The sequence below is a fragment of the Osmerus mordax genome, chromosome 11, assembly GCF_038355195.1.
Source record: "Osmerus mordax isolate fOsmMor3 chromosome 11, fOsmMor3.pri, whole genome shotgun sequence".
Taxonomy (NCBI): Eukaryota; Metazoa; Chordata; class Actinopteri; order Osmeriformes; family Osmeridae; genus Osmerus; species Osmerus mordax.
Window position 1 is genome coordinate 13,719,622 of NC_090060.1, and position 140,216 is coordinate 13,859,837.

A 140,216-nucleotide genomic window follows, 5' to 3' on the forward strand; every position below is an offset into this window, starting at 1 on the left:
GCAGGCAGGTATTATAAAGTAGAGGAACAGCCTTTTAAAGTGAGTTCATAGAGTTTTCAAGCATAAAAAAATGTATCGCCAGTGGAGTGACAAGCAATTAATATCAATTACAGCTGATCTGTGTGTGAATGTGACTTCACCACTGGGGTGACTACACTGTCCCATTTGACTGTGTGCAGCCCTGAACGCCACACGGCCAACCAGCAAATGGAATCCATATATAATCAAGTGTGGGGCTGTGTATTTCACACTCCACTAAAGGTGCTTAACAGCAGGATTTAGAGTCCTATAGCCAAGGGTCCCATGCAGCACACAAAGCCATCACATAGTACTCGTGGCCTGGGCTCCAATCATAATTGCGGTGGTGGACTCTCCTTCTCCAAGGCCATGGTGAATGGTGAACCCATTGGCTGTGTGCTCACAATCTGATGAAGGCAACAAAGAGGTGCACTGGAGTGAGCAGGGCAGCGTTGTGTAATCAATATGTCCACTCTCTCAGAACAGAAAGGCGTGCCAAGCTGTTGACGGAAGAATTGTTTACATAGACCTTTTTTCTCTTTTCTTTCTCTGTTTCGAAGAAATAGAGGGGTCATAAAGTAAAACGAAGAAAAGCACTTCTTCCCCATATCTGAGTGGGAAGTATAAGCTATAGAAAGCCCAAGCTGATTGAAGGCATCTTAGACAGTGGTAAGGGCAGTGACCCTCGTCCCAACTGAACAAGGTCAACGCAAAGTTGCTTATCTCTGTAAATTAAACCTGTCGGACCGAACAATGGATGGATGGTTTCAATTAAACTGTGTTGTGTTTGTACAACGTTTCTAGAACATAGATAACTGCTTCGTTGCTTCAAAATAATTCCACAGAGTGACTAAAAAGCCTTGTCGTGGTCGAGGGGTGGCCTGATGTCTTCTGGGTAAAAACAAAAGCTGAGTCATTGGGGTTGTCCCTCTTTGATCATCTTTCTAATTAATTTTAATCAAAACAGGTTCTGCATATGAATATGTATCCAGAAGCAATTGTTTTTTTGTATAGAAGAGGGAATGACACTGATAAAAACCAACCCAGGCCAGTAAACAATAAGATCTTTGTTGTATAACAGTTATAACAGCTAGTGATTTCACTTGCAGAACAGAAGTGAAAACTTCTGCTGTAATAGAGCTGGTGGAGGGCTTGTCTTTGTCTTCAGCAGTGAAAGCATGACAAGGCAACACGTGGCTGGAAGCACTTACACTCGTTACATTCCAGTGAATGGGAGAGGGAAGAAAGCATGTTTAACAGGTGTGTAGAATAGAAATAGGAAGTATGGTTGTTCTTTGAGACTCTTTCCTATGTCTCATAGATACTTTGAAATGTACCATGCAGGCCAGGTAACCCTGTGTAGGTAAAGGCTTGGATTATTGCTGCTGATTTAACTTTGCTGAGATCTAATGCTATGGTCTGATTGATTGACCTTTCTTCAGAAAGCAGCAGCTGTCATTCTGTCCATCCGTCACCAACGCTGTGACCTTCAAAACCAGCCTTTACTCTTTTAACATGACCTCTCCTTAGTATTCTACCGCCCTGTGAAATCAATGTTGCAAATGCATGACATGTATATATAAGTTATTCACTTCCTCAAAAAATTCCCCCATCGTTGGGTTTCAGAATCCTGAAGAAAGAACCTGCATACACGCACACGACCGTGTCAAGGTTTTTGTCATCGCCATAAGGGTCCAGTGTATTGGGAGACCCCGGTGGATTGTCAGCTAGTCTAATTAAAGTGATTTCATGGCTGCCGCACATTTCAGGATTTTAATCTGAAATGCACCACTGTGTTTATGCAAAAGCTCAAAATTAAAAGCATATCCCTTAAAATTAGCTTCATTTGATTTTCCCTCCAAAGTTTGAAAGCCTTGCCTTAGGTAAACCGATGTGTCACCCTCTAGTGAAGCCGAACTTCAGCATTTATTCTTCATAATCACGTTTGAGTAAAACCTAATTGGCAGAAAGACAAGGAGGAATAAATTGAGAGGTTAGCCTACATACTGAATAGGAAACAGCAAACATAAACAAGCAGAGCACATATGGAATAGTAATCCTTATGTCGCTGTAAAACATAGCTACTACTGATGAGCAGAACGTGGGAGAGCGACAAAAACCCAGAGCATCAGTCTGAGGATGGAGATGGAGAAGGTCCAGGGGGAGGAGGAGCAGCCGGAGCTTCTCTTGTTATGAGGGCCCAAAGTAATTAAAGAAGAGAACTCACTGTGGGAACAAATGCAATGTTCTGTCAAGACACAATTCCTGTGAGCCACTGTGCCCGAGCCCCTGTCTCCCTCATCGTAATTAGAGAGCAGTGCATCAGTTAACCTCCATGCATATTCATGCAGCGTCATGTGGCACATCCTTGTCTTGCTGCCGCACTCTGCAGTCCTGGTGCATCATGGGTAATGGGAGGATGAGTGGTAGAGTAACAGAGGGAGGAGAGAGGAAATCGGACATAGCACCCCATAGCCCTGCTCTCAAAGGCCTCATACTATGGGGGGGGGGGGGGGGGGGGGGGGGGGGGAGGGGTGGTTGGGTTAGTGCAGGCCAAGTCCATTAGAGATGGCACAGCCCTCTGATGAATGTCATCCTCCTCTACCTCCAACACAGCCACAACCCATGCTAATGAAACAGGACCAGCTACTCTGCTCAGCAAGGCCTTTGATATGATCCAGAGAATGGCTTGATGGTAATAGTGCCTAACAAATCCACCTGGTTCCCCCCTCCCTCCTCCCCTCTCTTTCGCAGAGGGCTGATCAGTGCCTCAAACCTCTTGGACGATAGCCAGCGAGGTGGAATGCAGCATAATGAAAAGGCAGTGTGGAGGGCAGACACACACACACTCACTTTAATTATTTGCTTTATAAATATGCAATAACTTCACTTCCTGGAGCAAATACAGATCCGTCTTACTGCAAGCTTTCATGGTAACTTCTTTTACACTGTGTCTTTTTAGAAACCTCTAATTCTAATTCTTCTGGGGTGGATTTCTATCCAGAAGGCTAGACGATCAGTTGGAACAATCCTTGAGTTTGTCTGAGGGTGTGTGTAATCCAGATCATCCATGTCTAAGCTGTGGGGAAAAGGGAGACAAGTCACGAGCCCTCTCTCCCCCAATCTGTCTGATCCATAAATAACTCAGGGGCCTTTGTGTCTTCAACTTTCTCCTCCCTGTCTAATCACCCGGCGAGAGTCTACGCTGCATGATCCTTCTACATGGGAGATTAAGACAACCAGAGAGCAAATGAGCACAGAAGATGACAAGGACTCGCAGCGATTAGGAAACATTGTCCTTCCTTTATGTGACTGAGAATCGGGCAACTAAAGAGATGACACAGTCTTCTGTGTGGTTAAGTCAGTGGGAGTGGGAGTCAGGTGGCTGAGCGGTGAGGGGATCGGGCTAGTAATCCGAAGGTTGCCAGTTCGATTCCCGGTCATGCCAACTGATGTTGTGTCCTTGGGCAAGGCACTTCACCCTACTTGCCTCGGGGGAATGTCCCTGTACTTACTGTAAGTCGCTCTGGATAAGAGCGTCTGCTAAATGACTAAATGTAAATGTAAATGTAAGTCATTCACTCTCACTCTGTCTTCATTTAGTAAAGCAACCATCTTTTTGTTAGTTAATAGCTTCTTCCTTGTTAGTTTTTACTTTGCTGTGTGAACTTTATAATGTATATTCAGCTGAGAGGCTGAATATACTTTAGGCTAGCTGTCACACATTAGGCTAGAGGCTAGCTGTCCCTTGAGCAAATACAGCACAATATACGTGTGAGACAGATGGCCACACTATAGATCACGGTTTTACAGTTGCTATATTAAACTGTGTAACCATCAATAAATTAGTGTTCAACCCATTTTACAAAGCAGTAGTAGGAAAAAGTCCTCTCAGGTTGTTATGAATAAACCTTCCTCATTCCTGAAAACTACTGTATATGCACAGGTTCTTCAAGGCAAACAGACAGAAGAGATAGAAGATGGAACATCTAGATGGAACATCAATGTGTTCTCACCATTTTGTTCAACACATTGTAGAAATTAATAATATTAGGGGATCAATAATCTGGGAGAGTAAAATATTCTCAGATGGAATTTTTATTTTCACATCATAGCATTGTCTGCCTCTCTATCCTCTCTCCAGTACGAATCCCTGAGTGAGTCGTAAAGTGTGATGTCAGGTCCTGACTCATGAAGACAAGAGGGAAGGGAAACAGAGGTATAAAAAAATAAAAGATCCTCCCAACCAACAAAAACACTCTCTCTGCCTCCCTCTCCCTCCCTCTCTCTCCCTCCCTTCTTCTCCCTCCCTCTCTCCCCCTCTCTCCCTCCAGCCTGGCACCAGATGAGCCAGCAAACGCCTCAGGCAACCTGTCTTTGTTGTTGTGTCTGATAGAGAGAAGAGGGCAGACGGAGAGAAAGAGATATGGGGTCAGGGTGAGTGGGAGAGATCCTAATATATAAATATTTTTTTTACATTTTAGTCATTTTAGCAGACGCTCTTATCCAGAGCGACTTACAGTAAGTACAGGGACATTCCCCCGAGGCAAGTAGGGTGAAGTGCCTTGCCCAAGGACATAACGTCAGTTGGCATGACCGGAAATCGAACTGGCAACCTTCGGATTACTAGTCCGATTCCCTCACCGCTCAGCCAACAGACTCCCTATCCTTTCACATCACGCTGTGACACAAAACTTGCCTCAAAACCCCATGGAGGTTTTGAGGCAGAGGGCAAACATCTACTCAGAGTCTCCTCAGGCAGTGCCTGGTCCCTGAGTCAGAGAGACTACAAAACCACAGGGTGGGCCTCTGGGCCCGGTGAGCATGAGCTTGAATACATTGAAAGTGTTGCAGATAGGTGGTGTGACGCGGTTTGTATTGGTTACCTTGACAAACACTCACCATGAGAAGGAGATTGGAAGAGGCGTTTGATTTGCCTTGAATTGAAAGTCATCTTAAGTTAGCCATAGGACAAATGATTGGCATAGGTTGGGTGTCCTCCTCCTGGACTCTCCTCTGGGTTTGTGAAGGATGCAGTGATGTATGGAGAGACTTTGTTTCCCAATCGACTGCTATTGAAACTCAACAGGACACTGTGGTGTTTATGAGCTGGTGTATTTGCTGAGGCAGTGGGTGTTTATCAGCATCTCTCTCCATCTCTTTCCATCTCTGTCAATGATTCTCAGTTGCTGGCAACTTGAAAATGTCATTAACTGTACAACATCCTGAGATACATCTCTTTCCGACTTTGAAACTGATTAAATTGAAGTACATTGAGATATGCATCTCCGTCGTAATAGTGGAGCTGTACATTCTAATAATTGTGCCGTACAAGAGCAGCTGCATCATTTGGATCACCATCCTTCATCTAATTTACTCTCTATTTTCCTTCTCCTGACAGTCATGCACCCAATAGATACCGGCGGAGATGGTCCAACCCACAGAGCAAAAGTCCTTAATATCCTGCTGATTCTATCAATTCACTGTCTGACTGGAAAATGAAGTTTCTTGGGAAAAGGGCATGCACAGCTACCAACAGTTACTAGGATGGGCGAAGAAAAGATGAGAATTGATGGCTGTGACATTATGTACAATAGTTTGCATTTTGTAGAGTTAAATAATAACCAAGTGGTTTCAAATGGAGAAACAGTATTTTGTACTCCCATGTCATGAACCAATGTACAGTGTTAACGTTTTGAAGTCAACCCTTTCAGTTTGCAGTGCTGTCAGGACTCCCACAGGACGCTATGCATTCATTAGGGGTTTAATCAGTGGCTTGTATTTCATACAAATGTCATGGGATGAGGGCAAAGTAACATACTGTGCACAAAACTAGCAGTGCATCATTGTAATTAAGCCAGAGCAATTATTTCATTAATTTGATTGGCAACCGCTCATTAAAGCCCATTTAAAACTATCCATTTCATTTGTATCAGAAGGAGCTTCCTGCTCACCACAGCTCTTTCTTATTCCAGTAAGTGATCACGGCGTGCAGTCATTCACTGACACCAGCCACATAGATGCTATCACAGAGAGCTGCTTTCTCATGAACTACTACACCACATTATAACTCGACAGCGTAGTTATGGCTCTAGGCACATGCAGCATGGTCACTTCAGGTGGTTGACGTCAGAGACCAGAGTTGATGTTAGGGACTGTCAAAGGTATTCAAATAGGATAATCAACTGTGTTAATACCGATACAAAGAGAAAAAGGAAAATGTTAATGTACTTACAATGTTGATCTGCACGTCTTTCATTCTGCTAGCAGTTCCACCACCCAGACACAGGGGGCAGCCTGATAATCAAAGGAACGTTATAGTCATCTCCAAAGGCTGTGGATTACAGCAAGAAGAAGATTACACTGAGCAAACAAACAAAACTGACAAAGCCTCTCAATGTGTGGCGATGATGATAATGTCCCCTGGCTATTACTCTCATAAGTCAAATGAGACATAACACCCTTCTGTTTACAGCCTAAAGTAACAACATGGCCATATTGAGCTGACAAAGGCCCAGCTCAGAGCTGCATGTTCATTCCGAATTTAGAAAAGAGTTAATCATTCGTTTTGTTTTTATCTCATCTGTCTGTTTGGGATATTGACAGCTTACGAAAGCAAATGTGCCTTTGACATACACTACCGTTTAAAAGTTTGGGGTCACTTAGAAATGTCCTTATTTTTCCAAGAAAAGCACTTTTTTCAATGAAGATAACAGATAATCAGAAACACTATACATTGTTAATGTGGTAAATGACTATTCTAGGTGGAAACGTCTGTTTTTTTATGAAAGATCTACATAGGTGTATAGAGGCCCATTTCAAGCAACTGTCACTACAGTGTTCAAATGGTAAATTGTGTTTACTAATTACCTTAGAAGACGAATGGATGATTAGAAGAATTAAAATTACAATGCCAAAGGTCTCCAATGCTGTAATTGCTGCAAATGGAGCATTCTTTGACGAAAGCAAAGTTTGAAGAACAAAATTAATATTTCAAATAGAAATAATTATTTCTAACCTTGTAAATGTCTTGACTATATTTTCTATTCATTTTGCAACTTATTTGATAAATAAAAGTGTGAGTTTTCATGGAAAACTGTCTGAATTGTCTGGGTGACCCCAAACTTTTGAACGCTAGTGTATATGTGGTGCCAGTGTTTCTAGAGGGTTGGGCTGGGGGTTGAGAGCACTAGAAGGAGCCTGCATCTGTCCAACAAAGCCCTCGGAGGTAAAGAGAATGATAGACTGCATTCCTCCTCTAGCCATTCATAAATCAAATCATTACTGTGGGCTCTTCAGGGGGAGAGGAAACTTTTTCCATTAACCAGGATTCATTAACCTACTTCCGAAAATGTGCAAATGACTAACTTCAGGGGGCTTGGGCTATTTCCATATCCACGCTGCCATATCAAGCGAGTGCATATTTACCAGGGCCGCAGTTGACATGCTGCTCACGGAGGTGCTGCTCACTGTGTCACAGTGGCTGTAAGTGATCATTTTGGTGTCAATATTTTATGATGTACATCAATTAACCTTGAACTGTCTGGGAGTTGCAGACAAACGTTCCCCAGTGAGGCTGCTGGGGGATCTCTGCCAAGTCCAGTGTACCCAGCAGTAGTGACTGACAGCTCTTTAAAACAGGCTTTTTTTTGACAGATGCCGTCTCATTCTCTCTCTGGAGGGAAGCCAAACTAAACCCTACTCACGCCAAAGTTGATGGATATCATCTGTGATCAAATTTACACTCTGAAGTGGAGAAGGCAGATATATAACCGACAGATCCAGTCACTGCTTACTTCACCCACCGGTCAATCCAGTTTAAATCTCCCACAAGCAGCAGAAAGTTACTTAGTGGTAACTTTCCCTTTCAAAAAGAATCAGACGATTTTTTGTTTGCTTTGAACATATCCTACGTGATTGGCATGACATTTTCAGATCAAGTTGGACTATCCTTGCCGAAATAAAAGGACAGCTCATCCATCTTTTTTCACATTAAGAAGATAATAAATATTTCAACCTCTACACTTGACAGAGGGTTGTAAGAGCACCAGCGGGTATGTGACACATGTAGGTCTAGCTCTGTGCCAACATTTCAAAGAGGACGATCAAGTAAGGATAACAGCCCCTCACTCTGCTCTGCCGATGCTGTCAGAAACAGACTGAGGGAATATTTAAGTCCAGCATGATGTTCGGGTGGGAGGGTTGGAAGGGCACCTCTGATCAACCCTACCGCCTGATTGGTTAGGGAGCTCACAAATCAACCAGATGCATTATGGTCTGGTTCAGTGAGTAGGTAGCGCAAACTGGCCTCATCCATCTTTAAAAAGCAGCAATGGCTCGTTTTCAAAATTGTAACATAATTGCCTTTTTAACACTTTTCTGCAACACCCATAAACCAAACACAAACACAAGGTTTATGTTCTGATTGGGAATCCTTCTCTGCTCATCTCCAATTCGACTGGCAGGTTCAATCACATTGTTTGGCTAGACCTTCATAATTTCCCAAAGACCATGGCTCTATCACAGGTCAATGAGCCCAGGACGGAGGAATATAATACTTCTGTCCTATAGAAATAAACAGGGAAGAAGTGTAAATGAGTGAAGTGATATTTCTTAAGGCTTTGAACCCCTTTCCAATAACATTGGATTGAGGTGACCTTTCCTAGCTGGGGAACCGCTCACTGAAGCTCTCCTGGATTAAGCTCTCCATCATTAAGAATGACCCTGCTGGCCGATAGACTGTGGCTGGCCACATCAAAATGAGATCCAAATGTTAAAGCACCTTATGGAGTGTGAAAGGTTAACCTTGTCAGAGTGAAAAGAGAACTACTGGGAAGGAAATAGGATGCATTGAGCTAATACAAGACTTTAATACAGAATACTTCACAGACATTGCAGCCATTACTTTTAGTAAGAATTTTTTTTTTTCTCTCCTTGATGACTGGTTCAAATCTAAAACTCGCAGGGTTCTTATTTCCTTCCGTCTCCACCTGTCTGGCTCGGAGTGTGGATTTCCGGATGCCAGTGGGTCTGAAGGCCTGTTTCTCTTGCTGGGAGCTGAGGGACCAGCTCCAGATGGTTGCAGCATTAGTCAGAGCACTGGAGCCACTCTGAAAATGTAAATAGCCATGTCACAGGCCCAATAATTGATATGGATGATTACAGGCCTCTTGCCGGCTCCAAGGAATAAGGACCCAGGAATATCCCGCTAATTGTCAGTGAAGGATTCAAACTGGCGGTAGGTCATCATTTTTCCACAAGCAGTGCTCAGTATTCCCAGTAGCCTCTTGCATTTCAAATCACACTCCTTAGACCTGGAACCAGAGGTTAATATCACCTCAATGCCACCAACCTTATTTCAGACGCTGAAAAGACAGGGGAGGTCAGTGTTTTTTGCAAGGTTTTTGAAAGGAGACATGTCATAATGGACTGACTAAGCTGTTTTTTATAAAGTCAGGTCAGGCCAGCTTTATTCTTAAGAATAACCCTAGTCAAGAACAGAGCTTCTGACACACCAAGTCTGAAGGAGCTGCTAAGCAATACAACGCTTCAAGCATCAGCTTCTGTCCTTACTGCTTCTTTACAGTTTCAACTCTCCCTGTATAGATGTGGTCTGGCAGACTACATGGGCAACAACAGCATCATAAAACAGAGGATAACGAGCAGAGCCTCTTGTTTCTGCTGTTAGCTATCGATCAGGAACTTCTCCCAAAATAAATGAAATTCTCCAGTAGTATATTACTGTAATTGTGGCAGTGAACAATCATGTACAAAAGTTTCAATAAATCCTGCAGAACCAAATTAATGGTTTTAGATGATGATATTATTTGTCAGCCCACTGTTTGGTTAAAAATCATTTAACCAAACATTCCTGCACCGCACTTGAACTCTGGCAACATGGGACTACTGCAGCTACTGTAGGAGTGGCCAATCAAGACACAGTAAACTACCGCACTTCCTTGTCTGTACAATTCTGCCATATTAGGACACCTCTGGATTGGCTGTACATATTGCAATAGGATAGTTTAAAATGCACTAGTGAATGTTTGCTCACTGACTACCACCTACAAGATCCACTACAACTGCCTCCTACTCTTACGGCAATCAATGAAAGATTCCCTTCTTTCCCTCAAAGTCCATAAACAAATATTTGATGTCAAGACCATGCATCTTTTAAAGGTCAGACCAGCACTGAGAGACTGCAGAAGAGAGACGGGAGAGAGAAGGCCTCTGCTGAAGACAGTGTAGCGGCCTGACTTTGTCTGACATGCCCTTTTCAGGGATCTGTGTGGCTATCCCTCTCCATGACCCTGCGCTGGGGGCCGTCCACTCAGGGATCTGTTACCGTGGATACATGGGCCTCAGATTGGATTCCATAGTTCATTTAGTCTCCTGCTGTATCTGTATGTATCAGTACATGTTGGAGCACTACTAGTCCTCCTAATACTTTTCCATCAATATTTCAGTAGAATGCAGATAATAAAAAAAGCTATATAGAAGGTCAGCAGTATAAATAAGTCTTGCCATGCCAACTCAGGGACTTCAGTTAAACCGTACTGAACAATGCATAATGGATGGTTCTCAGTTAACAGGCAGCCTTTAGTCAAGGCCCTGACTGATGTAAAACAAAATGGTCTGTTAAACATTCAACAAACGGGCTATCATAACATAATGGCTGCTGCTCCTGTAGTAAGAGCTGTCATCTAAATACTGACGCTGCTTCTCCCATTTCTCCCTCACAGTCGATGACTCCATCTGAAGCTGACAGGGACAAAGTGCAAGGGTGTCTCACTCCATCACTCCCTGTGACTGAATGAACTCTAGCAGAGGTCTCATAGGCTGGTTTGGAGGGGCCTGGCCAGGGGTTGGAGTCTACAGAGTCTCTAAAGCTGAACCTGTCTGCTGAAACGAATGACTGTCACCTCGTCTCTGAGTTTTTTCTAGTTTGATGTCTCACGGGTATAAATCATTCTGACAATAGCCAAACTTGTTGTAAAGTATCTAGACCTACAGTATAATGATTAAAATCGTTGTTTTATCAGATTCTTTCACCTTAATTACATTATCACATTAATAATGGACTGTACCACACATTATTTATTACAGACCCTGCACATGTAGTTGGCAAACAGAAAGTGAACACTATGATAATTCATAAACCATCCCTTAAATGAAACCATATCTCACCTTAACAACCAGAAGCGAATAGAATTACTTTAGTACTGAAGCTGCAGATGCCTCCTTCATTGTGACTGGTGTCCAGCAGTCCTATTGGATGATCACAATACAAACTCTGTAAACATGAAACATAATCTATGGGTCAATGCTCTAAATTGCTGCACAAAAAACATAGATCAAACTTTCACTATATCAATGGTTTGCCATGGCAGACATAAGTTGTTGACAACCTTCAAAGTATCACCAAGGAGAGTCACTTGAATTCTAAATGCAAGTGGTAATTGCCTCCTGTTTCTAAGTTTTGACTATCTGGACTGATTGTTATTCTCTTCTGACACTTTGAAGGAGAAGCGGGCTTAGGTGATTCAAGGACAGAGAGGACACAGTTAGCTTCCTGATCAATATGCCGGGAAGAGGAGCAAAAAACATTAATGGTCTGATTACGCATGAGAATGTCATCTGCATACAATGAGATCAAACCCTCTGTGAGCACAGTCTAGGCATGAATGGGGGATCCACGCAGCTTGTGTGGGACGAAGGAGAGGAGGGCCAGGCAGACACATGTACAGACCAGTAACAGGAAGCAGTGAATGGAGATTCATTCATCTTTACCCAAGAGTCCATGAAATCATGTTGCTTTTTATCATCCCATTTGAAATCAATAACGTTGAAATTCTCAGTGTAAGCACATAGTGCTACTTCTAGGGGATTTTGTGTTTACATTTACATTTAGTCATTTAGCAGAAGCTTTTATCCAGAGCGACTTACAGTAAGTACAGGGACATTCCCCCGAGGCAAGTAGGGTGAAGTGCCTTGCCCAAGGACACAACTTCATTTTGCGCAGCCGGAATTGAACCAGCAACTTTCTGATTACTAGCCTGATTCCCTAACCACTCAGCCACCTGACTCTCTGTTTAAATACCAAATGACGAGTGACAGGTTGAGTTAATTCTTGCAACTTCAGAAATCCAATTAAATCATAAATCATAAGGCTACCGCCATTCTTGTCTGATATTGGATATGATGCTAGTCTCCTCACCATATTACATCACAAAGCTTAGCACACCAGCATCCTCCCAAGCCAGACAGGTATTTCCACTTGGATGTTGACTGAAGAGCTCACAATCACAGACAAGGAAACAGATATTCATGAGGTACCAGTAGCTGTGTTCTTTCTTCGTATCTCCACGTAGGCCAGAGGCTTAAGCCAAATCCTTTTCACACAGACTTATTATTTTATAATGTTGTTCTCCTAGAAAAGGGCATAAATAAGGGCTTATAAGACTAATCATGGCATTTTGGGGGGTCCGTTACTGTTTGTACATAACATCCCCACATCTGATCAGCACAAGGTCCAGAGATATGTTTGAATAAAAGATGAACTAGGATTGAGAAGGCGGCATTGTCTTTCCTAAGAGTGGAGAGCTCCAGTGGAGAGACTGGGCCAGATTCTTCAGTGAGATGAAAGAGCAGTGCACCTGGTGGACTGGTGCTCCGCAACATGTTTGATCCACTGTGGCAGACATCAAAGACTCTGTTGGGGGCTTTGTGTGGAAACCAGCCTGTGAAACACTCCAGCACCAAGTGCCAATCTACTGTATAAAGAGTCCCTCTCAGCAGAGGATAAAGCAAAGCTTGGCCAGAGTCCAGGGACTGAAATTATAGCAATTCCACCATATCTAAAGGCAATATAACGCCGTCAATAATGATAGCAGGAAAACTCACTGCAATTACCAAGATTGAAATGATGCTGTGTCTATGGCAGGCTGGAACCAGACAACTAAAGAACTCTTATACTGAGGTCATTACTGCACATAAACATCCATATATACTTCACATAGTATTCTATATGTCCATATGTATTGTATGTATTGTTAACACCCAACTATACACACAGAGCGTTATTGTGCATTTGTATGCTGCTCTGTACATACTCCACTTGAAAAGGACACCACACACACACACAATACCATTTTTGTTAAAAGAGTTGTGTATTTTAATTCCAGAGATGATGTACCATATACATTGTATGTCACTCTCCTCTCATTGTGTGTCCTGTAGTGATTCCTTAGACGTCACCCTGAACTCAACTGCGTCTATTTTATACTAAAGGTGACAGTCTGCAGAACAGATTTATATTTCATTTATATCTTCGTTCACCACTTTGACACCTGTACTTTATAACTAATGTTTCAGTTTCCTCCATTTCAACGCTCCAGCTTAAGCAGAAGAATCACATCAATGAGAGACAAGTCTGGAATTGACATTGTTATTCCTGAGTCCTAGCATGCGATCCATGGCCACTGAACTGTAAAATAAAACTACTGACGACCGACTCAAGTATAATTGGCCCCTGACAATTTAATCAATTGCATCAATAGCAAATTACAACATTCATAATTGATCTCTGGATGGGTGTAGTATAGATCATTCCAGTCGTCATTCCAGGTTTACAGATATTCATGTTGTTCTGAGGACATTCAGAAACTAATTAAATCTCCAAGGAGTGGATCAATGTTTAAGTAGCATGAGAGCATTATTGATTGGGCATATAATGTATATGCCGTACCAGGGATACAATCAGGCAGACATGAGGATACCAACATCTCATTTAATGAATTATTTATAAACTGTACAAAAACCGAGCGTGCTTGTACATTTGAGAGTCGAGGGTCTAAACGAGGCAAGCAGCAGAGGCCACCATCTCTACTTCAGCACCATGGACGGATCCCACGCAGTCTATGCTGACCAGAAAGAAGTCAATTCTATTGAATTTGCTCACAGCCGTAAAGTGAATTGCTTATAGCTGGCTATCTTGAAATTGAGTGATAATCTTCCCTTCCTGTTTTTGGCAATCATTGTGTGGTGAAATGTTTTCGTTTTTTCTGCGTAAGTAATCACAAGCACAGAAATAGTGTGATGGTGATCCAAATGTGTTTTTCTAATATTACATTTACATTTACATTTAGTCATTTAGCAGACGCTCTTATCCAGAGCGACTTACAGTAAGTACAGGGACATTCCCCCGAGGCAAGTAGGGTGAAGTGCCTTGCCCAAGGACACAACGTCAGTTGGCATGACCGGGAATCGAACTGGCAACCTTCGGATTACTAGCCCGACTCCCTAACCGCTCAGCCACCTGACTCCTAATATAATGCCAGAGCCTCTTATACAGTGTGCCACATGCAGTGATGTCATTTCCGAGTGGCAAACAAACCAGTGCTCCTCTGCAGAAAATTGCTGTTGCTATCTGGAAGCTCCAACGTTCAATCATCATCTAAATTCAAAGCATAAGACGGAGGAGGGATTCAGAAAGACAGGTTTGAAAACTAGAGGCAAACCTTCTGCTGTTTCAAACAGAAGTGTTGATTTATTTCTGATCTTTCACAACCCACGGTTACTGCTGTGTCTTCTTCACATGCACTTCTCCCCCCTCGACCAGTCCCCCAGTCAGGAACCCCCTCCCCTACTGCTGTTTATCCATCATCCTTTGGCCTCTGAGAGTCAGGGAGCTGTGAGATGAGAATCAGACACACACATGCAAACAGGGAGATGAGCTGGGTGGGGCTGAGCAGGGCTCAGGGAGGTTTGTTAACCAAACAAGCAAGGTGCGAGGCGCTGAAATCTCTCTGTCAGTCAAACTAATTTATGCATGTAACCAAAACGACTTTAATTGTTTTAATTATGGACAGGGAGACCGTAGAAGTGTGTGTGTGTGTGTGTGTGTGTGTGTGTGTGTGTGCATGTGTGTGCCAAGAACACATCCATGTTCAAGAGAACCCCCATTCATGACCTTCAATTGTAAACAAAGAATATTAAACACACCGTATAACTCAGAGAAACAAAGACCTCTCCCCCACTGTCATCAAATATGTTTCGAGGATTACAATGAAGCATACATCATATTATAACCGTGACTGAGTCTAACTGCAATACACTGTGTTGGTATAATACATTCAAGTCGCACAATATTTGAGTAGAGGCCTTCATCCATCATAACATTATGTACATCTTGATGCATCACTACTTGCCAAATTGAAATCACCTATCTTTACATAAAGTTAGTCTTATTTAGGTAAACAACTTCAATGTCAACATCTCCAAGCCATCCGTCAAGATGAACTTGGGAGCTCATTAATCGTCAGGCGGTGGCGTGTAGTGAGCAGGACTGGAGCTTTATGCAGGAGTTCCACATGATGATGCACGGCTTAATGCAGCCAAGGACACCAGCGTGGCGTGACGGTATTGTGAGGTAACTAACGCTGAGACGCTTATGAGCACCGCAGTCATGGAAACGCTCTGGGACCCCCTGAGACTTCCCCTTCTGGGGGCCTCTATTACCCAAGGCCCATTCAAACAGCTGACAGCCCCCCCGCCCCCAACCAAACACACACACCACCCCTGGCTATGCAAGCACGCTGTCTGGGAGAAGCTGCCTAAAAAGTCCTTGAAGCGGACGGGTGATGAGGTACCACAGCAGCCCATGTGCCAAGCCAGACCCTTCCCCTGCTCCCCTCCCTTCCTCCTGTCTCACTGGGCATCTGCTGAGACAGCTGTCCACATCAGAACCCCCGTGTTCTCCTCGGCAGTCTCCTTACTTCGCGAATACCCAACTACAAGCCCCTTACACACAATCTATGAAACAAATAGCCGAGCTTCTAACACACACAGCATGAAACACTCAGAAGTCTAGATCGGTTTAGGTCCTGTGTTGCTTCCCTTTAGGCAGCTACTCTAATGGGAGCAGACCGTCAGAAAAAAATTAAAAACCGACATGACTCTAGCTCTGGAAGATGATGCCTGTGTTGATAAGCTCTGTGTTGTATGTCCATTGAGCTGTTGTGCATGATGAGTGGGTCCTGCCCTTGGCCTTAGTCAGAGAGGGATGAGCCATCTGTGGAGAGATGGCTGTTGGGCTCCCTCTATTGGTTCACCTCCATCTGTTTCTCAGGAGCCTGGCAGGGACAGGCTGAGGGTCAAAGGTAAGTGACTGGGCTTGTAGATCTGTTACGCTTTCCATAACTGATTGATTCTAAGAGATAACATTTATTAGAAGTTAAATGCAACACCTGGTGACAGAAACTAGTGGCTATAAAAGTGTAATGTTGCCGGTTATTAGGAAAATAATTGTTTGTGTTTGAAATGCTTTCAGACGCTACAAAGACTTTATTGTGTTGGCTCACACAAATAATTCTAGTAGCCTGGTTTGATTGGATATGACTAATTCTAACAATTTCCTAATCATGTTGCCAGTCAAGAAGCCTACTTCCCAAACACAATTCACGGTGATGAATTATGGATGAACCAAAGTGGCAAAACCCCAACTCATCCATCAGTTTCAGAAATAAACAGAAATGGAATGCATTGAATTCCAGTTCAATCATTGACTGTGCATAAGTGATTCACAGTGCCATTCGGTTTGTATCGAAATGTGGTTTGATTCAATTTTTCTCATCAAATGGAAATGTTTATCTGCCTAGTTGGATTTGATCCAATATTGGCTATGAAACTCTAGAAAAACAAAAGCAATATCCACAGTGATTACAATTGTGGTAAATAACCTTTATGTTCAAACAAACAATGTGTTCCATGAATGGTGTTTTTTACTGAAACGTAATGGTTGATCCAATCTTTATTTCAAAAAGAAGACAAGCCCGTCCCAACGGAAGACTTGCGGTATTTTTGCTTAAGCTCAAATCTCAACTACATATTGCTGCAATGACTCTGCCAAAAACAGTACTCAAGAGATATGGATAAAATATTTCCCACCTTAATGTTGATTTCTTTCTCTGATCACAACTACACAAGCTGTGTATGGCTGTCAATTTACTGAACATATTATGTCAGTATTATGAATATGTTGTTTACAATGGTCCATAACTGTAGGATTGCCTATATACCCTCAGGACCAAAGTCATTTCAAATGATTCCTTTGAGTTGACACATAATCTATAGCTACCACTACCAGTTAGTAAGTGGATGGGCTAGTTCTTCATTTGATGTCTGGTGTGCCATGTATTGCAATGAAGCTGCAACTCCCAGCCTACACAACCGGCATTATTTCACGTAACATTTTTTCCTATGAACGTCAAAGTCAGACAGACACCAGGCCGAGCAGGTTGCTCCTGGGTGAGTACATACCCAGAGCAGCCCTGCTCCTGGGTGAGTACATACCCAGAGCAGCCCTGCTCCTGGGTGAGTACATACCCAGAGCAGCCCTGCTCCTGAGTGACTACATACCCAGAGCAGCCCTGCTCCTGAGTGAGTACATACCCAGAGCACCCCTGCTCCTGAGTGAGTACATACCCAGAGCAGCCCTGCTCCTGAGTGAGTACATACCCAGAGCAGCCCTGCTCCTGGGTGAGTACATACCCAGAGCAGCCCTGCTCCTGGGTGAGTACATACCCAGAGCAGCCCTGCTCCTGAGTGAGTACATACCCAGAGCAGCCCTGCTCCTGGGTGAGTACATACCCAGAGCAGCCCTGCTCCTGGGTGAGTACATACCCAGAGCAGCCCTGCTCCTGAGTGAGTACATACCCAGAGCAGCCCTGCTCCTGGGTGAGTACATACCCAGAGCAGCCCTGCTCCTGGGTGAGTACATACCCAGAGCAGCCCTGCTCCTGAGTGAGTACATACCCAGAGCAGCCCTGCTCCTGAGTGAGTACATACCCAGAGCAGCCCTGCTCCTGAGTGAGTACATACCCAGAGCAGCCCTGCTCCTGGGTGAGTACATACCCAGAGCAGCCCTGCTCCTGAGTGACTACATACCCAGAGCAGCCCTGCTCCTGAGTGAGTACATACCCAGAGCAGCCCTGCTCCTGGGTGAGTACATAGCTAGCAGATTAAGTTACAGAATGTAATGTCTCACATAACAAACAGAGCAGTTTTGGATTCTGTCAGCATGTTGGACACGGGCCTGACATTTCAGAAGGGACTCATGTTAACCCCTTGTCTTTGACAGAAAGCCAGCCATCTGCTGAAATATGTACGTGGCTGTGTGGGTGTGGGAGCATGTTTATCTCAAAGGTATGAGGTGGTGAGGAGATGTGTTTCTGTTCCCAATAAATAACTCAACTTTGAAAGGTCAAGCAGAATACATCAGTCTGACAGATGAGAGTAACACATAACGGGGGTGGGGGGTTGGGGGGGGGGGGGGGGGGGGGGGGTTGGACGTTGTCAGGCTGGGTAAAGTCCAGCATTGCTACCAAGAACTCCACACAAACTCTTTCAGGCACAGTAGATGAGCAAGCCTGGAAATATAGCCCCAAAGATTCAGAAATCTATAGCAGTCCTACCTCCTACTGTATTAAAGCATAGGATAGCTACGCTTGAAGAGAAATGAGGGGAACAGCAGCGTCTCCCAGAAGCCCCCAGTCTCAGTGTGACCTTTCCTGCCAGGATGGGGGGGGGGTGGAGGGGGTTAGAGGAACTGGTGGGGAAGGATCTGATGGAGCGATGTCTGTAATGAGCTACGCCAGGGCCATTGTCTCTCCATTTAATTAGCCAATTATGCACACTCCTGTGGGAGAGGGAGCATCTGGGGTCAGGGGGGGGGGGGGGGGGCGGGGGGCTGCCACCATGCCATCCTGTCACACATGGAAGTGGGGGGGAGGTAAATCACAGGTGAGTTCCTCTGGGGGTGAAGGGGAGGGGGCCAGAGCAGACACTGTCCTATTGGGACCCATTACGGGTCAAACCTATTTCAAATATATTCAAAAATCTCTTTGTCCGTCTGTAAATTGTATACATCAAATCAGGGAAGGGAAAGCTGGTCCAATTTGCTGCTGGGAGTAATAATTTAGACGCAACATACTGTAGCACCGGTCTACATGGGGGTCCTGACTAAGAAACCGCAATGTCCCCATAGAAACAGGACAATAGCTCAACCTTTTTGCCAAAACCAAAAATAAAAAAAGAATGTTGAAAAGACGCCATTTGAATCTGAGACCAGTCCACATTCCACTAGTCCTCCATTTTTCACCAGTGACTTCTGATTACAGATTCACTGCCATCTGGTGTGTTTGCTTGTCTCTGCCCATTTCTCACAGGTGCCAGAGCATGGTCCAGTCACCACCACATTGCTGCAACCCCCAAGGATCTGTAGCTACATCTCGGTACATGCTCACAGAAGCTAACCCATGAGAACAGGGCAGTCTATGAGGTGTATATTCAAGCTGTTTTTCTTGTATGAGGACCAGAGAATCTTGGGGGATACATTTTATACTCTCCACACAAAGCTCTCGAGAAAGACTCCCCCCTCCAGTTGACCATAAATCACGATGCCATTTGACCATCCCTATCCACATACTCATATGCATTCTGGAACAGACTTAGTCCCAGGCAAGGAGTGTGCCAGCACACAGCTCTGCTGAAGCTTATTCTTCACTGCTGCCTGTGGGTTCAGGGAGAGGGAGGTCCCCACAGCCAGCATAACTCTCATGCTTTATCTCTCAAAGTGGAAACACAGTCAGACTGCACTGAGTGAGGGACACGTCAAGTACAGCGCCCCGAATAATCCATCATTACTTCTTGTTCACTAGCAAGACTGGCACCAGGGTAGAATCCAGACACGTCCTCTTCCAGGAGTGTGCACACACACGCTTCTGCAGAAACAGAACTGGGTTCTCGGGGGAACAGTAGAGCTCTTCCTGGGGTGCTCAAGGACAGCTGCAAGGAACGATACACAGTTACATTGACACTGTAGTGGTGTCACTCAGGTAGGAACGTGGTGGCTGAGGGGGATCGACTCAGACTCTTAGAGCACTACAGAGGTCTGGCAACCACATGCCTCCTCCAGCTCCACCACAGATGCATCAAGGCTCCACCAAAGCCCTTAGTCTACATACTGTAACTTGCAGTCTGCTCGGACAAGAAGGCATGCTGAACTAAAAATGCAGAGGGACCATTGAATTAAACATGAGTAGCCTCTGTTATAATATGCTAAACACACATGAATGTGGTGTTGGTTGTGAGCTGTTTTGTTGTAATGTTATAATGCAATTTGAGCTGTGATATTGTTTGAATAATACAGTTTTATTGTAGTAACTAAAAATGTGTTCATAGTGAACCTGTCTAGGAAAATGACCCTCAACACAAATCTTCACTGCATAGTCTAAGAGCAGCCTGTTGGACACAGCATTCTGTCTGCGTAAATGAAGGCAAAGGGTTCTTTTGTGTACAGATGGTTGAAATAAATAAAAAAACACACAACAGGGGCAGCGCCTCGCCCTGCGTGCCTCCAGACAGGCTCTTTAATCTGAGACAGGGAGCATTGCCTCATTATTTGGTTTACCATAGCCTCCATGGCTTCCATTTTCCAAGAGCCCCACAGACACCCTCCAGTGCACAGATAGCACTGGCTGCAGGGGAAAAACTATCGTTAGAAAAATCAAACGTAGTCAAATCGAGATATCCCATTAGTCCAAACCATAATCGCTTTAAACTTAAACAAATTAAATTTGCAATGTTACCAAACCTTTTGTGGCATATCAAGTCCTGCATTCATAAATATACATTTTCACTTTAAATTTTGCATTTTACCAAACCTTTTGTGCCATATCAATTCCTGTATTCATGAATATCAATCTGTAAAGGATAAAATGAAAAAACCTCTTGTTTATTTAACGCTTCTCTCGGTGCTGCAGTCGTCTGTCTTGGGCATTCATAATGATTCATAATAATTCATGAGGGGCTGGATTTAATCCAGTTCAAGAAAACAACATATGCCAATCAGCACACAGTCAGAACCAAAGTGCCCCGGACAGAGGAGCTTGAGAACCCAGCTCAATGGTGGAGAGATCAGCCTGTACTTTCCTGCTCACGCCTCAAGGTCAGTCTTCTCTCTGGCTCTACCCTGGACTGGGTATTCACACTGTGCTCCCAGACACAGTGTGCTTGCTGTCTCAGCAGTCTGTCCCCGCCTCCCTCCCCCTTGGTCTGCAAATGCCGCCCTCGCCCTCCTGACCTCCCGAAACTCAGCCTGTCAACCACAACACCCCCAAGCCCTGTAGCAAGGCCCCAGGGAAGCATGAATGGAGAGAAACTGAAGATAGAAAGATGAGAAAAACAGGGGACACTGAGGAAGTACTTGCAAGAAAACAAGAGCAAAAACAAATGGAGGAGTATGAGGTGGTGGAAAGGTGAAGAGAGAGATTGAAAGGCCTGCTCTCCCCATTCTCAGCGTATACGTACATCACCTCACAGGGCAGACGGCCTTACATCCCTTTCCATTCACTTCTACACCCGTGGCTACGAGGGAAAGGGAAAGGCAATTTCCCTGTAGCCCCCAAACACGCCGTTCCCATTCCCAATTGATAAACCGTACTTTTAAAAGGTGTGGAAGTGAGGGCATTTATCACCAAGGACCAGCACTCGTCTACATCCTCCCCCCCCTCCCCCCCTGTGGAACAGTAAAAGCCAGGAGATGCAAGCACCTCTGATTAATGGGTTTCTCCTTGTGCAGTTAAAGACCAAGCGGTGAGGCTACTGTCTGTCAGAGGGGGGCAGCGATGGGCATCTTGCCCACCTAATTCGCTTACTGAGCACTAGGCAGCTTGCCCACCCATTGAAGACACAGAGCAGACTGTCTCAAGCTGTCCGACTTTTATCTGTGAGATCCACCATGACGGGCATGCCAATGAAGACACTGGGTTTCAGTTCCAGCCCACTAGCCAGAACTCTCCCTGAGTAGTTAGGTTACAGACCAATGGGGGGACTGAAAGTCATGGAGACTGGCCATCCAGAACTTTGCTCACATAAAATACGCATGCTCTAGCTCTAGTTCTCTCACACACACACACACTTTATCTTTCTCATTGTTGCCCTCTTATGTCCTCTCTCTTTTCTCCCCTCTGTCTCTCTCTCTCTCTCTCTCTCTCTCTCGCAGAATTCCATTCTCAAACACTCCTACTCTACTTCAAAAGGAGATGGAGAGAAAAGGGAGCACATATATTAGGACTATTCACACTCTCTCTCTTCTCTCCATTGATCCCATCCCATTAGAGCTGCTATAAATATTAATAGGGGGCTTTGTTTTAGGAACCTGTGTGAAGATCAGAGAGCAAAACTACAGAAGTATCTGGACATTTATTTTTTGTAGACAACCTGCAGCATATTCCTGGGGGAGGGGAGAAGGGGGGGCAGAGAGGAAAAAGGGGAGGAGAGGAGCAGGGGTGGGGGGTAGAGCGGGAGCCTCAACCAGCATCGGCCCTGCATATAGGCTCCATGTGCTCACAGTGAAGGACACCTCAAGGGGAGCAGCTTATGCGAGAGGCCCTCACAGTCAGACAGACGTGATAGCACCACCATCACGAGCAAATCGACTCACTGTACACATCCGGGCTCCAGTTCAAACACATGAGAACCAAAATACATGCACACCACACAAGACAGATGTTTTCTATCTGGTGACAAACACTTAAATCAATTTGAAATTGCCACTCCAGTTCTCAAATAACAATGAGCCTCCATGCACTTATCGGGCGGACTCTGGGAGAAACGAAGCCTCCAGAGGAGACAGGGGTCTGAGGTGAGTCCCCGTGGACGTGACCCCCTCGTTCATCCTGGTGGCGTTTAGTCTGCTGGAGTAATGCGAGTATGGCCTCTATTTTCTTCCTGTGACCTACCTGGTAATACCAGCCTAGACGAAGAGGGGGGGTGAAAGCTCCTAAGGCTTTAATGTAGCATCTGAGACTGCGTTAACACACCAACCATCTAGCCTAATGTGGAGAGTGCTGTGTGGGACATTCACTCAGATCGTCCGGCTCTGACGAGTCAGTCCCCAGTCTGGTTCTGAGGTCTAAAGACTGGGAGGGTTTCTGTTGTTGATGGGGGAACTGGCGAGAGGGGGGGGGGGGGGGAGGGGGGGGGGGGCAGGTGATTTATTGCTTGCGTGTCCCCAATCCCTTTTCCGACCCAGAAGCAATGTGTATGACATGGGAGACATCTCCAGACTTGGGCGGATCAATTCTGCAGGTTGTGTTTTTATGGGAAGTGATGCTTGGCCTGTTGCAGAGACTTCCTGGTCCCTGCCAGGTACTGTCACAGCAGCGGGTGATTTCTAAGCTAAATCTCTTGCCAGGCACGTGTTGCATGTAGAGACGTCTACTTTGCCCTCTTTTGTATGCGCTACATCTCCAGGCCAAGTGCTTGCATGTACACACAGCCTTGTCTTCAAGGATCAGACCCAACGAGAGAGCCAGTGCAGTGTGTGCTCTTGCATTTCCATTCTCCGCGTGATTGTGTGTGTGATTGCATGTGTGACAGTGACCCAGTTGAGAACCCTTCCAGAAGGACCTGTAAACAAGTTTCCCAGCAGCCACCAGCCCGGGGGCGTACCTCTGCTGCCCGCCACAGCGCCGAGCCCAGCGCCACCCGTGTCACGCTCCGATAGCTCAATTTAAATGGAAATTGGATGAACTGCTTGGAAGTGATCCAGCCATCCAGAACAATTAACCCAAATTACAAGCAGGGCCTTGAAGGTGTCATTTTACTTTGAATAAGCACAGAGGAAAAGATAGTGGTATTAAATACTAGTGGAAACAACAGCCTGCAGAATGGAGACGATCCTGTTTTATGATGGTGATTTTTGACATATCCTTTCTACATATCCTAAACCTAACTAACACATAGACAAGTCCATTGTCAAACAGAGTTCATTAAGAAAACTGATAGGTGTGTTCTACTGTATATGATTACCCACATCAAACACAGAATAGGCTGTGTGGATTTCCTCTATTATTAAATAGTTGCGTGGATAGATAGTGACAGGGAGGCTCCTAGGCTGACTATCTCATGCATGCTCATTGTACAGTGATGCTCCACAGACACTAGCTCAGGATGGATAACCAGAGCAGAGGGGAGGTGGGGACTGCAGCAATGCACAGAGGGAGACAGCTAGTGCATAATGCACCTGTCTCAGGGAAGCTTCTCTCAGCTCTGATTTATAAAAAGCACAGCAGGGTATGTCAAGAGAAGTCACCAGTGAACCATCAAGCTCCATCTTGGTTTCAGAATCGATACACATGGCAAAGAACTCTCGACAGGCCCCAATTCAGGGAGAAGTGTCATGTCAAAGAGGGTGCAGCCAGGGGCATCTAGTGAGACTGCTGTAATATCTTAGATGGGTAAAACGAGACATGACTGGACTTTCATATCCACTCTCTCAATCCAAACTAAATAACAGACAGAGGTTGTATGGAGTGGAACAGGCTCACTTCTCTCTCCTTCTTTACACAGGCAAGTTGCTCAAAAAATACATAAAATACAAAAAAATGGAATCTTTAGGAACCTGTGAATGTTGTTCTATTAATTATGAGAAACACTCTCCATCCTCCTTTCTCTGTCACTCACGATTATTATACACACAAATATTCACCTAACATTCTCTCCATCACATCCAAAATACATCATGCACTGTGCTCACACACACACAGGTATTTGAGCATAAAATGAGAGCAGGACTGAACTCGTCGGGTGGCTGGAGATGTGTGGTGGACAATGAACATGGAGGAGAGGGAGGGGAAGGGGCACTCTGAAAGCAGCAGTCTGAATACAAGGGACAGACCTCTCTGGCTCTTGAGTCAGTCAGGTAATGGGTGAAATTGTGTCTGCTGCAGAGCTTACAAATGGCAGTGCTGGCTGTATTTATCTTTGTCTCAGACTATCCCACTGGGAGATGGGAATGGCAAAATGAGAATCAACAGCTCCCCAGCCCACGTCTCCTCATCTCCCCTCCCCCTGTGCACCCTCATCTCACCTCCAGTCTGGTCATTTCATCTCCTTCCTCTCCACAGCAACATGTGAGAGAAACTGATGAATATAGAGTGAGGTGCGCAGGCAGGCTCTGCCCTTGTATGTCAGACACTCCTATGGTCATTTCAAAAGGGCTTGTGCAAACCCAAACAAACCTTTAAAAAACATTTCTCCAGTTTTATTTACATACTAAGATATGATACTCCAGGAACGTAGTGTGAGTTTTGAGAACGATTATCTTTAATCTTTAAGAACTGCACACTTCACTTTAGATACTGACTATTCCACGTCCACCAAAACTGGGGATTTTCCACTCAGCCAATGGCAGGGTTTCTTTTTAAGTACTGCTGTTATTTTTAACAGTCAGACCCTACCATGGTTCTACACCTCAGACAATAGAATCTCTGGTGTGTTGAAACTGTGATGGGGAATACATATGGAGGAGAGGGACAATAATACAAGTATTTCAAGCTTTATTGTAATTCATCTCTTATCCCTGTCCCCCATGAGCCAACCAGGATTGCAATCATGGCTGTACCCCATGTGAGATGGAGTTGATTGCTTGGACAAATTTGCTAAGTGACAAGGCAATTTACTTCTGTGTGCCACAAGCGGACTGGGTTGAGTTAGGTTGAGGTTTGTGTGAGGTTGGAAGGCTCTTCACAGTTACTCTCCAGTGACAAGGACAGCAATGCCAGTGGCTTGCCAGACGGTCTGGTCTACAACTGAAGTAATCTCTCTGTTAGCAATTACACCTGTAAACCAATCAGCAGGTTCATCAAGGCGTAGATTTAGCACTTTCCTAATGCAACAAACATCTGCAATGAATCATGGTTTAGATTAAATGTATGATTGATTTCCAATCTTTTAGCACCAAACAACAAAGATGTTTTGCTATTTGCTTAAGGATTGTTCAAAACCAGAGTCTCTCGTCTCATTAGTTAATGAGAAATGTCATTACCATATACTATAATCACAGACCATAACAGACTGGCAGTGACCTATGAACTGGTGAGGCATGAAAATAAAAATGTGTTACCATCTTTCATTTTAAACTTAATGATCAAAGAGTATTGTGACAATGCTGAACACCAGAGAAATGGCCACTCAGTTCCTATTCACTGCATTTTGTTCATAATGTGCTTTGATCTGTCTTAATACAAAAGCAGGGAAAGAAAATTGGGGAGGGTCAGGGTACAGAAGAGGAATTTGTCTAGGAACAAAAGGACATTCTAAAGTGACAAGTCAATGACTCTTATGAAAGACTAGTGACAGGTTCAGCGAGGGGGCTGCGTCTATCTTGGCAGCGGAAGGAATTGCATTCTATAGCCATGACGGTTCACAAACCCGAGGTGCAGACATTACGTCTGAGCCAATATAGACTGAGATCTAAGGTAAGTGGCAGTCAAATAAAAACTCAAAAGGGTGCATGAGTGTCAATTTGGGCTGTGCTTTTAAAAACACACCCTGATTTTCTAGCTTGTCTTCCATTGCCGCTTGGACGAGCACTCCATGGTTGATTAAATACGATATATTGCCAACCATGCTGTTCAAAAGGGCTTTTGTAGCGATGTGGCGTTGTACATACCTTTCTAATTTACCTGTGGCCCAGTTCGATGAAAACATTCAACATCCCAACTAGTGACACCTTATTCCGAAAACAAACGGAATATTGCTTCTGTCAGAGCACAAGGAAGCAGCGGGTACCATAGTCAACGAACAGAGGAATCGCTGCTTTCTTAATACGTTTACTTAATGATAGATCACGCCCACTAAAGCGAGAGCGGGGAGAGAGGGTTGTTGAAGAGGCCTTTGAACCTTCCTAAAAGCACATGGGGCAAGCAACAAAAGACCGAATCCACAGGAAGAAGCTGCAACTAATAGGAGCAGACACTTTTATTTGCATACGTATTCCCCATGAACATCACTAAAATCAAATTGAATCAATCAGCCATTTTAATCACAACTGCATGTTATGTGCAGCACATGCTTGAACCAAAAAACGAATTGTCACCCAGAACCACTCTTTATATATGGACCCTCTGGATGGATGTCTCTTTAAGGCTGAGGATGAATTACAATTTGGAATGTAAAGGCTTTTGCTTTGATGCAAGTTATCTAAAAACCAAGATGGCATTCTCATTTTGCCACGGTGAGCAAGAGATGTAACCCAAACAACTGAAAACAAAGATGAAGAAAACACCCACATGGATTCCTGCCTGATGCACATCACCTGCCCGTCCTCCCACTCTGCATATCTCTCCAGTGCATCCCAGATGTGTGAACACAGCAGGATGCCTGGCGTGGTCCATCCTTTGTTTCTCTCTCTCTTTCTCTCTCTCTCTCGCTCCCTATCTCTCTCTCCGTCTCTCTCTTTCTCTGTATCTCTCTCTGTCTCTCTCTCTGTATCTCTCTCTCCGTCTCTCTCTTTCTCTGTATCTCTCTCTGTCTCTCTCTGTATCTCTCTCTTTCTGTCTGTCTCTCTGTCTCTCTCTTTATCTCTATCTCTGTCACTCCTCCACCCTCTGATTTTTCTGAAGTGAATCCTCTCTGAGTCTACCTTTATCTCCTGTGGCTGTTTTAGATTTGCTGTGACTTGACAACCTCTTACAGCTCAGTACTGTCATGTCTACCTGATGACAACACCTGAAGTGAGCATTTTGATTATGTACACTGTATTGAAACAGAGGTTTTGAGGGATGTGTATCAGAAGTATTCTCTGCTGTATATTCCAGCCGCGTGAAGCCGATAGAGAAGGCGATGTCTTTAAAGGGATTTCTATCATCTCTCCCAGACCTTGATACCAGCTTTAAAATGAAGCCTGTTCGTTTTCTTTATCCAGCCTGCTATACTGGGGACGGGTGATTAGATTGAAGGGCCCAGCACAGGGGATATGGGCCCACTCCACGGCTCTGAGACGAAAAGCAATGTTCCACAAGACTACACATTCATTACTCAAAATAAATCTCCATTACACAAATGCTGCATGCATAATTATAGGCATAATTATAATTGTGATTATTTTCTCCTCCAGCCAAACTACCCAAAGTGTGATTGACACCAAGAAACTGTGGAAGACTACCACAGACACGTTAAAATGAATAAAAAATCACATGCACTCACACACTGGAAATCCTTTACATGTGTGTCTCAAACAAGCATTGTAACAGAGGAAGAAAACTATTAGATTTGGGGCACAGATGGCTACTAACCAGATGCCCGACAGGACTAAGCGAATCCAAAACCATGTCTTGTTGACTGTAATCTACAAAAAACATCCTAATGTTTCAGAGAACTCTAAAGATACAGACTCCAGCACCTGTGAATTCCGAGTGGATGATGGCTTGGGAAGGAGATGGAAGGGGAGGCTTTGATATGGGTCAGCTGCTTCCAGGAGACTGAACTCAGACTGTCACCCGCAGGGAGCCAACAGGGTTCAAATTAACAAGACTGAATTGTAAAAATGAGGGATAGAACAGCAGCTATAAACCATCACAAACACACACACACAGTTGCTGAGTGAGTAAGGGTCTTGGCCTATCCCTTCAAAAGGACCCGATTATCGCCAAACCCTTGATGTGTCCAACAGCGGGCCATCCTGCTGGCAGGGCAGAATGTCTGTTGAGATGGAGAGAGAATTATTACCAGGCTGGCTCTGGGTCTGGACACCACTTGATGTGTACCTTTCATCTCCAAAGCCATCTCCCAGGGAAACAATAACCATCCTCTCTCTTTTGAACACTCCAGGTGGGGCAGTAGAGCTGATATGAATTGAGCAGGTGACACATGGTCTTACACATTTTATTCATGTACCAGTCTTTGCTCAATATGTGTGGCAAAACCAATGTCAGCAGATTTGATACATATGCTAACAACCAGTTTGCATGGCTTCTTTTACATTTTAATGGGATTGCTGAGAATGATAGATAAGACCATAGACAGGCAGTAGAGGATTTCTATAGTTGTGTCTTGGGTTACCAATGGCAACATTTCCAGGCTGATGTAATCTAGAACTGCCCTTTGGGATCCAATCTATCAGATCCACATGGCTTCACTCACAGAAAGTTCTGTCACATGACCAATGAAGACAAGACCAAGAATCTAGATATGTTTACATTTATTGTGCAGTGACTTTTATATACATATACATTTTATACACACCTAATTTACATTTAAACTGAAATAAATTAATCTGCTAAGGTTCAAATATTCATCTTTCATGTCAACTTTAGTGCTAATATGTGAGTAGAGTGAGAAAAGGAGCACAATGAATAGTGATCAGGAGATAAATACAGCATGTACGACACAGTTAAAGCCATAATCCACCGTTAGTAAATCAGTGCCACGCAGCTCTAGCTTGCAAGCTAGCTCCAATTTATCTGATTGATGTTCAACCTAACACAGCTAGCTCTGAGTTCTTTGAGCGATCGTCTTACTAACACAGCTAGCTAGCTCTGAGTTCTTTGAGCGATCGTCTTACTAACACAGCTAGCTTTGTCGAGGAGGAGCACTGTCTATCTTGTTGTACTACCACAGTCGAATGGCCAGTTTGGCTAACAGTGGATGTTTAAATTTAAATGTAAAACTACAAAGTGTTTCAATATTTCACGCAGTATTTCATTTGTTAAAAGGTCAAACAACTATTGCACTAAATACTTCTGACAAATTGACACAATTTTAAACAAAAAATATAACAGAAAACACCAAATCTCTATTAAAAAATTACTTTTATAATGAGCAAAGGTGCAATTCATCAGTAGCGTACATTTTGTGTTTGCAAACAATATAAAGAATACAAAATACATTACTATAGGGTCTGTGGCCCTGACAGAGCAGTAAACCACTGGAGATATGCTCTCTCAGGGCCCCTCCCATCCAAGGGCTAGCACACACACTGATCGGCCTGATGCCAGCTACTCAGTGGACTGTAACTGACAGTAAAAACTAATCTACCGCTAGGCTAGCTTATAATAGATACACACCAATACAGACTAGTGTGACATGCCTTACAAACACGTAACAACAAGTAGAGATTTTAGCCTTCCTCACACCATACAGCATAAGCACGTATCTACTATGAGACGATAATAGAGTTCAGTACTAACCACTGGAGGCAGTAATGACTCTACGCTATTAAAGCATGCAGCGTGTTTGAGGATCTACAGTACTCGTCAGTGGTGGTCACTGTGGAGGTAACCGTGGTAACGGTGGATTCCATCTGGACTGTGGCTAGACTGTCTGAGATGGTAAAATCCAGGGCTAAGATTCTTTAGGTCACAATCTCCATGACCAGAGGTCTATTTTCTCCAGGGCTCTTTTCATACATTTTTTTTTGTTTGTTCAGGAGTTGCTGGACCGTATTTAGCCAACCTCCTACATTCAGAGAAACCACCCTGCCCTGAGCCTATGGGCGCTGCACAGCCATCATGCCACCAGCACAAACAGGAGAGTCTGATTATTGCACACAAGCTCTGAACTTGCAGTTGTTCATGCAGATGTATGAGAAATAGCACTACACTCCAGGACCTGTGGTCACTCACTATGTGACATGAATCAGACGCTTCTTTGGAAGACTGTCTACAATACGTTGTTCAGTGGTTGGGAACACACAACTATGTGACACACTCCTTAGGCTCCTACATGGTTAGTATTACACACAGGCTGAGGTTTAGTCTATGGTACTGACAGTTTAGAAAAACCACATGGGAGACTTGACACTAAACTATTGACAGTGATTACATTGCTTTGTTGTGACATCAGTAGAAAAAGAGGTGTGGTCTAGTCTCTAACAGGAAGTGATTATGGCACCGTTGATTTAACCATAATTGCACTGAGGATGAAATAAGACGTGATTCTGTGGGAATCTTGACTACCGCTCTCTTCCTAACGCTTTTAAGACCAAACATCTGGTTACATCCAATCCGTATCCAACATTCCAGACATGGTTTCTGTTAAAACACAAAAACGACACGCACAAATAAAATCCCTGCGCCAACGTAAAGAAGGGGCCCTGGATCTCCAGCGTTCTGCTGGGGGAGCAGAGGAGAACCGTGAAGGGAAACTAGCAACACGTTAAAACTACTCTGCACTCCGCAGTGAGCACAGCAAGCATTTTCCTCAGTAAGTTCATGCACAAATGAACAGGTGAGTGGATAGTAAGGCCCGAAAAACAGTGGATGGGAGGGGTGGGGGGGGGGTTAGATGTCTGACAGGGTGCGGATCCTGGTCCCTCTCCCTGCTCAGGGGGACTGGGATCCAGACCTGTAGCTCTTGAAGCTGCCCAGCAGACTCTGGACCCCCTTCCTGACCCGGCGGGCCACCGAGTCAGTGGGGGGTGTGGGCAGGCAGGAGCCCAGGCTGGGGGGCCGTGCATCCAGACACTTCTGGTAGCGCAGCTGTGGAACACAGGATCAGTGTCTTAACACATGCAGCTCATATAAAGAACATGGTGGTCAGAACCAGTTAACCACCTTCGTCATTGTAACCACAATACTTCATACCAATTAGCTGTTCCACTGATTCATTAAGCTACCTCCTGTGAAACTGCTCAAGTCTAGACAAGTGTGTGTGTGTGTGTGTGTGTGTGAGTGCTCACCATGCAGGCTGCCTGGACGGCCTCACTCAGACTGGCAGCGTTGGGCTCGCACCAGAACATGTGACAGATGAAGTCCCCTGGGCCCTCGGCCATGATGAAGGCGAAGGTGTGGACGTCCTTCCCCACGCCCATGAAGGACAGGAAACGAACCCTGCACTCCGACAGCACTTCCTGCGTCTGGGGAACACACGGGACAGACACGGCCATGAGGGAAACACGCATGCTCCACTGGCCCTTTGATGAATGACAAAGCTTGGCTGTATTTCCTGAGGTCATCCCTCCGCGGTTCATTCGAGAGTGGTGTACCTCTCTGGTGAGTATGGTGAGAGTGGCAGGAGCCACGTTGACAGACACGGGGGTCCAGTCCTGCTTCCCATTGCCGTTCATTGCAACCGCCAAAGCCTCGTTGACTGTGTCCATGCCTGAAACCACAGACCAGAGCAGAAAACATGACTGCCTAGCCTCCAGACACAGATAAATGGCATAGGAACACACACAGCAAAGCAAAGCCACACACTATCACATATACAAAGAGCCTGCCAACTTGTTGGACTGGAGCCCCAGTCAAAGCCACATAGCTCACCAAACTGATATGTGAAGAAGAGCTTTCCTTACCCATGCTTCCCTTACCTACTGGCTTTGCCACAGGTACGTTACCAAGGTAATAGACCAGGAAGCGCTGGAAAAGCTCATTCTTGGGAACAGGGAACTCTGTTGAGAAGGAAAAAAAAAGGATGAACACGACTTTGTGATTGAGGAAAGAGTCATTTGGAGCAGTGCTGCAGTATGAGCAAAACGTGAGCGAGAAGCAGTATTGTACCTTGAACAGGGATGTCCATGGGTTTGCATGGGTCAGAGTTCAGTCTGCTCAGCCCAGGCTTGGTTGATTTCCTCTCTGTCATTATCTAAGGACACAAGGCCAGAGACAGGAGTCAAAGCTCTGTATGGAGAGGTTTAAAGGGACAGGTCAGATGAGAATGTGATTGGGGGGAAACTCACCTTGGAGCACATCTCATGAAGGCTCGTAGCGATGTTCTTGGCCGGGGAGTCACAGCGGAAGACGTGACACTTCAGGACTTGGGTTAGGTTGTCTCTTGCCACATAAGCAAAATCTCTGTACATACAAAAATACATAGTTCATATACAGATGTATGAATGCACATATCACATTATGAAACACATAAGAAGGATGGTACAATACTGCACAGTGCTACTAAAAGAAGCCAAAAATTACTGTACTATACCTTTCCCTGCACACGGCATCAAAATGCAGCAAGAAAGAAAATATAGGTATGTTAAAACAGAGTACGTTCACTATTGCCTGGGCAGAGAACGTCCACAAGGGATTTCCAAAGACCCATAACGGCTGTACCACACACAGACCACCAGGGGGCAGTGGTGAATCACAGCTTTTTTTTATTACCGAATGCAAGAGTTTCTGTGGGATGCAGTGCCTCTCTGCCATGACTCATGACCCAACCAGCTGGATGTGTATTACTTTTAATGGCCCAATTACTACAGTGCAAATACCACCACATACAGCAGTCTAAGATGAGGAAACTCCACTGCATTGCTAATTGGGAAAAGTAAAAACTACCAGCATAATAACAGACTAATCATATGTAATATTTCTAAAGTAGGTGTAAATGTAAGATGAAGTAACTGTTGCATTACTGTTAATACTATAATGCCATATAATATGGCTGTGTAGTCCATAACGGGCTGAGACTGAAACAGGGAATGAACACTGATCTGGTGCAGTGCTGGTAGCGTGACAGGGGAGGTGGCACACTGACCTGCCATTGTCTCTGCCGACGCCCCACACACGGATGCTGTGGATGGGCTGGGAGTGCAGCAGGGTCTGGCCCAGGGGGTCGATCAGGTTCATGGTGTCATTCTCCAGGACCATCAGCATGTCCTTACCCTGGGAAAACAAACAAACAAACACTCCTCATAACACCATCCTCCTGATCCACAAGCCTGTCTGTATCTCACAAGTAAACGTGTGATCGTGATACAGGCCTAGCACTCGATAATATTGGTCAAACTCCCAAGTCTCAAGACAGGCTGGGAGAGCTATTAAAGCTTCAGAGCCTCAGACAGGAAGTCTGCAGTCCCGCCTCTTCCTGTGTGCTCCTCCTCACCTCCCCCCAGATGCCTGCTGTGTCGTGGAGATTGTGTTTGTGGTAAGACAGCTGTCTGATGCAGTTGTTCACGGCAACGCTGCTCTTTCCTGGCGCCATATCCTCTTCGGACATCTCCACCCAGCCCAGGGAGCGCACAGCGAAACACTGGCACGATGCACACACACACACACACAAAGGCAAGCATAGACAGCAGGTGCAGGAGAGAGGACAGAAAGAGGGGAGGGAAACAGTCCAGTTAGGAAAGGGAGGAGTTGTGTTGACATCCATGATCAGACTGAAGACCCTTCCTTCTGGATTAGTGTAGTGACAGATGTGTTTCTGAGAGAGGAAGTCCATGTACTTTAGCCTCCAGATCAGTGCAGAGAGGACCAAGCTTCTCCTCCTCCTCGGAGTGGGAACAGTTATAGCTACACAGAAAAATACAGAGGTAACAGTAAGATTTACAATTGTCGAATGTTACAGCCGACACGATCACTGGTTTGATCTGTTGTCAATTTACTTGAGGTTGATGGAGGCATAGCGCAGAGTTGCTCCCTCAAACTCCTTCAGGCTCTGGTCAGACGCCACCTCTCCCTCCTCCTAAGGAAAACAACAACACTAAGGTTAGATGTGTAAACAACTCTTTCTCCGGGCTCACACATCAACAACTGCTGCCCAAGTTTGGCTAAATCCTAGATGCATCCAAATGGTACGTGTGACCTGATGAAGTACCAATATTGGAAACATTGTCCACGTTGAGTTACCTTCCACGGTTCTTCCTCTACAGCTCCTTCATCCGGGTTAGACATATCCCCCCATGTCTCCTAAGGAGAAGCAAGAATGGTTTCAAATATACATAACAGCAAAGCACAACATGCTAAAGGACAAGCTCACAACCCATGTCCGTGTAGTGCTTTACAGCCTCGGTACGTGTAGAACCTCACCTCTGGTTCGGTCTCCAGGGACATGCTGGAGGACATGATGGAGTCCCCCCCTGGCTTATCCAGGGGGGATGGAGGATCCCACTGGGTGGTTCCTGTGGGGATGTGCCAGTAATACGTGCCTGAGGTGTCTCGGACACGCATCCAGCCTGATGGCAGGTCTGTGTCCGTCTCAAACGCATTGGAATCCCAGAAGGACTCTGGGGAAAGAGGAGAGGAAAAAGGGGTTATAGAGAAGATATAAAGATAAGTGACAAATCATTTAAATAATTCAAACGATCCCTGGATCCTCACTGACCTCTGTTTCCATTGGGCGAGCCTTCAGCAGGGCCATCCTGAGACAGTGCAGTCCAGTTGGATTCCTCATCACTCGACGGGCCGTTCTCATTGGAGAACAGCAGACAAGCACTTCTACCCGTCACGCATCCCTCTTTATCCAACTCCACGTGGCTCTGCTCGGACTCTTTCTTTCCGCTGGTACGAGTCAAGCTCTCTTCGTCTCCTTCAGACTTCTCCTTTTCTTTGTCGTCCTCACCCCCCTCCTTATCCTCGGAGGATTCCAGAGAGTCGATGAGTATTGGATCGTTGAGGAGGGTCTTGGACTCCTCTTCGGTCAGGCCCAGGGCATGGATGGTCTTGGGGGACACGGTGTGTTCCTCGTTCCCCTGTTGCTCTTCCTGAGTGGTGTTCTGCGGTGGGTGATCGTCCTCGTTTCCATTGAGGTTGATGTTGCAGTTGTGGTCCTGGTCCTGGTGCTTCTCTGCTACCTTGCGCAGCTGGTTCTGGCCATCTTTGACCCACTTGGCATTGCTACCAGTTGACTCCTGGTCACCCCAATTGCTGCTGTCATTCAGCTTGTTCTTCAACTCTTCATCCTGTCGCTGGTTGTTGACTACGTATGACACCTCATCATCATGACCACCCATGGTACCATGCAGCAGCCTGGAGAACATGGTGAAAATAGCTTACTGATAACGAAGTAAATAACCTACCTTTTATACTATTCAACGGCACCGCTTTATCTGTTTCAGTGTCGAGCGCTCAACGTTGTGCGAGGTGTAACATATCTTGTCCATTCAATAACTTTGACATTGACACGTATAGAAAGCTACACTGTATGTGACCCAAAGACAGTTAGCAACCATTAGCTCGCTAGCGCATTTTGGCCTTGCCTAGACCCTAACGTATTTGCAATGGAACATCATGTAAGCCATGGAGGGAAGTACAAAAATGTGCAAGCTTTCTACCATTCGAAGGAAACAATGTGTTTTGTGTCCGGTTTTCTTTAGCTTGCATCTGATCAGTCATGGCCCTTGATAGCCATTACCAGCTTGAATTAGCTACTCGTAGCGCACCATCCGCCATCATCAGCAGCACTGCAGCACCCTTGGCACTGGCTAGCATGGCTGAGCTAACGGGCTAGATAGCAAGCAAGCTAGCTACAGTAACGTTAGATCGGAGACAAAAATACTATCACAAAGCGAGATATCTTAAATCTCACCATTGATAATACATTTCACTTACTTGCGATGTTTGTGTCCTTTTTCCAATATATTATCGTTATGGTTACATATTTCCACAAATTGCGGGCATTTTCTGTGATGGCTTGTCTGTGTTGTGGAGTCAAGTGATGGAGATGGAGGCTGGGTCCTGCGTCACTGACTTGTCACGCAGTTGCCACAGTAAGAAAAAAAGAAAAAAACTTATTTGTAACTGCGTTTAGATTTTACATTGCATAGCCGTGCGTGTGAAAATCCACCTACACATATAACAAATAATCGGACATTATATTAATATTCATAAATCACATCAACTTTTTTCCTCACTGCCCAAGTACCGAAGTGCAAAATGAATCGTCCCAAACTGAACTTGACTTGTCCAAAATGTAAATCCTTGTGTTTTTGCATTTTAACATTCTGACATTGGTCTCTACGTTATTTGCAACATTAAGTAATCCATACAGTCGTGGGGCTCAAATCAATATCTGCATTTCAATGTGAATACACAATAGAGCACACCATTTTTATTGTGGGGCTGTAGTAAAAGTTTCTAAAGGTTTGAAAAAAGTTTCTAAAAGGTCTAAATATTTTCTACAAAAAGTTATTAAAGTTTGAAAACATATTTGCATCATTGATGAGTACTCAATGAGGACTTTACTAAAATCTGCTCTGCTTTAGGCTTCTCTGTTCTCTCATCTCCTTTCACTGTGTGTTTCGAAAAAACTTTTGAAAGGTTGAAAAAATATTTTCGGAAAGGTTGAAAGTTTTCGAAATTTACTTTGTAAAAACTTAAATAATCGTTGTCACCATTGAACAGTTATGAAAACTACAAGCCCCTTTGTGTACAGGGATAAACAAGAAGCAAAATATTTTTAGACAAGATGCAGATTTCTCTTTTTAATATACTTTTATATAAATTACATACATTTGTATGGTATAAGACATGCTTGTTTTTGGCTTTTACCCCTGTGATTCAGCACAAACAAGCAAGCTAGTGGAGGTACAGAAAGAATGCATGTTATGAAATAAAAAACAAAGCAGTTTAACTTGATGAGCCAAAGATGGAAATAACCCAGGGGGGGTTGCAACAATGTATTAAAGTAAAAAAAGCAAGCAGAAACAAAGTGACAGATGGCCAAATGTAAATGTTATCTCCTTATTGTCCGTTGCATCTTCATCCTTCTGTGAAATGCTGGAAGTTGCCTGAGGCATAAACACAATGGTGGAACACAAGCAAGCTGGTAAAAGAACAACACAAAGAAGAAGACATGAACACAATGGATTATTCCTTTATGAAATACAAGTGCAACAGCAACCACCAAAGTGAGAATTTCTGATGCAGCAAATAAAGTCACATTTGGCCGGACTTACAGTTCAGCTCAAGGTGATTGCAGAGACAAGTCTAGACAAGGCTGTGGTTTAGGAGGACAACCTCCTAGATTACACATCCCTACAACTCCATGAATGGAGTAACACTGTCAAAGTACACATGTAGACAAATGAATTCCTTTCTTCATCCTAACTCCCTGGAGAACACTGTTGAAACATTTGGTCTGACACAGGCTTACAGCAGAGGCAGTAGTCATACAACCCAATTGCATACATATAACTTGCCCTTAATACGACAAACAAGAAACAAAACAACCAGTTTTTTGTTTTTTTTTACAAGACGAGATTCAGGATCATATAACATGTAATGTTTTCATAAGAGCTTCCATTATCAGATATAGGTATGAGGGCGCAGGCCGCGTTACAGTGTCTGACCTTAGATAGTGAGCCCCCTCCAGAGGTAAAGAAAGGTTCAACATTAAAGGAAGCAGTGGAACACTGACCTCCACAGGTTAAACAGTCACACTGAGACAGACAGAGGCTGCTATTTAGTCCACATGATTGAGAAACGAACAGTCTGGACAGTCAATTCATGATTCCTGCAAGGATGTGATGATGCAACGTAATTCCTGCAAGGACGTGACGATGCAACAATGTCATAGATTTTGAGAATACGAATAAAAATAAGTCTTGGTAAGTCGAGAGGGGGGAGGGAGAGAAATAAAGCTAAATTAAAATAAAACCCAAGAATAAAATAAGTGACTGTTGCGGTTTTCATTTCAGAGAAGTGACAGTGGCGTCGAGAGCAGCAGTAAGTAGTGACAGTAGGAGTTTAAGGCAATACTGGTAAGCACCACATCTCTGGGTGATATTCCCGAGGATATCTGGGGCTTCGTGGTCGGGGTGGTGGTGGTGGGGCATTCAAGGTGAAAAGGCTGTTTCACTTGTCCTGCATCTTTTCTAGGATGGGCACGATCATGTCAAACTTAGGTCTTTTGGCCGGATCTTCATTCATGCAGATCTTCATGAGCTTGCAGATGTGGGGCGAGATGCCAGGCGGGATGGTGGGCCTGAGGCCTTCCAGGGCCACCTTAGGGCAGAAGACCAGACGAGAACATCAGAAGAACTCAGAGAGCAACAAGAACTAACACCAACCCGACCGGTGCCCTCACCTTCATGCCGATTTCCATGTTGGAGAGGTCAGCAAAGGGCACTTCTCTGGTGACCAGCTCCCAAAGCAACACGGCAAAGCTCCACATGTCAGATGACCTTCTGTTGATCTCCTCAGGCTTCTTCTGCAGGGCTGAACATGACGGGGACAGGCGAAAGGATCATTCAAAAGCAACAACCTTTCACAAAGAAATACAAAAATCAGTCCATCTAAACGGAGACCCCCCCCCCCCCCCCCCCCAGCTACGACATGGTGGGAGGCGTACCTTCAGGAGCAACCCAGGCTGGAGAGTACATCCTACCAGGACACTGGAAGGAGAACTTAACATCTGACATGCTAATTCTGGCTGTCATGTCTTCGTCAATCTGTCAACATATTTCAGGGACACAAAGAATTGGTGTGTTACTCACAGAACGCTCTCTGAAACACAATACAATAGGCCACCGACGAACAGATTTGACAAGCCACTGACAGATAACAAAGGCAGAAACAAAGCATTCTGTCATTGGTGGTGAGCTGTTCCAACAATCGCCCTTAGTGAAGCTTCAGGAAGTGTGCGAGCATTTCTCACCATGACACTCTTGCTGTTAAGATAGTGGCGAGGGATCATTGGCTCCAGGGTGTGCAGGAAGGCCATCCCACAGGCGATGTCCAGAGCAAACTTCACCGCTTGTGTCTGGTCAACAACAAAGTCTGGCAGGAGGAGGAGGAGGACACAAACATGTCATCTCGGTCATGCTGGACAGCGTGACCAGGCCAGACCTCTAGAGTGCTGCGCTCTACAGAGCTGTGCGAGGGGGCTGGTACTCACTGGTGCCCTCGTGCAGCACGTTGTAGAGGGAGCCATAGGGCATCCAGTGTGTGATGATGATGGGGTGGGGGGCGGGAGGAGCCTGACAACCCCCCAACATGGGCAGCACGTTTGGATGGGAGAATATCCTGGGATGAGCCCAAGGAGGACAGACAAACACAGTGGGAAGGAGGCAGACAGGAACAGGATCGGGACATGAATAGGATTGCATGGGGGACAATCCAAAATTAAACCAATAGACGTACATACGCGTAAGATTAAATCAATGAAAAGGAAAACATAACGAAAGGATGGCAGACATTTTACTTGGAACATCACATGACAAACATCTTGTCACACAACAATGTCAAAACACTGACTACCTGAGTTTGGGGTACTCTTCGTTGAAGTCTCTGCTCTTCCTGGTGGTCCAGTCTCGAACCTTCAACACTTTCACTACTACCTCGTTTCCCTGCCAACGGCCTTGCCACAACTAAGGAACAATAAGACTGCCTCAGCTCCCAAGGGAACACTCCACATAATGACAAAAGGGCCTTGTACATTTGAGATATTTAATACAAAAGATGTTTACCTCTCCAGACTGGTTCTCATTGATTTTCGCCAGGAGGGAGAGCTGTTTGAAGTCAATGCCAGCATGTTTGTTCAGAGTGCCATTACCTGCATGCCCACAAACACAAGACATGAGTAAGGAGACAAGCTCGAAAGAACTGCTTTTGAAACGTAGAAAACTGGCGTGGGAAAGTTTGCTGCCACATAGTCGAGTGCAAGCGAGGCCGACATGGAAAATGTCCTTGTTCATCCATTCTTTCACACAGAGCTTTATATTTCAACCAGTCCTGCTATGGATCCATTGTGACTCACGTGGTCGAGTCCTGGTGGTGCCTTTCCAGAAGGAGTCCTTGAAGGGAACCTTGCTCAGGCTCTGCCCCATCTTCTCTGCCTTCTCTGAGAGAACCAGACACACCGCACAGTGAACACCACCAAACGACACGGCGGATGGATAAGAAATGAGAAACCAAGGATCTGTTTCTATGAGCTGAAGGTGTGTGGTGATGTGCAGTATGTGTCTAGGAAACGCCACCTTTGAGAAGCTCACGCAGGTGCGGTTTTGCTTTGTCCAGAGGAGTTTCTCCATACTTGTTACAGATGCTAACCTGGGCCCCGTTAGTCACCAGGTCCTGAGGCACACAGAGATCTCGGTTAGGACAGCAAAGTCACGGAAACCCAGACTCCGCAATGGCCACCAGGGGGCGCTACTGACCTCAGCCACCAGGTCCTGTCCCCAGAAGCAGGCGTAATGCAGAGGCGTGTTGCCATGCTCGTTTGCAGTGTTGGTGTCTGCTTTGCACTGGATCAACTGAGGGGAGACAGAAAACAGGAAGAAATCACTCGATTACATCCCAAACAAGGTAGTCCTGTTTGGGTTATACACAGAGGTGTTAAGCCATGTACGACTGGCCTGGTGAGCACCCCTGTCTGCTGACACATACCAAAGGTATTGTAGCATGTCTAATATTAAACCTCATCACAGCTGTGGCCTGCAGCTCTGAAACAGACAACCTGCTGTAGTAGCCGCAAGAGTATAGGGATACCAGTTCTGAAGAGGCTCACACCATGAACCAGGGCTTTACCCTGTATGGATAAGGTATACCTATGTAAACACTAGTGTGGAGCTGATATAAAAGAGGTCAAATTCAAGACTTCTAGTTCATACTTTGAGTGTAACTGTTGATAGGGTGCTAGTATGGGCATGCATTGAGAGGCACTGGTCGCAACTAGTGGAGGTTTTAAAGCCAAGATTACATAGCACATTACCAAACAGCATACACCCATCATTATAAAAAATAAATAAAATAAAGGCTCCCAGTGTTTGCCTCCTTATTGACATGATGGACCTTAGCAGCTCTGATTGCCGTTCAGCCAATTCAGGTTCCTGGGTTTCCCCAGTGAAACACACACATTCTTTATTTGATACCGACGGAGCTAAGAATACCAGGGACAGAGCAGAGACGGATCAGAGAGCACACATCCCCCTGGTGTCGGCCTTCACACTGAGCCCCCACCTTCCCCACGATGTCCCTGTGTCCGTGGCTGGCGGCCAGGTGCAGGGGCGTGTCGTCTCCGCGGTTCATGACGTTGATGCGAGCCCCTCTCATGATGAGCATGTCCACCACGCTGGAGCGCCCCTCCCGGCACGCCCAGTGCAGGGGGCTGAAGCCATGGTCGTCCCTGCGGAAAGAGCAGCACAACTTAGATAACAGCATCCCCCGCCCCCCCCCTTCACGTGCGGTTAGCCTTATCTGCGCACAAGGAGGAAATCGAAACGTGAACTTCTCTCTCTTTGTAGGACAAGAAGCTACACAGAAGCCCATGGACTCACTAAGGCTGTTCTATGTGAAGAGCATTGGAGATTGAATACTGTTGTATTTCTAACAGTCTAATAAAACCTATTTATGCAACGGTCTACGGCCATCTAACCATCTGGAGCCTCAGTTATAAATTATGAGAAATTGCCCCCTACAGCATATCCATAAATGCACGATAAGCAAGTACTTCCTGAGCCTGCTAATGGCTCTGTGCCGGTGTCCAGGCCTGCTGGAATAGTTACAGCCATTGAGTGCCTAAAACGATCAAAAAGCCGATGAGAAAAAGAACAGAGCAGTAAAGGCAGCAGTGAGGGGATTTGGGTACTGTGCTGTACTTCTGCCCAGCCGCAAAAGCAAAATGAAGAAGTGGAAGCAACTGACCCACTAGAATTCTGCTCGTCAATGTCTGCAAGCCTGAAAACTGGTGGAGGGCCAGACCAGCCAGTACTGTGTGTGTGCGTGAGAGAGAGAGCGAGAGAGATCCCAGACTCTCCAGCTCAGATGCAGTGACAGGGACATGTCTCAGACAGGAACCTCGGTGACAGGAAAGTGACTGGCACCTTAATACAGCGTCTCAGACATCGCCCTGAATGACAACCATGGCAATGACTACTACTACAACTCGTAGCAAGACAGATAGGCCAGAGGACAAGGTCAAAATGTGTGTGAAAACAGAGCTATGCTGTAGTAGAAAGGCAGTCAGGAAGGGGAGGGATGCAATTGTGCAATTCACAGCTGTCCTTATAAGGATTTGGAAGACTTCCTTCACCACTTTGCACAGTCAAATCTGCACAACACACACACACACACACACACACACACAACTACACTTGGAGCATGACTACAGCTGCTGTGTGTCATTATTTCATCATGCATTTGTCTGGGTCCCTCCCCCCTCCGTCTTCTGTTTCTTCTCACTGGCCTTCGTCACCTCTTCCTTCTCCAGAGGCTCTCTGATCAGAAGCCTTCCAGCTGCCCCTCCAGCTCTCTCTGTCTGTGGACGGCTGGGGAGGAAAAACAGAGACTCTTCTCTGTTTCCTTAACTCATTTCAATATAACTCGGATGTCGGGCTAAAAGTTACATGCGCCAACCAAGTGATCCTCAGAAATAAAAGTCCTGCACTTGTTCTGCAGTTGAGGGAGGGAAACAATGTTTGGAGCACTGAGGGAGTATTGTGATGGAAGCACCCACACACACAGGCGGACTGTGTTGAAGAAAACCCAGCATCAATGAGGCCCTCAGAGACCCTCCATGAGGGCTTATGGGAGACCTGCTGTAGCTAGCCTGGATCTCATCAGAGCACAACAGGCCCCTCCAGATATCAGGGAGCTCCCAGCAGAAACCAGCGGTTCCGGAAGAGCCCCTCCAGCGCTAGACGATGAGTCCAGGCGTAGAGGCACACCGCACCCCCCCGTGATGGGTCAGGATGCCTAGCTCTGCCCGGGGAGCCGGTGGAGACGGAAGGTTGGGGGGGGGAAGGGGGTCTCGTCATACTGTTGAGGTGCATAGGGGACTCTCCAGCCCTGCCCCCCCCCCTTCCTCTCTCTCTGAGTGGGGTTATTTCAGGCAGATCCACCTGCCAACAGGGCTCAGACAGTCTGACGGTGGACACCAGGGATGAGTCTCCTGTACTGTATATCTCAGCACTGACATCACCGTGAACTCAAAAGACGGCCACAAATTTCGACAGATACAAATTCGCTTCATGTAGCCTAAACACCCACCCACACAAGCCATACACACATCTAGCCTATTAAATGAGGAATCAAGTCACCACTTAAGACAGGCATTCACATCAGGTGACTTACTACAGAGAGATCATGCAGTAGAACTGGACTTCAACGTGACCTGCAGCTGGCTACAGTGGACTCCAGCTGTCTTCACACCCCAGTCCAAACCAGTTCCTCTCATATAGACCAACATGGTGACCCGCCGTCCCAGATCGAGGGGGCTGTCTGTTTGTCTGCTCCCTGCCAAATAGTCAGTGCCGGGGGGGGTAAATATAAAGCAGCTTTCTTCCTGTATACAATTCCAATGGTCCTAACCCAACAAGGAGCCTCAAAGCAAACAAAATGGCAAACAGAACAGATTTTTATGTCTACAGATTATCTTGTGGGTTTACTTATACTATAAATAGGCTACTGCTACCATGGTCTTTCACGCCACTCTGGTATACGACACACAGTAAAACTGTCCACGGCAGAACACACACACACACAGAATACAAACAGGGTATTATATGGAGGGGGTTGGGCAGGCGGACTAATGGTTTGCCATTTTCACAGCAATTCACCCAAAGAGACAAAGGAAACATTTTGATCAAACTCCACCTTTAAAGGAAAAGAGGCAACAAGAAAATAAACTAGTACAAGTCATTTGTGGACCAACCAAGCGACCAACCAGCAGCTGAAAAGAAAAGTAATCAAGTGTACATGTTTCTTTTTACTGCACCCTCATTGGGCTATTTTCACTATAATTGACCTTTCCATCTAGGAGGAAACATATAGGAGACATTAGCGACACTATCTAATACCACAGGGAGAGCAGCACAGGAAACAGAAGAATGTAGAAGAGGAAGGTGATATTCTCTGCTACTGCCGCAGAGCATTCCTCGGTGGAAAGCTCCGACACACATACCAGCCCTCGCTCTCACCCACACAGGAGAACTCTCCCTCCTCCTCACACTGGGTCTTGCCCACAACAATACTCCTCCCCTTCTTCCCTGCTCATTTTGGGTGGGTTGTAGACGGTTCCCTGGAGGCTTGCGTGTTATTCCTTGTAAGGAGATTCAGCATACCACTACTACGCTCTGCACAGCATGCACGTGAGCACAGTGAGGCTACCATTAGCGAGCACACAAAGGCCCATACTTCTACCAACACAGCTACTGCCGTGACTTGGGAAGAGATGAGGGAGACATGTGTTCAGTGCAACTGGTTGTGACCATTTGAATTGTGGGCTTTAAAATCCATGCAATCTCAGTTAATGCAGGGCCTGAACCCCCCAGTGTAGTGTCTCCTACTAGGATGACATATATCAGCCAGTCAGGAAGGCCTCACTCACACACAATCAACTAATGGAGATGTTTGGCAGATGTAAGGGCGGATACTGTATTGCTGTGGTCATTCTCATTCACACAGCCTATCTCTTATACATGGTCAAACAGCAGCATACGGGCTACATGAAAGTGACATGTGCAATGCTTTAAAAAAAATACAGATTTATTACATGGATGAGCGTGAAAGAGTTTGGCCACAGTACTGAAATCTCCAACTGTGTGCAGTAGTAAACAAACTAAGTCTAGGCCTACATATTAACACCTGACACAACTGCCTCAGAGATAATGCCTTTAAGGTTAGTTATTACGGGCCTCTGCGAATTTTCCAATGCTGAGACACATCTGAACCAAAGACCAAAAAAGCAACATCCTCTTCTAAGGTCAGTCTGGGAGACCCATCAGGTCTGTTGTGCTTCCCCTACATCACCTGAGGATCCAGAAGAGGATGTCCTCTCATACTGATGAGCCTATAGGCCTATAGGTCTGGAGGCTTGACACACAGTCACACAGGCCTGCCAGATGTCTCTGTCAAGAGGCAATTAAGAAAGACCGAAAGCACAAGACCCCCTTCTCATCCCTGCCAACCTCCAATACCCTGATCACACATACAAGTCAACGAACTAAGAAACTAAAGAAAGTGTTCACGAGAAAAACAAGCAAACAGCAGGCATTCCATTTGAAGATGTTTGCCAGATTATTATTTTTTTTGCTTTATTTTAAGATCACATTCCAGGCCAAGTCATGTGTCCGGAAGGAAGTGGGTTCAAATCGCAGGTCATGACCACACAGATGTGGACAGACAAGCTGAGAGCCCAGCCCCAGTGTGGGGTGGTGCCCTTAGCGTCAAAGAGATAACGACAGAGTAATTAGCCTTTGATATTACTTATCTGTTCTCTGTAATGTGAGTGTAAATCAAAAAGACCTTTCCAGGTTGTTGTGCATAGATGAACCGTGTGTGGGTCCCTCTGGGATGTTTTCCCATTCCATCAGTGTGGAACTAATTATGTGCTGATAACTCAAGGCACTAACAGAACTGGATCAGGGGGTAACAGATAGAAATAACCTTCCCTAGAGTTGCTCAAATGGTTTATGGGATGAGTAGCGTGTCATGACCCAGAGAAATGAGTGATCAGGAAGGGTGCGATCCCTACTGTTAGGCGTGTCCATGTGATGGTAACATGTGATTTATTTTTTGTGATACAACACCCATAGTGTGTATTACACAGTGTATATTACACATACGGATATGCATTTCACAACCTCTACCAGTGCTGCTGTGCTTTCTTGTTAAGATGACTGATGACTTGGACTCACCCTTGGTTGAGGTCGTTCTCTGTGTTGTCTAACCATAGACGAACCGCCACTGCATTGCCTTCCCGGCACTGGGTGAAGATATCATCCATGTTTCACTCTTCTGCTAGCTCACACTCACAGGGGCAGCTATAGGACTGAGGAGGACCGGGACCAACTAGAGAGGCTACCAGAAGAATTCAGGGCTAGCCTGGAGAGCATTCGTCCCTCTGCAGACAGAAAACAGCTACAGTCACTGATACTGACCGAGTGGCTCAGCTACACTTTGAAGATCCTAGAAAACAAACGGGAGCATAGATAAATATTATTACATTGTGAAAACCGGCCATGTACACTCTTGTGACTCAGTCCTAGATTTGCAACATTAATGTGAAACAAAAAGTGTCCTGCGACACACGGGGAGAAAACACTGCAGTCCAGATGCAGAGAAAATGCTGGGCCTGAAGCTGTCACCTGTTGGGTGGGTGTGAAACGCAGCCAACCTTGATTAATCGACACGAACTTCGAACTTCTTATGACTCACATCACTTCTTCTAAAACAGGCAGATGACTAATTGCTTAGCTGGAATTTTAACTTAACATTACAAATAACATAATTAACTAACGTCAAAGATTTGTTGAGCAAATACAGAATAACACTACTGTGCTCTATAACCGTTAACTATCCTAACATAACGTATTGAGCCATTCATTGTAGCTAGCTGCAGCAACGCTCCTTAGCTTGCAAGCTAGCTGGCCTCTGCTTCTATAGGACTGCCCGAAGCAAAGTTTTGAATCACTGTACTGGGTTAGCTAGTTCGGATAACAAACAGGTTCTCTTTTAGCAACATATAACTTTTTTTTTACTGAATAAGTCTCTTTCTACGACAGCTAACGTTAAAGGCTGTCTAACTTTAGGTCTGATCGATAGCTACGTTAGCTCGCTTGACGCTAGAGACCATGGTTAATTTTTTCTGCCTCCAGGCTACAGTCCAGACTGTCTTTGACGAAACCGGACGCAAGAAGCACTTCTTTGCCTGACTAGCCAACATCAACCGGGAAATATAAAGACATTTGATAGCCTACGGCAACATAACTTACCCAATAAGTTCTGACAGACAGTGTAACTTATAATGTAAGTATAATGTTGAACAGAAGTGAGGAATCACGCAAATCTCCAAGATTGAAGCATAGAATGTCTTGCTACGTCCCCAGTGTCCACACCCTCGCTCGTCATGAGAAAATAGTGCCTGGTCCACAAATCCTAGCGATGTAGCACCCTCTATCGGATAACATTGCCTCAAAAATAATGTTACCGGGCTGTCCAGAGGTGGACCCCCTACTGGTTTGTTAGTCTCCAAGCGGGCGTTGACGAAGAGAAGGTCCCCGTCCGTATGGCTTGACTTAGCCACGTGACACAACAGCTCTATATTTCATACAAATCAATACACCTTACCTTGCCCAACGCTCATTCCTTCGGGGCATGTTTTTATAAACGCAGACCAAATTGATGCATTTAGGCAAGAGCGTATCTCTATAAAGACACTATATCCTGTGATGTGTTTGAATTTTTTTGAATTTTTGTGATTTGGGCAAAAAAGTTAATTAATCCAACTATGTGTTTGATAATAAAATGTATTCGATATAAATGTGAAAGTTTGTCATTAACTGTTTTGTAGTTGTGGACTTGTGGTCAAAACGGATCTATTTAGCATAATGAAGTTTGGACTGGTAACGAGGAATTGTAGTTGAAGTATTGGGAAACTCATATCCCATTGTCTTTGCGGTGGAGGCAGCGTCATTTTCCTGCGCCAAGTTTAGCTCCTGCTCACATGCGCTGTTTGTGAGGGTAATCAAACGTGGTTTTATCAAACATATATAGATTTTTTTACCGCTTTTATCCGGTAGATACACGTTGTATTGCGTTGCCATTTGACAGGTAAGTCATTTTACAACTTAGTATTTGAGATCCATCGCAAAACATTGAAAGCTAAACATCTTAATTTCAAAACTGATAAAAAATTTACTCGAAGCTATGTCAATTTCATATTTCTTCTACTACCACTTAATTTTAACTTGTGTATGGCTCACAGCAGCGGATTTCTGATTTATTCCCCCGTCACGGCTTAAATTTCGATTCAAGCATGTTCGCTGAGGAAGACGAGTGGAACGATGAGCCCGAAGCCAAAAATCTAACCACAACACTCTTCAGCAATCCCAAAACCGATAGCGCCAATGCAAAGGTCAGTTTATACCTGAATTCAGGATAATTCACCTCAACTAGGTAAACATCTCACCTAAACTAGGACAAGTTGGTAGTTGATACTGACTCTGCTCATCCCACACTGAAGTTACAGAGCGTGGGAAAGAAGAGTCTGTTACGAACTCTCCAGAAGCTTGGATCTGTACCGGACTGGACCAAGACAGGGGTCACGAGGGAGGGCAGTGACAGCGAACCAGAAGCTGTCCCTTCACAACCCAAAAGGAAGAAACGAATTAAAAGACGCAAGAGAGGAGCAGCCAAAAGAGAAGAAGCTGAGAAGGACAGTGGAGAGACCAGTGTCAAAGAGGAATCAGTTGTGATAGCAGCTAAGAAACCAAAAATATCAGGTCAGTTAAGAAAAATATATTTTTATAGAGTTTAAGTTCCTCTGAACTGCTGGATTCATGATTGGATTAATGATTCATGATGTGTTGTTGCTATTACGGTGCTATGTTCTGTCTGCCTTCAGGACCCACAGAGGTAAAGAGTTCAGGGGACGAGGTCAAAAAAACTGAATTAAATACAGGCACACTAACCCGAAAGCAATGGAGAAACAAAATGAAGAACCAGAAGAAAAAAATAGGTAAAAATAAATACCTTCCAAATGGACAACGTAAGCAGGAAGCTGTCAAACCAGCCAACCAGAACCCCAAGGTAGGACAAGAAGTGAACTCTGATGTTAAAGATGAAAAACCTCCAACACAAAAACCCAACCAACAGACAGTGGGCAGCAGGGAAACATCAAAAAGGAAAAAAGTCCAAGAAGGTAATAAGATCACTCCCATAGTAGACAAAGAAACACTCACATATTGTAAAAATGACAATAACCTTAAAAAGGCAGCAAAAAAGACTAAAGGAGGAGGCCACGTTAGTGGCGTTGCACTAGAACGCTCAGACCAACTGAAACAGGAAGTGGGAACAGTTCCCTATGGGAACAGGGTGGAAGAGCAACCAGGACCCAGTAAGAGGAGGAGCCAGATAGAAATCAGAGCGCATGGGCGCAAGGTGGAGAAGCTAAGGAGACTTCTGCAGGTCCAGGGTTCAGACCGCAAGGACGAGCCCACGGAAAAGGAACAGGAAGAGGTGATGGCGCCGCAGGTTCCTGCTGATCGCTCGTCTATTCTGAGGTCCCGTATGCAGCAGCGCCTGGAGGCTGCTCAGTTCCGCTATATCAACGAGGTGCTGTACACCACGTCCAGCGGCGAGGCCAAGCGCATGTTCAGACAGGATCCCGAGGCCTTTGGGATCTACCACAAGGGGTTCACTGCACAGGTCAAGAGATGGCCTGCTAACCCCGTGGACAGCATCATCTCATCCATACGGCACAAGTTAGTCACCATGGCAAAATACTTGACTCATGTATTTTCAGCACATCGTTTAGTTTGTATTCAAATTTGGTACCTTTGATCTATATTGGTTATCTCATTCTTTGTTTTGTAGTCATGTATTTCCTTGGTTCCAGACCTTCGTCTCTGGTAGTCGCCGACTTTGGGTGTGGGGACTGCAAGATCGCCAGCAGTGTGAAGAACAAAGTACACAGCTTTGACTTGGCACCCGTCTGTGACCAAGTTACAGTCTGTGACATGGCCAATGTGAGTTTGACCTCAGAATGCAGTAATGGCAAAGTCGATATACAGTTCTGTTTACAATTTATGTTTCAGGTACTGTTCACATTTTCAACTTAGTGATTATATTTAATGTTCTATGCTATCCGTTGTTCACCTGTCAACAGGTACCTCTTGACGATGCTACTGTAGATATAGCTGTGTTCTGTCTGTCCCTGATGGGGACCAACCTGGGAGACTTCCTTGTTGAAGCTAACCGTGTGCTGGTGATGGGGTAAGGGGTAATGCTTTGCAAGAAAAGTTATGCGCAGATGTGTAATTTTCACATTTCATTGCAATCCAGCCGCCATTAAAGAAAGTTTCTACGTCCTTTTCCAGGGGAATGCTTCAAATTGCTGAAGTGGCGAGCAGATTTGAAAATGTGCGAAGCTTTATGAGTGCAATGGCCAGTTTAGGATTCAAGTTGGTTTCCAAGGTACTTATTATCTTTCATATACCTGTGTAAGTGTATGGTATGTTCTGGAAGAAAAATACATCACCGTTATAACTTTGTATTCTGCTTTCATCTTCCTCAGGACACAGAGAACAGTCACTTCTACTTGTTTGAGTTTGTGAAGACAGCAGAAGCACCAGAGAATGTCAAGGCAGGATTAGAGCTGAGGCCCTGTCTGTACAAGAAACGATGAGAGCAGTGGGAAAAGGCACCAGCTGGTGAATAAGCAAATGGTCATTTGGTTTTTCCATGATTGTATAGATTGTTCTGAGGTTTTGACCACCAGAAAATGTTATAACATGATTCCTTTCTTACATTTTAGAGTTTTGCATTGTATTCTTCAAAGAAATGTTGACTGGAAACATTGTTTATTATAGAAAATGTATTTTGTTGTCATACATTTGTAAAGGGTAATGTCTGATTGTTTAACTTATAAGAATTAAAACCCAGGACAAAGCATTCTTATAAGAGTTTCCTCGATAAAGTCTTCTGAAACCTCGAGTCTTTCTTTAATGTCTATAATCTAGAAAGAAGTGCTATGAGTCTTGGATCAGATCTCAGAGTGTACTGACTAGCCTGACTCTTCTTAGAGAGCATAGCACTGGGTCTAGCTTGGCCACAAGGGGTACATGAGTAATGATGTTGTTCTCAGTCAGACCCCAGTCTTCATTATGTAGCGCTCCATCCAGATATAGAGGACAGTGGTACAGGGGCAGGGAGGAGGTGTCGCAGGGGGGGCTATCTGGTGCCCTGACGTCCGTATTCCTCGCCCTTGCCCTGACCCAAAGGAGTGGGAGGAGACAGGGTTTTGGCGAGAGCGTGTCCTGCAGGGCTCCCAGGCGTGTATCCCAAAGTGCCCCTCTCAACTCCAGCCCACACAAATACACCCCACTTAGAGGTGGAGCTGATGGGCAGCTTGCAGCACTCAGCACCTACACACAGAAAAGACATGGATTGTCTGTAACACCGTACGTAAATGTCCCTGGTGGCACGGCGAGAGTGATCTTACCTGGAAATGCAGGGAGAAGTTAATGATTTCCCTCTGTTTAGCCTTAGCTGCCTCCCTTATTAATGCAGCCAGGAAGCCTCTAGCGTTGCTGAAGGCAGACAGACAGTAGGCACTGTTTGGAGCGCTGGTGGTATCGTTCCACAGGTAGGTACTGAGCAGCTCGGCCCTCTTCTCCAGGTGGGACAGGGTTGTAAGGGTGGGGAAGGAGGAGGGAGTCCATCTGCTACTGAGGTGCTGGCTGAGCTCTGACAGGAGCGAGGACACCAGGTCCCCCAGATCATCCCACTCTGCCTGGAGGAAGCTGTGCAGAGGGCCCGGGGACACGCCCACAACCCAGCTCTCCTCTTTATGCCCCAGACTATCCTTCAGGGCCTGCAGTCTGTCCCGGGCCTGACTGAGGTCTGGGAGCGGGGCAGGGTGAGGAGAGTCTCTGGTGATGCTCCTCATCCTGCCAGTGGGCCTCTGGGAGTCTGACAGCAGCAGGTTTAGGGTGCGGCTGTGAAGCTTGACCAGCTCCACAGAGAGACCCGTGCTGAAGCCCAGCACCATAGGGTCGCTGGTGTTTGCCAGGGCTCGGACACGGTGCTCCAGTCCCCTCAGGAGGCCTGCAACATCTGTGGTCACGGTAGGAAACAAGTCACGGAAATGACTCATGAGACATCCAACACATACTGTATACAGCAACCTGCAAATAAAATACATTTCTACAATGCTCAGGGAACATTTCACAGTACCAAAGCGTCCATGAATGTGGATGATATCAGACAGTGTGTGTGGGCCACAGCCCCAGAGAGGAGATGCTGGCTGGAAACAGGCTCTGGCTATACTCTCCACTGCCTCCAAGTCTGTTGAGTCTGCCACATGGCCACCATAGACCAGTTGGGCTGTCAACACAACAGGACACAAAGGTGAGGTCAAGACAGGGCTGTGGAGTAAGAGTGTATTACAAGCACTTGTTTAGAGACAGTATGATATATTGTATTCTATACACCCCTACCTGCTATGTATTCTAATGCCTCGGCCTTGTCATCACAGTGTTTGGCAATCCGAGCATAGGCATCCACCAGTGCCTGCAGGTCATCCTGAGTCCTGGAACAGAAATACATCTGATCCAGCCATGCTACAGAGGGATAGTCACAGTAGTGGTGAAGGTCAGCTTAATGTGCTTGTCATCCCAGGCATGTGCTAGCTGCAGGTTCTCACCAGTGGTAGACGTATCCCTGGCCCAGGTGTCTGTAGGCCTGTCTCTGCAGTAGGACTGAGTGCAGGATGGCACAGCGCAGCAGGGGCTCCAGGCTGGAGGCTGAGATACCAGAAGCCGAGACAGGCAGAGCAGGAGATACCACCTGGTGCAGGGAAGAGCACAGCTCCTCCTTTACGTCACATGGAGAGTCACAGACCAGGCGAAGAGCACACACGCGGACTGCAGCTACAGGACACGGAGGACAACATTTCACATGATTACATGAGTTACATGAATTTTACATCCAACTTGAAACTTAAAATGGACTGTACATGAGTCAGTAAATGATCTCACTGTGCCACTATAGTGAACATACATGGGATGGAGAGTGGTCTGTATCCTCGTGTGATGAACCACAGTCTGAAGCGAGGGTGCACCTGAGAGGCGGGACTGGGCCCTGCGGGTAGGGGGCCCTCCCCAGGCTCCACGTCTGTCTGGTGCACTGAGGGATACAGGAGAGAGAGCCTGTCAATGCCTGCATCACTACTTCTCTAGCTTACATAAGGAAAGCCAGGTATAGGTATGTGAAGATGGTTAATACAGCCATAGCAGATCTTTCTAACCCACCACAGGCTACTCACTTTTGGCTGCAACAGATATCAGCTGATTGAAGTGAGTCACTACTTCAGCATCCCATTGCTCTAGGAGATGACAGTTGTTGAAGACCAACCAATGGCCATCGCGAACAGCCAAAGCAAGAGATGAGAGGATGGTCTCTTTTTGACATATAGCTCCAACTGAAATTATTTTCACTTTCACCTGACAAACAAAAAAAAATGTTCATTGCATATATCAGGTTGATTAAGTTAACAACGGCAATGAGGCTGGTCATATGAATACACATTACCCCTTTCCTGTCTGTTTGGTACTGGGCCACTTGTTTGAGCCAGTGGAGCGGCTGGATGCTCGCCGGTCCCTCTCTGTCCGGACTGGGGAGGGTGACGATCACAGGCCCTTCGTGTCTGGACAGGAAGCGTGAGAGGGCCTCTGGGGAGCCGGTGTGGGGGGCGTCGGGCACCGCTGAGCGGACGGGCTGGCCCAGGTGGCAGGCAGCCAGGTCCTCCGCCACGGCCGCCAGCCAATGGGGGAGCAGGGTCTTCCAGAGCAGAGCCCGCTGCAGGGTGGACAGGTGGGAGTGAGAGCGGCAGGGCACGGGCCCCACAAGGGTGGAGGATGGGAATCGAAGGTACTCTTTCCACTGCTTGGGGGAGGCGGCCAATGAGGCGATCAAGCCTCTGAAGGGTGGGATGTTCTCCAGCCGTAGAACCCCTGTGTGCGTGTGAGAGGGGAGCCAGCAGGGGAGCTCAGGCTGGGGCGTGGATGGAGATGAGCGGGAGGCTGGAGCTGTGGTTTGAGTGGACGAATCGACAGGGAGGTCCATGTCTCCCAGGCCCTTGAGGAAGGCTACCCTCTCGACCTCAGAGCAGGGCTCACTGTGGAGGAAGAGGGCCAGAGATACCAGCAGTCTGAGCAGGGAGGCATGGCTCTGGAACAGACAGGGCCGGTACTGGGCCAGGAAGTGAGAGACCATCCTGTAGGTGATCTCTGCCATGACTGCTCCAGCCAGCACCTCCCCGGCGAAGACCACATCAGGTCTTCCTTTCAGCGCTAGAGCCCCCCTCACATTCAACAGGAAGGTTTTCAGGGGGAAGTAGTAGGTAGGGGAGAGACAGGCAACCTCCTGCAGGGCCTGGTAGAGGCCGGTGGCCAGCGCTGCCACCCTTTGGAAGTCTGCCAGGAGAGGCTTGTGGCGCACCAGCTCCTGGCTCAGATCCGCTAGCTCAGCCTGGAGCCTGTGCGAGGCCAGCTGACAGGCCGACACGCGAGGCAGGAACTGGGGGTCCTGCAGCAGAGGGGTGAACGACTGAAGGATGTACTCGATCAGAGAAACCTGAGAACACAGACCAGGGATGGGAAGCATTCAAGATAGCACTCGACTGCTCGTAAAATGAACATCGCACGATACATCTGAAGGAGATTTCTGTCCGGTCACCTCCTCCTGGCTGAGTTTGTCGTGCAGGGTCTGTCTGTCTTGTATGAGCACACAGTGTTGAACCCCCAACTCTGGACACTCCAGCTGCACCAGCTCAGTCAACAGGAGTTCCTGGACCTCCGTGGTGCTCAGAGAGAGGTCGATGACCCGCACCTCCGACAGGACGGACGGGTGTATCTCTAAAGAGGGCGGAGAACAGAGGAGAACTGATATTTAATTTTTTTTACATTTAGTCATTTAGCAGACGCTCTTATCCAGAGCGAATGACAGCAAGTACAGGGACATTCCCCCCGAGGCAAGTAGGGTGAAGTGCCTTGCCCAAGGACACAATATCATTTTGCACGAGGACCGGCAGCCTCCTGATTAATAGCCCGATTCCCTAACCGCTCAGCTATCTGACCCACTGAAACGCTACGTTCACACTTAGGACTGACAAAGTTCATCTGTCAAGCGCACAGCTCTTCACCGTTGAGCAGCAGTCGGACTGGCAGACAGGTGCTGAGGAAGAGACAGTACTCTGGGTGGGCCGGTTGGACGGGGCGCCTCAGACCAGGGGCGCAGTTGCCAGCCGGCCTCACCAACATCTCCAGGAAGTCTGGAGTGTGAGCTGCTCGCTCGATGTGTGTCACCAACACTCTCAGACCTAGTGAACGGGACAAAGCTGCTCGTCATCTACAACCATTCATCAAGCTGATACACGTTATCATGTCCTCTTTGTTCTCCAGCTGACCTTTCTCTGCCCCCTGGCGGACCTTATCCAGCAGGTGTGGGTCATCAGCGCTCACCACCAGCCCGTACTCCCTCTCCTCCTGAGCTGTGCTGTCCTCCACTGGCAGATGGCCTGACAGACAGGGGAAAACTAGAGTTACATTTGAACCATGATATGGTTAAAGGGTTTTTGATGGATATTATTCCTCACCAGTGAACAGCATAGTCTGAGAGCTGATCTCCTCGCGCTGCGATGCGTCAGCCAGCAGGGGCCAGCGTTGAGCCCAGGGGCCTCTGTTGCCCCACGTCAGCAGTTTGAGCAACAGCCCGGGAGGCACCCCCTGTACCACGTAGCGGTCAACCCCCAAAGCCCGCACCAGGGCCATCTGCAGCTCTGCAGCCATGGGGAGGGGCACATGATCCAGGGGCGGAGGAGGGGCCTCTGGGCTGGACTGGGGAAGCAGAGAGGTCCTGGGGTCATCGGGGGTACTGCTGATGTTCCCAGTCAGACTCAGCTCCCTCCACTTCCTCAGCAGCTCCATACGGGTGTCTGGTCTGAAGGGACCCAGGTAGGTGATGGCAGCAGCCAGCAGCAGAGCATCACCTGATATGGTCTGGTTATTCATCTCTGTCTCCTGGGAGAGGAACACCAAATGAACAAAATCTAGGAAATAATGTATGTGTGCAAATCGAACAAGTCAGTAATGTAAATGGCGGCTGAAGAGAGAGGGATGGAAGGATGAAGAAAAGAGAGGGATAGAAGGGTAGAGAGATGAGAAGAGAGAGGGATAAATGGATGGAGAGAGGATTACCTCAGCAGCAGCCTTCCAGTCGGTGATGTGGCACACCACCTGCTGGACAGCACTGGAAGCTTCCCTCTCCAGGGCCTCGGCCTTACGAAGCAGGCCAGCCAGCTCCTCCTGCTCACCTCTGAGGACCAGCAGCTCCTTTTCTATGTCGTCGATGTGCTCCCGGGTCTCCTCCTCTTGCAGCCTGGCCACGCTCAGCCGAGAGCGGCTCTCCGCGATACGAAGGTCCAGCTGGATCTTCTTGACCTCCTGGGGGGCCATGTGGCGCTGGACGCAGGCGTATTGGTAGACAGCCCGGACCCAGCGGCACAGGGACTCACAGGCCCGGCTCACGCTTTTCACCGCCTGAGGAGAAAACTCCTTCCTCTGTATGATGTGACTGAGCTGCTCAAACATCTCGCCATTCAACCTGGAGCGGTCGTAGAACTCCAACTCCTGAAGAGAAGACAGGAGGGTCAGTATGAGGTAACTAACAGAAATAGGTTCCGGTTTTCTGTTGGATATACTCACTGACCTGGCAGAAGTTGGACTGCCCTAGCAAATGCTTGGAGCTATCCCAGGTACATGGATAGTTGAACAGCATGCAGATGGCGTCCATGACGATCACCACACCTGCAGGAGGAACTCTGTAGTGGCGCACCTCGTCCAGGTCATTCTGGCTCAGAGACTTGAGAGCGACCAGGGCAGTCTGGTACAAGGGACTCACCTGGGGACAAGAGTTGAATCATACTGGTGAACAGGACTATGTTCCATACAGGCAGGTTAAGTCCTAGTTATATCCATGGATCTGGAGGTGAGGTGGACCTCCTTGAAGGCGTCGTCTGCCTGCTGCTGGGCCTGCTGAAACTGCTCCTCCAGGTGGGACAGTCTGTTCTCCTCCAGGAGGCAGTTCTGCCGGCTACGGTCACACAGAACCTGCTCCATTTTAATCTTGTGCTGCAACTGGTATTGACACTGACACGCAGACAGGTGGGTGGTCACAGACGGGCAAACATACAGACCAGACGTCATGTTAGACAAGCACTCCTCGCACCGACATTTACACAATTCTAATCATACATGGATGCATTTTCACTAAATGGTGCTCTTCTACAAGCTAGTAACATTACCTGTTGTGTTTCTGCCACTTTGTTCTTGAGTTTAATAACTTCCTGTCTGTACTCCTCAGCCGTGTCTGTCATGTCTCTTACCCTGGCCAGGACTGTTGCCACTCTAATGAAAACAAAAGCTTCATTGTACCGTAGCTCACAGTCGCAGCAGCGTGTGGACATGAACACATGGACCGTGATGCTCACCTGTTGGCCTGACCAAGGCCCTGCTCATACAGGTGGCTGCAGAGGTGGAAGAAGTGGGCAATGAGCTCCACGTAGGTCTGGGGGCTGAACGGCTGAAGGTTTGGTAGCAGGACGGATGCATATTTCCATGCTGACTGATGTATTTCTGCCATGACTTTGGAGATACTGGCCACCAGGCTGTCCCTGTCTACTACACAGCCAAAGAAACATGTCAACATTTTTAATCCATTCAAATTGTAGGTACTTCATAGGTACTACACCAAAGATCTTTACTTGCTGGGTCGGGGATCTGCAGGTTCTCTTTAAGGTGCCGTGAGGCTGCCTCGACCAGGGTCTGGCTGGACCAGGGCTGGTACACCTCCACACAGCAGCACAGGCACACAGCCTGGGTCACCGAGGCAGTGTCAGCCTCCATTTTACTGATGTCTAGCGAGAGAGGCAGCAGCAGGAACACATGCATGTTCTTCTGGACCTGTTTGAAGTACCTATAGATGAGAACACCACATTGAAATAGATCATTAGCTACTTCTACTGCAGTAAACACTGGCCATAGCTTGTCAACAGTAATAATCAAGTCTAGTCTGATTAGTGTTTCCTACTTGTCCAGGGCCTGGTCGTCCCTGAGGCGGCTGCGGGAGTTTTTGACGAGAGCGTTGACCTTCAGCACCAGATTCTTCAGCTCCTCATCAGAGTAGAGACCAGGGAAGGTCCCACTGGCCATGACCTCCAGCAACTCCTCTCTGTGCTCCAGGCTGGTCTCCTCGTGAACCAGTATCATCACATGATTTCCCTGCACCCCCGCCTGACTGCCGGCCTCCTTCAGCATGTCCCGTAACGTCCTCTCATTCCCTGGATGGACCTCCATCAGCTGGTAGCCAGTGAGATAGGCAGCCAGACGCACTGTGGTCCTTCGCCCTGTGCCTTTCACCACGCTGAAGAGCACTCCGTGTCCACCGGGGAGGAACAAAGCCCTGAGGGTGTGCAGCAGCTGCCGGAGCCTCTGTCTGTGCACCACGTAGCTGGACGTGCAGCTGTATTTATCCTCCAAATCCCCATCTTCCCCTTCCTCTTTGCTCTTGACTGTGAGGGCCAGCTGTTGGAGGAGCAGGCCCGGGTCTCTCTCCTGATAGGACACGTTGCGTTTGAAGTTGTGCTGCTGAGCCATGGAGGCGAGAGGCTCAAACAGCTCGGGACCGTAGACCAGGTTACACATCGAGGCCTTTAAGTCCTGCAGAAGCTGCAATGGAACGAGCCTGGCTGAACCTGGCCCGGGCCAATGGATGCTGTCATCCTGTGAGGATGGTTCAGACAGCCTAAGGCTCCTCTTCCAGTCCGACTGACATACCGGTTTAGGACCTTTTGGTGGCGAGGGAGACAGACATTGTAGAGAGCTTGAAGCTGGGTCTGGCAACGGTAGACTGGGATGCTTATCTTTCTTGGAAATCTCTTGATTTTTGTTTTTATCAAACAGATCTTCTTTCCCATTGGCTGATAAACTAAAACCAGAGTAGCTCAGCCTGAGCTGCTGGATCTCCTCCTCCTCCTGTTCATCTGCTGCCCCAGGCAGGGGAGACTTTGTAGGCTGCGTGAAGGCCAAGGCCTCAGTATCCCTCTCCGTCTGACTGGGTGAGGCTGGGAGCTGATGGGGGGACGTAGGTGGGTCTTCTATTATAGAAGAGGATGTGAACGTGGGGGGAGTTGTAGAGGACATGGTTTCTTCTCCTCCGACAGCTTGGGCCTGGACTGTCATCCAGCCACTGTAACTGTTGTCTGACACCTGGGCTATGAGTGACACCAGGGTTTTGCTCTCGTCTTCTGAGCACAGCCGGTCTCCAAAGGTACGCAGACACTCGTGCATCCAGAGGCGAACTATGTTGAGCACGTTGGCCGCTGGGCCGAGCGTGGTGGGAGAAAAGCAGGGGAGGGCGGAGGAAGAGAGCACGGCCCTGAGGCTGACCTTCTTCTGGGGTGGATGTCTGCCGGAGGCGCGCGGTGCCCACAAGCACATCCCCTGAAACACCTTCTGCAGGTCATGCTGGGAGAACAGGAAGTGAGGCCTCAGTGGAGTCGGCAGGAAGTGCTCGCACACAGACTGGTACAGGTCTAGAGTAGCGGCGATGATACAGCGGGTCATGTCTGCGTACCTCGGCATGCCCTTGAACTCTTTCAGCCAGGTCTGAATCAGTGGGGAGTGGATGGAGAATAGAACATCTACAGATATACTGGGCAGCACTAAGACGGAGAAGAGACGCAAGAGGCGGGAAGAGATGCTGTTGCAGCTTGGTTTTGTCACTGCGGACGTGCTGCAGGTACCCAGGTAGCGGATAGCTCCAGATCCGAACAGCTTGAAGTGGTAACCATCAGACGTCAAAACGCCTCCCCTCGATATGCACTGTCGCAGAGTCTCCAGAGCCATGGATGTCTTTCCAAATACATCTACAAGCATATGATAGTTATTAACAAATGAATGGAAGAATTTCCGCAAATAAACAATACGCTAGATACCTTAGTTAACTCATAGTTTGTGTAACTGTAACTTTATAATAATGACAGGTTTTCTATTCACCACAGGCGGCCTTGTGTAAATCATCCACAAACAGCAGGTGTCTGGCCTGTTTGTTTTGGCTGCCCATGATACCCATCGGTGTCTTCTGTTTGCCCATGCTCTCCAGGACACCACGCAGGTCAGAGGCGCGCAGGCGTGGGCCGGCAATGAGACGGATGTGAGGCCTGTCCTCGTTCATCAGGGACTGACACAGCATGGTCTTCCCTGAGCCAACCTCTCCCACCAACAACACTGGCTGGTGAGCCTCCAGCATGAGGTCCAGTAGACACGCATATTTTTGATACTGTGTCAGTGGACAAAGAACACTAACATTACTGTTATTTTATAAGAACAATGAAACCAAAATACAGTTGATACTGTAGTATACTGTTGATGTGGGACAGTTATTGATTGAGGGGGCGTACCTGTGGGATAGTGATGTAGGCCATCAGTGGACTCTTGTTTCTGGAGCAGCTGATTGGGGTACTCATGTCTCCCATTGTGCCCTCGGTTATATTAAAGAAGTACTCGAATACTGTTCCCTCAGCAGGAACCTCCACTCTATACCGGCTCTCAAACAGAGCTTCCCGCACCAGCACATCAAACTGAGGCCAGTGTCTGCAGGAAGAGAAAAACATTATCAATGAATGCACCTCTATGTGAGAACTGACTTCCAGGGGTACCGGTCTCGACCTGGGGTGGAGGTGACCACCGAATCCCCAGATGTAGGCCACCAGGAAGATGTTCCTGGCCTGCAGCTCCGGCTGAGTGGAAGGGGTCGAGATATTGACAGACGAAGGTTGGGTTACCACTGGAGCCATATCTGGAAGAGGACACAAATAATTCAAGGGCATTTGTTGAGTAAATACGTTTTTCATCATTCCTACTACAGTCTTTTTTTGTTGTTAAGTTCTTACCTCTTTTATCTGTCTGCCTTGATGCTTTTAGTCCACGTCCCTTCCCACATTGCTCCAGAAGGGCATGTAGAATCCTAATGAATGACATCACTTCCTGTAGACCATAGGCGATGCCTTTACTGACATTATTGTCATTGTCTGCCTCACTGTGCATCACGGGTGTCAAGGCCTTGTGCCTCAGGAAAGTGAGCGTACAAGAAAACAGATCTTCGGCTAAACGGACCCACATGTTGATGGTCCCCTGATCCAGAGTGTGGTCTCTGGAGAGAGCGTCCACCTCCACCTTCCACACCGATTTCCACAGATCCTTCCCACCAAGATGGACCAGAGTGCAGCGGGTGACTGTGGAAGGGGCAGCATCTGACAGGTCTGTGACCTCAGCCAGCAGCTTGAGCTCCTCAAGGGACGGCCGGACCTTCTCTGCCGATGGCAGGCACAGGAAGGGGTCGTCGGGGTCACAGAGGGTGCTTAGGTGATCCAACCAGCCAGGCTGACCCAGAGGCTCCCCGTCCATCACGAGCCACTTCACCTTGCGAGTCTGACTCTTCCTCTTCTTCCTCTTGGAGGGGGTGCTGTCTAAGAGGTCATGTCTCTCGGAGTCCTTCAGCACTTTGGTGAATACCCCGTCTGACCAGTAACCCTCCTGTTGCTGGAAGCAGCCTCCAAACAGCTCCTCATTGGACAGGGCATTGGGGAATATCACCACAGTGTCAACAGAGGACCAGTTTGAGGTAGTCGGGGAATAATCTATATCTGAGCACCTTCCTTCAGGGCTGACATCATCATCCAAATCCACCTCCTCAGCCCTGGCGGCCAGCTTCCGTAGCGCCCCCGCTAGTGCATGGTAGCATGTGGTCTTCCCACTCCCAGGGGGCCCCACCATGAGCACCGCCCTGGACAGTTTTATAGCCTGGTAGAGGCTGAGAACCTCCTTCAGCACTCTAGGGTCAGCATGGAGGCCAGCCTGCTGTAGTTCCTCCATAACTGCAGCCTGCAGGAGGTTCCGATCGCCCTCCTCAATGTCCAACTCGAGAACCGGGTAAGAACGTAACGTGGGGAAGATTTCTTCAAAAATGGCACGGAACTGTGAGGCTTTCTTTTGCTCGTGAATGGCTGACACCAGGACAGATGAAACTCCTTTGACTATGGCCTGTTCCTCCACCACACCTTGTATAAGGGCTGATGACTGATTAGTCCGCTTGAATTTAAAGCTGTCTCCTTCCCTGGCTCTTTCCTCTGTCTCGGTTATCTTAGGAACCACATCCAGTGAATGTCTCTGAACATCCGCCTCATCTTCTAACTCCTTTTCTTTGAGCAGCACCTCTTGTCGTCTGGTGTTTTGGAAGTGTGTCCCAGCAACTGTGATGACGTTCATGAGGAGAACTAGCCAGCAGGTCTGCTTCCCACTGATGGAGTCAGGCAGACAGAGAGAGTTGCCGGCCAGGGTAAACAGTGAGAGAAGACATCGGCTGAGTGTCACTGCCTCTGAGAAACCGAGGGAGGTTAGCATCACCTCAGCAATGACTCGGTAATCTGGTTGGGCCAATGCTACAGGTCGGGTTGCAGCACGCAGGTTTTCTGGGACATCGGTACTGTACCCCCTGGATGAGATGATCACACAGCCGTAACTCGGTTTGACAAAAATGTTCTTCCCTGCAAAACACATCTCAAGTTCATCCAATGTTTCACAGCCTCTCCCCAGGTCTCCACTCTCCTGTGGTGAAGATGTCTGCTCTCTGGTTGGGACAGAAGATGGGAATGAAGGCTCCGAGCAGGATTCAAACCCCTTTGGCTGGGTGTTCCTCTGTAGACAAGAGAGAGATTGGTGGATGTCTGATAAATGCTGCCCCAGAAGAGACAGTGCCCCCTGGGTCATTAAGTCCATAGAGTCCAACACCAGCCAGGCCCCGGTCTGGAGGGCACCAAACAGCAACTGCTGGATAATAGAAAGTCTGGTGTTTACACAGCAGTGGAAGGAGATGACCTGCCTTCCCAAGGCTTTCCCCAACTGAACCACAGTCTTCTTCTTGCCTGACATCTGTGGTCCGCTCACAAAGCCACACCTGTAGCTGGTGAGAGCCAGGAGAATACCCAGGATGGCTTTGTCTGTGGAGGGGCTGTTCACCGTCATCCAGTGGTCTGGACCCAGGTACTCATATCCGTAGGGCAGCTGAACTCCCAGTACTTCAACATAGCACCAGCAGTCCTTGGTCTCTTGGCTCTGTTGTGTTGTCTCATCCCCACAGTCTAAAACAACATGGTATTTCATCAAACTCTGCCATTCAAAAGATGACTCGAGATCACCCTTCACCTCCATGAGTTTGGAGATGTTCTGGGCGTGGTTCATTGTCAGCAGCACCAGAGAACGCAACACTGTCGTTGCACGCTGAGAGGTCAGTGATCTGTCAGAGGCACCTGACAAACCGTCCCTTACAGTTTGGCACAAGCTGTGAAGTTTGGAGGTGTTTCTTGCTTTTAGGCAATTCCATTTGACCGGGGCTGCAGCCTGGCCGGCCTTTCTGACCTCACTGCACCAGAGGGCTTCCTCAACCACCAACAGACACTGCAGGGGGTAGTCTGGCAGGATGCTCAACTGAGATGGCAGGTCATTCTCTCTCACTTTGGCTTCCATCTCCTCCTTCTTTCTAAGGAAGTCTGATTGTCTGGAGAAGTGTGAGGTGTCCCCAATCTTCCTGTCTGTCTCTAGGTCCTTGTCTGAAGGCTCCACCTGTTGACGTGCCACAGCACACTGCTTGACCAGCTCCCTCGTGGCTTGGTACAGCTGCTGTTCCAGCAGGCCCAGCCAAGCCAGGGAGTTGAGGTTTGGCTCCAAGGGGCACAGGAAGGACACGTGCTCTCTGAGGCTCCCATACACTCCCTGCACCAACATCTGGCTGCCAGAAAGATCCAGCCCCCTGCTCAGTTCTGTCACATCCCGAGACGAGTCACTGTTGCTGACAACCTCCAGCCAGCGCACACCTCTGAAGCACTTACGCACCAAGGGGAGTAGGGTGGAGGGGGTAGGGTGCAGGGAGAGCAGTCGGATTACCTCCCCATCGCTGAGGAAGCACAGCCTGGGGAACTGGCCCCTGGGAGAGTCTAGAAGGTAGAGCAGCTGGTTGGAGATGCCCTCCATGGTGCTCAGACCTGCCATGAGAAGACGGCGGAGACTGTCACCGTGGAAAAGAACGTTTGACTCAGTCACTTTCTTCAGACGGACTATGTTCAGCACATGGGGGTCACCAGAGGTGGTTTGAATCAACTCTCTGAATGTCTTATCTACTGGTTGGAACGTTTCAAACTATATGGAAGAAAGAAACAAAGAGAGGGAAGAACACAAGTTCAGTATCCTGTATTTAAGCTATGTGGTCAATAAATGCATTTATTATCTGATTAAAGTTCTGATGAAATATACCAGCTCTGCCTTCTGTACACAAACAGTGGTCTCGTAGAACATTTTGCTTAGGAAGACCCACTTCTGCTGGTACCTTTCACAAAAGTCCAGGAGTTCCTCTACAATGTATTTAAAACAATTCATTAAAAAAACAGATGTGTGTATGTGTATAGACACATACACACACATGCACACGCGCACACATTCGCCAACACACACTCGCAGACCGGGTAAACACATGCTTATGTAGGCACTCGGACCAAAACAACAACAGAAACCCTACATTATTTGTTGATAAAGTTCCATGATAAAATTGAGTGCTGAAATGGATCAGTGAAGAACAAGGTACAAAATAATGTGTACTTTTCAACATGGAATCTCACAGAATCAACACATTTTCTTTTGACATGAAGCAGCTGGGCATTACCAAGCTCCTGAAGCATCTGCACCCAGTGTTCCACCTCCTGTCTGAACTCAGCAACATGCGGAGACAGCAGCATGTTGGACAGAGTCATCACACTGTCTTCAGTCTGGGCTAGGAGTGTCTCCAGACCTGAGGAGACAACCACAGCTTCTCACAACCTCTGTCACAATCATAACTTGACACATTGATAAATATCATTTTTCGTTTTCCTTTGACACACACTCCGTTTTTTCTCCTTTCTCCAGTCTCACCGATAATGGTGAATGTGCCACAGTCTTTGGAGAGCTGTTGAGGTGACGCGTGGTTAGACTCCAGGTCAGTTGAAGGCTTCTTTCTGCGTGTTGCTCCATCCTGAGGCTTGTCCTCCTGCCACACAGTTACTATGAACTTTGCCAGTCTGAACTGAGCCCCCTCCCAGCTGCGTTGAAGCTTCCGGAAGGCTTGCTCCATGTCAGCCTCCGCCTTGGCCTCCCGGCAGATCTGTGGAGGATGGAGATGTGTTTGAGTACATTTTGTAAAATGTAGGATGGGAGAAGATAGGAATGTGTGCTTCAGTTCCTCTGTCTAAAATAGCAGTCCTTACCTTGCTGATTTTATTTTGATGCTCTACCAGCATTTTGGACATCAGGTCTGCTACAGTCAGGCTCCATTGTGGAGAGTACAGCTGGCCCATGCCTGCAGGAAGAGAAAGCACAATTACAGACACTGTAGATTTGAAGAAAAAAAACTATCAAACTGTCTCACATACACACACACACGCAGTGCTCCACACTTTGATGTGACCTTTAAAGATGTTCCTCCAGTGTTTGTGCTTGAGTGTAGGGCTGCTGAGTTGAGCCAGCACTGGGAGCTGCAGGTGGAAATGTTCCAAGGTCTGCAGGATCTTCTGCAGCACGGCATCCTGGGATGGGATCAACCTGGCCAGGGACATCGCCTGCTGCAGCCACTCATCTACCTTCCCCTGCGCCCGCGACACCAAAAACTAGCACAGAAAAACACACTTTCCAGTCAGCTGTTCCAAACCTTAAATACTTAAATAATTCCTTCTGATGATTGAAGGCTCTCTCAGGTCCATGTGGAAAACGGCTGTTCAGTTTCTCACCTTGCTGAAGGGCAGCAGCTTCCACTCCCGGATCTGAGCCGTGGAGAAGCTCAGCAGCTCCCAAAGCCCTTTACGGGTCTGAATCTTCTGCTGGCCTGTCGTCACAAACGTCAGATCCAGAGGATGTCCTATGGAGACGAAACGCAGTTAGCACAAAGGTCGAGAAACACATACCACACACACCCCCTCTGCAGAAACCTCTCTCCCTCTCCCACCTCGGAGACTTCTACTGGTCCTGCTGAGTTCTTGGAGGCGTGCCGAGACAGCGTACACGTGTCTGCTCACTGTCTTCAGCTGGGTCAACATCTGACCAGCATTCTGGGTAGGGTCCAGGAAAGGGCCGGAGGTGGTTTTGGAGATAGTGTCCTCCAGGTCTTGGGCCAGAGAGGTGAAGGTGCTATCCAGGGTGTCGGCCATGGAGGGGAGGCGCTGACGCACAGTCTCAGCTGCACGCTTCAGTAGAGGTACGAAGCAGTCCCACAGGTCCAACATCTAGACGCACACACACACAAACACACATATACTAGGATCACTGCTACAAGCTTTAGTTCTCCCCGTGTCTGAGGACACCTGTTTGGAGCAGGATGAATGCATGGATGACACCTGTTTGGAGCAGGATGAATGCATGGATGACACCTGTTTGGAGCAGGATGAATGCATGGATGATGTGTCTGCTGACCTGTTCTTCCAATGCCACCAATGCCTCCAATGCCACCTCCTGTCTGTAGATCATACGGATGGTCTCCTGGAGGGAGTGCATGTACTCCAGCTGCTGCTGCATGTCATTGGACATTTTCTCACAGCGTGTGACCTGCCGTGAAGGAATCCCATGAAAGTCAATGGACTCATTTGATTTCAAATCAGACGACACGAATCGAATGTGCAGCGTTCTGCAATCCACCCCTTTCAGTGACAGAACCGTGGCTACAGAGCGTGGTTACGATACTCACCATGCTGGCGTACTGTGTGAAGTCGTTGAAGTCGGTGGGCTCTACCCTGAGGCCGTCCACAGTCTTCTTTAGTTCCTGTATCAGGTTCTGTGAGCGGAGCTTCAACTCCCCCACCAGGAAAGTCAGAACGTCCTCCTCTATGGAGGTCAACAGAGGCCCTGAAAAAAAAAGAACACACACACACATCCCAGGAACAATACTATTGAGACAGCAGTACACCTGGTAGACGCACACAAACGTACGCACGCACACACACACACCTAGCTTCTCCTGGATGTGTGCGCAGTGGACGATAAGCAGCTTGTTGGAGGTGGTGAAGGAGCGGGGCACGGTGCTGACCCTGTCCGTCCAGAAGCGCACCTTCTGGATGTGCTCCTCGTAGAGCAGGGCTGGCAGGCCCCTCATGGCCTCCAGGGAGGCAGGGCTCCACTGGCTGGTGAACAGATGGATGTCCGCCAACCAGGCATGTTCATCACACAGCCTCTGGAGCTCCCGCTGGGCCTCCTGTGCAGGAGGGAAACACAACAACGACACAATCAGGAAACAGGAAAGGAAGAGAAATGTGTTGACAAAGAGGGGGAAATCACATTTACATTTATTCATTTAGCAGACGCTTTTATCCAAAGCGAAATCACAGCTATATAGTTATATAGAATAGTAAAGGTTTTGTGTGAGAAAGAAAGGATGACCTGTGTGATCCTGTCTTGCTCTTCCTGCACTTCTGTGGCTCCAGAATGCAGCTTGAGCTGCCACTCCAGGTGCCTCTTACAGAGGGGGTAGTACTGCCCTCGCAGCCTTTTGCCCTGCACCCTCAGGGGGTTCAGCCTGGGCAGCACCAGCCTGGGGGCTAACTCTACAGGAGGCTCCCATCTAGTTGACAAACTGCTGATCTCAGTCTTCTCTCTGTCCTTTGGCCCTGACACAGTTTTAAAAACACGTAAATATGCTGAATCAGAGACAACAGAAACAGGTCAGAGCTGGATTGTGATACACTGTGCAGAAAAGCCCTGTAACAGAACCAACTTTCAGGTACCTGTCTGACCAGGTTTGCCAAAGGAGCAGGGCAGGCTGAGGTCAGGGCTCAGCTCAGGAGAAGCCCTGACTGGGGAGTTGCATGCAGGCACACAGTCCTTGGACTCCGAAGAGTAACTGCATGCGTCAAATACCTGACACGGAGTACAACCAGATAGTCCAGTCATTTTAAGCCAAAATGGGGGTCAACCTAGGACAAATTGCAACAGAAGCAATATTCTCTCTAATAGAAGGCTATATTTTGGTATTTTTCTAAACTTACCCCTGATGGGATTCTTTGGGGCTTTTTTTTCCTTACTCAGTACATATTGAGGATACAAAATGAGTTGAGTTTGCTTCTGTTGCAATTTGTCCTACCTTTTTTCATAAAATGACTGGACTAAGAGCGATATTCATACTGAAACTAGGTTTTATAGAATTTAACAGTACATACAAAATGGTACAAGATACAAAATTATAATACAAACATCACAACAACAAATACCACCACAACAAATGCATGTGTTTAAAATGTCCATCTAAAGTTCAAAACAGAACTGGAAAGTGTGATACATGGTAAACAGTACATAGTCTAAAGTGCATATCACTTTAAGGACTCAACTCTAGACTCCTGTTTACAGTTGTTTTTTGTTATATGAAACTTCATGCCAAGTTTTTTCCAGTGTGGCAATCTTCCCCTCACCTGGAGGGCAGAGTCTGCCACAGACAGCAGGGCTCCACACACAACCTCCCGGAACAAGTGCATAGGGGGGAATAGGGTCAGTTGTCCATCTGCTCCAAATATCAACTCTGCCTCAAAAAGACATCCCTGCTGAGGCTGCACAGGGTCACAGAGACACAAGACAACATCAACATATCTTACAACATTCAACCTCACACCAAAATCACCCATAAACATTCAACCTTAAACCATAGTGCTCGCTGCTCTCTCTCTACCTTCAAGACGTTGTTCAGAAAAGACAGGACCTCACGTTGAGTGATAGTGACCAGACTCTGGACTATCATCTGGTCCACCAGGGCGGCCATGTTGCCCAGCTGCTGCAGGACGTCCTCAGCCCGGCGCAGCTTCTTCTTCAGGTCCCGCACGTGAGCCAGCTGCAGGTGCAAGGGCTGAGAGTGCTGGTTCACCTGGGCAAGCTCAACACGCAGCTGCAGCTCCTGCTGGCCTTTGTAGCTGTCCTCCTGAACCTGGGAAGAGACGGAGAGAGAGGACGTGCTTACAGTAATGCTACCATATCAGTACAAAGTTACATCATTCATTCACTCATTGGTTCATCATTTGAATGTTTGTTAAAATGTGTTTGGAGGTGAAGTAGTCTGAGATACCGTATTCAGGATGAGAGCTCGATACTGTAAGAACTTCTCCAGCAAAACCCGACACTCCTGGTTCTTCTTCAGAAGTGTATTTTGGAAGTCCAGAAGGGTGTAGGTTTTAGAATCATCCTGAGGCAGCCAGTGAACCCCTTTCAATTCCTCAATTAGTCTGACAATGACAAACAAGGTGTACAGTCAAATCCATCAATAATGGATGTTTGGGTTATAATACTGAAATGGTGATTGTGACCTCGTTAAGCATTCTCCTCCCCACCTGCAGAAATGAAACAGAGCTTCTCTGAACTGTGGCACGGTCGTCAGCAGCTGGCCCTGCAGTACCTCACACCTGCGCTGGAGGGCGATCTTCCTCACGTTTCTCTGCCACCTGGACAGAGACATAGGAGGAGACATGCAGAAACCATCCAAGTCCCAAGCTAAAAGTCAATACCAACATCTCTGAAAGGAGGGACGGCTTCTACCTAGTGAAAGCTTTTTTCAGTAGATAGTCTCTGAAGAGGGGTATGTCTTGCAGGGCGTTCCAGAGCACGGCCTCGTGGATCCACTCGGCTAGAGAGAGCAGCCCTGCGCTGCAGCCGTCCCTCACGTGTAGGACGGAGGTCGGGGAGAAGACGTAGTACTCTATGCCCGCCTTACTCTGGGGGACCACACGAAGGTCGTATGGCCTACAGGAGATGGAAATATTCAGATATGTATGTAGATTTAACATGATCTCAAAATCCTTAAGAGTGGGACTAAGGTATTTACTACCTGTAACGGCCACTGTCCACAGGCTGCAAATGAAAAAACTGAAGTTTTCCCAGGTGTTTTTGCTTCGCAAAGATCTCCACTACATCTGTGCCTGTCAGAGGCTCCTTGTGCTTGGAAATCGTCTTAGCTCTTCTTTTTTGCTCCTTGTCTTGTCTATCAGCGGTCTTTTTCACGGACACAACATTGTCTTTGGCACTAAGGAGGGACAAGAATATCATGTTGAGGGGGAATGTAAGAATAACATGTTCAGTACTGTGATAAAATTGTACACTCAATCTGCTCAGCTACTCACGTGTCCACAGTTAGTTCCTCAACATCTACCTCAGCCAGGCTGACAGGGATATTAGTAGCCAACACTGAGGCCATCAGACCAGGTCCGTCCATCCATAATGAGTCCTCCATGGCTGTCTCATGACCCACCTCTGCCACTAAACGGGGAAGCTCCACCCCAGTTAGAGGTCTTGGCATGGGGCTGAGGTTCTCCGTGCTGAGGGCACGTCCAGTTGGGGGGTCCTTCATGAAGGCTAGTCTTGAGGAGATACCTTCCTGGGACTCCAGTGGTGGTAGTGAGGGTGCAGAAGCACCACGTCCCTGGTGGCCGAGGGAGCCATTCCTGCTAGCGCTTTTTGCATGGGCCCTAGTTTGTTGACTGTCTCTTTTTGGAGCTGGCATGTTGCAGGACGTTTCTAATCAATATTAATTAATTTTGTCGAATATTAACATATTTTGTCGAAACAGGTGTTCAGCCCATCTCTGACAAACTCCCAGTAATTCCGTAGTCAAAACCCCAAAGCTTTTACTTAGCTACAGCTGGTAGAATACTTGACAGGTTCACAAAGTTCAGCAACCTTAGACTAACGTTAGTTAGCTCGACTTAGACGAATTACTGGGGCCCATAACCTAGCTCTACAGTAGCGTGTTTAGGTACACCTATAACGTTAGTACGTTCAGTTTGAATAGTGCCAATTACTGTACTAGTTAGTAGTTTACATTCTCTACACTACAAAATCAAATCAATAGTTTTTACTTTAGTTAGCACGCTAGCTACCTGTATATTTTCATATAGGCAATTTGGGAATAAAACACCAAATCGTAAACACATTTTAAATAGCTGTAGTTGGTAAAAAAAATAAAAGAAAGAAAAGTTTTTAGAGCTTGTCTACCTGTGTTCTGACGTTTGTACACAGCAGTCATTGTCTAGTTCCCATAGTTACATGGGGACGCTACGCTCGTACAATCCACAAGGGTGCGCATGCACACAATATTAAAGCTCACAACCAAATAAATGTTCAAACTAGAGTTTTCCATAACATCTAAGATAGAAACTTTGCAGATAAAAAAAATCATATAAATACCATATATTTCAGGACATCTGTGTGCATAGTTTTTATTTTATGTTGTTCATCCAACAAACAAAACAATTGTGAAGTAAATCAAGATTGCCATTTTACACAACAAGACATTTTAATGCAAGTTAATTAACCAAAAATATTGCTTGGTATATAATTGTGGTACACAACTTTATGTACTGTGCATATTGCAACTCTGAAGAAAAAGCAAGCAAGGTACTAATACTACAACACAGCCAGGCCAGCTTAAAGGTCTTTGAGCAAGGCAGTTTTCTTAGACAGTGGACTTAACATCAAGGATGATATTATAGCTCAAAAAGTGGACATATTGCTGGCCTTCCTCTGAGCCCACGGCAGGCTTCCTCAGGTCAGGAGAGCAGGGACCCTGCATCAGGCTGGTCAGGGCGGCCAGAGACTCACGCTTCTACAGAAGGGCCACCAGATTCAGAGAGAAGTTTTTACTCGCGATGTTTTTTGGCTATCTTGTTGTTATGATCAGTGACCTATGCACTTTGTAAAGCTCTCTCTTGGAAGTCGTTTTGGATAAAAGCGTCTGCTAAATGAATAAATGTAAATGTAAGACCGAAGGAGAGAGGTTGAGCTTTGTTTAATAGATTGAAGTTATCAATTGATGAACAAGGGTATGTAAAGTTACAATTCTAAGATGTGACAATGAGCATATTAAAATCCAGGTAATTCTGTCGACATGAGGAAATGACACATACCTTTGGTGATGGCTGGTGTGCTTCACTGCTTTTGCTGCAACACAAAATAAGTTATCAGACAGTGAAATATAACAAACAGGGTGCTGAAGATTAGAGTCATCACACTCAAGTACATTTAGAGCCTAAATCCACCTGATGGGGGCAGTGTTGTATGACTAAATCTCTATTCTGAGACAAATGCATATTGCGAGGGGAATATCAATAGAGAGCTGTGCTGACCCCAAACATCATCATTGATCTCTCTCATGTCAGAAACAAAGCCTCACCCCATTCATCATGACCCCCCCCCATGACACCTACCACACCAGTGAAGACCTGTCAAAAAGTGTTCCTAGTGCTGCCCTGGTGACACACTCCCCAAAATAGATATCCTCTCGGGGAGTCCTGTTTTCTCTGTGTATGCTGTCTGAATGACCTTCCCAAATTAACCTGACAGGACCCTCCCACAGGATCAAGCGATAATGGGACAGAAGGACTCACTGGACCAATGGCACCTTGACCAAGTGTGCTGCACTGACCAGAGAGACAGGCCTCCTATGTAAACAGCCTCTGCACCTATACTGAAGTACACCGAGTCTGTGTAGATACCATTCCCCCACACAAGAGAGCAGACATACGTGGTGGAGGTTATGGGTATTATGGGATGTTTGCAGAAATGTGGAAAAACTTTGGGATACCACTGAGGAGCAGTCTGGGATGACAGCAGTCATGAAAAAATGGTTGTTATGAGACACTTGGCTCTACATTCACTTCCAATCACAACAAGACAAATTTGCAGTGTCTGCATTTTGTCATTTGAATATGTTAGCCTACATTTGATGAGTATATCACTGCACCAGATGTGAACTTTCTTGAAAGGTTTATTTCACAGTGTGCTTCTTACAAAGCATAATTGCACAGTAGTGTCGGTGATGGCAGTTTTACTTTGTTTAACTCTCATGGTTTTACTCTCCAAACTTTTACCATTTATGGATGGAAAATAAATCAATTGCCGACACCACAGTCAACAAAACCGTTGGTCTCTTGCCAGCAGAGCTGTGGTGGCAGAGACACCTGTCTGTTCTTGCCACACTTCCTGTTTGTGAATAGTAGAGAGCTACTTTGGTCATGAAGGTAAGAGAAAAGAGTCCTTTCACGTCCTGGTTCTGCGGCAGAAGAACCGTCAGACTGAACCACCATACTTCCTGTTTGTCTCACTCCTCTGTTGGCAGGCAGTCTGCATCTTGCTGTCATGTTACCAGTCAGCAAGTCACAATCCTAGCTACTACCTGTCTCCTGCAGAGATTTCAGACTCACCAGAACACACAGAGAGTGACGATGACGAGGAGTGTGACCGCCATGGCCGTAGAGAAGCAAACAATGACAAGGTACACTGCAACAAGAGACAAAGTCAACAGATTTGATAAAGCACAGCAATTAGAAAAAAGGCACAACAATACTTTGGTTGTCTATCTTCATACAGGAGATCTACCGTTGAATAAAAACACTCACTAAGCTCTTGGTCTTCACTGTTGATCTCCAGCTGAATAAGTGTCGTGGCCTTGTGGTGGTAGAAGGACGCCTGGCAGGTGTACAGGCCTGTTTCTCTCTCTGTCACCGCAGAAGGAAACACCAAGGCTGAACCCTCCACCAGGGCCACTGAGCCATCACTCCTGCCAAACACGGGACACATCACACAAGTTAGTTTGGCTTGTTTGCCCATTGAGTGAGCTGGAGGCAATTCCCATCAGTCTGTCATTTCAAGAGAATAATACATAACGTGTAGCAGCAATCATCATTTCACAGGATAACTAAATCTGTCTATGAATGAGGAGAATGTGTTTCATAACCAGTGTTGCAGATGATTTATGAGAGGCTGTGGGGAGGATGTGAGAGTGTCAGGACCTCTCAAGATCTAGCGCTTTATGAGTCACTCAGTCTCTCTGAGGAAAGGCTACTTTAGTGCCACCTCGTTCCTGCCAGTCAGAAACCCTCGCCCCCCAGCAGCAACACCAGGCCTGATGATATCCTAATTATGCATAAAGACAGCTTTATGGTCACACGCTTATTTCATTATCTTGCTAAAAGCTCTCATAAAGCAATAAAAAGAGAAAGCTTCAGTCTGGTCCAGAACAATGTTCTCATAATAATTACCACAGTAATTACCACAGTGTTAATAATATTAGCAAATGTGTCTCTGCCTTGTGCTTTATTCAAAGTTACAGCACACCTACACACTCTTCAGGGATCAAAGAGGCCCAAAGCACTTCAGTGTTGAACAGCCCTCTGTGTCATGTTTGCAAGGGTAATCTCAGAGCGTAGAGAGTGGATTACCTATGACAGGTGAGGTTGTAGGTGGGCACACTGCCAATGACTCTGAACAGGACTCTCTGGCCGTGGACGTTCTCCTGCAAAGCTAGTCTGTGTATGATGAAATCCCTTCCGTGAGGTCTGTTAAGTGGAGTGGTCTGATTCAGTACTCTGATAAATGAGATGTCTGTATGAAGAAAAAAGACATCAACAAAAAATATCAACAAAAAAAATCTTTAGACAGAGAACAAAGTAAATGGGCATTTTTGAATGTCTTATAAGTGCCTCCATGGCAAAATGTATGAATAGTCCAGCTCTGAGACCAACCCACTGAATTTACCATATATGGGAACATGTGCTGTCCTTCTCGCTTTCAGCCCATGTTCATTTTGAATGAGACAGGTTAGGTCCTGTCCCTCATACAGAGCCAACGGGAACTCATAGGTCAGTCTTGTGTGCAGTTGTAGGCCCTCGTAGTACGAGTGGAGGGAGGATGAGGTTTGGCATGTGGTGTTCTTTGCTAGGACCCAGGAGAGGTGTACCCCAACACCCTCCCCCCTGTACTCACATTCTGCTAGCCAGAGAGAGGAGTGTGTCTGCTTCCTCACAGACACACTCATCACTGGGCCTTCTGGGGGGAGAGAGAGAGAGAGAGATACAGAGCAAGAGAGACAGAAAGAGACAGAGAGAATTAAGCATGTCATTTTGGAGACAGAGAGCATACTGAAACACAGAGAGACCTGACAGACCAGTCGCATGGATTAGCCCTCCTTACCCAGCTCCGGCACCAGTATGTGTCTCCTCTCAGTTCTCTCCAGACTAGCATGCTCCACCGCACAAGTTACATTCTGACCAGAGAACATGGCGGTAGGGAATCTCACCCTACTCTGGACAGACACACGACCACTCGCATGCACCTCAGGCAGGATCTGGACCCCATGCAGGGCCCTGGTCTCACGGCTCCCGACACTCCAAGACACTGTGGCCAAAGGGTGAGGACTGTCCACACTGCACTGCACTTGTGTATATGCTGTGCTGTCCTCCCATTCTGAACTGGAATCTATGGTGATGTTAGCAGGGGCTGTATGGAAGCAGATCAGAGGGTAGCCAGTGGAATGAATAATACAATATTTATAGGACCATTACTCAGACAGGATTGTCTTTGTGTTGGGTTTGTTGAACGTACCACACACAGGGAGTGTTATGCGTCTGCTTTTTGGCTTCTCGAAGGCTGGATGATCTATCATGCACTTCACACTGAGCTCCTGTTGTAGGCAGACAGGCAAGACTAACACAGCCCTGACTGAGTGTGTTCCATTATGGGACGTGAAATTGGACCAGTGGAGCCCGGACACACCCTCAGGAAGTAGCCAGGACAGGTTGGCGGCAGGGACGGCCTCGGCAGCCAGACACTCAATGAGTCTGTCTTCAAGTCTTTCCTGTGTATCAATCCTTATTCTGGGAGTAACAAGCACTGAGACAGAGAGAACACCAACATCAATATTCCATCTACTCACAGTTTCCATAGTTGTGGGGCTCAAATCAATGTCTGTATTGTGAGAGAATGTCTGAGAAAAATACATATCACTGTTGGATTTTAAGGCCGGAATGTTTTAATATAGGTGTGTATCTCAGACATCCCAACCTGCAGAGACTCATTTCATCCCCCCCCCCCCCCCCCCGAGACGCATTCAAAACGCGCGATTTGCTCTTGTCTCTACCAGAAATGACCATTGGACAGTCTCTCGCTCGCTATAAATACAAAATCGCCGATTTCCGGGAGATTGTATAGCATTTGCGGGCGTCAGGGAGCTGCTATTGAAAGGCGGGAGACTCCCGGAACTTCCGGGAGACTTGGGATGTCTGGTATGCATTTTATATTCGTCCCGCAGTCGTCCCTAACTGTCCCTAACAACTTTTTCATCGTCCCCGGGACGCCGTTAATTTTTGGCCGTGCTATAAGGTGAACAATGCATGCATGCTGAAAAGAACCATGCAGTGTTATGGATATGTTTAAACCGTCTGTGCTAGAACTCAGAACTTCCTACCAGGTTGCTTTTCATGTGCGCTGACAGTGACGTTCAGTTTGACAGAGGCCTTTAGGTGTTGGTAGGAGGCCTCACACTCGTACAGGCCTGCATGGGTCAGCTCTACTGGGCCCTGAACCCCGAGGACACTGCCAGTTACCTCCATACCCTCTGGTAAGGGCCCGTCATCTCTGGAGGGGGAAGATATAAACACACATTGTAACAATCTTCAGTGGTGGACAAACAGCAGTTCCTTTGGTTGATCTCAAGTTGTCCATTGGCTCGTTTAAGTTGCTTTATGACTAATACTTCTATCCGAATGAGAAAAAAACGTCTGTAATGTGGTTTTCATCTTAACCTCTCACCACAGCCAACGTGATAAATAGGTTAAGTTAACGACTCTGTACTCAAATGAATAGTAACAGTTAAAGTAGTTGAAGTGGAGTTTGAGACTTTGGCACATTCAAAGTCAAGCAATTGTTCCTTAATTGTTCCTTCCAAAATAATAGAAAACAATTATATGTGTTAAAATCTTACTTGATGCAGATCACAGTGTAACGTGGAACATCTCCGATGACCTGAAGGGTGATGGTGCTGTTACCATGCCCCTCCTTTAACACCACTGCTTTCATGGCCTGGTTTTTGTTGTAATTTCCTGTAGACTCTGAGTTAACCAACTGCACAGCTGACAAATCTGACCACAGTGGCAGGGAGAAATATGTCAGATCTGAGAGCTTGTGTTTGTCTTTTATAATAGCATTGCTTTTAAAGTATAGTATATTGTAAAAGCTGAAAGTTACAGTGCTGAATATAACACTGCTGAAGATGACAGTGCTGCAGGTAACCATGCTGAAGATAACAGTGCTGAAGATATCAGTGCTGAAGAAAACAGTGCTGAAGGTAATGATTCTTACAGAAAGCTGGCAGAGTGACAGTCCGTAGCTCCCTGTGGGTGAACATGGGGTGGTCAAACACACAGGTTATATTCTGTCCCTCATACAGCCTTGCTGGGAGGTGGTATGAGCTGGCCTGGGTATCGGAAATGGTGCCCCACTCCCTCCACGGACCACGCTCATCCTCCTGGCGGATGGGCAATGCCAGGGAGATGCCAGCCTTGGGTCTTCCACCATACACCCTGCATGTGATCTTCCAGATATCCACACCCTCTTCCATCACCAAGTCTGTCTCTATGGTCACATTTGGAGCCACTGCAAAGGAAAGGTGCGTAATTTTCCACAAAACAATGTCAGTTAGAATTAAACATTAGAACAAAGAGATCCTAATTTAGTCTATAAACTAAGCTTAGGCCAGGTATTTGCGTACTTGCATACTACCAAAAGACAGTGATCATTCAGAAAGCTGTTATCGGCTGGATAATCCCATAAATTGAATAGATCCAGAGAACTCTCATACCGAAGGTCTCCACATTCACAGTGACGAAGGCCGGTTCTGGCAGGGTAGGGTGCTGGACCTCACATGTCACCCTGTCCTGGTCCTGCAGGTGAGTGGGGAAGCGGAGCACACTGCGCACTGTGACAGTGCCATTGGTGTGGCTGGTGTTTGTCATCTCCACAGGGGTCCCCCGGATCATCCACCTGACCTCAGGCCTGGGTTTACCATTGACAGCAGAGCAGGTGACAGACTGGTAGTGGGTGCCATTGGCTGTCTCTTCCGTCACTGATGTTTGGATTACTGGCCGAGCTTAGAAATGGGAATATGGAACACATGTGGTCAGCATGTGGTTTCCCTCAATTATCCTATCATTGTTCTGCCCAGTTGCTATCATTTCCTGCTACAGCCTTACCTAAGACATTGAGGACCATGGTGTCAGTGAACTCCTCCTCGTCAGAAACAAACACACAGATGTACTCTCCCTCAGCTTCGAGGCTGGACACGCTCATCCTCACAGTCAGGTTGGTGGCTGATGCAGGGGAAGAGAAGTCGGGGTCTTTGGTGAAGGCCTTGTTGTTGTGATAACCTGTCAGCCGCTTCAGCTTGGAGTCAATCTGGCGTTTCCACAGGGCATAGATGATGTTATTCTGCCCCAAGTATTGACAGTGCAGGTACACGTCCTCTCCCAGGACTCCGGTTACATTATGAGTCATCTCAATGTCTGGCTTCGTTGCTCCTGAGGCAGAGCAAAAAGCAAAACACAACTTTCTTAAGTGGATAGTGTTACACAAAACACAGTAATGTTCATATAAAGAGTTCAGTGATTTCTGGCATGCTGCTGAAACCACCAATAGTAGCAAAACAGCACAATTCCTTTGAGGATGACAACATTTCTATTGTTCTCGGCAAGAGGAAGGGTGGTGAAGTGATGTCTGTTGATGTGACATACATAAATGGGTTATCTGTCCATCTCAGTGGTCTATGTGTGTGTGTGCATATATGTGTCTGTGTGGAGTGTGGAGCTGAGCTGTGATAGATGAGCTCCTTCCAGCTAGTAGTGTATGCGAGCGTGTGTGTTCCTCTACCAATACTTTGATTGACTTCTTCCTGTTAGTCGAAGTACATAATTGTGTTATCTTTAACAGTTTTAAAGATGTGGGACAGATAAGGATTGTTGTAATCTGATATACAGGAGTTATGAAGTAGACGTTTTCAACAGGGGGTGGCCTGTGTCTTAATCTCAGTCTAAAGACGGGGGATGAACTTGAAACACAATGTGACACTTGACAAATGTGGCCTTGTCCCACCAGTGGTGAATTAATAGAGAATTCCATTATGCTAATGAAATGAAAACAGTCCAGAAAGCGACACTCAGGCTTGCCCAGACACCCTCTAACCTGCTGTCTTGCCGCTGTCTCAGACTCTCAAGCACGGCTAGGGGAGGTTTAACAGGAAAGGACATTTAATAAATCCTGACGGTTTTTAAAGCATGGAGGAGGACAGTGCATACCAACTCACTCGCATCAGTCTTTGTTCTCTTGATTCAGATGTGTTTAAGGGCACAGTTTATCAGATCAGCAAATTGAACCAAATGTTAACATTATCACTATGTCTGGACTACATTAAGTGGTAAATGATGGCATCTTAGTACCCTTATGGCCTTTATTAGGTGCAGCAGTGGACAATTATTCATTCAAACTTTTTTTGTAGCCAATGAAGGCAACAGTCATGGTGCAATCAACAACAACTAGTATTTAGGTGTTTGTAATATTTCTACATCTCTAATATCTGTACTTTCATACAGTTGGCAATCATCACAGTACTGACCTAGAAGATTAAGAGATGTGATATATTGCACTTCACCACACATGGAAAAAATGTATTTCCTAAGCCACAAGAGAGCCTAAGCACAGTGGGAGGGGTTGGACATATCCAGCAATAAATTGTATATCATGTTTTGTGAGTTTATTAGCCATACAAATGAATCTGCCCTTGCAAATAATAGCTCAAAATGAAAGTCATCCAAGCGTTGCTGGAGCACACTTACAAGGATACATGGCAAGTAATCACCAAGAAACCGTCTGAAATCATACAATCATTTGGCTCTACAGATTTAATGTGCCTCTAAGGCTCTGTCTCACACAAAGCAACAACTCACCAATGACATACAGTTAAACTATTTCTGTAAATGTCTTAGTTTAACTACCATACAGGGGCAGCACACTGTACATGCTGATAAAATAGTCACTCACTGCAGGCCTCATCTTCTGGCTTCAGTCCAAGAGGACTTACAGCTATGTGGGTGCTGCACTACAGTGACTCTGCTAACCAGAGAGCACTTCAGAGTCAGATCATTGAAAGAATGAGTAATGGGTTTTCTGCTGCAAAGCAAAACGTCTAAACTGTCATTTTCAGTGGGTAGACACCTCTGCATGAGTGTGAGCTTTCACATCACGCAGGTTCCTCTTTTCAGATCAAACACAGAACAACGAGGGATCTCTCTCAGAAAACAACAAAACACAGGGTTTTTCCCTCAGTGAAATACACAACAGTACTCAGTGGAGACATTGCAAAAAACTTAATGGGATCCTAAAAGGCAGTTTATATAATGTTAATGGTCATAAAACCAAAAAAGTGGTTTACATGATGACACTACTGGACAATGCACTTTCAAACATGTCAGTAAAAGGTCCATCGAGGATGTTGTCATGTTCATACAAAGTTGATGTCTCTTGACGAGTCAAGATGCACTAAAAATGTCATGTAATGTGATTGTTTTAATGCTTGTAAAGCAAGTCACAATTAGACTAACAAGCCAAGGAAGCTGTTGCAGCCCTGCTCAGTATAAATGTAACAGGTTAAACACATCTTTAAGGGGTAATAAACTAAACACATAAACATTGCTCAGTCACAGATGGATTGTAACTGCACACTTACCCAGCATTTCCAAGCAGTGAGTAACATATAGGACAAAGCCCAAGATGAACAGCCCTGAGCCTTCCATGTTGCTGTCATTGAAAGAAAGAAAGATGAATCTCACTACCATATGTCTATCTGGGAGGGTATTTAACAGTGTGTGTGTGTGTGTGTGTGTGTGTGTGTGTGTGTGTGTGTGTGTGTGTGTGTGCGTGTGTGTGTGTGTGTGTGTGTGTGTGTGTGCGTGTGTGAGTGAGTGAAGGTAGAGAGAAAAGTGGTCAGAATCAGCTGTAGAGGGTGTGTGCAACTAACCCCAAACCTCAATGCAAAAAATTGTTATTTGTACAGGCACATATGTATGTACATGTGCACACACACATTAACACACTCACTAACTTATATATACATGTAAATACAGTCTGTTTGCCATTCTATTAAGGACATTTCAGAGTTAGATTGTAGAAGTCTGTTCCTTTAATGAGCTGAGTGCTATCTTTGTAGGATGTCAGTTCCTCTATCACCACATTTAAAACTGTGTCTCTGTGACTCCAGTCAGACTCACTTTTTCTCACGCCCTTCTTGTCTGGAAATTACTCATTTTTAGGCAGTGTTTTACAACACAGTATTTCCCTCTAATTCATTTTATTGGCTGTGTTTTTTCTTACGGTCAGACTTGGCCAATTTACTTAACACTAATTTGTCAATGCAGTACCCTGCAGGGAACAGCACAATGGGAAACAAATGTGGATGAGGAGAAAACAAATGGAAAAACAACTTTTCAGCCCTACAAATAACTACTGTTCTCTGTAGACCAGGTCTTTTTGGATTTATGGTTGAGGTAGATTCACTTTTGTGTTTTTGGTGATGACATGTCACAAGGCAATGACAGTAAGCCTTGAGTCATTTGATGCCGTGTGGTTTAAAACTACACTTTGGTACAAATCATTCAATGACATATGAAACCCCTATGACTGCAAGTTTGAGGTTTTCCATTCAGTGACAGGGTTGCTTTACAGCATATTGTCTTAAACCCTAACCCTTTTTGCTACATCATCATTTTCTATAACAAAAGTATCTATGAAAGCAAATTTTGTCTCTTCCCTTTCAATGTGTGTGCAAAAATGACCCACAACTCACACACACACACACACAGACCACAGCACAATCTTTAGCATAAACAGGAAACCTTCACATCAAGTAATAAGCTCCCTTGGAGTCATTCAGGTCCCCCGCTAAGATTGACACAAAGCAAGAGCCCAGCACCAGAACATTCGCTAGATCAGCCATTCCCGACCTTTTCCACTTTGCGGCCCAGTTGCATAGCTCAAATATTTTAGCGCCCACCCAACACATCCGTTCACTTAATTCGTGCTAATCACGCATGTTTAACAACACCACGGGAGACAAACAGTTCGCTTTCACGGCAAAATTTATTTCAGAGATCAAAGAAGATAAAGTGTTATGGAAGCAAGTCAGTGACATAATGTTTTACATTTTTAAAGGCATTGAATTCTTAATTGAACCATCTCACTTCTCTGAGAAGGGTCCAACTGCAGACCTCTCTCTTAGGCCCCTCTCATGCAGCTGTAGCTGCAGGCAGTCATAAAATCACTGCCTGGGGTCTGATTAGAGAGGTCCGGTGGGTCTGAGTCAAGCAATCCTTTGGTATTGCGGATGTTGCAATATTAGGTTTTTGGATCAAAATTTCACCATTCCAATTTGAGCAGCCTGAATTTTGTTCTATTTGAATTTCTGAAGCTTGAATCTTTTTTTATTGAATTTTCTTTTTAAAATTAGTAAGAATTTTAATAATCATTTACCAATAGTATATATACATATTCTTATATATATATTTTTTTAATACTTTAGTTTTCATTGGTTTGGCGGCCCACCTTTATCACCCTAGCGGACCACAGGTTGGGAATCGCTGCTAGATGATCTTACAGTGTCCCTCAGATCACTTATGAATCATTTTTGCTTTACTTGATAAAAACGATATAGGCCTACAGGCCTGACCATTTCTAGTCTACTTGTTATCAAAGATGCAACATATCTGATTCTGTAATTACAGTTACTTGTGTTAAATCAGTCATGATTTACCGACGGGGATAGATAATTATATATTCCAAATGACATATTTAGAAAAACAACTGATGAAATGACATGGAACATTTGCTTTCGATGTTAAACTCTTGACTTTTGTTGTATCTTACAACCCTGACTAAATGTGCATAATTATATGAGCATAAAGCCTGCAAGCTGTTTAGCAAGCAAATTAGATTACCTTTGGTATTTCAGTTAAACAGGGCTAAAGATCAATAGTTATGGAGAATGCAGGAGGGAAACTTATCCTCTCCGTTTCAGTTTATGGTATGCATACAGTCTGCAACCTTAAGCATATCACTAGTGATACAACATTGACATTTGGGAACCTCTCAGGTTTATGAATTTCACAGATATGTAGCTGGCAATGACTGGTGCACAACTCTCTCTCTGTCACATACACACACATACACAAAGTTGGATGAAAACATGGAAAAGGGTGGGTGATGACTAGACCAGTTGGATGTACAGGCCAGATAATTTAGATGGGTCTCTCACGGGTTGTGTCAAACCACTTTACCTGGAATGAATTATGTCATCATTCTTTCCAGAAAGGAACAAAAATCACTTGATTTTCTTCTTCATTCTTTTCCCCTCCCCTGTTCCTCATTGTATCCAGGTCCCACCACACATCACTACACACTGACTTCAGACTTGATTAATATTCTTGTAGTTGTCTGAAGCATAGTGAGTAATAATATTCTCATGAGCGTCCAGCGCTGCTTTGGTGGGCGTCAGGCTTAACACATTAACACTGAAGGGCTGAAGGCTTAATGGTTGTTTAGTAGTTTCTCTCACTGTGCAGTAGCTGAATCTGCGACCAATATACCATTACAGGGAGATGCACATGCATCAGTGATGAGTGTTGATGGTAAATAGCCCTGCCTAATGTTGGCTTCCTAATACATAATATACTTACTGCAGCAGGGTGCTTCAGATGCACTGCACAGAAGTTGTACTTGGAAAGGCTGCACAGGGGTATGCAGGCGGTATTTCTAATATAATTTACAGTTATCCATTCAAGCGACATGATTCAAAATGACAGTAATCTTTATGGTCCATGCATGTGAAAATAGAGACCTTATGGATTGGGTGTGAGAAGAACTAGGTACAAAAAAGCAGAGAATGTACAAACTTGAAAAATGTGACAAAAATAACAAATAAGCACGAGTTGCAGAAGCACCTTTAGTGGTCAGTCAGGGACAGAGTGTTGGGTGGGGATGTCCCCCTGCTGATACTGGAGGGCCTCAGAGAAGGTTCAGGTGGCTGGTGCATGGGTAGAGGATCACACCCTTGGTGAAATACTGGGGTCTCCTGGCAGAGAGGGCATTGTGGCATCAGGGCATCAAGAGCATGGCAGTGGAAATGGGCGGCAGATGGTTCTGATTTGGGTACAGGCAGCAGGCGCCTGGTGAGGCAAGTCAGATCCAGGGTGTTGCCTACCAAGCCTGGCACCACTCCCGGCATCCCCCACACTCTGCAGGGCTCTCTCCAGAGCAGGCTGGTTGCTGCTGCCTGCGCCAACCCTACATGTCCCCTAAGCATGGGGCAGGTGACTCACCAACACTCATCCAAAAACTGATGTAAAATGGCCAGGGTTTTTGTTTGCAATCTAGAGAGGATATGATGAAATAATGCTGTTTGGTTAAACTATTTGTGACATCAGAACAGCTTCTACAACAACTTGATGCCTACACTGAGGTCCCTCCTCAGTCAGAGAACCACTGCCATATCATGACCATACAAGGTGCTGTTTGAATACAGCTCTGTAGCAGTAGTGAACTTCTGAACCACGCTTTGCTGCAGTAACAGAAAAGATGGACCACACCTTAGGAACTGAAAGGTGAAAAGGTTAATTTCCTGTGACACAAGAGTTCTATGTGCAGGAAGAAGCTAGGATGCAAGAATTGAAATAGCAAACAAAGATTAAATTAGTTTGAATGTTACTGTAACTAAGTTTCAATGTCATTGAAATGATGATAAAAAGTCAGCAGCAAAAATTATTTACTGCTCCTGATGAATGCACCCATTGCTGTTCATGGATGTCCACTGCTAAAGGCAGGAAAGGAGTTAAAGATGTTGCTCTGCTCGACAGAGAACTTAATTAAAGCCAGTGTAATTAGAGTTCCAACTCATCTGGAGCGAGCACTGTGCTGCTGCATTGAGCTCAGCTGACGCGACAGAAAAATTCACACTCACCCTTAGACCTGGGGGACATATTACTCCCGCTCTGGCCTGGACCGCCGGGGGGATGTGGCATGGAGGGAGGCAAGCAGCAAATCAATAGAGTTTTATGGGCCTGAATCACACATAAACGTTCCCTTTTAGCAGAGCTACTTTGAGTCATTTTTGTTCTGGTCCCTCTAGGGGGAAGAGGTTTCCACTGCAAGGCTGCTGTAATGGAGAGCTGTTAGAGTTCCTTCCATCATCCATAAACCTGCCTTGAGTGCTCATCTACAGAGAGATCTGACACCAGAGCAAAACACCACACACTATCTATTATCTACTGCCTATCTATCTCTCTACATATGTAGGTACATATCAAGCCCTGAGGTCAAGCCCTGAGGTAATATGAAATAGGACAGCAGAAGATAATCTTTCTTTCAGCTAGTGACAGCAAATGCATCTGAATGTTTCTGTTTGTTGGAGAATTATACAAATGCAACCATTATACAAGTCAATAGTAACAGACACATGCTGCTTATCATTATTTCTGTGTCTATTTAAGGTTTTTTATCTAAAAAATCAGTTAAACTCAACTCGTGCCTGCCATCTATAGGCTTTTACAGTAGTCACTGCTGGTTATTTCTGACATAATGAACCAAGCAAATAAAACTTTCACAAAATGCTCATCCCTTCATGAGTGTGTCTCCGTCTTATTCAGACTATGGCCAAATTATTCCCTGAAAGCCCCACGCATGAAGGGGTGTGAGGGGGAGGGGTGGATAGACTTCCGGAAGTGCTGTGTCATCCCTACTTTCTCCACATCCTCGCTCCAGAGCTCCCTGGTCATTAGCATTATTGATCAGATAAAAATGAAGCTAAAGTTAGCCTTGAATCAGAATCAGCCTAGCATGCAAAGCGGATAAATAATGTCAGAGCACTCGCTTATGATAATGTCATCGAGGTCCGACCTGTTAGCCAGGATGACCGGCCATGAACCAGATGTCGGGCCAGGAGAATTTAGGGATGGCCTGGCCGGGCTGAAATCCCCCATGGTGCACCTGTGTAATTACGGATCGCTCAACCAAAGCATTCCCTACAAACACACTCCAGTAGGTCTGCCTGTGTTGATGTAGGAATTACCACAACATTGGACAACTGAGTCTGGTGCACAACTTTTTCCAATTAACCTTTAACCTTACTGGGGTAATAGAGCTGATCACTACTGTCATGTCTGATCAATATACAACCTTTAAAACAATGGTATTCACAGTCACTCAGTCAATGAGATGTCTTGCTGACCCCAAATGACTTTTCACCAAACAGTAAATGCTTAGATAAGGACTTTAACCTCCGTTCCACCAGCTGAATGCTGAGTTAGCCTTCATGCCACACACATCACAGTTTACCTGAGGGTGATCTCATTGTTAGTGATGATAGCTCAACTGTTTTAAAGGCAGTGGTTCATGAACATGAACCCTTCTCTTCCTGATTCTGGCATCAGGCCTCAGCCTATTGGCCCTCCATCCTAGATCGTTGTTGATAGATCCGCCATTGATTTATGTGATGTCCCACGTTAATTACAAGCAATTAGTCATGTTCAGCTCTTCCACTGTAGGACATTTAGATAGCTCCTATCTCCAAGGCTTTGATCTTGAACAGTCAAGTACCAGTGTACTGTGTTCTGACAACGGCACAATGAAATGACAAACGATGCACCATTGCCAAAATACTGACCCGCAGAATCAGACATTCTCATAGGGATACTAACTTAGATGTTTTATTATAGCCTACAGTACGTACAGTATGTATATACAGACATACAGTACCTGCATCATACAGATGATATAACTGCTCATATTCTGGGTTAGACAGAGTCGAAAGTCTTTTCATATCCCTGTAATGAAAGGAGCTGTAGTCTGGATACTGTGGATGGACTCACCTGAATGTCAAGCAAAATGTCACAGACTGGGGAGGCTTGGCGTCACATCAGAGACAGACAGACACTCCCTCTCAATTCATACCACCTACATAAACTCCATTATTACACAGGCCTAACTCATCATCAAAGATGAGGAGAAAGAAAACAAAGTTTAAAAAAACATCTCTGCACTTGGAAAGGGCAGGTTAGCTGTACCTCAGCTGACCATCTTTACTCACCTTATAGTTAAATTTAGATTACTGCATGATGACAAGTCTGGGGGGGTTCTTAAAACAGAAATGTAGATGAAGTTTAAGAAACAAGGTTAGGAAGAAAGACTTCAATGACTCAGTCATTGGCGATGGAAAGAGTCCTGGCTATCTCCTTTCACCTCAATTTTCGGTTAGTCACAAAGTATACCACAACTGGCTCTGTGAGGCTACACTTAGACAGTAGCTCAAAAACAACAGTAGATGGAAAACGTTACGCAAACTCTAAAGGGATAAACATGCACTCAGAGTCTACCCAGAGTAAAGACTCTGCTTGCCAACATTAATGTATGTGGCCTGAAACTGACCATACTAAAATGACCTCCTTCCCTTGTGAAGACTCCAGCAAGAAGCTGCTGGAGTCTTGGTTTTAGTAGTCGTTCCTCATTAAAACACATGGGACTCTCTTCTATGTAATTAACAACTCGCTCCTGTCCAAAGTCTGCTTAATGGCATCCAATACTTCCAACAAAAGAAAGAAAGGGCACCCAAGTGCTATATTCAGCCATATACTCCCCGTAATAATCTTTGGGGTCTACATTTTTTCTGTCAATAAAAACGGTGTGACTGGAGCCAGACATGGGGCCAGACAGTTTTATTGCATTCTGGGATTATACTAGTGGCCTGAAATGAAAGTGCATTGTCACGGCTACCAGAAGCCTCATCCTAATGCTGGAGTGAACACAAACCCATGACCCCCCCCAGGTAGCTCAGCCAGGGGGGGATTTAATAATGGAGACTCCGGTCCAGACACTGGTACAGCCAAAGAGAACTGCCATGAAGCATTTCTTCCAACGTCTTGAGAGGACAGTTCTTGGAAAACTGTGCTAATTGAGGGGAAACATTCCGAAATGATTTGAATGTTTTGAAGTTTACGAGTACAAATAAGTTTAGGAACACTTGTGATTTGTTTTCCAGATTTACATTATATTCATGTTGCTATTCCCTTTTAGTACATGGTGCCATAAGAATGAACATATTTTGTCTATGTTAAATTACCTCAGAGGGTCATGAGGATGTGTCTGAAGCTGTGAGGTAAAACTTTGGCTTGTGGGGTCAGGAATATGCAGAGGTCAAAGGTCAAATCGTCAACCTGATTCACTTTGTCCATCGTCAAACCCACTCGCATTGTTTAGTCTCATAAAGTAAAGTTTTGACCTGCTCTTCCTCCTTCCTGGCTCTCTTCCAAGTCATTTTTCTTTGAACTCTGAACAGCAGGCATCATCATGTGATCGGTCAGCAGGGAGTAAATTGGGATCATTGTTGCCAATAAACTCAAGTGTTCATTACCCTGACAGGAGTGCTGCTGTGAAAAACGACACAATTGGATGGAATATTCCTCTCTGAGACAGGCCCTCATCAAGGTCAGGCCGTTGCCTAACCTGATTTCGTAAAACAATTCTGGATAATGGAACCTACCTGCAGCATGCACCTCTATTTCCCCTCCATTAGTAGACAAAGTGGAAGACAAACTCTCAGAGCTGAGCGTGTCCGTGCTGACAGAGGTAGGGTCTGAGCGTGTCCGTGCTGACAGAGGTAGGGTCTGAGCGTGTCTGTCCTGACAGAGGTAGGGTCTGAGTGTGTCTGTCCTGACAGAGGTAGGGTCTGAGCGTGTCTGTCCTGACAGAGGTAGGGTCTGAGTGTGTCTGTCCTGACAGAGGTAGGGTCTGAGTGTGTCTGTCCTGACAGAGGTAGGGTCTGAGCGTGTCTGTCCTGACAAAGATAGAGTCTGAGTGTGTCTGTCCTGACAGAGGTAGGGTCTGAGTGTGTCTGTCCTGATAGAGGTAGGGTCTGAGCGTGTCTGTCCTGACAGAGGTAGAGTCTGAGTGTGTCTGTCCTGACAGAAGTAGGGTCTGAGCGTGTCTGTCCTGACAGAAGTAGGACTGAATGTGTCTGTCCTGACAGAGGTATGGTCTGAGCGTGTCTGTCCTGACAGAGGTAGAGTCTGAGTGTGTCTGTCCTGACAGAAGTAGGGTCTGAGCGTGTCTGTCCTGACAAAGGTAGAGTCTGAGTGTGTCTGTCCTGACAGAGGTAGGGTCTGAGTGTGTCTGTCCTGATAGAGGTAGGGTCTGAGCGTGTCTGTCCTGACAGAGGTAGAGTCTGAGTGTGTCTGTCCTGACAGAAGTAGGGTCTGAGCGTGTCTGTCCTGACAGAAGTAGGACTGAATGTGTCTGTCCTGACAGAGGTAGGGTCTGAGCGTGTCTGTCCTGACAGAGGTAGGGTCTGAGTGTGTCTGTCCTGACAGAGGTAGGGTCTGAGCGTGTCTGTCCTGACAGAAGTAGGGTCTGAGCGTGTCTGTCCTGACAGAAGTAGGGTCTGAGTGTGTCTGTCCTGACAGAAGTAGGGTCTGAGCGTGTCTGTCCTGACAGAAGTAGGGTCTGAGCGTGTCTGTCCTGACAGAAGTAGGGTCTGAGCGTGTCTGTCCTGACAGAGGTAGGGTCAGTCTGCTCTCCTTCCTGCCAGCAGCAGGAGCAGGGGGAGCAGGGGAGGGGGCAGCCGGCTCCAACTCCTGACCGTCACAGCGGGACAGCAGCTCAGGCCAGTGTTAAGTCCCTGTAATTAGGACTTCACGCTGTTCGACTTTAAAGTCTTCTAAACGGGCCTCCTACATCCCCTGCCTTTCTGTCTAATGCAGTTTATTGGGTTTGACATCGGCTGTGCTTCACCTCCGTCTCTCCTCTCCTGTAACACACGTCCTGGATGTTTTGGAACAATGGTGCTGCTCTGCTCCTTTGTATGAAGTTACCTATTGTACACGACCATGGTTGTGTTTAATGAAGTCAAAAGGCCCTCCGTCTTACAACGGCCCGGCAACCATGAGGTATTGGCTTGCCTCTAAATCAAGTGGATGTTATTCTAAAATCCAAAAAGGTGCTTCAAGAGCATAACATGGATTTGCTTGGAGGGATGTGGATGGAAGGATCTAGAGGTGAAAAGCTGATTGGACATCTTGCCGGTGCTGCAGCCTGTGCTCTCTGTCCAACAGCAGTACAGTAGATGCCAGAGGATGTCACGATCTGTCATCTGGTAAGTCATGCAGCACTAATACTGTTGTAACATTGAAACAGATGTCCTCAATGGAAATAGGAGACACAATGATTTATCATCAGACCAAACAGCTGAGGCTGACTTGGAGACAGAGTTAGAGACAGGCTTGTCAACGAGGCCCCATCTCCTAAAGGGGTACAACTGTACATGAACATCAATCAGTGATTAAATCATGATGATGGATGACAGCAGCAAACATCCGTGTCCTCACACAGTAACAGTTACACTCTCGTTACTATGTCATCTCATAATCACTCCATGAACACAATAACTTGATCATTTCGAACAACGAGCAGCAGTTCACCGCACTGTGGGACACAGACAGTGTGACTAAAGGGAAGCGGGTTGCACGTTAGGCTCTTGAGCCGCTCTCTGAGACGGTATCCCCAGGTGGAGGTCTCCTGGCTCTGAGCCTCAACAACACTGGAGCAGCAGTCATATGAGGAGCTGTGTCACATGCACAAACACACAGAGAGGTAGAGCAGGGCCAGGGGAGGGAGGCCGGGCTGATCCTGCTGGTGGTGGGGGGTGGTGCTTCAGGGTTTGGGGAGGGGGGTGAGGTGAGGTGGGAGAGGGGCAGGGGCAGGGGGATATGTCTGGTCCAGAGGTCCCTGCTCCTCTCAACTCAGTCAGCTGTCTCAGAGGGTCTGTTCAGAAATGACAGCCACAAGCCAGGTGAAGCAAACACAGTTGGAGCACCAGGGATACCAGGACGGCTCTAATAACAAAATGTGTCTGTGAGACAGCCTGAGAAGCATAGGTAAACAGTAACTGTAACGTAATAATGATGATTATTATTAACTCATTATAGTGGGGTTTATTCCTGGGCATTTTCTAAAACAGTGCCTTTACAGATCCAATCCTTGAATCCATCCAAAAGTGACAGATATTCCCCTCTGCAGTCTTCATATGGTTCTACATCCATAAAGCGTATCAACATATGGCATATAACCTAGTACTAGGTTATATTGCTATTGCTGCTGTTGTTGTTGCGTATTTTAATGTTTCAATTCATGTGCATGTCCGTGGGAACATTGCATTGTTTGGGTGGAATTTAAATTCATTGAGGATTATATCTGCTCCAGCACTGGAGAACAATGCTGAGGTCCTGCTGTCAGGGCCTGGTGACGGCTGCCCACCCAATCTGATGAGAGACCCTCACATGCCATGAACCCAATTAGACTCTGATCCATAAGAGAGGCATGGATTAGACCCTCATTTGCACTAGCATACAGCTCCTTGCCTCTCTGTTCCAGGATATGTGTATGTTTCTTTATTTTTTTATTTTTTTAAACATGTCACTTATAAGAGGACAGGGAGGGAGGACTGGGGATTCTCAGATATGAGTCTGTGGGTTCATTTGCCCTCTGCTGATAGGAAACTGAGGAGTACAAGTCCACAAGCTCAGCTTTATTAGAATCTGGCCTGTTGTTACCTCCGAGTTATGGGAGCGTTATAGTTGTCATGCAGTTTACTTTCACACTGTGCATTAAGGGCCGCTTCAAGATAGCCGTGCTTTACAGCTATCTGACTCAGCTGGTGCAAAGCAGCTGACTCATAGGCTATGCCACAAGCAGATTCTCATCTATCTAGTGAGCTGGGAACAGAGCTCAGAGAATCTGTGAATGGCCATGGGAGTAGATCTCTAGGAACAATGTTGCTCATCAATGAAAACCTTCCTTGTCTTTGCTTTCAGTCTCAGGGGAAGTGCAAAGGGTACAAAGAGTCTTTTGTCCTGGGGTTCTAACCCCATCTCCCTTTCAATAACCAAACCATTTATCTGGATGCAAACCGTCCGAACTAAGTAATTTTAAAACGCACCAATCAGATCTTTACGAAACAGCTGTGTTCCCCTCTGCAGGGAAATGAATGCAAGAAGTTGCAGGTGAGGAAAGGCATCCACTTTTAACCAAATCTCTGATTTCAAAAGGGCAGTGTGATACCCTGAGCAATAACTTACAGGCTAGAATTCCCAAAATGTTTCCAGGATGATGTGAAGCCCGCCAACCACTTCAAGAAGAAGCGATGGCAGTTTTACAGAGGAAAGAAGAGAAAAACTCAACTTGGCCTCAGTCTAAACCCTCTGGGCTGCCTGGCCTGCTTTATGGAGTGCACTGAGCCGTGTCGCCGTGGTGACATTACTCCTCTGCTGATGTAAGGGGAACCTCCTCTCCCTCCCCCGTCCCTGTGTCTCTCTCCCACGGCCAGGGGGGTAGCACTGACCCATGAGTTAATCTGGGAGGGGCTCCGCTTTCCCAAATGTTGGGTCTGCAGCCATGACACAGGTCTGACAACCAAGTGTCCCCTCACTCCGTCCTGCCCAAGTCCACTACTGTCCTCCCCCCGACACCACAGAGAAACCAACAGTGGCCATGTGACAACGTTTTGTTGTAACTGCGCTGCACTCTCCCACCCTCTGCAACATTTCGTTATTTCCAAAGCCGTGAGCTCAAACAATTTGTCTGTTCAGCTATGTCAGCTGTGGCCTTTGATGTCAGCTCCCTACTGCTCTGTTCGTGTTCATTAGCTAACAATCGCAGAGTTTTGGGGGGGGCTGGAAGTGAAGGCAGCAAGTGGCCTTCTCCCTCACTCGACTCCTCTACAAGGCAAAATCAAAACGAAAACACACATGTACCTGAGCTTTGAACCCCCCTTTAAAAGCTGCTGGTGAATTTCAAGATATACATGGCATTTTCAAATTTGCAAGTCTAAGCAAACCTCCCATTTTACAAGCATATTTGTTTAAGGCTATACCCAGATGCAGTACCCTATCTTGGGTGGGGTCTCCCAAGAATGTTGAAAGCGCCTGCTGCTGTTTCACAAGGTAACAAAGCGAAACACATTTGCTGACAGACTCATTAAGTGTGAAAAAATCCCAACAAGAACAATCCTCTCACAGACAGACAGCTGCGTAAGGAAGGACGGGGGTGAAGGAGCAGAATGAGCCCACCAACAGTTATTTACCCACACAGCCTGCACAAACATGCAGATGGGAACTGTGATGGATTAGGCTGGGCCCAGTCAGACAACAGGCTGCTGATACACAGACTGTGTTTGGGCTAAGACCACTGTGGCTGCTGAAGTGATGAAAGCAAACGGAGAGAAAGGAGGTTCCTGGTTGACATGCCAGAGGAGATTACAGGAGATCTGGTTTCTGCATTCACTCTGAAGCTGGCCTGGAGGGAAACAATTGTCAGTCTCTGAGATGTAGACAATGTTACTGGTCGTGCCACCTCATCAAGCAGGTTAACACCAAGGACTAAACATCAGCACTTACAGGATGGCTAGAGGCATGGGATGTGAGAATTACACACGCATTATGTCATTCAGTATTAACTGAGCTTAGAATGTTTCACATGAGTTCATTTCCATACTCAAAGTGTAACTGATTGGATGAAAGAACACCACTCTAGACAATCACTCAATACCTCATTAATGCCTTGCTAATGGGGCTTGTGTCAGAGGGCTGAAAGATAAGAAATGTCCTGGAGGCTGGTGGGTGGTCAACCTTCAGACCCACCCCAGCACAGGTGTGATGGTCCCCCTGCCCCCCACAAAGGGCCTCTCTTTCTTGGTTCCTTGGGGCCAGTGACAGAGAGGGTGGCGACTGGGATAAAGTGGTGTAGGGGTTAAATGGGTCAGTTAGTCCAGAACACAGGTGTGGACAGTGGAGACCGTGTCTGTGGCAGTGACTGATGGGTTATCGGGCAGGGCCTGACCTTCTGGGGTAGACGTCTCTGCCAGAGAGGGGCTTCAGAGGGATCTTCTGGGGTAGACGTCTCTGCCAGAGAGGGGCTTCAGAGGGATCGCACGAGCCCTAAAGATACTCCGGAAAATGATTCTTTTTTGGGGAGGAATTTGGTATATTATATATAATGTGTATTTTTATTCAAATCTATATATCCGCAAGAGAAGACATTATCTAACTGGAAGCTGACAAAGCTTTCTGGGCGTACAGAACACAGACCTGTTAGACAGAGTGAAGGATGCTGTTTTATTACAAACCAAGACAAACGGAAATCTGTCTCTTCTTTCCAAAGTCATTCATGAGCAATCAATCATTTGCAAAATGGCAATGTATAAAATAAACCTCGAGAACTCATAAAATATGCAGCTGAAGAGAACGACTTCAAGCTCTCATCAGGCAGGTGCTCTTTAATGCTTTTCATCAACTAATGCTCTGTGCCCGTTATGGGCACTAAAAGACTTTATACAAAACATATGTTTTTTTTTATTTTTTATAAACAATAATACAAAAAGAAGCAGCCAGAATATTTACAGAACAGTATTATTTTCTATGGCTCTTGCCTGCTTTGTAATTTTTATCTAAAATTTCCAGTGAAATATTAATAATTACACTTTTTCGGTACATACTTTGTAACTGAGTTGCTACAGGAGTCTTCACTGGTTTAAGGCATAAACATTTACCTTCAGTCAACTGCACTGGTTGAAAACAAAGAACTAACAGTAAACATCCAAAAGGAAGACATCAGGAGGATCAGTCAGTCTTGTCAACAGTGTTGAAAGCCACAACCTTCCACCTGTACGAGCCTGTATCAGCTGATGAGCCCATCTAAGGCGTCTTCGGGGTGTACATTAACCATGAGAATGTAAGCTGACATTCTGCCATCACAGTTAACTTAACATAATGTACAAAAACAGACTATGGATGCTTCCAGAGAGAAGAAGATATGAGAATAACTCAAACAGGGGACAGATGACAACACAGTCAGAAGCATCCCATCACCTCCGCTCCTAATCAAGCCCAATGCCAAAGACCAGCCACTTAAAACAGGAAGTATGACTGAGACAGAGCAGCAGTCAGAGAAAAACTATAATATATTATCCCTGGACAACATTTGGCCTCTTTGTGCCAGTGTTTTTTAACAGTAGCTAAGAAAAGCCATTTTCACTGGGTGTCTTTGCTGTGACAGGACTAGTCTGACAGCTATGAATCCACCAAATAAGAAACATGCGTGCGCATGCAGACACAGACGCTCAACATATCACTGAGGTTAAACACACACCAAGTCCATCCAGCAAAATAAAGTTAATTAAAAAGCTTCAGCTTTGAGGTGAGGACTGTGCTTTGAGCGTGGGTTGGAGTGACCTAGCCTGCAGATGTGGCGTGTGTGTGTGTGATATGAAAGTGGTTTATTCTAAGACATCTGAACCCTCTACCAAATAGCTGGGAGTGTCATAGCTGGGAGGGAAACCGTATGAAATAAAAGGAGTGTGGCCTCAATCTGTAGAACCCACCCCCCCCCCCCCCCCCCCATCAGATACAAAGAAACCTCAGGCTGTAGCCACCATCTTGATCTACCACAGGGAGATCCAGCCCCCCTCCCCCAGCCAGCATGTGGTTATAGGCTCTTCACTGACTGGGAGCAGGGATCAGGTTTCGTGGATTAGCTTTAGCCCAGACCTCTTTGATCCTTCACCCGCTCCTCAGGTACAGTAAAGGTCCAGGGGCAAGGGTGACTAGACAGAGCAGGAAGTGCCAGGTCAAACAAAGGACAGGTGGTTGATGTCACAGGTCAACCAATGTGGTTGTCAACCACAACCACATTGTATCATAGTATCTTCAGCTACATAACCACCCAAAGCAACCATTATCCATCATGGCCGGCAAATAAACTTGTTCTTCGTGGCTAATAAAAACAAACTTATTCCACGGTTACTTTAGAAGTATTTATACATGGGATTCAGAAAACTGGAGAATAATTTTGCTCAATAAATTTGAACTCAGTAGGCCTACAGTTTAGGATCACTGACAGACTCATGTGAATTGATTTCACGTGGCAGTGGTATTGACAGATATCTCCCTTTAGTATAATAATGTTGCTTCATTTCCCTTTCTGAATGTCAGTTAGAAAATTTGTTTCAGCGTAATTTGATTCAAATGCTCTTAGAGAAAGCAATCAGAATGTAGCCTGTCCTTTGTGAAAAAGTAATTTGATCGCATGCAAGCAATTAAGTGTGTAGTTACAAAATACCATGGATTATTAGAGGGGTGGAAAATAACCCAACATATTGGCCACCTGGTTAAAAGGATACAGTGTTTTCCAAATGAGGGCTGTAGAGCCGGAGCCATGATGTACGAAAGGTGTTTACAGACAAGACACGCCATGAAACTATCACATCCCTTCAAACTCACACACTGAAGCTCCTCCAATGAGAAGCAGAGGCAATTTCAAGAACACTGATCATGAAAAAAAAAAAAAAGTTGCAACACTCTTTGTAACACGTCCTACGAGTCTTTAAGATCAGAGGTTACAATCAAAGCAGAGATGACTCCCAAACGGGCCGGAGGCTGGAACTCTCCCCACTGTCCACAACAGTCCTTTAAATTGAGCTGATGGACGTGTTCTGATATCTCAACAGGTTACAGTCTGTGTCTCTGTGTTCCCTGCTCCTCCTCTCAGACGTACCACTCCCTGCGAGAGATCACAGATCCGTCCATATGGGAAACATAGTCGCTGTCTGTGCCGTTGTCATAGCAGTCCTCCGGGATGTAGGGGGAGCCGTTGGATACCGGGGGGCTGTGAACAGGAAGCCCACCGTGGTGCGTGTTGTTGGTGTTGTTGTGATACTCAGGATAGTATCCCCCCTCCCTGAGGGCTCTTGGCCCATTGCCCCAGTCCTCCGTGTCCTTGCGGTCGTCGGTGTAGTCGGGGTAAATGAGTTCTCCCCCGGGCTTGGGTTTCAGGTCCTGACTGCCCTTGCCCGAGCCGTCCCCGGACACCTCCTGCAGCTCGTGGGGCTGGAGCACGTCCAGCTGGGACTCCTTCTGCATGTCGGATGGGCCCAGGTACTGCTTGGTGTAGTAGTCTCCTCTGAAGGTCCTCCTCTGGCGCATGAAGCAGGCTCCGCCCAGAACCAGCAGCAGCACCAGGAAGAGGACCCCGCCCACCGCTCCGCCCACTATGGTGCCCAGGCTGCTGTCGGGCAGGGACGCCAGCGTGGGCGAGGTGAAGAGGGAGCTGTGCCTGTCGGCGGCCGTGCTGGTTTCACGGGTCTCCATGACGGTGGAGGCCGAGGTGAGGGGGGCAGCTGTCGTTGGCGGAGGGTCTGGGGGTGTGGAGAAGGGAGGGAGGAGAGTCAGGAGGAAAAATTATTACAAGCCATAAAAAATAAATCACATTTTATTAAATAGTACAATCCTACCTCAGAAACCTCGCTACTAAACCCTGTCTACAAATCTCAACCAGTCCAAGTGAGGCAGAACATTACAGCATCTCTACAAAAAACTAAGAATTTGAGAGGTTGCTCTGTTGAAGAGCCGTTATAAGTGAGACTGAACAAGGTATAGGTTAAACGTCCCAATCAATTTAGCTATTGCGTGTGAGAGTGAGAGAGAGCGAGCGAGAGGGGGGGGGGGGGTGAGTGTGAGAGAGAGAGAGAGAGAGAGAGAGGGACAGGGTGAGAGAGAGTAAGAGAGAGGCGCAGAGTGAGTGTGAGAGAGGGAGAGAGAGAGGGGCAGAGTGAGAGAGGCACAGAGTGAGAGCGTGCATCTGCTTAGTTCGTCCTCTCTCTCTCTCTTCCAAAGCCACGGGAGGTCATGTGAGGAGATGAATCTGCTTGGTCCATCAGCATTGACCAGCAGTGATGTCAGCAATAGCACCCTCCAGCTTTACACAGCCCAAGGTCAGCAGCATTGTTCCATCGCCACACAGCCAAAGGTCAGCAGCATTATCTCCCTATTGTAGCCCAGCCTCCGGGACTAAGAAAACAGTCTGACACAAGAGTCTCTGGAGACAGACATCAAAGAGCCTAACTACAAAGCAATATGACCTGCAACAGCACAGGCTTGGAGGCCTCCAGTGGGCATGAGGGTTGACAATACAACTGATTAAACACAGCCCAGTCCCAGTACAGCTTCTAATGACTTCCTCTGATTTACCTGAGAGAGAATCCAACTAACCTGCAATTACATGCCAGTGACCCTGGGGATGGAGATAATGTAAAGCAAGGAGGGGGAGAGGGGGCAGCTCAAGGTCAGTGAAGAGATAAAAAAACACTGTCCTGTCACCCATCAACCCTCAACCCACCCCCCCCCCAACCCCACCCTGGTGTCTTGCTAGGGAGGGGCAGAAGGACACCACACAAGGGGGCTAAGCTGAGCTGCTACAGCTGGTCAGGAGGAGAGTCCACAAGGGCACAGAGACCACTGGGCATGTGAAGCAGCCACATGAGGGGGGAGGGTGGAGGGTGGGGGGAGGGTGCACCGATGCTGGCTCACGTAGTCTCGCCTCTCCACAGGGGGCGGGGCTGAGAGGCAGCATATGCCCGCCTCCTCATGCTGGCCTGATAGAAGCACGATAATTGTCCTTCCTGGACAGGATGTCAGCCATGGTGTAGTTTTTAGAGGAGCCTCCTCCAAAACTTGGCCTCAGCACAGATGGAGCATGACAGTCAGTGCTGGGCCCGCTCTCAGAGAGCGAGGAGAGGAATCGGGCGCCGGGGGAAAGCTGGGTCCAAAAACAGCAGTCATTATGTTTGGATGTGGATTAAAAGAAAGAGGGGAGGGAAAAGAGAACGAGTTCTCATGCTTCACGTCTAGCTCCAGAAGAATGGGGCGGCCAAAGATGTTAAGACATGAGAGAGAGGGGGGGGTGTGGGCCCCATCAGGTACTGTGCAGCAGGCCTCAGGCCAAATGTAGCTAAAACCTGGTAACAGACCTCGGAGGAAGGTTTCCCTCCATTTAGCTAGTCTCAATTCTAAACACGAGTGATCAATTCTAATCATCAGTCTTTATAAATACCTCTTCTGAGTCAAGATGAATAAATTACGGTCAGATATGCGTTTGTTATGTGAAACACATTTGTCTGTGATTATTGTGTTTTAAATGTAATTCATTGTTTCCAACCCAGACACCCGACCTTGAATAAAAAAGACACTAAAAGGGTCCCATTGTAGCACGCTGTGCTCCCAGTAAAAAGCTGAAAAACTATCCACCTAGCAAAATAAATCTGCCGCAGCCAAAACCACAACAGTGTCCTTTGTTATTGAAACTGTCTGTTTTCTGTGCTCCTCTTGTTTCTGGAAATGTGGAGCAAGTCGAACTGGGCGCTGTCAGCTCGTATGAGGAAATAGATAGCTACCGTACCCCAAATTACACCACAAAGTTAAAAAACTAAAGCTGGTGATGTTGGAAGATGAGTGATGAGGGGGAGGCAGCTCACCCTGTACCCAGAAGTGAACGTCTTGACTCCGGAGCCCGATGTCGTTCATCACCTCGCAGCGGTACACGCCTGAGTCATTCCTCTCCAGGGGCCGGGTGAAGCTGAAGGTGCTGTTTGCCACAGCCACACCGTCAGGCATGGGGGCATCCATCCTGGGGGGGGGGGGGGAACACACGGCTTGTGAGCAGAGAACCAGACAGTTGGGCTGGACGTGTCCATGGGCTGCAGAGGTTGAGTCCGGTGCAGATTAGAGGAGACTCACCTGGTCCAGGAGAAGTGGTGGGCTGGAGGGTTAGCTCTGGCAGAGCAGTCCAGCTTCACGTCAGCCTGGCCCACAAACCAGCTCCTGTCCCTGCCCTCCACAGACACCTCTGGAGCGACTGCAGCAGACACAGGACAACACACACACACAACATAGCCAGGTCAACAGTTAAAAGATGAAAACAAAAGGTCACCTTGTTCTCTTTAATAAACCTGTTAAGCTATGATCTTATGCAATAACTGCCAGAACAGCGTCTACTTCAAATTCATTTCAAATGAGGCAGTGAGCATGTGCGTTACATGAAGTGACCCCTAGCAATCTGCAACATGACAAATGGGGGTTTCCAGAGGGAACAAAGCAAGCAATATAAGCAGAAAAGTGATACTAGAAATGAAAAAGGGAGCCACAAATTACTCTGGGAGCACACAGGTACTGTTGCCGAAATAAAGGCAAGACAACTAACAAATGGCGAGGCGGGGGGGTGGGGATGGGGGGGGTTTGGGGGAATGCACTGCTGGGGGAGGTTGGCTCTAACACCCTCTCCGGCCCAATACCAGTCAGAGATAACACAATTTCATCCCAACAGAAGCAAAGCCGCTGTACATGTTGTAAACAAACAATGACTCCTGTCTCCAATTTTCCCATGTTTGATTTCCCTTAGGAGCTGAAAGCACATGATTACAGGGGGAGCACCTGACTATGTCCCTTGACCTCTGCACACAGGTCAGTGTCGAAATTGTGCTTCTTTCGCAAGTTAGAAATCCCCCGTCTCTGCATTAGACACGATGTATTGAGCCTTGAAGCTGCTTATTTCCTGTATTAACCACGACCCCCCTCCTCCACTGCTGCTGATGATGCTGCTGGGGGCCTGATCAATATTTCATAAAATGGCTTCATTAGCCTGCACTCATGCCGTCTAAATGAGATACTAGCCAACAGCCCAGCTTGCCAAGGAAGCAGGCATCAACAACTCTAACATTAAGATGAATCTCTTAATGGTCCTTTTATGGGTGAAAGAAGTGAGTCAGGTAGCAGGGTGGTCTCTGTGTACTCATACTCTAACCCATTAACGCAAGTTAAAGGTCAGTAATTGCCTGCTTCTGATAAACGTGGTAACTGGAATCGGAAAGCAGAGCACCCAGACAGAAAAACACGCCAGCTGTCTTTGACAGGCCGGTGATTGACATCAAGTGCTGTACAGTACGCAAAAAAAACTGCAGAACTTTGAGTGACTTGGACTCTAGGCTCCACTCTGGTGCTTACTAAGCTCTTAAGCCAAAGTTCCCAGCAAGCTAACCCCTTGTTGCCCGGTCCCTGCACACTTACACTGCACGTTGAGCGTGTAGGGGATGCGGAACTCTGTCTGCAGGGCCGGGTGGCGCACCACGCAGGTGAGGGTCTGGCCCTGGTCCGCCCTGCTGGGCCTCCAGATGTAGCCCACCTGGGTGGTGGTGGTGCCGTTGGGCTCGTCCTGCGCCCGCGTCTCCAGGCTGCCGTGCAGCCCCGTTTCCCAGAGGACCTCGGCGGCGGGGCGGCCGCGCTCCGCGATGCAGGTGGCCACCACCGTGTGGTTCCCCCCGTCCAGCAGGGGGGCAGAGCCGGCCGACACGTACACCTTGGGCTCCACTAGGGAGGGGAGGGGGGAGGGAGGAGAGGGGGGAGGGAGGAGAGAGGGGAGGACATGGGAGGGAGGAGGGAGGGGAGGAAGGAAGGAGACAGGATTGGAGGGGAGAGACGGGAAATAAATTACAAAATGAATATTGATCTTTTTTTATATATGAAGATTAATAAATAATGGGCATCATAAAACAAGGGATATGGGCAGCAGGAAGTGGCCACAGCACACAGAGCTGCAGACAGGATTGATGTCTTGCATTTCGCAGATATCTATAAAATAAATTGATGAGCTGAGCAATTTGATAAGAGGAGCACTTCTCAAGGTAAACAAGCTCTCCACTGTTGTACCGGAGACGTAAATATGTTTGTGTGTTTGTGAGAGGTTGATATTGTGCTGTATCGACCCTCCCAGTTCTCGAATACTTACAAAGCATTTCCATGAAACGTTCCATAAAAAGTTTCAGTTCCCGCTCTCTTTCTGCTCAACCCTTACGGCGTGTTGGGTAACATGAGTTTGACCTACATTTCAAACGTCTCACTACTAATGGTTCTCTGGAAAGTTAGAGGATCTGTGGACCTGTTATTAGTCCTGTGTCAGTCGCAGCACTCAGTGCAGTTGTGTTTCTGTGTTTGCTTTCAAGGAGATCCCAACAGTCGAGTAGGGTTGCTGTGTGTCGTTCGGTACTTGGGAGCCAGGCTTATGTTACATTGGCTTCCTGTGAATAACTGGGGCTTGAGACGTGACACAGATTTCCTCAATAGGGATGTAAAACAGATCCATGTGAGGGAGGGGACTGGGGTAATGGAGGCTTCTACTTGCCCCAGCAGGCAATGAAGCAGGAGGGTCAGTGTTCTGCTACGCTGACGTAAACACAGACGGAGACCGGTTCATTCGTCGTGAGCACACAGGCAGGATGTCCACCCGTTCAGATCAGGTGGGACACAGAGGGGAAGAAAGGGCTTTTATGTAGATGAGGATGGAAAGCAACTTGGCAACAAGGCTTACATTCATGATCCAGGGAGGGAGCGATCTTGATTTTCCATCACTACCTCTCTCTCTGGGTTTCCCCCTGCCCTGCTCTGTTTCCCAGGTCCATTTCTCATCCCCAGTGTCTCCGGTGCTCTATCTAACCCTCCCCCATCTCCCACTCTCAGCTCTTTCCCGGTCTCTCCTCTCCCTCCTCCACGGTAGAGACTCCATCTCTCCTCCCCCATCTCCTCCTGTCTCTCTCTCTCTCTCTCTCTCTCTCTCCTTCCTTCTCTGTGGTGGGCATTACCAGCTGCTCCACTTCCTGTCACAGTGATGGTCACAGCATGTGGGGCACATGCATACCCCTAACCTCAAAGACGAGGCCACCACCCCCGGACATCTGCCGCCCCCCCTCCCCACCCGTGGGGGCAACGGTGGAACGACAACTCTTAGTAACCCCCGGCCCCCCCGAGACCTCTGCTTCCCAAAATAGCTCCAATACCTTCTGCAGCCCGGCTCGCGCTCCCCACCCCTCAGACCACAGCCTCTTTACAGCCCCCTCCACAGACTTTTCCAGCCATTCCCGACCCACCCCCCCCAAACCCCCCCCCCCCCCCACCCCCACCCCCATGGTGGACTCCAACCGTCCACCATGGCGCTGTTGTGTTAGGCGGCTGCCTGGTAACCACCCCTCTCTCCTTACACCCCAACGGTAACCCCCTCTACGCAGGGTGCTCATGTCAGGGCGGGGGAGAGGGTGGGTTCTGTCTGGATGAATGGAGAGAGGATAACAATTCCCTGTCGGCCAGTGGAGGGCCTGTCTGTGATCCACCTACTGTATGATCTGCTCTGCTCTGCTCAGCTGAGCACTGACATAGCCAGACTGGCTGGCTGGACAGATTGAACCTTGCAGACTAAACACCAACTGAATGTTTGCAGGCCGTGCTGCAGAAACACAGACTACCGCCTGTCAGTTGGTCACATTAACAATACAGATATGACCACTAATAATAATAATTGGTTTCGGTATTCAGGACATTGAGAAATACGGGTTTGCATTATCTAACAGCTTCAATCAATAAAACATCAGTAAAATGGCATGCTCAACAAGCCATGTAGGTAGGTCTTGTTATACTGCTGTTCTGATGTTCTCTTCCGTTTCAGGATTCTGCTGAATACAGGAGGGAGACGCCGTTATTGCTCACATCAAGTGCTTGTCACGGGCCGTAAAACGGCCATGAGTGGGGCAGTCAAGTCTGGGGCTGAGGAGAAAGCAGTTTATAGTTGGAGGATATAATAACTTAAACTGAGCAGGACGCTTTGCCGCAATGTCAGTCCCACTGACGTCTTCATTCGGGTACTTTCATGGATTCTTAAGTTTCCCTGAGGACACACCCAAGCCGCGGGGTAGCGTTCCAACTCATCTCATCAGCAATTTGAAACGAAAGGTCATTCTCCTTCTCTCAGTATCGGAGGAGTGTTCCTCTACCTCAGGTTTTATTTGTTTCCAGGCTGGGTGTTCCGCAGTGCTCCCCCCCACCACCACCACACTACTGGTGCTGTAACAGTCTGGGCCTTTTGTGAGAGCTCAGGACTGAACAAGGAAGACGAGTACTGAAAGGAGATCCCATTACATGGAAGTGCTGTTCACCCTCTTAGATTCCCCCTGCACCACTTATTATGGGTAATCTGCAGTTAAATGTACCCTTTTTCTTGGCAAATGTACAACTCCTCACTTCACGTTCTACAGTACAGGTCCTGCTCAAGTGGATGGAATTGTGTACAGAATGTCAACACGTGTTTGCCGCTTCAGTTCAAATGAATAACGAAATGTCAATGAGCACTTAGTAAATTAGATATTTGAATATTTATCAAGGGTTCCTGAGGCTGGGTTGGGAATGAGAGAGAGGTGAGCCTGGGCAAACTCGCAGCACAGCTGTGCACTGTGACTAGGAGCTGGGATCTCAATGTGAATGGCTGCCATCCAGGTGGTGATTTAGAGCCATTGGGCCACTAGGGTGAGGTCCTTCAGAGAGTAACTGATCCTTCCGGGTCAAACACTTAGCTACTGGTGACCCGAGAAGCACCTCATCACAACCAGCCATGTAAGGGGGAGACTTACAGGCACCGTATAACACAGAGACGACAGTAGACAAGTTGGCCTGTCCTACATACCCAATATGTTGACTGTGGTTGAGGCTTGCGTGTTGCCCAGAGGGAAGGTGGCCACTTTGCAGGTGTACGAGCCGACGTCGGCAAAGCCCACCCCTTCCAGGACAATCGTGGCGTCCTGGATGGAGGGGGACAGGAAGGAGACGCGGCGGGCGTACTCTGGGGAGATGGAGATGCCGAACTCGGGGTTAAACACCGCCAGGGTGATGGTGCCAGAGGGCAGGCGGCGCTCCCAGGAGCTCTGGGTCAGGCTGAGGTTGGAGCCCACCTCGATCCGGCAGCCCAGGGTGATGTTCTTGCCCAGCACCGCGCTCACCTTTTCGGGGACCACCACCTGGTTACTGCCGACACCTGCACAGGGAAGGAGGAGAGGAGATTCAGTCAGATGGACAGTCACAAGGAAGGTCCATGCTGCTGGTAGGAGATCACAAACATGACATTCAGACAACATGAACCAGGACTAAAAGACAACACCATCCCCCTCAGGGATTAGCAGAAAGGTGGTAACTGAAACTTAGGTGCTAACAGGGGTGTTATCCACCACGGCTACAGACTGACGGCCCACCGAATTTAAAATTGCATTGAAACCCTTTCCACACAAACCAAAACATGATGTTGAATGGCAACATCTACATACAGTCTGGAGAAAGGAAGGGAAGTGAGGATGGGGGAGAGGTGATACAGGATAGGAGGATGAAAGAGGTGTGAGAAGGTGGGAGGGTCTACACACCCACAATACACAACCCACAGCTTTCTCTTTGCTCCGTGAGGGATTGTTTGACCTCATAAAGGGAAACAAGCTACAAGGTGTGTGGCTGTCCTGGAGGCTGGTTTAGTCATTCCAGATCCTGGTAATTCCTTCCTGCTCCATTTCAAAGTCAGAAAATCAGCCCAAAAAACTCTCTCTTTAACTCTCTCTCTTTGACTCTTTAATGTCATCATCTACAGAGCGCAGCCCAGTTCCAGACACAAGATTAACCTGGAAGCTCTATATATTTCCCCCTGGCGTTAGAATGTCCCCGTGTCCACATGGCTGAGGAACAGGGACCACATGAACCCCGGACCTGCTTGAGACCCGGGGGAGGAACCTCCTCCAGGTCTGGGGTTAGCAGACAGATTCGTCTCTGTCTGGGACCCTTGTCAGAGAGCGTTCCTCTGTCTCCTCCCTAATGAGCAGCACACACACAGCCTTTCTGCTCTCCACAGGGTGCACAGACTGGCCCTGCAGCTAACTGGCTCAGCTTCTTGCCATATAAAGCAACAACAACCAAACTTTTCTGGAACAAGATTAAACATAAAAGTAATTTGATGAGAGATAGGGGGTTTCTCTATAAAATAAAATAAACCTTTAATCAAAATATATGGCCACTGCAGGTTCATGTGAACATGCTTGATTCATTTTCAGAGTAACTACAACTTTGCGTTCATGTTGATGGCCAGTAAGATGCTGTAAGCAAGCACAGAGCCAGGTAAGGTTAAGCATAATGAGCCTGACACAGATGCTTTGGCTACTAGTACTGTACATTTACATTTAGTCATTTAGCAGACACTCTTATCCAGAGCGACTTACAGTAAGTACAGGGACATTCCCCCGAGGCAAGTAGGGTGGAGTGCCTTACCCAAGGACACAACGTCATTGCACTGCTGAGAATCGAACCGGCAACCTTCTGATTAATAGCCCGATTCCCTAACCAATCAACCATCTGACCACACTGCAACGCTCCTTCAGTCATATGCATGATAAAATGCTCTGATCCCGTTCAAATGACTTAAAATTATCTTTGGGCCTTCTACTAGCTCACAGCCACTTTGATTTGTTTTGAACTAGACAAACCTTTTGAGAACCAAATTTTAACAGCTGCCTAGAAAGAGCCCACTCAGCTCTATAGGAATAAGTACTTCAGGAGGGAAACGAACGTGAAACTGAAATAAATCCTAAATTGCAGGTTTCACATGCAGTCTCGTGAAATATATTCCTATCAAGACTGAGGCTTTTTTTGTCCAAACATAATAACACAAATGAGTCATTGATGCCCACATACACATTAAAAACTTTAACAAGAGGCTCCTATGAACTTTACAATGCCTTGGTCAAGATGGAACTGTTAGGGGAGATCCTCGTAAAAAATATCCCAAATATTGTTTCTAGTCAAATATATTTTTGAATTGTGATCAGTACATTCATAAGGCATAGGCCTAAAACGTTTTTTTTTTTTTTTTACAAATTTGGGAGACATACATTTTTATTTAGCCTACCTAGGATGTGTTTGTAAAAGTAGCCAAATGACTGGTATTTTCGGCCCTTGGCTTGAATTTGAGTGGTAAGCCACAGCTATGTTATCTTGGCTAGAAGGGTATATAGGCTCTCCCAGCCTCCCCTGTAATTTTAGTGAACACACACACACACACACATACACACACAGACACACACAGACACAGGGAGAAGGCAATTCTCCTCTGACTAAAACATTTAGTGAGTGTTTCACCATGTGTATGATTCATGCATTTGTTTTCCTATCACATGAATCATAAGGTCTGTGTTTTCGCAGGACAGTTTTAGAAGCATTTATAGCACGGAGTTCTGTTACATAGGCTACATGTTGCACTGCATCAAGTCCTGTTCTGTTGTCCTTGTGGTAGTATGTTTGTGTTGAGCCAGGGTGCAGTTTGAGTGCTGTGTGAGCTTAGGTGTAGCTGGGGGTCAGGGTCACAAAGTGCTCTACTCCACAGCTGAGGCAACAGCCGAGTTTGGCCCCTGTTCACAAGCCTACCTACTGTACCACAATAACTTCACACAAACATACCGTTAGAAACTTTGAGGCCACGGTACAGTAGTAAAGGAAACATCACTCATTACGGTTGCCAAAGTCAACATCAGGCTATAAATTGTCCACAAGGTGTTCATTCAATTACAAATCTAATCTTTCACCGCTAAGATAAGAAATATTTGGAATCGTTGACCATTGTTTTTCGATGCAATCTATGAACCACTCATTTCTGTATCTGCACTGTATCAAATGCTGAAATGTGCCAACTCTTCCAAACAGTGCTCAACCATAACACAGTGCCAGGCATGTGTGCCAGCTATCCAAGCACGAAGTCTCAGAGTGAAGTCTCAGCAACATGCCCAACATAGTCTGTCACAACACACACACACACACACACACACAACCAACCACCCCCCCCCCCCCCCAGCACACTTTAGCCTAGGAGTGCGTGTCTCTGTGTCAGCTTCTAAGGCCTGTCAAAGCACACACAGTAACAGGACTCCATCACTGCTATTCTCTGTTTGTTTAGCAGACAGTATTTGGGAGGGTGGGGAGTTTGAGACTGCCCCCCCCCCCCCAACCTCGCAGGGGGAGAAGGGGGCACAGATGGTCTCTGCGTGGGACACCTACACCCCTAGGAGCACAGAAAGGGGCTGCTTGGCGACACTTGGACCTACCATCCAAACAAACAAGAGTTGTTTAAACACACCCAGTACTGGAGGTAAGAGGCACCAGTTCAGATCCAGGGTTCAACATGAACTCTTGTCAGGTTGTCCCAGGGCTACAGTGTCTGCTGGAACCCTACATTCAGACAGACCACAACAATCCCGGCGCATAGTACAGGCTTTAATTCTGTTTCATACTGGGCATTTGTTTGTGTTCTAGTAGTGGTGATGAAAAGCAAACAGTCATGAGTCGACATCTGTTACAGATAGTACACTTTAGTAAAAAAAAAAAAATGAATGTTATAAAACAGAGAAACAATACCAAAGTGTGGAGCACAATGGATCTCTGAAACGTTATTATTTTAAATTGATTTGAGTTCCCGACTTAAAGTTGCATCTTTGATGGAAGGGTCATGTTTAAGGGGGAAAGCCCCACAGAGGAAATGTTGAGTCTCATCTTTGGCCATCTAACTCAACACAGGAAACGCAGTATTTGCCAAACAAGAGATTAGTAAAGAAACTTTCCATCCAAGAAAGGCAAAAACAACCCCCAAAAACCTGAGGCAAGAATGAAATCATGAAAAGAAGACGTAGTTCTTTGTCTTGGGAGCATGCTTTGTGTTTGTTCCTCTCCCTCCTGACATCTCTAATTGCGACAAGCTGTTCAGAATACGCAGAGATGAATCAGAATCTTCGCCTAGCAACCGGTGTAAACATTCCACACCGGCCGCTTGACGAGCCAAAGATCCCCTCCCACCCAGACCTGACCCGGCATGACAGACCCTGGTCTTTCCCGAAGAACCTGGTCCAGCCCAGCCCAAAGACCTCCTCTCTGTGGTCTTAGGAAGCAGACATGACACATCTAGCGGAGCGTGCCATGGATGCTGAAAGTATTAGGAATGTAAAAAAAAATTCCACCACCACAGACCCTGACATGGAATAAGAGCCAGGTAAAGTAGTGAGAGATTGCCTAGTTGCTTAACTTTAAAAGGGTGATTTACTGTCTGACATCAGCTTTCTTTGTTGGCCATGGCTCTTAAAACACTGCACTCTTAAAAGGTTTCAATAGGCATTTGAGAGCCATTTGTCTGCCTCTATCATCCTTTTAGGAGTCCTGTTTAAAGGAATAAGGAGAGATAGAAAAAGCACAGACAATACCCATTGTATGGGCTGGTTTTATGGTGCTTAATCAGAGAAGTGCCTAGGGGTGGTGAACTGTTGGTTTACCGCAGGTCCTTTATCGCAAGGAATATTTGTGCAGTGTGAAAAAGCCATTAGTGCCCACACCGACTGTAATCTAGCCTACCCCCGCCCTTCCTAGCATTGTGACTTGTGAGGGTGTTTCAGCTGGATAATATATGGCAAACACACACTGACAGGGGCCTTTCAGAGGGGCAGGCTGTTGCCTTTTCAGACCTCTTCAAGACCCCTTCTGTCCCCCACACAGCACCATGGCTGCACACACACACACGCACACACACGCACAGGGCTGTGCCCTGCCCATCCCGTCACACTTGATTGAAGACCCACCCGCAACAGAAAAAGACAAAATCAATAGTGTTAGCCTACAGAGCAAAAGGATGGACTGCAGGGCCATGCCGACACACTAACTGCAGGACCTGTGCAGGACGTTCTTAAGCAGCACAAACATTTTCAGGACTTTGATGGCTTTGCTTTAAATCTAGGCCTAGTTCTGGAAAGCAGAGCATTAACCTAATTACATACAGAAATGTGCACAGTTTTGCGGTGTATTGAGAGGCCAGGCTTCAAAGCAGAGTGGGGGCAGTATGAGAGAGTAGGATCTAGGAGGCGACTGTAACACTCTAGTGTTTCTTAACCGGCAGTGTGAATGAGATGGGCTAATTTAGGAGGCGTTTTGTTAGGGGTCAAGCCAGGACCAGGCCCAAGCTCTATTAGAGCACAAGTGTATGACACTTGACATGCTGGTGACAACAAGACAGTCATCCCTACTGTTAATGTTATCGCTCTGTGTTACTAACAAACAGGTGTACTTACATTAAGAAAACCCTGTTGGCTGAAGCTTAGGCCAAACACATAAAACCTACAGTATTGGTAGACAGGACACTTTTCTGTCTCATGCAACTATGAAGTATGATGAAAGAATATTCAACATCGTATCTAATATAAGATATGGGAATTGGGATATTTTGTAACATCAATCTGACAATTATTTAAAAAAATTATTTGGAAGCCAGGGCTTTATGTTGTATTATCTCAGTTGAAACTATCATACAGTCATTGTACCCAAACAACATCGTACAAAGTGTGGAAAGAATATAATTTCCAGCACAGCATCGTCAGGTCATCGGCAGCCAGGAGGGTGGATCCTATACCGCGCATCTGCCACCCTGCTGGGCCCTGTCTAAACAGGCGGTTGGAGAAGGAGAGCGGAGAAGTATGCTATTCCTCACAGTAGTCTGACAAAGCTCATGTGTAAATCCAGCAGTGGACCATGCCTAAAGCAACGCCCTGCCATGGAGTGAGGAGACTCTGAGGGCCTGTATACTATGTGAACCAACAAGGGTTGGGCCCTTCGACATCCTTCCTACGGGCCGACTGCTACAATCTCCTTGAAAGACTACTGTATTCTCAGCTTTGACAACCTCACGAAGGCAGACTCGTGTATTCCCATACTGTACATTGACACAGAAATACAGCGACATACCGTAAGCCCTCGGGGGAGCAGGACCCCGCCACTTACTGACCAGACTGACCCTTGCTAAATGGCCTACTGTAGATACATAATGTGTCACGTGGTTTCAACATGTCACAAAGACCCTGGAGGGCATGGGATCGTTGTGGTCCAGGATTCAAAATGATTCCCATGGTTTTGTTCTCTATTTATATTTCTAAAACAGCAGGGCTCCAGACTGCAACCAAATGGTCGTATTTTGCGACCAGTTATTGAGACAATACGGGCATTTTGTACAAGCACTCGCGCATGTGGGACCTACACATTTGGAATTTATTGGGTGTGCACAACGTCAGCACACGTTAGCAACGACACATAGATATGAAGTTCTAGTAAGACAGCGATATCAGCGAGTCCTCAGCATTAGTATCGTAGCTAGTCTTAATCTGCCAGACAAGTGGGTTCCCTTCGTTCTTTTGGTGAGCAGTTTCACAAGCCCTTCTTACCCGGCGTCATGGAGTTGAGCAGCTCAATACTTATTAGTACTAGCGTTGCGACTGTATCCCTGCCTGTGTTTGCGCTGTTGCCCTGTTATACTCAGCAAGTATCGTGTCGTGGTGTCGGAGGACTGATCGAAAAGCGCATCATACATTTAAGTCATTTAGCTATGACTTGCAGTACGTAACGTCACATTAAATAATGTATTTAAACTCAAACTCATGGGGTGTGTCGCTGTATATCAGTTGTAAAAATGTCTGTAAAAAAACGGACCCATCTGCAACCGACGCAAGCACACCCCACAATTTCCCAAGAAATTGTGCCAGGGGCAATTCTAGGATCAGACCTTTAGGGGTGCTCAGACCCCAATGAGAATGTGACATGAATACAGTGCCTTGCAAAAGTGCTTAACCCCTTTGCTAATATAAATCCCTAATTTCACTGGATAACAATTTATACATTTATGTATTATTATGCAAAATATTGAATGAATGAAAAAACTAAGGATGTCCCTTTCTTCATGAACTACCAGCATCAAATGATAATTAACAATATATATATTTTTGTATTATTATTTTTAGGGGTGCTGAGATGAAATTTAGGGGTGCTTGGGACCCCTAAAAAGGGTCTAAAATTGCCACTGAATTGTACCCTCTCTAGTGACATTAATAATTGCATTGCAGGCTAATATAAGGTGTGCCCCTAAATGTTCTGCTTGTGCTCCTAAAACGTTCAGTCAGGGGCTACTGTGCTACTAGTACATTTACATTTAACATTTTAGTCATTTAGCAGACGCTCTTATCCAGAGCGACTTACAGTAAGTACAGGGACATTCTCCCCGAGGCAAGTAGGGTGAAGTGCTTTGCCCAAGGACACAACGTTATTTTTCACTGCCCGGGAATCGAACCAACAACCTTCTGATTAATAGCCCGACTCCCTAACCGCTCAGCCATCTGACTCCCAAAAAAAGTTAATCTGGAGCCCTGAACAGTCATTGCTTATAGTGGTAATTCATAAACTCTTTCGACAACTAGGTCTAAGCTGTCCAAGGGGAATGCAGCATGGTGATGGAGGCTGTCACTAAACAACAATAGTCGTGAGGAAGAGACTGGAGTGGAGGGGGCTAGGGTATCGGATGGAAAAAATGATGACTCAATTTTGGAGGAAGCTAGCGTTACGTTAATGAGAGTGGCATTTGTATTTGAGAGAGACGTTTCCTGTGACACTGTGAATACTGATTTTCTTTCAAATATGTATGAGCCTGGAGAATTTCATGGACAAGCACTGTGTGACTCCTCAGTACAGTGTTGAACAAACCTGCTGGATACTTGTTTTCAAGTGCTAAGCTACTACACCCTGTATCTGCCTTCTATATTTAGCCTTGTAGAGTAGGTCATACGTTATATGCAATATACAAATTGTAACTTAACCTACCCCTGCAAAGGAGGGAACTTGGAAAACTAAAAGGATTGCCGTTAAGTGAGCTTCACTATCCCTCCCAGGCGTATCTCATCTGTCCTTGTAACGTGCTATAATTAGAAAATGGTATTAAGGAATCTTGGCAATGGAGAGGATGGATGAGCAAGCGAAATGTGCAACTGTTCCCATGCCTGCCTTTTCTGTTTGGCAAGAGACAGGTTTGTTGAGCAGGCAAACAAACAGCCTAAATTTGTGTCTCAACTACTTTGGGTACTCAAGGTAAGGTGGTTCCAAGTCACGATTGGGTCACTTCGATCAGCCTTCGTTCATTGAAGAAGATGATATTTGTGAACTTTGAGAGAAATCCTAATTTTGTTTAACACAGGGAAGTAAAACTATGAAGTGAAACATTACGGTTAACTAGGGTTTACTTTATTGATGGTCTCATCTCATTTCAACATTTCAGGAACTACAGGCAGGTTCAACGGTCAGCTGGCTGCCGTTGAGTCAGATGCTCTGGGCATTCTCTCCAGCCTGCCTCGCTGCTTGTGTCACTGCGTACCACTGCAAACAATCTAGCAGAAAGGGAAGGCAGCAAAACAAAAACACAGCTCTGTACTGCGCGGACTTTTGTTGTCAATAAAAGCAGTTTGGTCAGTGAGGAATTTCACTGGTCAGAGGGAGAATACTTTCCCGCCACTCCCCCTTCCCTCTCTGTTTCTAACCTTCTCCCTTTCTCCCTCTCTCACCCTCTCCCTCTCTAACCTCTCTTTCTCCCTCTCTCACCCTGTCTCTAACCTTCTCCCTTTCTCCCTCTCTCACCCTCTCCCTCTCCTTCTCTGTCTCTAACCTCCCTTTCTCACACTCTCCTTCTGTCTCTAACCTTCTCCCCTTCTCCCTCTCTCACCCTGTCTCTAACCTTCTCCCTTTCTCCCTCTCCTATTCACTTACCCTCTCCCTTTGGAAGATTAGCGCCCTAATCCTGTCTCGATGCATCGTACCACCCACTTTGAACAGTGGGCTAGGACATAGGCTAGGTTAATAGTTTAAATGTATCTCAAGAACAAACCATCTTTTGGGAATCATAAAAAACTAATCAGGTCTGTCTGAAGAAGGTAGACTACACTGGAAGACACATCCTGCCTGTCCAAACCCTCAGTCCAAACCCCCTTCCCTGGCATAAACCTTACCCGTTTGTCCAGAAGTACACCAGGAAACACAATAAAGAAAGACCCACCCAGCAGACACCTGACACAGTCAGAATAAGAGAAGAGGGAGGTGATGGAAGTGAATAGACCCTGTATGAATAGAGGGCCATGGTGGGTCTGGGAGGCATAGGCTAAGCTGTAGGAAGTAGGAAGGGTTTGGCCAGTTAAATCCTGGTCTGAAATCCAGGAGTCATAGCTGCTACACTAAAACAAGTGGCTGGTTTGCTCTGCTAGCCAAATCAAGTTCTCCCTGTTTGGGGACAGGCCTGGCTGTAGGTTTGTGCGTCTGGTATAGCTTGATTTGAAAGGACTATGGCTTGGGGGGTGGAGGAGGACTTAAGCCACGTGCTATTCTTATGATCTCCTTTCTTGTCATACTAGTCGATGACACTGAATCAAGGCCACTTGAAAGATTTGACTTGAGAAATTCCTCTCTGCTAGTAACGCAATGGAAAACATTTTGTTTATTGCAGCCAGAAGTAACAGGCCTTTCTATAAAGTGTAGAGGATCTGTATCAAAGTAGTACACCTAAGGTAGTAGGTTCAGGACCAAGATAGCACAAAAGAAAATAGCCTAATAAAAATCTATATTGGTTAACTGTAATCAGAGATCGAGATGTCAAAAGGAGAAATTGCCTCAGAAAGAGCATGTCCCAAAAACTAATTCACAGTCCATGGCATAAAGGGGGATAAAGATTCAGCCTTGAAGGTTAAAGTCCGGTCGGTATCGTAGTTGATGCCATACTGCACTGTTAGACATGACTCATGAGGAACAAGTCAGATTGCACTGTGGACCTAGCCTGAAAGAGCTCTGTCTTACAATTGTTCTTTGTGCCAATGGAAAACCCTCGTTAAAAACTTACAGAGCAGCTAACAACTACAATGAGACCAAGATAGAGCACCACTGACAGCAGACCGGCTCTTTGTGCAGTGTCCTCTATGACATCCAGTATCTCACGAGTCATTACTTTTTCTAGCAGTACCTGTGTGACAGCATGTTTCAAATAATTACAGCTTTCGATTAAGACCATTTAAAAACAAGTGTGTGTGTGTACCTGATAGTATGACTGAGAGCTGGAAAACTGAAAAGTAGCCGCACCTGTTTCCCATAACCCTGGAGCTCGTCTCTTAAGGGGAACACACTGCTGACAATGCACATCCTGCTATGTGCCACTCTTAAATACTGCACTGTTAAACCACAATGCCCCCTTGCATAGGTGCATGCTGAGATCTGCTCTCCCAGTGGAAAAATTGAAATTCCTGACAACAGTAGGTAAAAGGAGGTTTAGAAGGCTGCCTCTATTCATTCACAGTTGGTCATTAACCATGATGATATCTTCAAGATATTTACCACCCAGTTGTAGCTCTGAAAAACTCAAGTTCACAAGTCGGCTATATATAAGAAATACTAGGACGCTGAAAATTAGGGCTCAAGCTTCCACTGTGGGCTAGATGGTCAACAAATTACAACAACTGAAAATCTATGACATTTGCTTTAAATTGGTATTAGGTGTGGGCTAGTTCCATAAAATAAGACCTTGTGCACAACGTAGATGTGGAAGGGCTGCATCACAGGTAGCCCATCTTAATTTAATACAAGTTAAAGGCATGTTCCCAGGCTCTACTCACTCCTTGTCCTTTACATCCACTAATGGACTACTGAGGGGTATCGTGCTGCCTCTACATCTGTCAGAGAAGGGATGCATTGAAAACACTAAGCGAGTGACGGTGGCCACAGTCTCTCTCCACACATACACCACTTCCCACAATAAAGCACTCATCTGCTCATGGCTCTCAATCAAAATAGCCTTTTAATGTGATTGGCAGCATTCAGACTGCTGCCTCAACCAATAGGAAGATCAATTAAGAAGATCAGAAGAATACCAGCTGTGACTCCTCATAGATGTTAAAGTTCCTCATAGATGTTAAAGTTCCTCATAGATGTTAAAGCCATTTTCATATTTCAAATTCAAATGACTATAGTATGGGTGGATTACTTTGGAAACTAAATGATGATCATAAAAAATTACCACTAGGCAGTCACTTATACTGAACGTCAGAGAAGCCAAGATACCTTATTAATGTTCTGTTTTTTATATAAAACCTTTATATAGTAACTTATATAGAACTGTTTTGCTTGTTCAAATGTATTTTTGAGTTGAGTCTGTAATTTAGGTGGTTCCATTATGTTATTTATATATATTGGGAATCACACAGCCCCAAGAGAAGAAACCACAAAACTATGTTCTTCAATTACAGACCTTGCAGCCAGTTACCACGCCTAAAACTATCCCTTCCTCACTCGGCTGTCTGACCTACACTCCTGCTATGCTGAAAATGACAGTCAAGAAAATTACACAATCTCCATAAAAACAGCTTGGAGAAAAATTACACTCTCCTCATTCAAAGGGTTCCCTTGTTGAGTTTCAGCAACTAGGTGGAAGCAATGCTTTTCGTCTGTTTATGAATTAAATAGATCAATAATTAATCAAATGGAAGAGGGGTAAGAGACCTTCCAACTATCACAACAACAATACTTAAATAAGGGACTTATTATTTGCAACAGTCCATCCTTGACAGTCCATCCTTAACAACTGTGTCCTCTGCTGAGTCCTCCGATAGCTGTGTGGTAAAGCAAACCTCCCCAGCTGTACCATATGTGACAGCAAGACTGGAAGGTGCTTTGGCATGGAGCCTAACTGCAGGTCAATACTTCCAGACTCTGCGGCTACTGTGCTTTCCTCTCAGTCACTGAAATATGTCTTCATTTCCCCTGCCACACACCCAGCCCTCAGAGGCTCGCGGCATATCACCTATACTGTTCTCACCTGACACGTTCACCTTTTCTCCCATATCCTATTCTATTCACCAATACTTACTCAATTAGACTTTTATATAGCTACAAGCCTTCTCTTGGCAAATTCCCAGTGCTCACCAGAGCGTTACAATACCTTGCAGAATCTTTATTTTATTTTTTTCTTCCTTAGAGTTTACATGAAGTGAAGCCGACAGGTAGAAGAGCATCTTAAAATTGTGAGGGAAAAGTCAGGTTTCGAACAGGTTGCAACAAATCCAGGTCTGTCTACTACAGGAAAGTCCATTGTCACTGTTCGACAAGGGAAAATGCCACTAGGAAGCCCTCCTTCAGAGGTTCCGCTATTTACCAAAAAGGGGCAATTGTCTGCCTTTAACAAATGCTATGACTCCAGGCAGAGCGCAAACCCCAGTTAGCGAGCAAAAGACACCCACAGTTCGAGCAGCTAGGCATTAAATATTGAGACTGTAGTTACCTAGTTAACAAATACAGTAGACGTATTGTTAGGTTAACTTGTTGGTTGAATTCCTAGGAAAATAGGTACTCTAACAGCGGTAAGTATGACATTCGTAAGTTGCCTGGCATGGACAAGGTAAACTTCACTGAAACTAGTTGTCAGTGGACCTGATCTTGTTAACTTGTCATATTTCAAGGAGAGTTAACTGACTAACTGACTTTAAGTTACTAATATATACAAAACTTCTAGACTATTCATAAGAAACCGTTAGCTCAGTCGCAGTGAGCACAGACGCACTTCTATACAGTACTTGTCTTGCTGGCTAGCTACCTTGCTAGCTACAGTGCAGCTAATTAGCAAGCTCGCTAGCAATCAACTTTGTATTTCATCAACTTACAAAATACCACCATTGAAGATGTGTAAATAAAAAAGTTACTTACAGATTAATCCATGCATGACGATAAATAACAATGCGGCTCGCAGTCCATTTAATGGCAGAGTACTCTTGGGGAGTAGCAATCTTTTCGCCATGATTTCTCCCTGCACTTTCGCTCCCTGTCTTTTCACTCCGTACGATTTCTCCTCTGTTCAAATGCTGCTGCTCGGGAATCCTTTGCTCACCATAGCGACCAGTCTGCGCGTGGGCAGTACCAATACTCAATTTTGAGTGTTGAGATTTGTCACAATTGTACCTGCACCTGCCATGATTTCAGTTGCAAATTCCACCAAGCAATTTGATCCCTTTCATATTTTAAATTACAATTGAGTTCTGGCACTTCTGAAATCAGCAAGGTTACTGTCCTGCCTGTCCAATCTTACACCATAGACAGACTTTTCTCAATCGCCATAAATGGTATCTGCATTCAGCATGAGTCAAAAAGTCGCATTTAACAGGTCATTCGGTGCAGAGAAGTAATCGAGTTTTTTTTACTTGATGACTAGAGATAAAAAGTGATCTATCACCTACAGAAGAGTTGAAAGTCTTAGATCTACACCGAAGTCTAACGTTTTTTTTTAATATAAAGTCTAAACACCAAGGTTGTAATGGTCAGGTAAACACAAAATGTGCAACGGGGGTCACGTTTGGATTTTAGAAATCCATATGGCTCATACTCAACAGGATATTTGTATATGGCAAAAGAATATCACGTACAAATACTGTTCCATTGTATAATGTATGAAAACATTTACTGTAAGATTTACATCTTAAAAACAGTTTCATGGACGAACATTGGATTACACCAAAATAATGAAGAGAGCCAAAGGCTACAAGGGCCAAAGGCTGCAAGGAACGAAGTTTGCACTTAAAGTGAGAGTTGATTTGAGATTTCCAACCTACTACAGTTGCCAAAGTGAAGTTAGAGCTGTAAATGGGTATGGTGTTTCAAGCAAAAAAAGCAGAGTAGTCACATGATGTCAAAAGGGCATTCCTCACATTGATGTAAACAAAACTATAATAAATGGATTGTATGACAGCAAATCTGTGCACAGCCAAGTAATACTGTCTTCCTTATTTACAGCTATCACTCAACTGTGGCCTGTGTTGATATCTTCATCCATCGCCTGTGCTAGTTCCAGTTCCCTGTGTCTCCTTAGGGAAGCATTAACTGTAGGGATCCCTCCTGCAATATTTAACCCTGTCACACTCCTCTCTCCACCATAGGGCCACAACTCAGCCTTGCTGTGATTAAAGCATGACCCATGCTGTGTTGCCACTCAGCCCCATCCCTCCCTCTCTCCCTACACCTCTTAGGTGTTATTTATATCTTCAATCTCTAAGTAAAAGAGGTGCCATTTTCTACAATCAATCACCTGCCCTGGACCACTTTGGTTGTGTTCAATTCATATGATGTTATGTGGTCTCAGTGCTGTTGACAGCCTCAGGGGGATACGTTAATGAGATGATCAATCACATTTGTTAATTTAATTTAATGCATTGTAGTCAGTAGTTTATTTAAATACTTACAAATTATTTAAAATACCATGGGCTTGTGAGTAGCACAATGCTAAAATGTGGCTTCAGAGGCCAATTATAGCTTTAATAGTAGAAATGTTTCGACGTTTTTATGGTATATAACCTTGGTTGTTATGTGACAACCTCGCTGGAATATTGCTCAGTGGAATGTTCCTCTGATTGCGTTACTACAATTCTTGCCTGTCAGGGGAAAAATGTTGGCACCACCTCTCCTGTGACTTGTAGGTGAACATCCACACAGCCTGTCTGGAGCATTTGGTTTTACAGACTGTGAAAACAGTCTTTTGTTAAACTCAACATTCCTCCCCCCCAACATTGGTGAACCAACTCGGTACACCTCATCCCCCTACATCCCACCCCCTGTGGTCTCTTATCCCTGCCAAGGCTTGGTCATCTACGAGCAGGGGGAGGTTATCCCTCTGCTGACGCTACACACTTTGTTTTACAGCTTGAATAGGGTTTCCTTATTGAACTCTCTATAAACCATCCCTATGCAGACTGACTTGACATTAGAAGACATACAGTATGTGAAACCAAAATATGAAGGAAATGAAAAAACGAAACACTCCAATACCACAACATGTCATCAATATAATCTCATGTCGTATGCACATTGTTACATTATCTAACAGTACAGTGTGTGTGTACTATTTGGTGTTTGTTTGTTTGATATGACTGTAAGCAGACAGCATCAATGCACAGACTTGCCTTTTTGTAATGGATTTAGATCGCCATCTGCAGGTACAGTGGAGAATAACATTTCTTTCAACCTTAATGTGTTAAATTATTTACATTTACATTTAGTCATTTAGCAGACGCTCTTATCCAGAGTGACTTACAGTAAGTACAGGGACATTCCCCCGAGGCAAGTAGGGAGAAGTGCCTTGCCCAAGGACACAACGTCAGTTGGCATGACCGGGAATCGAACTGGCAACCTTCGGATTACTAGCCCGATTCCCTCACCGCTCAGCCACCTGACACCTATTTTTGGCTTTTAAATATAATTTGAGAGTAAATAAGCACAGATAAAACCCAACCCAGTGTTGTCTGTTTTCCTGATTTCATTCTGTCCTATGTCCCACTTTAAAATAACTAATAGCATTATTTAAAGGTAATAACTAATAATGTCAACAATCAAATACAAATAGAGAAAACATGTAATTGACTAAACACAACCACTCAAAATTGATTTCACTTGTTTCAAATGATGTGACACAACCAATATAAGCCATTTCAGAGAGCAAACAGGTGGTTGAAGGTGGGAAAATATTGCTTGTGATGTCGACAAAGTGCTCTGGCCTAACCTAGCCCAAAGACAAGAAGAAGCACATTGATCACGTGTTTACTCCTTTGATTTTTGTCCCTTTCAGTATTGCATACTGTAGTATAGTGCATTGTAGGCTGTATACTGTACAATGAACAAATTGTATGGCCCTGAACATTGTGCTTTCCATTTGTTATAGTAACAGTACTGACTGCTCAATAGATTTTGACTGGTTGCAGGTTCATATCAACAAAGTACAAGAGTGAGTTGTGACTAGTGAGATGCAGGGTACAGTACTGTATAGGGGTGTAGAGGAGGAGAAAGAACAAAACAATTGCAAAGAGCAAAGCAGAGTAGTAATTTCGGATCAATTTTTAGCTACTATGATAGAACATGTTTTTGTTCATCAAAAGACAATGACGGATAAATATGAAATTTGTTTTGAGATTAAGTAAAAATTTTATAGTTCTCCCTGAGAACTATGTTTTGAACAATGTTTCCTATTTTTTGGTGTATTGTTTACTGACTGCTTGATAGTGTATATAATTTTGATCACTTTGTTTATGATTTGAGAGCAGTGTTTGATTTTGAGCACAGGTAAATCGGTTTTGAGGCGAAAGTTTCATTTTGCAAGAGGATTCATAGGTTTTGTAAATAGTGCTTGAAGATGAGGTTTTGTGTTTACAGTTTTGAGAAAATGGGTGACTGTTTCAAGAAATGTGTTTTAGCAATTGTGAAAAACTGTAATACTCTAGAGCAGCGATTCCTAACCTTTGGGCCGTGCCCACTAGTGGTCTACTAGGGTAACATTTAGTTTTCATATTTTAGTTTTCTTTGGTAGGCCGCCAACCAAAGAAAACTAAAATATGAAAACTAAATGTGTTGGTAAATGATTTAAATACTGGTGGTATCAATGATATTTTGCCTTTAATTCATCATGACCGAAACACCAATAGTTAAGCTCCACTCTCCTCTACTTTCACTGTGTAGCCTATGTAAAAAGTATCGAAAGGTTGAACAAATTATTTCGAAAAAAAAGGTTTTAAAAGGATGAAACAATATTTTCACATTCACATGTAAAATGTGTTGTTGGGTGAGCGAAAAAATATTTGAGCTATGCAATTGGGCCGCAAAGTGGAAAAGGTTGGGAATGGCTGCTCTACAGAATCAAGAACAGAAAAATCTGGCACCTCCTTTTGATTGACCAATGAATAGCCCAAAAGACGCAAGGGAGGTGCGTCACAGGTTTTAATGCTGAGTTTACATAGGGACAAACAACATGCTATCTACTTTTGCAAACAGAATGTTTCCCAAGAGAACCACAGTAGTATTTTGTTATCCTAGTTGGCAGAGACTCAAGTCCTCAATAAAAAACTTGCCAAATGCCACATTTTTGCTGAACCCACTCTCAGGCTATTCATAAAAGACAGATTAACATGCACTCTCAACTTTTTCATTATTGAATCTTTGCCCATGTGCTTTTGCTGAGTTTGCTTTTCTTGACAGATCAGTATATTATGTAAATAAAACTAAATAATCTATGAAAAGTGTTTGACAATTATAAACCATTTAAAAAGTATATATATAAAATGTTTTTTATTATAAGTGCACCCATGTTTCATCAATTGAAACAAAATACATAAGTAATGTAGAATTCAGTTTATAGTTTGAATTTTTATTTCAAATGCAATTAAATAAATAGTTGAATAGTGGAATTTAACTAATCGGACAACATAAAACAGGTAAGTTAAAAAAAAAATTGAGAGCTTTGCATACAGGGAATCAATACTCATTAAAACCAGCTTTCACTATTACAATCCATGAACATATTTGTATATGCAGATGTAAATACAATACCAACTATATCCTTTATGAATCAACTCCATGATACGATACAGCTACAGTATAGTTTCATTCTTGAGTAAGTCGAGCACTCCTGTTTCACACTTGAATAAGTAAAGCACACTTGTTGTAGGTGTGAAACACTGCACAGAGGCTGTACTGCAGTGTGCAGAGTATCACCTCTTACTGAGGTGAAACAACTGACTCACTCCCCTCAGACTCTATAAAGTGAATGTTCACATCAGCTGGCCCTTCGCTCAGTCCTCTCGCAGGTAGGCCTCAGGCACCTCCTCATATCCCCTTTCCAAGTAGGAAGCATACTCTGCCATCCTCTGGATCTCATCGGCCTTGGTCTCAGCCAGCTTCTTCTCGGCGTCCTGCGACAGCTTCCGTATGTCCTCCACCTGGGACTGTGCTATCTGCAGGTTGGTCTTAGCCGTGATGGACGCATGTTCAGATCCTGGAGATGAAGATAAGCACAATAACTCCTTTAGTCTTACTGCACCATCCCAATGACGGGGGTGAGAGTTGACACAATCTATATCCATGAAGAGAAAAGCCTACAGACAGATGCTCCTGTCCATCATCTCTCTCATCCATCAAATGGGAAATTGAGACATCTTCAGTGCCAGCTCCATCCTGTCACAAAGGCTCATGGGCTAAAACCTAATGATCCACACAATGCTCTGACAGCTCTACAAAGACGGAGAAGCACACTAAGTAAACTACAAAGCAGTGAGAAGATGACAACAAACATGTCAGGTGTGGGTCTTTCTAACGAGGCATTTCAGCTTATTGCTTCAATGACAGGTTAACGTCTGTGTTAGGGACACAGCGCTGACAGAAGACTGCTGCCTGTGGGAAACAGGTAGGAATAAGACTCCACACAACCAGACTGGGTATCACGTCTGAACACAAGTCATAATGCGGCTCAGGTGGTATGATGGCAGCAACCTCACAGCTTGTTTAAAAGTTATACACACCTGTGCTGTATGCTGCCTCTGCAGACAGTTTACACAGGTTGACGGCATTCATCCAGTTCGATTCGAAACGGTTGCATTCTTCTAGTCTGTCAGAAACCTGCCAGACAGAGATCCATCACAACTTAGTAAATGTTTATTTGGGACTAGAAGAGTGGTCAATAATGCTACTTTTTCACTTTCCGGTTCTATTACATGACTGAAACACTTATTTACAGTACACCACAAATGACTTGAGATGGTGGTTTAAGAGAATATCTTGAAAAGGACGTTTACTTTGCCACAATTTCAGTCTTTAACAAAAGTACACATACCTCTCCACGCTGGCCAATGATCACTTGCCAAATGGAGTCCTCCTGTGCTGCATTCAGTTTTCCCAAAGAAGCCAAGTACCGTCTCTGAAGGGCAATAAGTGTATGTAGAGCCTGTGAATACAATAAAAACGGAACAGTCAAAATAAATAAATAGTGTGTAGATGAAATGATGCCATAAGCTTGATAGTCTCTGAGTGATGCGATTCTTCAAGGTTGCTTACTTTAGCATATTGTGTTAGGGAGTCAACAAGGGCCAGAGTGGTCTGGGAAAGGTAGGTGTTCGCACTGTCAAAAACCACCAAAGACGCTTTCCGAACAAGAGATTCATTAGACAGGTTTTCGACCTGCTGTAGAGAAAGATAAGAGTACATGAGGTTTGGTGTGGGTGGTGTTTGATGAACATGGGGGAGTATGGGTATGTTTAGGCTATTTACTCCGGTCATTTCTCTTGATTTTCATTGAAGAAGGTCAAGTCCTACCTGCGTGAAGGGAACTGCGCACAGTCCACTCCCAACGCTCAGGGACACCATGCTCGTGCGGGTGACATCTGTGAGTCGAACCAATCCATGGCGCGAAGGCTTTCTACTGCTAAGAACGCTGGCTGTGTTCCTACAGTGACAGAAATTGAAATCAGAGCGGAAGATATGTTTGGATTTTGTTTAACAATTCTGTCAATTGACTTGAAGCTGTCAATACACTCAAAAACACTCAAAGAAACGGTATTTACCTGAACAAATTGACACATACGACTCCCCTCTTGAGAGTGGCCATGTTAGTCCGTTGCAATAGGAAGTCCGTCCGACTCTGCAGAACTCCCCCATTAGCACAAATCGAGCAATGACGAAAAGCTTGCATTTCTTTTAAATTTGGTGGACCCTTTATAACTAAGTCAATGTAAACGTAACGTAAACAATTAGTCCAACCTCCTCTATAACTGGTCTTTACCGAAAATTATTATTTAAAATTGTCACTGAATATATTTTCACCGCAAATAAGTAGGCCCTATCTGTCGCCACCTGCTGGGGAAATAAAAAAAAACAAGAAGCTACTCCGAAAGTTTATTCCTTTACTCCAACTTGCTCTCTTCTGGACTGCTGAGTCCGTAAGGTCCCTGGACTATTTATAAGGCTGCCGTTATAGCCCCCTACAACGCTACACAAACATATTGATCCATTTACTGTCCCTGTAAAACTGCCCACTGATATCCAGAAAGACATCCATTACGCACATGAAACGTCAGTCTTGCACAAGAAGTCAGGTTATGTAAATGTTAGTGCCAATAATTGTGTGTGTGTCAAAATCTGGTCAAAATGTACCCCCCAATATATTGATATAAAAATAGAAATGTGCTGCGACAGGCAACCACGCACGCTGTATGAAATTATCATTAAAAAAATATTTCGTGGCTACGGCCTTGGTTCAATGACATGTTTTTCCAGGTCATGATGAAATTCCTCATTAGGTATTACCAGATAAGGTTCTTGTCTTAATTAACCCCTCCATGTCAATCACCATATGATATTATCAGTTTTTTTCTTCATGTCCCATGTTTACCAATTAAAACATAAATATTTTTGGAACACAAATGACAAAACAAATAAAATAATATATATATATATGGATTTGTTTCCACAAGATAGCTCAAACAGCCTCTACGGCCTCATTAGGACATATTTGGTCCCTCTCGTACCATAATCCTAATTAGAAACAACATTAGAAAAACAAACAACGATCCCCAAATTTCTCCAAAAACAAGAGAGGTTCTTCATTAGGTAACCAACATGACACGCTTTTAATAATTAATTAGCTTTTAATTATATTGAGAAGAAAATAAGCTTAATGAGTTCTAGCTAATGACTCATAAACATTATTATTATCAGGGGTCCCCATTAAGAAAAACACATCAAGACTGTAGGGCACAAAGATCAAAATGAAAAGTTCAATAGCCTAAAAATGGCTGTTTTGTATTTTATTACATAATGCATGTCACTCATAACATTGTCAGGATTGCCTTTTTTGTCACATGAATGGGTTTATGCAAATTATTTCACTGAGGCTGCAACCTCAAGTAAAAATACAATCTACATTTTTTTACTCACATATAATCTTTTCGGTGAACATCTGTCCACCTTTCAGATATGATAAAGTGAAACTAGACTAAAGACTGCTATAATACAGATTGATTTGAGATTGTATATTGATGTCAGGTACTTTAATTACATTGTTTTAATTCTGGCCCCAAGGTGTCTGAGTCCACTGGTTTATGGCCTGAGGGATGACAAGTTTTACCATGCACTGAAAGAGATTATATTTGTGGGTTCAGAAGAAAAAAAGTATTTGTACGATAGAAGCCATTTTCACATATTCACATCATATTTCCTCAGTTATTGAAAAGACACTAAACATGTTTACATTCACTGCAGTCTGGCTGGGGCAGTGGCATCCTCAAAAGTGTAGGCTGTAACATTGCAAACAACAAACAATTGTGATTTAATGTCACGTTTTAACAGACAATTCTGCTTTTATGATCTGTACTTTTTTATTAATATAAAGAAACTACTAAACTACTACTAGACATTGCATATGATTTGCATTTATTTCCCTGCATTTGGATAAACATAAAATATAATATGTTTTGCATTTCTGAATCATAATAGATTCCAATCAGTTTCTGTTTTCATGATACTCAGGGTGCTTGCAAACATTGTGGAAACATATAGCAAGGAGGTTCACAAATGTGAGGCCAGTCAGTAGTATTATGTTGTGAATCATGTTCTAATGAGACAGACAGCAGCCCACTAATTTGATCACAATTGACTTGGAATTGTATCAAACACCTCCATTGTCCACCTTTTGGATATGATCAAATAGAGCTACACTAGAGGCTAACCCGAGGTGACAATTCCACCCCCCCCACCCCCCACCCCCAAGCACACTGTTGAATTGACTCTCAGACAAGCATAGTTTGTGGTTAGGCCCAGTAATGGGCATTCACTGTTGACAATATGAGAGAAAACCCCTTGGTGATTATGAGAAATCCCTGCCTCACTTTGAAAGATGTGTCAGTGTCCTATAAAAACCATGGAGCAGAGCAGATCTCAGAAGAAAATTGTCTCTGGGCTCAGTAGAGTATGGACTTTAGTGCTTATTTCTTGCAGTCGTGTTGCTGCTATGTAATGAGTCTTTAGGTTACAGGAAGGCTAAAGGATCCCTTTATCTTGTAACATAGCGTTTTAATGCATTATTGTGGATTATAGCAAAGAGATATGGTTGAAAACAACACAACTGCTGCGAGCAATGCTAGCACATCCTTACAGAAAGCAATCAATGTGAATGTTATGGTAGTGCAGGTGCTAATTGGAATCTTCCTGTCTATCAATTTCTTGCTCATCTTAACTTTCTTCAGAAGAGAAATCTTTTACACAAATGCACGCTATATCTTATTTGCTCATACACTGCTGGCTGACAGTCTGTACCTGATTCTGACTAACATCCTTCTGAACCTGATCTATTTCACAATCACTATGCCAGCTTGGTTGTGTCTAATAATTTGTACTGTATTACTTGTGTTGACCTTTGTCACTCCACTAACCCTGACAGCCATGAGTCTGGAGCGCTACGTGGCTATCTGCATGCCCCTGCGACATGGAGAGCTTTCTACTCCTCGCAGAGCTATACACTGTATCTTCATCATCCACAGCCTCAGCTCCATACAGGCCATCATAACAGATTCTATGTTCTTTGCCTCTGTTCCTCTTGCCTTCTATGTGCAATACAGGTTGTGTACTGTGGAGATGCTTGTGATCCATCCGTGGCAGGGTCACCTCACATCTGCTATCAGCCAGTTCTACTTCCTAGTCATGTCTGTCACAATTGTGTTCATTTATGTTAAAATCATGTCTGTTGCCAAAGAAGTGTCGGTAGAGAATAAGACATCCACCTCCAAGGGTCTCAGAACTGTGATCCTACATGGTTTCCAGCTGATCCTCTGTCTGATACAGTTATGGTGCCCCTTCGTTGAGACTGCTATAATACAGATTGATTTGAGATTGTATGTTGATGTCAGGTACTTTAATTACATTGCTTTTATTCTGGCCCCAAGGTGTCTGAGTCCACTGGTTTATGGCCTGAGGGATGACAAGTTTTACCATGCACTGAAAGAGATTATATTTTATGGGTTCAGAAGAATACATTTATTTGTACGATAGAAGCCATTTTCACATATTCACATCATATTTCCTCAGTTATTGAAAAGACACTGAACATGTTTACATGCACTGCAGTCTGGCTGGGGCAGTGGCATCCTCAAAAGTGTAGGCTGTAACATTGCAAACAACAAACAATTGTGATTTAATGTCACGTTTTAACAGACAATTCTGCTTTTATGATCTGTACTTTTTTATTAATATAAAGAAACTACTAAACTACTACTAGACATTGCATATGATTTGCATTTATTTCCCTGCATTTGGATAAACATAAAATATAATATGTCTTGCATTTCTGAATCATAATTGATTCCAATCAGTTTCTGTTTTCATGATACTCATGGTGCTTGCAAACATTGTGGAAACATATAGCAAGGAGGTTCACAAATGTGAGGCCAGTCAGTAGTATTATGTTGTGAATTATGTTCTAATGAGACAGACAGCAGCCCACTAATTTGATCACAATTGACTTGGAATTGTATCAAACACCTCCATTGTCCACCTTTTGGATATGATCAAATAGAGCTACACTAGAGGCTAACCCGAGGTGACAATTCCACCCCCCCCACCCCCCACCCCCAAGCACACTGTTGAATTGACTCTCAGACAAGCATAGTTTGTGGTTAGGCCCAGTAATGGGCATTCACTGTTGACAATATGAGAGAAAACCCCTTGGTGATTATGAGAAATCCCTGCCTCACTTTGAAAGATGTGTCAGTGTCCTATAAAAACCATTGAGCAGAGCAGATCTCAGAAGAAAATTGTCTCTGGGCTCAGTAGAGTATGGACTTTAGTGCTTATTTCTTGCAGTCGTGTTGCTGCTATGGGATGAGTCTTTAGGTTACAGGAAGGCTAAAGGATCCCTTTATCTTGTAACATAGCGTTTTAATGCATTATTGTGGATTATAGCAAAGAGATATGGTTGAAAACAACACAACTGCTGCGAGCAATGCTAGCACATCCTTACAGAAAGCAATCAATGTGAATGTCATGGTAGTGCAGGTGCTAATTGGAATCTTCCTATCTATCAATTTCCTGCTCATCTTAACTTTCTTCAGAAGAGAAATCTTTTACACAAATGCACGCTATATCTTATTTGCTCATACACTGCTGGCTGACAGTCTTTTCCTGATTCTGACTAACATCCTTCTGAACCTGATCTATTTCAGAATCACTATGCCAGCTTGGTTGTGTCTAATAATTTGTACTGTATTGATTGTGTTGACCTTTGTCACTCCACTAACCCTGACAGCCATGAGTCTGGAGCGCTATGTGGCTATCTGCATGCCCCTGCGACATGGAGAGCTTTCTACTCCTCGCGGAGCTATACACTGTATCTTCATCATCCACAGCCTCAGTTCCATACAGGCCATCATAACAGATTCTATGTTCTTTGCCTCTGTTCCTCTTGTCTTCTATGTGCAATACAGGTTGTGTACTTTGGAGATGCTTGTGATCCATCCGTGGCAGGGTCACCTCACATCTGCTGTCAGCCAATTCTACTTCCTAGTCATGTCTGTCACAATTGTGTTCATTTATGTTAAAATCATGTCTGTTGCCAAGGAAGCGTCGGTAGAGAATAAGACATCCACCTCCAAGGGTCTCAGAACTGTGATCCTACATGGTATACAGCTGATCCTCTGTCTGATACAGTTATGGTGCCCCTTCGTTGAGACTGCTATAATACAGATTGATTTGAGATTGTATATCGATGTCAGGTACTTTAATTACATTGTTTTTATTTTGGCCCCAAGGTGTCTAAGTCCACTGGTTTATGGCCTAAGGGATGAAAAGTTTTACCATGCACTGAAAGAGATTATATTTTGTGGGTTCAGAAGAAAAAAAGTATTTGTATAATAGGAACCATGTTCACATATTCACATCATACTTCCTCACAGTTATTAATAAGTCACACTGAACATGTGTACATGCACTGTAGTCTGGCTGGGGCAGTGGCATCTTCAACAGTGTAGGCTATAACATAGCAAAGAACAATTTAATCTGCTTTAATGATTTGTATTTGTTTTATTTGTACAAATAAACTACTAGACATTGCATATGATTTGCATGTATTATATTATTGTATCCATTCCATTCATGTATTCATGATAATCATGGTAGAAGATGCAAAAAGTAGAGGTTTTGCAATATTTGTAGACACACATTGAAGGTGTGTACTCAACATAAATAGAAAGAAATACAGTGGAAATAAAAAATACAAAACTTAAATAACAAACAAATAAGTGCACACAGAGGGAGGGGCAACACAACACGTGTGGAATCAGCTGGTTTTGGCGTCAACATATAGACCTTCTGTTGAATGTGTTTAATGCAATTCTAAATGCTTGTTTCTAAATCATGTTTCTATAACCAAACATTCAAAAACCAGAATTGTGGCACAGGCTGCTTCACGTACAGGTGGCTGGCAAGGTTTTCATTCCATTCCCTCCACTAAAGTGACCTGGTGGGCACACTGCTGTACCCTGTCAGCTAATCAGACACAACTCCCCTGTGAAAAGGGGACAACTCACCAAAGAGAGGGAGTCATATATATGGGATTAACTTTTATCCCATTTATATGTCTATAGAAAAAGAAATATAAGGTTTTAATTGTGATTCCTGATATACCTCAACATTTAAAAAACATTGGTGATGTACCTAGGTCTGGGCCATAAAAATTCCTTCCTTCTCTTTTTCTCTCCTTTTTTCTCTTTTTTCATCCTTTTTCTTCTTCCCCCTTCTCCACTCTCCTTTCCTTTCTTCCCCCCCCCAGGTAGACGAATGTTCCCCAGCTTTTCCATTCATGTATTCATGATAATCATGGTAGAAGATGCAAAAAGTAGAGGTTTTGCAATATTTGTAGACACACATTGAAGGTGTGTACTCAACATAAATAGAAAGAAATACAGTGGAAATAAAAAATACAAAACTTAAATAACAAACAAATAAGTGCACACAGAGGGAGGGGCAACACAACACGTGTGGAATCAGCTGGTTTTGGCGTCAACATATAGACCTTCTGTTGAATGTGTTTAATGCAATTCTAAATTCTTGTTTCTAAATCATGTTTCTATAACCAAACATTCAAAAACCAGAATTCTGGCACAGGCTGCTTCACGTACAGGTGGCTGGCAAGGTTTTCATTCCATTCCCTCCACTAAAGTGACCTGGTGGGCACACTGCTGTACCCTGTCAGCTAATCAGACACAACTCCCCTGTGAAAAGGGGACAACTCACCAAAGAGAGGGAGTCATATATATGGGATTCACTTTTATCCCATTTATATGTCTATAGAAAAAGAAATATAAGGTTTTAATTGTGATTCCTGATATACCTCAACATTTAAAAAACATTGGTGATGTACCTAGGTCTGGGCCATAAAAATTCCTTCCTTCTCTTTTTCTCTCCTTTTTTCTCTTTTTTCATCCTTTTTCTTCTTCCCCCTTCTCCACTCTCCTTTCCTTTCTTCCCCCCCCCAGGTAGACGAATGTTCCCCAGCTTTGGCCCGATTCCCTCACCGCTCAGCCACCTGACTCCATGTAGTAACCACTGTAAAAGGTGTAAATTAAATCCCTTGGAGACAATGACACGTCACTACGTTGATGTGAGAGATCCTTCAGTTTTGCATAAAAATGGTTGAGCAGAGCGGATCTCAGAAGGAAATTGCCTTTGGATTCAGATGAGGGTAAACTTTGTCGCTAATTTCTTACAACTGTATTGCTGCCATGAGTCGTTTGGTTGTAGGAAATCTAAACTTATCCCTCATCTCATAGCTGAAGAGCAGAGAGCATTTACTCACTTAGCTTTTCTACCATCTAGGAGGGTTTGTTATTTCTGAATGTATAATTTTAGATTTATAGATTTTGTGCTTGTTAAAATGTTATGAAACACAGGTTCTGGCAGCTTCGAATGAGAGGTTTTAACAGCTAGAGACATGGATAAAAACAACACAACTGTGGCAGGTGGTACTGGCACAACCCCACTCCAATTTATGAGTGACAGCGTCATAGTAGTGCAGATTTTGATTGGAATCTTCCTGTCTGTCAACTTCTTGCTCATCTTCAATTTCTTCAAAAGAGGCATCTTTTACAGAAATGCACGTTATATCTTATTTGCTCACATACTGCTGGTTGACAGTTTGTATCTGATTATGACTAACATCCTTCTTCTCTCATACATATTCACAATCACTATGCCAGCTTGGTTGTGTCTAGTTATTTGTTTTCCAGTGTCTATGCTGAACTTTCTCACTCCACTAACCCTGACAGCCATGAGTCTGGAGCGCTACGTGGCTATCTGCATGCCCCTGCGACATGGAGAGCTTTCTACTCCTCGCAGAGCTATACACTGTATCTTCATCATCCATAGCCTCAGTTCCATAAATGCCATCATTACCACTTCTATCTTTATTGCCTCTGTTCCTCCTGGCTTCTATGTACAATACAGGTTGTGTTCTGTTGATATGCTCATTATCATCTACAAATGGCAAAGTCACATCAGGTCTGCCATAAGCCAGCTTTATTTCCTTGTAATGTCTTTAACGATTGTGTTCACCTATGTTAAAATCATGTCTGTTGCCAAAGAAATGTCGGTAGATAATAAGACATCCACCTCCAAGGGTCTCAGGACTGTGATCCTACATGGTGTACAGCTGATCCTCTGTCTGATACAGTTCTGGTGCCCCTTTGTCGAAGCTGCTATTCGGCAGCTTGATTTGACATGGTATCGTTATGTCACTTACTTTGATTATATAGCTTTTTTCCTGGCTCCAAGGTGTCTGAGTTCACTTGTTTATGGTTTAAGGGATGAAAAGTTTTACCATGCACTGAGATATGTAGTATTTTGTGACCTGAACAAGAAAATTAACCCTAAGTTTGATCCATAAATCTTAATGTTTTCATCAGCATTAGCAGAATTGAGCTGTTCTCACAAGGATGGTACTAGGCAAACTGTATATAATTTGTGGATGACTACTGCTTATTTCTATTTGGCCCACTGTATTTACCTAATCATTATGAATTACAATAGTCTTTCTAAGTCAGTTTAATGTGATAGCTTAAGGGAATAAATAAAACAAGCATTTCAGTATACTGTAATTATTTTATGTAGGCTATCTAACAATAGGACCACAGTATGAATCACTCTTCTCATACATGAATAAATGAGTTAATTAATCGCTTGTACTCTTCCATGATACATTAGTTACTATGTATATTGTTAATATATAATTGTGATCAACAGTTAAAAAGCAAAATTCTTGGTAGAATAAATTGCAAAAAGGTTTTGCTGATGTGCATGGCACAAACCTTTTGTCTGAAATTTGAAATTACCCCTTTGAAAAATATCCCTCTTTGGTCAAGCCCTGGTCTAGCCCCAGCTGACTTCATTACTGACGCATAAAGAAGGCTCCAACGTGCTGCTGTCCACAGAGTCAAACTGTTTGTCAAACAAAATAAAACATAAGGTTGCACAATTAGACTAGACTCTGGAGTGCTCTGGTAATTATCTACTAGTCTGGTTAATTCCTAATCAGGGAACATGGGGCCAGCTCCCTAACTGTCCTCCGGGGACATCCTGGGACTCCTTTCTCCTCATCCAATATGATCCATCCCCATCAAGAGTAAACAAACCGTGATGACATAAGGTTTCATCATGCTCTCTACAACAACAAAAACAGTCCCAGTTCAGGGGATTGGCCTTTCATTTTAGGGCCTTCTGTATATGAACCCTTTTGATTAAAAAAAATTAAGAAAACTGTAAAATAATTAGATTATAAATCATATATATTATTTGATCCATAATACAGTATTCACTTCAAAGCATGGATGCCATTGAACAGATTAAAAACTTTAACCCTTGTGTTATCTTCGGGTCATTCTGACCCATCAGTCATTGTGACCCACCGTCGTATTGCGACAACTTTACCGCATACAAAAACAAAGTGAAGCATTTTATTTTACCATTGGGCTGTCTCAGACCCCCCACATTGCAAAGGTTTTTGCAATGTGGGTTTTTTTTTTTTGTATCGGGTAAACACAACGATACGTTATGAACCTTTGGGTCATGTGACCCAAAGGCAGCACAAGGGTTAAGGTAAATTATTGATGTAGGCCTTCTGTATGTTGATAGAAGCAAAAGTAAAGGCAACTAGAGAGGGTACAATTTCTGGGGAAATTGTAGGGTGTGCTCGCTTGCGTCGGTTGCAGGTGGGTCCGTCCCCTTAACTTTTTCCCTTCTAGTGATATTTTCAAGCATTTAGTCTAGCTACTCATAATTCATTAAGAAATGCCTTTTGAAACAAGCGAACCCCCTTTGAAACAAGCTAACGTACTGTAACAACGTTGTCACCGGCAGTATTTCAGGATGGAATCGCGATTCAAACAGTACCGTCTGCTAACTGAAAATATGCCCCCAAAAAAGTAAATAAGTTTGACATTAATTTAGGGGGAAATGGCTAATTCAAAAGAAGTTTGCTACGAGCAAGCTGCTGTTGCTAACCAAACGTCACTGAGGGGATTGTTTGAAAGCGCCAGAAATGAGAATGTTTCTTTTGACATAAAGTTTAGGCTGTGGCATTGAAGACAGCGACAAACCACACAAGTTCCGTGCAACGGAACGTAAATCCTAATAGAAGCAACGCAATCGTGACCAAGACGTACATTTTGACACCGACGTTGTCTATGTAGTCCAAATATTGACAGATCCTTAGGGGGGCAAAAATAATAAATAATATATATGTGAGATAACTAGAGAGGGTACAATTTCTGGGGAAATTGTAGGGTGTGCTTGCTTGCGTCGGTTGCACAGGGGTCCGTTTTCTAATGACATTTTTACAACTGATATTTCTGTATATTTTATATAAAAATTTATAGGGCCTACTTATTATTTATAAAGATTACATAGATTTAAAAGCATCTTTTTTTTGCTGCTCATTTACAACTAAAAATACGAGTGAAGAGTAGAATGAAATAGATGTCTTCTCATTTCCCATAGACCATACTATGGTCTATGATGCATACATGCATGCATACATACATGCATACATGCAACACATACTATGGTCCATAGTATGTGTTGCCCGGGCAACAGAGGCTAATGTCATGATGCTAATGCTTCAGTGAAATAGTAGACTACCGTTTCCGAAAGTAGATGTGGGCCTACTTCCTTAATAATATCAGCTAATATTGTACATTACATTTCACAATTGTGTTTCACATCACAAAGTAAAATGAGTAAATAGTTATCACCCTGGCCTCTTTGCTTGTGGCGTTTCTGCAGCTGCCTTGCAGTAAAGCTATAGTTAGCCTAGCTATCCCCAAGAAGGGTTGCCAGGTCTGTGTGACAAAATCAGCCCAATGGCCAATCAAAACCAGCCCAAAAACCAGCCCAATATCAGAACTCAAAATATGCCCCTGCCAAACCATATACACTGCTTTTAAAGTCCAACAGCATTTCTATCATTGCCAAATGTATTGTAATATCTACAAAGTAACACCAAATGTTTAGTATGCCAGCATTAAAAGCAGTTTTCAGGAGGTTTTCTCTGGAGACTGAGAGCATTAGGCACGTGTGCACATGCACACTGCGTGTGTGTATGTGGGCTTGTCCCATGTCAATGTGTGTACATGCTGATCTGGAGTCATTTTGGTAGGATTTGGGTATAAATAAATTATTTCATTTAAAATATGGATTTTTATTTAAAAATATTCATGTAATTTACATGCAAAATAGGTCTACCCGAACCAGCGGACAAAAAATTCAAAACGCGGCAACACTTCAAAAGTAGCCCAATTCCGCGGGAAAACCGCGGACCTGGCAAAACTACCCCCAAGTTAACAGATGCGAAACGAATGTTCTGCTACAGGTAGTCACGCGTTTTCGTGATGTTAGTGACGTGGTGACGTTAGTAATGTCAGTGACTGTGGCTAGCAAATTAGCCACCGGTAGCTTCACTTTTCACCACAAAAACGCAATTTCTACTTAAACCATGCAGCGGAACGTAAATAAAAATACAACCAACGCAATCGCTACCAATACGAAACTTTTGACACCTAGGTTGTCTATGTAGTCCTAATATTGACTGATCCTTAGGGGGGCGAAAATAAACAATAATAAATAATATATATGTGAGAGAACAAAGGTTGTGCCCTTGCCGAAGGCAAAGCACACCCAACAATGGTTGTGCTCGCCGAAGGCGTGAACACACCCAATTACAATAGTAGTTAATCAAACAGCAAAATAATAGATATTAACTATTGCTTTTTTACTTTGTCACATGGATAATTCAATGTATCAGTCTTTAGTAAATCAAGGTTGAAATTGGTTAATTAAACCCCTGAAAAGTATTTTGTCATCCTTCATTGAGCAATTTCCCTGCTCATGAAGTTCAGCTTTAATTACTAACTTGATGCACAATGACAATGGCATGAAATTAATCTGTCCCGGGAGAAATCTAGAGACTGTCATATTGGAGGGAGGGTAGGAAAATTAAAGAACCGAATAGGAGCAATATGCAGGAATGAATGTATAAAATCTACATTAAGTCCAAACGCTGTCTGGAGAAGACGTTTTCAGGTAGGCTTGATAAAAAGATCCATAGCTTTGACTTGTTTTTCATTTTTCCAGATTTCCATTGTGGGCTCTTTGGGTCTCGGTGAAAAATGCAGAATCTGAACGAGACGTCAGGCAGTTCCAACCTGTCTGTGATCGTCAAGGTGTGTGTGGTCATCCCATTCTTCTGCATCTTCCTCTACTGCATTGTGATCATGCTACACATCTTCGCATCTCACAGACAGTTCCTGGAGAGTTCACGTTACATCCTGTTCGCCTACATGTTGATCAATGACACCCTGCAGCTCCTTACCTCCGTGCTACTCTTCCTCCTCGTCATGGGCCAGGTACGCATCGCCAGTGTCTACTGCATGCCTCTGCTCTTCTTCTCCACCACCACCTTCCAGAACACACCTTTGATCCTGGCCACAATGTCACTGGAGCGCTACGTGGCCATCTTCTACCCCCTGCAGTGCCCACCTGCCTGGCGTTCCGATCGCATATGGATCATCATCCTGGTCCTGTGGCTGGTCAGCAGCATCCTGCCCATAGTAGACTACTCCTTGGGCAAGGTCCAGCCTGGCGTTGACTTCCTGTCCACCCCCGTGCTGTGTAACCCTGTCCTCACCACCTTGCCGATACAGACGCTGTTCAAGGTCACCCTCAACGGGTTGTTCTTTGTCGGGGTGGCGGCCATCATCCTGTTCACCTACATGAGGATCCTGCTGGAGACCAGGAAGCTGCGACAGGACAGGGCGTCGGTGGGAAAGGCCATGCACACAGTGCTGCTCCACGGTTTCCAGTTGCTGCTCTGCATGATGGCCTTCACACACCCGATCACAGAAAGCGTGATTGTGCTGCAGGTTGGCTGGCTGAGGGAGCACATCTCCTTCTTTAATTACTTCTGCTTCATCCTGCTGCCTCGCTTCCTCAGCCCGCTCATCTACGGCCTGCGGGACGAGAATATCAGAGTCTACATGAGGAGAGCTGTCCCCTGCTGTTCCAAGCACAGGGGTAGATGACTGTGTCCTAGCCTACCCTCCCTGGGCTTGGTCTAAGTTCTGGATGGCAATTGTTAGAAAACAACAATGGAATGTGAAAAGAATGATGATACAAGGATATAGTAGTTGGTACTTTATAAATACCCAAAGGGAAATTGCAGCATTGTAGCAGGCATGAGTGTCACATGTATATTAACAAAATCTGTACCAACAAAAAACTCTGGGCAATAGTTTTCAACTATATAGAAACTTTCCTCAGCATGATATTGTAACTAAAGTAGATGTCGGCTTCTGCTGTGCTGTAATTGTGTGCTGAAATTGTGTAGCTACAAACCATACATTTGTAATCAGCTTGTCTGATAAATTTAATGGGTGTAGTGCCCCTTATATGAGTCTACAATGTACAGTCCAGCCTACATGTTACAGTCCTTAGCTGTGTGCCATCTTTCTGTCTTGGAATAATGCATCTTTGATTGAGGTAATTTAATAGCCTAACTATTTCCTGATGGTTTAAATGCAGTTGTCCTAACATGAATTGTTTAATCCCTGCCTGGAAAATGCTAATAAAATGTCCCTGATAGTAATGAAGTAATACCAAGACTTTATTATGCAATGAATGTCATTTTTAGATGATTAATATAAAAATACTACAAAAGGTTCATTATTTTGCTTGTACTATACGTTATTTGGCTATGTCGTACAGGGGGGAACCGTCAGGGCCCTCTAGGCCCTCAGAGAGGGCCTAATATATTTTTAAAATATATTATATAAAATATATATTATAAAAGTAATCTGTTATAATTTTATTTTATCAATTCATAATTTGACAATCTAAAGACAATGTTTCTGAAATAAACCCTTCAATCCCGCCTATTCAGTTTGTGTTGGAATGTGAAGAGTTAAATGAAAAAATCCCCTTTTGTCACCCTATCAGAATTTTGCAGCCTCCGTTGTTGGGAGGAAAATGCTATGCAGCTCTGTGATTGGTGGTCCAGCTATGAATTTACACATGGCCAATTAATAGTAATTCCATGAAAGACTAATTTCCATTGACAGTAAAACTGAACAATCATATCTTCCCTCTAAATGGGTGGGCTTTGTTATCGCTAACTTTATGACAAGTTCCGCCCGCTGTGGAGAACGCAATCACAAACTAATAAATCAGCTAACGTCAGCTTGTTCGTTCACTTCACAAGTAAAGCCGTTAGTAAATTTCCCGCAACTGAGGAGGACATTGTTTAACATTTATTATGCGGCGTTGTCATGGTAAACGGTTAATGAGAAGTCGGAGATAATTGGCAAAGAAAGACCTACACCAGAACTTAATTTTGTGCAGAAAACCAAAGCTTTTGAGAGCCTATATGTTATAGTGTTGTGCAGAATGACCGGTCAATCTGTAGCCTAAATGCCTTTACTTTCTATATATATCTATGCGCTAAATGTACCAACGCAACGTCATTAAGCACAATTACCGCGAATAGTGCCGTAAGAGCTGGCTCAAATAGTGCCTAACGACCAACACAAAGTCATGTAGGCCTTAATGCTGTGTGCGCGCTGTATCGTGCGTTTTTCCGACGAGTAATTGGGGTCAGGGCCAAGGTTTAAGAGTCACGGTTCGCTACTCTTGTCGTGACCTGTGCCCCCCCCCCCCCCCCCCCCCCCCCCCCAGGCGAGTTTGAACGGCGGTTTGCGCGTCAATGATGCTTCACTCCGTTAACCTGCGCCTCGTCCGTTACTGTTTACAACGTCAGCTTGGCTACTTGTTTGGCGTTGCCTTTTCAGCATGAGATATACAATGTGTGGCGTGAGAGCGTGAGAAATGGTTGAAATGCGTGTGTCACACGGCGAAACCGTGAGAGTTGGCAGCTCTGTATTTGTGGATGTCTACTGCTTATTTCTATGTGGCCCACTGTATTTACTTAATCATTATGAATTACAATAGTCTTTCTAAGTCAGTTTAATGTGATAGCTTAAGGGAATAAATAAAACAAGCATTTCAGTATACTGTATTTATTTTATTTTATGTAGGCTATCTAACAATAGGACCACAGTATGAATCCCTCTTCTCTTCTCATACATGAATAAATGAGTTAATTAATCGCTTGTACTCTTTCATGATACATTAGTTACTGTGTTTATTGTTAATATATAATTGTGATCAACAGTTAAAAAGCAGAATTCTTAGTAGAATAAATTGCAAAAAGGTTTTGCTGATGGGGGGGGGGGGGGGAGGAGGTCAAGAAGTGTAAGGTTTGAATTTACCCCTTTGAAAAATATCCCTCTTTGGTCAAGCCCTGGTCTAGCCCCAGCTGACTTCATTACTGACGCATAAAGAAGGCTCCAACGTGCTGCTGTCCACAGAGTCAAACTGTTTGTCAAACAAAATTAAACATAAGGTTGCACAATTAGACTAGACTCTGGAGCTCTCTGTTAATTATCTTCTAGTCTGGTTAATTCCTAATCAGGGAACATGGGGCCAGCTCCCTAACTGTCCTCCGGGGACATCCTGGGACTCCTTTCTCCTCATCCAATACGATCCATCCCCATCAAGAGTAAACAAACCGTGATGACATAAGGTTTCATCATGCTCTCTACAACAACAAAAACAGTCCCAGTTCAGGGGATTGGCCTTTCATTTTAGGGCCTTCTGTATATGAACCCTTTTGATTAAAAAAAATTAAGAAAACAATATATATGATAATAAATCATATATATTATTTGATCCATAATACAGTATTCACTTCAAAGCATAGATGCCATTGAACAGATAAAAACATTTTTTTAGGTAAATTATTGATGTAGGCCTTCTGTATGTTGAAAGGTAAAAAGCAGCAAGCAAAAGTGAAGGCAATTACAACAGTAGTTAATCAAACAGCAAAATAATAGATATTAACTATTGCTTTTTTACTTTGTCAAATGGATAATTCAATGTATCAGTCTTTACTAAATCAACGTTGAAATTGGTTGATTAAACCCCTGAAAAGTATTTTGTCATCCTTCATTGAGCAATTTCCCTGCTCAGGAAGTTCTGCTTTAATTACAAACTTGATGCACAATGACAATGGCATGAAATTAATCTGTCCCAGGAGAAATCAAAAGACTGTCATATTGGAGGGAGGGTTGGAAAATTAAAGAACGGAATAGGAGCAATATGCAGGAATGAATGTATAAAATCTACATCAAGTCCAAACGCTGTCTGGAGAGGACGTTCTCAGGTAGGCTTAAAGTAAT

General features: G+C 45.3%; 11 protein-coding genes across 20 annotated transcripts; 5 read left to right on the top strand and 6 right to left on the bottom strand.

Moving 5' to 3' along the window:
• Positions 1-29,056: 29,056 nt before the first annotated feature.
• LOC136951864 (amyloid beta precursor protein binding family B member 1-like) lies at positions 29,057-36,250 on the bottom strand. Of its 4 annotated transcripts, none has more exons than XM_067246501.1 (14): positions 36,135-36,250; positions 34,909-35,552; positions 34,614-34,810; positions 34,434-34,493; positions 34,190-34,269; positions 34,031-34,097; positions 33,688-33,834; positions 33,340-33,467; positions 32,543-32,657; positions 32,364-32,448; positions 32,174-32,254; positions 31,850-31,965; positions 31,544-31,720; positions 29,057-31,343 (listed from the first exon to the last, which is right to left on the bottom strand). In XM_067246501.1, the coding sequence occupies exons 2-14, from the start codon at positions 35,534-35,536 to the stop codon at positions 31,188-31,190; spliced, it is 2,037 nt and encodes a 678-aa protein (XP_067102602.1). In that variant the 5' UTR covers positions 35,537-35,552; positions 36,135-36,250; the 3' UTR covers positions 29,057-31,187. The 4 variants fall into 4 exon arrangements, with proteins under 4 accessions (XP_067102602.1, XP_067102600.1, XP_067102601.1 ...); XM_067246499.1 differs by having other exon boundaries at positions 32,159-32,254; XM_067246500.1 differs by having other exon boundaries at positions 33,334-33,467.
• A 741-nt stretch (positions 36,251-36,991) lies between these two features.
• LOC136951642 (integrin-linked protein kinase) lies at positions 36,992-47,350 on the bottom strand. 4 transcript variants are annotated; one of them, XM_067246169.1, is made up of 13 exons: positions 47,237-47,350; positions 46,160-46,365; positions 41,484-41,649; positions 40,682-40,777; positions 40,502-40,598; positions 40,282-40,365; positions 39,992-40,077; positions 39,783-39,892; positions 39,421-39,548; positions 39,181-39,302; positions 38,875-38,974; positions 38,611-38,741; positions 36,992-38,528 (listed from the first exon to the last, which is right to left on the bottom strand). In XM_067246169.1, exons 2-13 carry the CDS (start codon positions 46,246-46,248, stop codon positions 38,379-38,381), a joined length of 1,359 nt encoding a protein of 452 aa, XP_067102270.1. In that variant the 5' UTR covers positions 46,249-46,365; positions 47,237-47,350; the 3' UTR covers positions 36,992-38,378. The 4 variants fall into 4 exon arrangements, with proteins under 4 accessions (XP_067102270.1, XP_067102269.1, XP_067102271.1 ...); XM_067246168.1 differs by having other exon boundaries at positions 46,160-46,430; XM_067246170.1 differs by lacking the exon at positions 47,237-47,350 and adding an exon at positions 46,610-46,632 and having other exon boundaries at positions 46,160-46,430.
• Positions 47,351-47,946: 596 nt separating this feature from the next.
• Positions 47,947-50,949, top strand: rrp8 (ribosomal RNA processing 8). 2 transcript variants are annotated; one of them, XM_067246166.1, is made up of 8 exons: positions 47,947-48,074; positions 48,279-48,378; positions 48,487-48,745; positions 48,868-49,726; positions 49,861-49,990; positions 50,131-50,237; positions 50,342-50,438; positions 50,539-50,949. In XM_067246166.1, exons 2-8 carry the CDS (start codon positions 48,280-48,282, stop codon positions 50,647-50,649), a joined length of 1,662 nt encoding a protein of 553 aa, XP_067102267.1. In that variant the 5' UTR covers positions 47,947-48,074; position 48,279; the 3' UTR covers positions 50,650-50,949. The 2 variants fall into 2 exon arrangements, with proteins under 2 accessions (XP_067102267.1, XP_067102268.1); XM_067246167.1 differs by having other exon boundaries at positions 47,994-48,074; positions 48,229-48,378.
• Positions 50,950-51,013: 64 nt separating this feature from the next.
• Positions 51,014-70,478, bottom strand: LOC136952037 (dynein heavy chain domain-containing protein 1). The gene is made up of 43 exons (XM_067246709.1): positions 70,252-70,478; positions 69,960-70,154; positions 69,671-69,874; positions 69,466-69,576; positions 69,204-69,360; positions 68,796-69,065; positions 68,560-68,685; positions 67,879-68,011; positions 67,535-67,761; positions 67,100-67,349; positions 66,846-67,003; positions 66,593-66,706; positions 66,111-66,387; positions 65,896-66,023; positions 65,577-65,775; positions 65,377-65,468; positions 65,045-65,273; positions 64,797-64,922; positions 64,391-64,488; positions 62,723-64,276; positions 61,024-62,689; positions 60,752-60,881; positions 60,484-60,676; positions 60,080-60,362; positions 58,113-59,949; positions 57,787-57,998; positions 57,514-57,700; positions 57,328-57,430; positions 57,044-57,172; positions 56,733-56,924; positions 56,222-56,653; positions 55,621-56,044; positions 55,432-55,530; positions 55,168-55,344; positions 54,702-54,880; positions 53,556-54,599; positions 53,290-53,467; positions 53,025-53,105; positions 52,669-52,894; positions 52,463-52,554; positions 52,200-52,349; positions 51,466-52,079; positions 51,014-51,388 (listed from the first exon to the last, which is right to left on the bottom strand). The coding sequence occupies exons 1-43, from the start codon at positions 70,476-70,478 to the stop codon at positions 51,014-51,016; spliced, it is 13,878 nt and encodes a 4,625-aa protein (XP_067102810.1).
• An 852-nt stretch (positions 70,479-71,330) lies between these two features.
• Positions 71,331-80,799, bottom strand: si:ch211-149e23.4 (uncharacterized). Of its 2 annotated transcripts, none has more exons than XM_067246480.1 (14): positions 80,679-80,799; positions 78,154-78,477; positions 77,763-78,050; positions 77,264-77,557; positions 76,887-77,043; positions 76,371-76,540; positions 75,509-75,796; positions 75,098-75,403; positions 74,663-74,950; positions 74,347-74,509; positions 73,525-73,685; positions 73,330-73,405; positions 72,034-72,067; positions 71,331-71,732 (listed from the first exon to the last, which is right to left on the bottom strand). In XM_067246480.1, exons 1-14 carry the CDS (start codon positions 80,785-80,787, stop codon positions 71,583-71,585), a joined length of 2,808 nt encoding a protein of 935 aa, XP_067102581.1. In that variant the 5' UTR covers positions 80,788-80,799; the 3' UTR covers positions 71,331-71,582. The 2 variants fall into 2 exon arrangements, with proteins under 2 accessions (XP_067102581.1, XP_067102580.1); XM_067246479.1 differs by having other exon boundaries at positions 74,663-74,953.
• Positions 80,800-95,373: 14,574 nt separating this feature from the next.
• On the bottom strand, positions 95,374-117,407 carry nectin3a (nectin cell adhesion molecule 3a). Its single transcript, XM_067246263.1, has 6 exons — positions 117,292-117,407; positions 104,372-104,719; positions 100,936-101,235; positions 99,610-99,727; positions 99,348-99,499; positions 95,374-97,232 (listed from the first exon to the last, which is right to left on the bottom strand). Exons 1-6 carry the CDS (start codon positions 117,380-117,382, stop codon positions 96,583-96,585), a joined length of 1,659 nt encoding a protein of 552 aa, XP_067102364.1. The 5' UTR covers positions 117,383-117,407; the 3' UTR covers positions 95,374-96,582.
• A 4,312-nt stretch (positions 117,408-121,719) lies between these two features.
• diabloa (diablo, IAP-binding mitochondrial protein a) lies at positions 121,720-124,141 on the bottom strand. 2 transcript variants are annotated; one of them, XM_067246358.1, is made up of 6 exons: positions 123,954-124,141; positions 123,706-123,835; positions 123,448-123,570; positions 123,227-123,337; positions 122,916-123,012; positions 121,720-122,392 (listed from the first exon to the last, which is right to left on the bottom strand). In XM_067246358.1, exons 1-6 carry the CDS (start codon positions 124,079-124,081, stop codon positions 122,190-122,192), a joined length of 792 nt encoding a protein of 263 aa, XP_067102459.1. In that variant the 5' UTR covers positions 124,082-124,141; the 3' UTR covers positions 121,720-122,189. The 2 variants fall into 2 exon arrangements, with proteins under 2 accessions (XP_067102459.1, XP_067102457.1); XM_067246356.1 differs by having other exon boundaries at positions 121,722-122,392; positions 123,448-123,573.
• A 2,423-nt stretch (positions 124,142-126,564) lies between these two features.
• Positions 126,565-127,434, top strand: LOC136952039 (odorant receptor 131-2-like). The gene has a single exon (XM_067246712.1). The coding sequence runs from the start codon at positions 126,565-126,567 to the stop codon at positions 127,432-127,434; it is 870 nt and encodes a 289-aa protein (XP_067102813.1).
• Positions 127,435-128,424: 990 nt separating this feature from the next.
• Positions 128,425-129,291, top strand: LOC136952040 (odorant receptor 131-2-like). Its single transcript, XM_067246713.1, has one exon. It carries the CDS (start codon positions 128,425-128,427, stop codon positions 129,289-129,291), a length of 867 nt encoding a protein of 288 aa, XP_067102814.1.
• A 2,092-nt stretch (positions 129,292-131,383) lies between these two features.
• LOC136952041 (odorant receptor 131-2-like) lies at positions 131,384-132,319 on the top strand. The gene has a single exon (XM_067246714.1). It carries the CDS (start codon positions 131,426-131,428, stop codon positions 132,317-132,319), a length of 894 nt encoding a protein of 297 aa, XP_067102815.1. The 5' UTR covers positions 131,384-131,425.
• Positions 132,320-136,094: 3,775 nt separating this feature from the next.
• Positions 136,095-137,006, top strand: LOC136952043 (odorant receptor 131-2-like). Its single transcript, XM_067246716.1, has one exon. The coding sequence runs from the start codon at positions 136,095-136,097 to the stop codon at positions 137,004-137,006; it is 912 nt and encodes a 303-aa protein (XP_067102817.1).
• Positions 137,007-140,216: the final 3,210 nt, after the last annotated feature.

What these genes read in the sequence shown, in the direction of transcription:
- LOC136951864 (XM_067246498.1), bottom strand. Translation starts at nt 35,536, where the DNA reads ATGGGTGGTCATGATGATGAGGTGTCATACGTAGTCAACAACCAGCGA. An exon ending in GCACTGATCTGGAGGCTAAA is followed by an intron (nt 33,835 to 34,030) that starts GTACATGGACTT and finishes GCATCGTGCCAG; the next exon opens with TGTTTCGCTGTGCGCTCCCT. An exon ending in CATGGACATCCCTGTTCAAG is followed by an intron (nt 32,255 to 32,363) that starts GTACAATACTGC and finishes CCTTCTCAACAG; the next exon opens with AGTTCCCTGTTCCCAAGAAT.
- LOC136951642 (XM_067246169.1), bottom strand. Translation starts at nt 46,248, where the DNA reads ATGGATGATATCTTCACCCAGTGCCGGGAAGGCAATGCAGTGGCGGTT. An exon ending in GAGAACGACCTCAACCAAGG is followed by an intron (nt 41,650 to 46,159) that starts GTGAGTCCAAGT and finishes CTCTTTCCGCAG; the next exon opens with GGACGACCATGGCTTCAGCC. An exon ending in GAAGAGTACCCCAAACTCAG is followed by an intron (nt 39,549 to 39,782) that starts GTAGTCAGTGTT and finishes GGCTCATCCCAG; the next exon opens with GATATTCTCCCATCCAAACG.
- rrp8 (XM_067246166.1), top strand. Translation starts at nt 48,280, where the DNA reads ATGTTCGCTGAGGAAGACGAGTGGAACGATGAGCCCGAAGCCAAAAAT. An exon ending in ATCTCATCCATACGGCACAA is followed by an intron (nt 49,727 to 49,860) that starts GTTAGTCACCAT and finishes CCTTGGTTCCAG; the next exon opens with ACCTTCGTCTCTGGTAGTCG. An exon ending in AACCGTGTGCTGGTGATGGG is followed by an intron (nt 50,238 to 50,341) that starts GTAAGGGGTAAT and finishes GTCCTTTTCCAG; the next exon opens with GGGAATGCTTCAAATTGCTG.
- LOC136952037 (XM_067246709.1), bottom strand. Translation starts at nt 70,478, where the DNA reads ATGAAGGACCCCCCAACTGGACGTGCCCTCAGCACGGAGAACCTCAGC. An exon ending in TGGCAAACCTGGTCAGACAG is followed by an intron (nt 67,762 to 67,878) that starts GTACCTGAAAGT and finishes AAACTGTGTCAG; the next exon opens with GGCCAAAGGACAGAGAGAAG. An exon ending in CAGACCACTCTCCATCCCAT is followed by an intron (nt 52,895 to 53,024) that starts GTATGTTCACTA and finishes CGTGTCCTGTAG; the next exon opens with CTGCAGTCCGCGTGTGTGCT.
- si:ch211-149e23.4 (XM_067246479.1), bottom strand. Translation starts at nt 80,787, where the DNA reads ATGGTAGTGAGATTCATCTTTCTTTCTTTCAATGACAGCAACATGGAA. An exon ending in CATGGTCCTCAATGTCTTAG is followed by an intron (nt 78,051 to 78,153) that starts GTAAGGCTGTAG and finishes CCCATTTCTAAG; the next exon opens with CTCGGCCAGTAATCCAAACA. An exon ending in AGCACATGTTCCCATATATG is followed by an intron (nt 74,510 to 74,662) that starts GTAAATTCAGTG and finishes TTCTTCATACAG; the next exon opens with ACATCTCATTTATCAGAGTA.
- nectin3a (XM_067246263.1), bottom strand. Translation starts at nt 117,382, where the DNA reads ATGGCGAAAAGATTGCTACTCCCCAAGAGTACTCTGCCATTAAATGGA. An exon ending in CGTCATGCATGGATTAATCT is followed by an intron (nt 104,720 to 117,291) that starts GTAAGTAACTTT and finishes TTCCCTGTGCAG; the next exon opens with GTGTCGGCAGTAACCAGGTG. An exon ending in AACCACAGTCAACATATTGG is followed by an intron (nt 101,236 to 104,371) that starts GTATGTAGGACA and finishes TCCCCTCCCTAG; the next exon opens with TGGAGCCCAAGGTGTACGTG.
- diabloa (XM_067246356.1), bottom strand. Translation starts at nt 124,081, where the DNA reads ATGCAAGCTTTTCGTCATTGCTCGATTTGTGCTAATGGGGGAGTTCTG. An exon ending in GCGCAGTTCCCTTCACGCAG is followed by an intron (nt 123,574 to 123,705) that starts GTAGGACTTGAC and finishes CTTTCTCTACAG; the next exon opens with CAGGTCGAAAACCTGTCTAA. An exon ending in AGAGGCAGCATACAGCACAG is followed by an intron (nt 122,393 to 122,915) that starts GTGTGTATAACT and finishes CTTCATCTCCAG; the next exon opens with GATCTGAACATGCGTCCATC.
- LOC136952039 (XM_067246712.1), top strand. Translation starts at nt 126,565, where the DNA reads ATGGTAGTGCAGGTGCTAATTGGAATCTTCCTGTCTATCAATTTCTTG.
- LOC136952040 (XM_067246713.1), top strand. Translation starts at nt 128,425, where the DNA reads ATGGTAGTGCAGGTGCTAATTGGAATCTTCCTATCTATCAATTTCCTG.
- LOC136952041 (XM_067246714.1), top strand. Translation starts at nt 131,426, where the DNA reads ATGAGTGACAGCGTCATAGTAGTGCAGATTTTGATTGGAATCTTCCTG.
- LOC136952043 (XM_067246716.1), top strand. Translation starts at nt 136,095, where the DNA reads ATGCAGAATCTGAACGAGACGTCAGGCAGTTCCAACCTGTCTGTGATC.